The sequence below is a fragment of the Salvelinus sp. IW2-2015 genome, linkage group LG31 (assembly GCF_002910315.2).
Source record: "Salvelinus sp. IW2-2015 linkage group LG31, ASM291031v2, whole genome shotgun sequence".
Classification (NCBI taxonomy): domain Eukaryota; kingdom Metazoa; phylum Chordata; class Actinopteri; order Salmoniformes; family Salmonidae; genus Salvelinus; species Salvelinus sp. IW2-2015.
The window spans coordinates 5,091,527-5,212,784 of NC_036870.1; the positions used below are offsets into that span (position 1 = coordinate 5,091,527).

The following is a 121,258-nucleotide window of genomic DNA, read 5'->3' on the forward strand; positions in this document are numbered from 1 at the left end:
CACAAAGAGGGGTTTCTTCCTTTAAAGTCACGAGCTTATGTCACGATTCGTTAGTGGTAGATGTGGCATTCTGTTATTTGTACCACACTATCACAAGGGAGTTAGAAGTATCTATCGTAGTCTAACTGTGGAACAAGTTGACCACTGGTCAACTGGCTAAAAGTGAAGAGGCAGCAGTGACAGAACACACACTAGCTGAAAAAATACAGAATAGGGTAACTATTTGGTCAGAAGTCTTTGTTGTTCATCACCCCAAAGAATCAGACAACAACTACATCTCTCTAATAAATACCCAAAGTAAAGTGTTTACTTTTGTAAACTGTACTACACCACCTTTTTTATACACAAGGGGAGGCCCGGCGACAAGTCAATCACAGTCTGTCAAATGAATGACAAGGTATATAAGAGGAGAAACACACAAATAAATTAGCAGCAGGGGAGGCACAAGATTACATGCAGACTTTATAAGCACATTCGTGATGAAAAACTCTTTGTAAAGCTATGACAGTCGTGATGAAAAACTCTTTGTAAGCTAGTACAGTCGTGATGAAATACTCTTTGTAAGCTAGTACAGTCGTGATGAAAAAACTCTTTGTAAGCTAGTACAGTCGTGATGAAAAAACTCTTTGAGATAGAACACATGGAAATATTCTTATAGTGTAATAACCAACTGGTGATAATTGGCATGTACGCACACTGCTTTTGAATTAAATAGCTCCCTCTTAAGAACAGCCAGCCCAGAAGGTCTCTAGGGAAGTGGTGACACAACATACAAACAAACATTTATATGACAAAAAAATTGTACTAATCTGCCACCAAGGCAACCCCAATCATTTGCCTGGATACCGATCATTTGCCAGGGCAGACCACACAGAAAAAACCTAAAATCTACCGGGACACAAAGAACTCAACAGTAAGAATAGCACGCGCTCCAAAAACTCTGAAAATAAAAACATAATCATAACCCTGGCTCATTACACCATAGCAGTATCAAACATTTTATATTTTAGTAGCCCTTTCCTGCAGTCAAATGACCTCGTGGCCTCATGGGTGGAATGTGATTAATATAATTTCATTAATAAACATTTTTGTAATATTGCAGTCTTTTGTGATGATTATTATCAATTTAATATTGGATGTAAACTCAAAATTGAAAACATTTCAACTTTTTTTAAGCCATAACCATGTGTGTGAGGTGTATACTTTGGATTCAAAGTCATTTGTTTAAGACTACCAAGAAAACACTCTGTGACCCTATTTAGCCCCTATTTGTGATGTGCTGTACATCAAATCAATTGCATGTGCTCGATTGCTCTGAATTTGCTCACAATTGATAATTGATAATATTGGAAGAAAAAGTACAACAAATTAAAGATCTGTGCGGCCCTCTGAATGACTGTCTCAACCCAAAGTGGCCCCCTTACAAAAAAGTGAGTAACACTGCTCTAGCGCCATCATAAAATACCAAATGCCAAAAATACCAAAAGTCATGTGGAGGGCTCATGGGGAATTTATGGGGGAGGAGTTGCCCCTAGTTCAGATAGCTGATAGGCCACTAGTTTTGGGGGTTGAGGGTGTCTGAGAAGCTGAATGGGACACAATAACATCTCCTCTGAGTTATTTGACAGCCAGATGCATTTGTKTTGGGCAACCCTTCTAACCCTCTGTACTAGCTTTACTAGCTTTAGTCTGTATTTTGAGGACATGAATACCTGGTTCACCGGTTCAACTTCAGCTACAGTCTCCACGTTCTTCTAGTTTGTCAGCTAGCTAAGGAGTGGGTCCGCTAACGCCACAATATAGCCAATTTTGACTTTGTGACTGTTTTATCTAGGGAAAAACATACCCATGGGCTGTGGGTTGTGCCAGCAGAGATGGTAGAGAAAGCGAGACAACCCACTCCCATTTCACATTCCCTCACTTTTTCTAATTTGGAGAAGCGGCTTGGAAGATGGTAGTGAGTGTATGAGCTGGGAGACAGGTRTAGCTCATTCATTTGAATGGTATTCACTTTTAACATTGTAATGTGAATCAAGTCTATTTAATAAGGCTGTTTATTTAACCTTTTACTGCAGTGGGCTAAATCAGGGTCACAGAGTGTTTCTTGGTAGTCTTAAACAAATGACTTTGAATCCAAAGTATACACCTCACACACATGGTTATGGGCTTAAAAAAAGTTGAAATGTTTTCAATTTTGAGTTTACATCMCAATATTAAAMTTGATAATATACATCACAAAAGACTGCAATATTACAMAAATGTTTATTAATGAAATTATATTAAATCACATTCCACCCATGAGGCCACGAGGTCATTTGACTGCAGGAAAGGGCTACTAAAATATAAAATGTTTGATACTGCTATGGTGTAAATGAGCCAGGGTTATGATTATGTTTTTATTTTCAGAGTTTTTGGAGCGCGTGCTATTCTTACTGTTGAGTTCRTTTGTGTCCCGGTAGATTTTAGGTTTTTCTGTGTGGTCTGCCCTGGCAAATGATCTGGTATCCAGGCAAATGATTGGGGTTGCCTTGGTGGGCAGATTAGTACAATTTTCTTTGTCATATAAATGTTTGTTTGTATGTTGTGTCACCACTTCCCTAGAGACCTTCTGGGCTGGCTGTTCTTAAGAGGGAGCTATTTAATTCAAAAGCAGTGTGCAAACATGCCAATTATCACCAGTTGTGTTATTACACTACAAGAATATTATACCATGTGTGCTATCTCACAAAGAGTTTTTCATCACGACTGTACTAGCTACAAAGAGTTTTCATCACGATGTAGTAGCTTACAAAGAGTTTTTCATCACGACTGTACTAGCTTACAAAGAGTATTTCATCACGACTGTACTAGCTTACAAAGAGTTTTTCATCACGACTGTACTAGCTTACAAAGAGTTTTTCATCACGACTGTACTAGCTTACAAAGAGTATTTCATCACGACTGTACTAGCTTACAAAGAGTTTTTCCTCACGACTGTACTAGCTTAACAAAGAGTTTTTCATCACGACTTGTACTAGCTTCAAAGAGTATTTCATCACATCTGTGCTTCAAAGTCTGCATGAATCTTGCCCTGCTGCTAATTTATTTGTGTGTTCTCCTTTAATATACTTGTCATTCATTTGACAGACCTGTGATGTGACTCTGTCGCCGAGGACCTCCCCTTGTGTATAAAAAAGGTGGTGTAGTACAGTTTACAAAAAGTAAACACTTTACTTTGGGTATTTATTAGAGAGATGTTGTCTGATTCTTTGGGGTTGATGAACAACAAAGACTTCTGACCAAATAGTTACCCTATTCTGTATTTTTTCAGCTAGTGTACGTTCTGTCACTGCTGCCCTCTTCACTTTTAGCCAGTTGACCAGTGGTTTCATGGTTATTCCCTGCAACAAATAAGAAAATATAGTAAACCGGCGACAAATTATAATACGCCAGTCTGTTCAAGTGAAGACATATTACACTGGAAGAAAACAACAAATAGTGAAATATCTATGGACTGAAGTTTGAAATGTAAATGAGCTATTTTACCTGCAGCATGACAGTGAAGTACACCACTAGGAGGGTGGTGCTGATCATCATATTCTTCTCCTTGTACTTTTTCTCATCCAGCGAGACCACAAGGCCATAGGCTACTGCCCCTCGTAGGCCACCATAGCCCATCACTACCTGATCAATAAACTCCAAGGGAACCAGTCGGAATTGGTTGAGAATCCAGGTGAGAAAAAAGACCCCTGTGATATAAACACAGAGAAAGGCAGTGTGTCTGTTACATGTGCCTTGTAGTCTTCACATTTTGCTGACATAAAAAAGGATACAATTMGATTTTTTCGCTACAGATACAACCTACTTCACATTYTCAAAGTGAAATRAAATTATAGAAAATGTTCCTAATTAAATAAATAAAAAATGTCTTGATGGTGTGTGTCTTCACACCTCAGAGTTATGCCAAGTTTACATGCTATCGGAAACTCCTAGTTCTCAGTGGGAAATGAATGACCATCCAAGTTGGAATTCAAGTGGGAAACTCAGAGAAAATGTTACCCGAGTTGTGATGTTTCTCCACTGACCTTTTACCTTTTCAACCAAAAGATGACAACAAATCCCTTATCAATATGGATAATGTAGCTACTCTGACCATATTGTCAATGTTAAAGAGATTATCTGGTACTTTTGTATATTTTTTTAGCCAGTAATTCTGAAAGTAGTGCATACGAGCAAAAGTTGTCACGTTCTTTCAAAATCGAACCCAGAAGCAGACCAGGACAAGGAGCGTAGGAAGAAGGTGAGTATTTATTTACAAGTGAAAGTGAATGGGTAGATATATCCAGGTGGCGTAGCGGGCAGCGGTGGTGAGTTGATGGGAGTAAATAGGTGAATCCAATGGGGTAGCGGAATCCGACGACGACCAGGCGGGAATGGGGTAAATGATCCGGGTGAGTAACTGAAGACAAAACAAACGGAGGTAAGTTTAAGGCAAGCAATACGTAAAAAACAACAAAACAAATTCTATCCAACTTGAGGCTGATACTATGGCACAACATACTGTTCATGGCTAACGATCCGGCAGGGAATGGATGTCAGGTCCGGGCTTATGAAGAGGAGAGATGATGATCAGGACCAGGTGTGCAGATAGCTGATGGGATACAGGTGCGGGTAATCAGAACTCCCAACTGGCTACATTGCCCGGCAACCAGACAGGGTGCGTTCCAGGACGCCGGAAAAACACTCCAGGACAGAACACAGGCAAAAAACCGACTCAGGAAACGGGATTCGTGACAAAAGTGGTCCCCGGAAATTGTGTACTATGTCACATATGTGTATATGTGACCGACCGCCTTGATTCGGTCAAATGTAGATACATTTGAAATTGTGTTTTTTACATTGGATAAAAGCAGACACACAGAGCTACAAAATGGTATAGCATACACTGCATTTGAGCAACAATGGGAAGTAATTCTGTTTTGAAAGTTGATAAACTTTTAACTTCACTTTTGAGAAAATGGACTTTGAATGTTTTGGTTACCTACTGGAGACCTCTTTGTCTACACCCATTCAGTATCGTTCACACCCTCTTAAGCTTTATCACCACCCATCTCTTTAAGGGTTGATCCGAGTTCTGTCCTAACAACAACAGTCAAGCACTCAAGCTAACTGGCTAACATGACAGAACCGTTCACTGACCATTTTACTCACCCTAGCAGAGCTGGTTAGGCTGTTTTTATGTTATCCAAAGTGTTGATGATTGCAACTGTGCTGCTGGCAACAATTTGCGCTTTTTTGCCAACGTTTACTAACACCGGCCATATTCAACAGGTGTTGAGTGTTCGTAAATTCGTCACTTATTCTGCGCTCTGGCACACTCTGACGAGTGCTCTGAAATCGGAGTAGATAGCTAGAGCGAATTTACCAACTACGCCTATCAACAGTTGTCACAGTGACAATCTATTGAAATGATTACTTGCATAGTGGAGTCTTTTGTTAAGACATAGCTAGCTAGCTAAACAAGGAACCATAATCCCAATTCATGATATTACTACCCTGCATGAATCTGCAACCAGGTTCAATGTTAGCTAGCTAAATTAGGCTATAACTAGCAAAGCAAATGGCTCAGATACGAATAATAAGATCATACACGTAACGTGAGTGAGCCAGTTAGCTAACGTTAGCTAGCTARCTAACACTACACTTTGAAATGAAAACGACTGTCAAAATTAGAAACGTGTAATATGTAGCTAGCTAGACCATCTTATCTTAGCAATGTTAGACAGGATTACCTACACATACTGACCAGCTCATATAGACAGAAGCGTGGTATATGGCAGACCAATCTGAACTCATCTCTCAGCATGTCGAGCCCACTCATTATCTCAGCCAATCATGGCTAGCGGGAAGGTTGCTGTCTTTCTGTAGCTAAACAAACTAGGCTTGTAATTTAACACATTTTATTTGTATTTACAGATGGCATACAAGTTTCTGCTATTAAGGCACATGCAGGTTCACATGTTCCAGAGGGCATTTCTTAAAAATTTTAAATAAACGCTTTTTAATTTAAAAAAACGTTTACGTTCAAATGGGGGCTCTCTTGTGAAGTGGTGACCCGCGATATATGCCTAGTTTCCTGAAACGAGTCAAATATGTGCACCACGTCATTCATTGCTCTTTCTCGCTTTGCTGTGGGGGCCTGATGTGCCTCTTTCTAGCATTCACTCATATGGTGAGGGACTGAATCTCATTGGTTCAACTCAAATTGCTTGGGGCCTGGCCCAYGTGGGCGAAAATGTATGGAAAATGGAGCTGCACAGCTTCCATAAAAACAGTACTTTTCAAACTAGGGATTTCGTGGCTAATTGAGGTTAAACATTAATTCTGCTCATAGATTATGCATATATGAACTACACATTGACACATCCAGCCCAAAGCGCGAGGTTTAAAAAATACCTAGTAGTCGCCAAAGTTCCAGAGCATAAAGCAAGCTAGCTAACTTTATTATGAGCAATGTTAGCGAGCTTATCAAGCTAGCTAAAATATTATTGGTTGAAGAATTGTTCCAACTTCAAAAGCACTTGAACACAATCATGTCRGACTTCCCACTTCCCAGTTTCCCATTTCCCACTTGAAGCAAACATTAAAGCTTGATGGAAGCACCGTTGGAAGCCATTACAACTATGAAGCATTTTTAATACGATTCTTTTAGGGCAACTTTTAGGGAAACATATATTTGTTGTTTTTGTCCAAAATGCTCAAGCTCAGTAAATTAGTTTAAGAATCATTGATGGACAGCAATATTAAAATCTCTGATTTCGAAGCAAATTTAAGTCAGGACTGAGACTAGACCACTCAGGATCACTCAATACCTCTTGGAAACCCATTCTGGTGTGTCTTTGGTATTAAAATGTGTGTAATCATCCAGCAAAAAATAACTACATCCCAGTGTTAAGTTTTCATTAAACTGAGGCTGATTTTCCTCTAACTTTTCACCCAGGCTTTGCTTCTTTCATATTTCTTTAGATCCTAACAAACTCCCCAGTCCCTGCCGGTGACAAGCATACTCATAACATGATGCTGCCACCGCAATAATTGAATTGACAGTGGGTTCTCTTTCAAATTACATTTTGTATTTCACAATGGGATTTCATTCCCGGAATTCCCATAACTTGAAGTAACCAAATCACAAAACATCTTTTGCAAAACAGACCGGAAAAACAGTGAATAGGGTGCGCCCTCATCCTGCCTGAAAAAGCCACTCTCCCGCACACTGACAATTTTAGTTTCTCTTTCTCATTGAAGACAATTCTTGCTCTATTCTACTGTGACTGGTTCTCTGTTTCTCCACTTAAAAGTTCACAGGGCTTATCGCTGCCAAACGTGAAACTTCGGACCCAGTTGTGAGGAAGAGTAGTAACCGTATTACTTGTAGAAATGTACTTTTCTACCTTTGCTAGCTGGCTTCACCACTAGCTATTGGGACTCAGTTAGCCCACACTGCGTTGTTCATGCTAACTTGGCTAGCATGCTGCAAGGCAAGATAMCCAGGTTATTCTACCTGCAACACGGTAGTACTGTGTAAATCTCTTTACCTCGGTCCCCCTCCTGCTAGGTAGCTACATTGCGAGCTAGTGTGACTCGGTTAGCCCAACCTGCAAGTTAAGCTAACTCGGCTAGCTCGCTGCAAGCCAAGCTAACCTTGCAACTCTACCTGCAACATGACAGCATTGGTGATGTAGAAGTCTTCTTTCTGCCTCTGTCAACCTCTGGCTAGCTAGCTAGTGTGACTCAGCTAGCCCACGCTGCAAGGCCCAGGCTAACTCAGCTAGCTAGCTGCAAGGCAAGCGAACCACGCAATTCTACCTGCAACACTGTAGCATTGCTAGCTTTCCCCTCGCCTAGTTTTAACCTGTGTTAAATCACTGGTACTAACTAGACCATCGACCCAGATCTTCAAGTCGTGGGAGTAGGCTAACCTGAAGGCTAATGCTATCCTAGCTCAACCCCTTCAGCTAGCACTGAGCTAGCTACAGTACATCTCCAAGTAGCTGCTAGCTAGCTAACACGTTTCAGCCTCATTGCTATAGCATTCTCGACTGTGCAAATCACTACTAGCCCTCAGCCGCAAAGCTTTTTTCTTCACACTGGCTACCGCTACCCCTACCCAAAACGAGCTTAGCTCAGGACATGAATTACCACGTTATTGTGCTTTCGGTTCTACAATTGCTAGGAAGGATTATCACCTTCTGTGCATCATGTGCTTGGGAGGGAAACATGCCAAGGTGGCACTCAAGGACTGAGTCCTACAAGTGCTGCAAGTCGCTAACTGAGGCAAAACGGGCCTCTTTCTCGGTAGCCTGGTTCGCCTCTGAGCCACTAGCGGGAGCTGTAGCTCTGCCCCCCACAACCAGCTGGGACGAGATCATGGATAGCCTCAATTCCTCCCTCTATCAGTCCGACGATCCCCTCTCGGGGAAGGCAAACTAGGGGAAAATGAGGAAGATGGCGAGATTAACCTCGCCAGTCTCTTTGAGGCTTCACCTGACATGGAGGTCGACCAGGTCCCACCCTCTCAGTCTTTTAGATGGGACAGCCTCGAAGACAGAAGATGCCATTCCTCCACTGGAGTTTGGGTTCTTCGATGTCTGTAGGCGAGCCGCGACCAGATCGAGTGGCCGGATCCCCTGGGGAACAGAAACCGAGAAAGGAATCTGTACGATGGGAGGAGACTTTCCACTAGTGCAGACCCAGTAAAGTAACTGCTACCTGCAGTTGCAGGTTGCCTACGGTAAGCTAAGAGCTTGTGGGATAATCCCCTTACTGAAAAAGTGCTGGCTAAGCGCTTCCGAGCTTAGACATGCACAACATGGAGGAATCCAGGCTCTCTTAAAAGCCGATTGACGCAATGTGACGCAGTTGCTGAGCCTCCGGAGGCCAAATCAAGCTCTGTATGTCGATGCCATGCGCCTCCCAAATTTTCTCACAATACGGAGGGCGCCGTATAGCTCCGCATTGACATGATCGGTTGACGGTAGATGCTGGAGGTACGTCCTGTATAAACACAAACTCACTTCCTTGACAACAAACACGGAGAACTTTGACAAAAGGCTATCAGAGCAAGTTTGCAAATATAGACATCTCCTTGAAAGAGATCAGGGAGGTAATGGGAATGGAAGGGGAATCTTGCCACAAGAAGTGGAGGCAGTCGCAAGCAAGCCCGTAAAGCAAAAATATATATATTTACGGTCGAAGTGGAGATACAGGTGGGAAAACGGTGCTGCCTTTTTATTTCATGCTATCTTGGCTGAACTCCTATGTCAAGCACCGAGAATCCGACTCCAACCGAGAAACCGACTCCAACATCTCAGAAGAGGTATTGTCTTTTTGTTTAGCCAGCTGCTCTAATAGCTGACTGGCTATAGAGATTAGTCCTAAATCACTATGAGTGGTGCACTTTAAGTTGTGCAGACCAAGTGACACTCCACTCTGTGAAGCGCAAGAAGTACGAATGCCCTGATTTCTGCRGAGGACGCATCACCATAAATGCTGTATGGCCACTGCGATTGCCGGAATCTCCATGAATCAGCTTTAAAGTGGCACCATCTCTGGCTAACCACCTCTACCCCTCGCRCCTTATAGGTACCACTACTGACGCCTCACTCCCTGATAAGATGGATCGCTTTACCGCCTCCATTTTCCAGAAACCATACAAAGCCTCAGCCCAGTCTGTCAGAAGAGCTCTCAACGAGACCTTTTATTTGATGGCTTACCTGACTGAACTATTGGAGGAGGTGGGGAGATGGCTGCATTCAGATTCCCTAAACCCAGAGGATTGGGAAGAGATCTGGAATATCACAGACCTCACCCTCCGTGTCTCCCGCACTGCTATCCAAAGCTGTGGTCATACCATGACCTTAGCAGTAGTAGGCGAAAGGGCCCTTTGGTTAAGCCTATTCAGCTTAACAGACAAAGAAAAGGTAGACCTCCTCTTCGAGCCCACTGTCACGACATACGGCAGAAGTGTGAAATGCGTAAACCAGAAGGCGAAGACTTTAACTTCTGCCTGCCCCACAAACCCGGGCCTCATGGCAGCCTGTTGATCAATGCATCTCGTCCCTGCCACCCGGCTGGCCTTAGGGGATCTAGGGCGCAGTCCTTACGCCAGCGGAAGATAATGCGCAAAGCAGACTGCTCCCTGCCCTATCCTCTCTCTTCAGGTTTTAACGTCCCTCCCCACTACACGTTTTGCAACACTGGGGAGGCACGGGGACATTAGGTTATGACTATTCTCTGTGCTGCATCCCACTTCACGTCCTTGCTGACTCGAGAAAAGGAGGAGACACATTTTTCCCCAGAGTGTCTCCCCTCCCTCAGGCTCTCCACCCCAGTGCCTTTTTGGGTTCCCAGCCAGGGGCAGCTGTCATCATGTCTGCCCTCCCTCCGGTCTCTTTGACCTGGTTTARGAAGTCAGACTGCCATTAGCCATCTTCCTGTGAACCCTTTTTCTCCTCTTGCCATAGGGATGTTTTTTTGCCTCTTTTCGCACAGAAACAATCTCAGCCATGCTAATCCAGAACCGCGCCGCCCCGGCTTCACTGCTAGGGGCACCATCTCTCCGTATGTTCTGGCAGAGGAACCTTAAACCCTGACCCCCTCTAATCGGGATTAGGGTTCAAATCAAATCTTATTTGCCACATGCACCAAATACAACAGTTGTAGACGTTACCRCAAAATGCTTACTTACAAGCCCTTTCCCAACAATGCAGAGTTAAAAAGTAAGAACAAAAAAGATTGCTCAATAGAAAAATAGTTACAATAATGAGGCTATACACTGGTACCAAGGCAATGTGCAAGGGTACTAGGTAGTTGAGGTAATATGTGCATGTAGGTAGGGGTAAAAGTTACTAGGCAATCAGGATACATAGTAGCAGCAGCACATGTAAAGAGTGTCAGTGTAGTATGTGTGGTTAGAGTTTGCATAGAACCCGTGCAAGAAAGTCAGTGCAAAAAAACGAAAGAAAGGGGTGGGTCAAAGTAAATAGTCAGGGTAGCCATTTGATGAACTGTTCAGCAGTCTTATGGCTTGGAGGTAGAAGCTGTTGAGTAGCCTTTTAGTCCAAGACTTGGCGCTCCGGTACCGCATGCTTTGTGGTAGCAGAGAGAACAGTCTTTGACTTGGGTGGCAGGAGTTCTTGACAATTTTGAGGGCCTTCCTCTGACCGCCTGGTATAAAGGTCCTGGATGGCAGGGAGCTTGGCCCCAGGGATGTACTAGGACGGACGCACTACCATCTGTAGCGCCATGTGGTCGGATGCCGAGCAGTTGCTATACCAAGACTTCATCGAAGCACTTATTTATGAAGCCGGTGACTGATGTGGTAAACACATCAATGCGCTCGGATGAATCCCGGGAACATATTCCGGTCTGTGCTAGCAAAACAGTCCTGTAGCTTAGCATCCGCTTCATCGGATCACTTCACTATTGAGCACATCACTGGTACTTCCGTATTGAGTTTTTGCTTGTAAGCAAGAATCAGGAGGATAGAGTTATGGTCATGTTTCCCGAATGGAGGGCGAGGGAGAGCTTTGTATGCATCTCTGTATGTGGAGTAAATGTGTTATAGTTTTTTCCCCCTCTRGTTGCACAGGTGACATTAAGAAAACTGAATATCAGTTTTCCTCCATTAAAATCACCGGCCGCTAGGAGCGCCGCCTCTGGATGAGCTTATGGCCCTATACAGTTTGCTTATGGCCCTATACAGCTCATTGAGTGTGGTCTTAGTGCCAGCATCAGTTTGTGTTGTCATGACAGTCCTGTGTGTATCACAATGGGTCAGATCAGCTTGGCAATGGCTGACAATAACCAGACCCTATTCCACCTGTAAAGGGTGGGGTTGACACCTCCACACCCGGTCGTAAATTAAGCAGGAGAAGACTCTCTCTCTACCCTCCAGTATTGGCTAAAGGAATGTCCAATTGTCTCCAGAGACATTTGCCCGCCCAAAAGTCTAATATCCAAAAAGTGGATAATGGAACAATAATTATAACATAAAGAATGTGGGGAAAGGTCAGTGGGGAGATATAGAACACTAATGTCATATTGTTTTTCATTTTGTGATGTCATTAAAAACTGTATGGACGAAAAACTAACTTAGAAAGGAAACCCCCTTTATCTGTCAAGTTTCCATCCAATACGTTGTGCATAGGATATTTAAATTGAAAATAATATTTTTGTTAAGATAGGAATGTAAATTTAGGAGTCATAAGAGAAGTTCTAATCATATCCTTTGCACATTAAGTAGCCACGCCCTGAGTGAGGTCCTTTTTGACCAAAGTGCTTGAAAGGACTGGCTAAGAAGTAACATATCAGACCAGGAAACATGAGGTGTTAGCTACATGTTAGAAATGGTTGAAACTGAACCTCAATATGAGGTGAAGAAATAAACTCACCTTCCTTTAGACCAGAGAGACGAAGAACTGCAGCTCATGTCCATCGTGCTGGCAACACTAGCTGCAGTAACCCATGGGGAGGGGTTCACACACGAACAATCAGAGAGAGAGCATATTATTCTGGCCCTGATGGCACAAAATAATCAAAGGTCCGACTGCACAGAGATGCTTGGGAAAAGGGTCACAACGGAGGACCAGTGTGTGTGTGTGTTTCAGGGGGAGGGAGTGTATCTGATCTCCATCACATATGACTTGACAATGGTCAATCAGATCTCCCCATTTTTGCAAGCCTTCTCAAACAGTTGCAACTGTATATGCATTTGTAAATCAAGTCCTTCGTTGAGTTGGGCTTAGGATGGAACAACTGCCTAGCATCTAACCTTAGGGTTCTTTGTGGGGGAAAGTGTGTGTGTGTGTGTGTGTGTGTGTGTGTGTGTGTGTGTGTGTGTGTGTGTGTGTGTGTGTGTGTGTGTGTGTGTGTGTGTGTGTGTGTGTGTGTGTGTGTGTGCGTGCSTGTGTGGATATATTTCACGCACAATTCCAGTGGGTCAGAAGTTTATATACACTTAAGATGACTGTGCCTTTAAACAGCTTGGAAAATTCCATAAAATTATGTCATGCTTTAGAAGCTTCTGATAGGCTAATTGACATCATGAGTCAATTGGAGGTGTACCTGTGGATATATTTCAAGGCCACCCTTCAAACTCAGTGCATCATTGCTTGACATCATGGGAAAATCTAAAGAAATCAGCAAAAGATTGTGAACCTCCACAAGTCTGGTTCATCCTTGGGAGCAATTTCCAAATGCTTGAAGGTACCACGTTCATCTGTACAAACAATAGTACGCAAGTAAAAACACAATGGGACCACACAGCTGTCATAATGCTCAGGAAGGAGACACATTCTGTCTCCTAGAGATGAACGTACTTTGGTGCGAAAAGTGCTATTGAATCCCAGAACAGCAGCAAAGGACCTTGTGAAGATGCTGGAGGACACAGGTACAAAAGTATCTATATCCACAGTAAAAACGAGTCCTATATCGACATAACCTGAAAGGGCTCTCAGCAAGGAAGAAGCCAATGCTCCAAAACCGCCATAAAAAAGTAAGACTACGGTTGGCAACTGCACATGGGGACAAAGATTGTACTTTTTGGAGAAATGTCCTCTGGTCTGATGAAACACAAATAGAACTGTTTTGCCATAATGACCATCGTTATGTTTGGAGGAAAAAGGGGGAGGCTTGCAAGCCAAAGAACACCATCCCAACCGTGAAGCACGGGGGTGGCAGCATCATGTTGTGGGGGGTGCTTTGCTGCAGGAGGGACTGGTGCACTTCACAAAATAGATGGCATCATGAGGACGGAAAATTAGGTGGATATATTGAAGCAACATCTCAAGACATCAGTCAGGAAGTTAAAGCTTGGTCGCAAATGGGTCTTCCAAATGGACAATGACCCCAAGCATACCTCCAAAGTTGTGGCAAAATGGTTTAAGGACAACAAAGTCAAGGTATTGGAGTGGCCATCACAAAGCCCTGACGTTAATCTTTTAGAAAATTTGTGGGTAGAACTGAAAAGGCGTGTGCGAGCAATGAGGCCTACAAACCTGACTCAGTTACATCAGCTCTGTCAGGAGGAATGGGACAAAATTCACCCAACTTATTGTGGGAAGCTTGTGGAAGGCTACCCGGAACGTTTGACCCAAGTTAAACAATTGAAAGGCAATGTTACCAAATACTTATTGAGTGTATGTAAACTTCTGATCCACTGGGAATGTGATGAAAGAAATAAAAGCTGAAATAAATAATTCTCTCTACAAATATTCTGACATTTCACATTCTTAAAATAGAGTGGTGATCCTAACTGACCTAAGACAGGCAATTTTTACGAGGATTAAATGTCAGGAATTGTGAAAAACTGAGTTTATTAAATGTATTTGGCTAAGGCGCATGTAAACTTCCGACTTCAACTGTACACCATCACAATAAAGCCATTATTTATTTTAGGCAGGACTAAAGTAACATTATGATATGAAGAAAATGTATTTCAGAATAACAGAATGTGAGTTGGCCTACTGTATGTTATCTGGCTATGCACCATGCCATAGGCTGTAGGCTTGGTCATTTAGCAGACAATATATGCTTATAAATTCCATTACATAATGTTATAGTAAGAATAATATAATTGAATTTAGCTGAATAAAATAGAAAGGATATTTCTCCCATTCAAGAGCGAGAGTGCGCACATATGAAGTGGCTACGTTGAGTGTAAAAGTGATAATTTGAAACAAGCTCTATATGCTAGATTTAGAGTTATTTGGCTTTACTTGTGAATGATACAAATCATAGATGCCTTAGAAATCAAAAGATATATTGGCTGCATGATGCGACTATAGGCTATTGATCATTTGAGAAAGTTGCAAAAAAAAGCTTGCGTTCTGTTCCTTCCCTCATTCTGTTCTTTCATCAAGTGATCATATTTTCACCCATCAGACTATTCTCAATTTCATCTTGTCTTAACTAATATGTAAAATTAGTTTAGATTTAGAATGGCCCATTATTAAATGGGCAAGAACAGGGGAAAGACAAAAACAGACGTCATCTGTATGCACTGGAATAGCAAATAGAGGCCACCTTCCCGCCAGTACGTTTTTCATTCATGCCAGGTAGGCTACTCCGGTAATTTCGCTAAGCAACAGGTGATATGCCGCCAAACTCTGTATGCCATGGGCTCACCAACCCTGTTCCTGCAGCTACCCAGTGCTTAATTTGGGAAACCAAGTGAAGGATGTTCGGGAACATCCATAGTAATATGATTTCACAAAAAAAACATATTTAACTGTTGACAGCCCATCTTTCTGCGCGCTGGAAACTCATGGTGGTGAGATATTCGGTAGCTAAAGGCAATGTTTCAGCCTATTAATTATGAGGAGAAAAAAATGCACTATTATTAGTGTACTCAAAATCTAATACAAATTCAATATAATTGTAGGCTAAATTTGTTTCATTTTAGGAAAGACCAATTATTTACCAAAGATATCTTAAATCAGTATTTTGGGGGGTTTTCTGCCATGTGCAATATTCAGTATGCTATGTATTGTTTAACTGCGAAATCATTATTTTAATTCTGGGATTTTTTCAGCTTGGGCTCATATATAGGCCAATGCTTATACTTAATCTCTAATATGCATCTGGTGTTTTGAAATAATCATCACCTTTGAAAGCKCTGTCCATTTTGTTGTGTTAGGCTTTGAAACAACATCCACAATGACCATGTTTTCCCCTTGTTCTCCGCATTTTCGTGGTTTCCAATTGATAGTTACAGTCTTGTCTCATCGCTGCAACTTCCGTACGGACTCGGGAGAGGCGAAGGTCGAGAGCTGTGTGTCCTCCGAAACACAACAACCCAACCAAGCCGCACTGCTTCTTGACACAATGCCCACTTAACCCGGAAGCCAGCAGCACCAATGTGTCGGAGGAAACACCGTACACCTGGCTACTGTGTCAGCGTGCACTGCGCCCGGCCCACCACAGGAGTCGCTAGTGCGCGATGGGAAAAGGAAATCTCTGCCGACCATGCCCTCCCCTAACCCGGACGATGCTGGGCCAATTGTGCGCCGCCCCATTGGTCTCCCGGTCGCGGCCGGCTGTGACAGAACCTGGACTCGAACTCAGAACCTCTAGTGGCACAGCTAGCAACTGCTATGCAGTGCCTTAGACTGTGCCTTCCACTCAGTTTCAACCGGTTGTTGAACTTCTTTCTTCAAATTGATCAATCCCAGTGATGTGAGTTAAGTGTTTCATGTGATTTTCGATTGCATTTGGTTAGGGGGACAATAGAGCCCTGAGTATCAGGCCATTAGCGACCTGATGATCGTTAGCGAGTTGGGTACTACCAACGCATTTCCAGAGTGCATAAGAGGAGATTACTGTGACTCAACGGTCACGTAGAATTTGACTGAGGTCATGACTCATGACTGCCGGTGTGGCGGTAATATGGTCACCGCAACTGCCCTAGCCAGGCACATCGGTTTGTGTGTGTCAAGAACTGCAACGCTGCTGGGTTTTTCATGCTCAACAGTTTCCCGTGTGTATCAAGAATTGTCCACCACCCAAAGGACATCCAGCCAACTCGACACGACTGTGGGAAGCATTGGAGTCAACATGGGCCAGCATCCCTATGGAACGCTTTCGACACCTTGTAGAGTCCGTGCCTCGACGAATTTAAGCTGTTCTGAGGGAAAAGAATCTCCATTGATTCCTCCGCTCACAAAATAATACTAAAGATTATGACCCAAACTCACCTATGAACCTGAACACAAAGATGAAGAGGAGTGTGAGGAAGATAAAGGCTGTGTTCCACACCCATATAGACGGATCTATGGCCGTGATGCCGAGGAAGACGAAGATGATGGTCTCTGAGCCATTTGCGAACACCTTCATTACGTATCGTACCGTGCTGACTGACCTCTCGTCCATATTGGCATTGATATACTTCTGACAGCAGACGCCATAGAACGTACACCTATGGCACAGCAAGAAAAGGGTCATGTCACTTAGAATAGACTAAAACGCAGTAGGTACTGTATATAATGGTATGTAGAGAGCTCTGCCATAGTCGACCAGAGTCAACCTCAAGGCTCATACATGGCTCAAACATACATTCTTAGAAAAAAGGCTTCTTCGGCTGTCTCCAAAGTAGAACCCTTTATGCTTCCACGTAGAATATTTTTGGGTTCTATGTAGAACCTTCTGTGAAAGGTTTCTACCTGGAACCCAAAAAGGGTTATACTATGGGRACAGCTGAAGAACTCTTAGGTTCTAGGTAGTACACACTTAGAAAAAAAGGAGCTATGTAACTGAAATACATATTGTATCTAAAAACCAAGCCAAGTTAAGTGGAAATATCATGTTAGATTTTCAATGGAAACCCCCTTAATGGAAAGGTTGTAAAAGTCCTAATAAATCAACATAACACTCAGAAGGACTTACGAAAGGATAGAAGACAATGAGAGCATCTCGGCTGTGAGGTAACAGAGGTAGCCCAGGACGAAGACGAAGCCTGGCTCGATAATCTGGATGTTCTTGGTGCATCTGGTCAAGATCGAGATCAGCAGAGCAAAGATAACGCCAACCAGGGAGCCTCCGAGCGCCACCACCAAGAACGAGGCTACACAGGGCGGAGGAGGAAGCGAGAGGAGGGTGATGCGAGAGAAAAAGGGGAAACAGGGTGAAAGAAGAGGAAGAAGTGAGACAGAATGACATATGGAGAGGCAAACAGGGAACAAAGATACTTGTTTCATGAATAAATACAAAAAAATAAATGTTCCTGGAGAGCCGCAGGTGCTGCAGGATTTTGTCCCAACTAGGCATCCCTACCTGACCAACTGAGCTAATTGATCAGTTCAGTGACTGCCTAACTTCAACAAACCTGGTCTTTCAGGTCGGTTAAATCAAAAACAGCTCTCCAGGACCAGGGCTGCCTACCCTTGGGTTAGATAGATTACATACTCGATTACTTGTTGCATTATCCTAGCAGTTTGCTTCAAGTTGGCACAAGAAGCTGTCGCTGTTGACTACGTGACAGGGCTCTATTTGTTGGCCTGAAAATCAAACACTGCGTCCCAAATGGCACCCTATTCCCCACATAGGGCTCTCGTAAAGAGTACTGCACAATGGGCCATGGTCAAAAGAAGTGAACTACAAAAGGAATAGGGTGCCATTTGGGACGTTACCAAGGTGTGACGCTCTTACGTACTTATGCCTTTGATGATCTCTACAGCGTCGATTTTTGCCCCTCCAAGCGACACAAATGCATTAAACACATTGAACAGCACCTGARGGAACATGGGAATAAAGATGACCGGTCTGTGGTGGGGAGGTTAAGCAACCAAATCCATTGAACATTACGTTATTTAATGTTACAATTCATTTAATAAATTGTGTAGTGTAATCCATTAGATTACAGCTGTATTATTGGTCTATTTGTATGTGATTGATGTTGTTATGTCGACCTACAGACAGACAGCATTCCCAGAAGTAAATCATGTGACTGACTGGTGCACTTCAGTAAAGGTGCCGTGTCTTGTGTATAGCTTTTGCACTTCATTTGTCAGGTTTAGGTTTCCCCTGATGAATAGCACTACATTTGGAACTCATCATAATTCTTATTTAACACATTACAAAAAGTGATGTAAATGTTTTTGCCAAAAAAACTGGAGTGTAAACATTAAGCCTGTGTCCCAAATGGCACCCCTATTCCATGTGAAAGGCATTATCAGACTTACCCTAYGCACGTGCGTAACAGGATTTGCGTGTGTGGCTTTAATCTCAAATTTAAATCTCAGAAAATACACCCACTGGGTGGCCTACCAATTTGATCAGTGAGTATTTAAAGCAATCCCTTTAAATACGGAATGTGATCTGAACAACATTAGAATTTAGCCTATGGAGAAGGCGTTCAGAATGGAGATCAATGAAAGATAGCCATCAAAACATGTTTATCTTTAGTTTCAGAATCCATGCATAGATTTAAAAGCAGTGATATGTAACTGTATGCTGAGGGAAGTTTTCATGAACCCCGCACATGGAAAAATCTGGTTTTCCACAACAACAAAAAAAGTAAAATGTTAATATAGAAAATTGCCATATTCAGGTCTTCAACCCATGGTAATGTTGGAAAATTAGCATATAATTATAATAGGGAGAATAGTGTACAATAGTATACCCTGGCCTATTGGTTGCCCTGACCATGGATCTGTGTGAATGTTGAATCAACATTGTTTCAATATAAATTTGTCACATGTATTGTGACGTGGAATCTACGTGTAAAACACATGGATTTGCAAAAAGTCAACCAGTACTTTTTCATCATTCAACATAGACAAACAGATCTTTGATGTTATATCCGCTATCAGAAAAAATACGCTGGGCAGAACCTCCTACTGGAAAGTTGATCTACAGCTATCCCTATGGTCTACCACCCAGGGTTTTAACCTAGCCCTGCTCTGCCCTGCTTAGCTTTGACATTTGTCACTGACTACTACCAATGTGCTATTGTGAGAATGATTGAGAGATCTCCACTAAATAGATTCACTGTTGCTATCAAAGTCATTCGAAAGGGTTGGTTTAACAGAGCAAATAATAATAATAATAAATGTAACTTTAATAGCGCTTTTCATAAAAAAGCGCAAAATATCAGAAACTGGCAACCAGGTGAAATATAAAAGCTGGTACTGTGTCCAGATGCATAAACAAAAACATTAGCCAGCTAGCTAGCCAAGCCAAAAAGGGTTGACCTGTCAGTCAATCTGCAATATACAGTATATGCAATAAAAACTCATCAAAATTGTAAATGTTGGTTCCAAAAACAATGGATAAAAACATTAGGAAAATAACTAAATATGTACACATTTACAAGAGCTCTGTCTCGGCTGCTACCAAAGCAGCATGGCAACTCCTTCAAATGAAATGTATCCATACTTTATACACTGAGTGTACAAAACATTAGAAACACCAGTTCTTTCCATGACATAGACTGACCAGGTGAAAGATATGATCCCATATTGATGTCACCTGTTACATTCACTTCAATCAGTGTAGATGAAGGGGAGGAGACAGGTTAAAGAAGGATGTTTAAGCCTTGAGACATGGATTGTGTATGTGTGCCATTCAGAGGGTGAATGGATAAGACACCATATTTCAGTGCCTTTGAACAGGGCATGGTAGTACACGCTTAGAAAAGGTAGGACATAGAACCCTTATGGGTTCCATCTGGAACCAATAGGGTTATACCTGGAACCAAAAAATGGTTCCCCCTCCTATGGGGACAGCCAAATAACCCTTTTAGGTTCTAAATAGCACCTTTTATTCTAAGAGTGTAGGTGCCAGGCACACCGGTTTGAGTGTGTCAAGAACTGCAATGCTGCTGGGTTTTTCACGCTCAACCGTTTCTGTGTATCAAGAATGGTCCACCACCCAAAGGGAACRCTTTTGACACCTTGTAGAATTGATGATAAAAAGATTGTGGGGGCTGTTTTGTTAGACTTCAATGYGGCTTTTGACATGATGGATCATAGTCTGCTGCTGTGGAAATCCTTTCCCTCTCTCCCTCTCCCTCTGCCTCCCTCACCTTGGCAGCATTTAATGGGATCCATAATAAATACAAATTATATTTCAACCCACGATAAATAAAGACATTTAAAAAAAGACAATACATACAGGCCTAGGCTTTCATAGCGTTTGTTGTAGTTCAAGTTTAATCTCAGGTTAATCATGTAATATGTCTCCGTCCTCAATAAAAATATCTAAGTTAAAGAATAGGACTAACTTAATTTAAAGTTTGATTTCTTTTAGTGCAATTCTTTAACTTCAATTTTTGGTTGAGATGGAGACATGAATCCTACATATCATTTATTAATTTGTACGACAAACTGGATTATTTAATTGTTTTTGATTATCAACGCAACCAAATATCAACATTTGAAGAGATGCTTAATCCTATTCTTTAACTTTTGTTTTTGGTTTAGTTGGAGACGTAATCTGACATATTATTTGTTAACTGCGACAACTTAGGCTATTTACTGCATTGCAAAAGTGAAATTGAATTTTGTTTGTTGTCAACACAACCAAACACCAACATTTGAAGAGAATGCATCTTCTGTGCCACTGACTTAGCCTGCTTTAATTCCATTTTTTCTACAAATGACTAATTGATTGTTGGATTCAATCTTCATCTCAAATATCCAAGCATTAGAGACAGTCTCTTAGATTTAGTACTTGTTTGCATTGTCACAAACACATTCAATATTACTTTTGTAATACAGTAAATAGGGTAAAGTTAAGGCAAATAATGTAACAGCATTTATTCAACCTTAAAGTGGTTAACATCCATGGCCACATTGAGGTTACTGTAACTAAATGTCCTCGTGTTATCATAGAACGATTCGTGTTCAAGATAGCATGAAAAGGTTGCAGGTCTGTATTGATCTTCACATGCTATAATAATCTGAGCAAAATCTCGAACAGCATTGATGACTTGCACTATGTACTTTTAATGTGCACTGCATTCGGAAAGCACTCAGACCCCTTGACTTTTCCACATTTTGTTAGGTTTACAGACTTATTTTAAAGGAATTTAATATAAATATAAATCTCAATCTACACACAATACCCTCATAGTGACAAAGCAAAAACAGGTTTATATAGACAGGTGTGTGCCTTTCCAAATCATGTCCAATCAATTTAATGACCACAGGTGGACTCCAAGTTGTAGAAACATCTCAAGGATGATCAAGGAAACAGGATGCACCTGAGCTCAATTTCGAGTCTCATAGTAAAGGGTCTGAATACTTATGTAAATATGATATAATTTTTAAAATTTGTAATATATTTGCAAACATTTCTAAAAACCTGTTTTCGCTTTGTCATTATGGGTATTGTGTGTAGATTGCTGAGGATTTGTATTTTTTATTTAATCCATTTTAGACTAAGGCTCGTAACGTAACAAAATGTGGAAAAAGTCAAGGGGTCTGAAACTTTCGGAATGCACTGATCTCAACTGCAATCCAGAGTCATTTGATTGTTTCTAGATGAAGCACATTGAAAACACATTATGCTGTGTATAAATAAAACTATTCAGACATTGTATTCCCATTTGAAAGGCACAGTGATGAACATTTAGATGATACCTTAAACCAAATAACGGACAGTTTTTCCTATTGGAAATTAAGTTGTACACATTAGGAATTCAACAAACTTATTTTGGAGTTTGGGTGAATAAAGGTTTAAAGTCTCGTTGATGAACGTCTCAACCAAATGTCCACCTTGAAATGAAGTGATGTTCCCAGTGGGGTTGCGCGGCCGGTATTGCGCCATGCCTCAGGTTTCAAACTGTTACGGCTTGGTCTGCGCTCCATAATGATTTAATTAGCCTACATGTCATTGTTTCCCCCATTGAAATATGATGAACTACTACTAGTGATCTTGGCAACAACAACACGGATGTTGCGTTTACAGATTTAGCAAATGGAATGAAAGGAATGACACAAACTGGCAGGCTACCGAACTGAAGGGAACCGGATTCAAAGTAGTGCACTGTATACGATAGGAACAGGGAATATTCAAATAGTATTTTGAGAAAGTCCAATTCACACAAATTCCTAGACGGCAAAGTACGGCTGGGATATTGTCATTATCAGCGTAGTAACAACACCCCCAACTTTTCATTTTGCCATTGGGGTGGAAGGAAAATGTGTATGTTTTAAAAGCAAATTCCTTTCAATTCTATACATTTTTCCATGGGGTGGAGAGACATATTTCAGTTTTGTGCGAGCTAATCTGTCCCTGGCAGATTCGTACCCATTTTGGCCGATGTCCTTATGTGTGTTCATGTGATATCTGAGTGACTCAAACATTACAACAAAACCAATGGGGTGAAAAACGTTAGCTAACATGGGCTAGTTGATCAACTGTCATCAATAGCTCTTTAAGGTCAGCAATGACTGACATAAGAGTAAAACTGTTGAAGCACTGCCAAATTACTAAATTGCAGCTTGTGTATTCTACTATTACACTTTTCAAGAAGAGTAAGTTGAAAGCCCTACTGAGTTCCCCCCMAAAAWWWAAAAAATAAAATGTAGGCTTCATTCCGTATTGACACAGTTCTTGGTCAGCATGGCTGACATAGKGAAAAGGGTACAATTTGTGACGCAGCCTAATAAGGATAAATGCGGATGAAGATAGTGAGACYGACCACTGTGACGCCGTCGTTGAGAAGGGACTCCCCAAACACCAGGATGTACAGGACCTCGTTGACATGGACCTCCTCAAACACGGCAATCACAGCCACGGGGTCCACAGCAGCAATYAGACTCCCAAACAACAGCAACTGCAGAAGGCCAATGTCAATACCACCTACAGAGGCCCAGGGTAAAAGGTGTTATGATCTCAGACCTTTCATCTACCTTACACATTAACTCTGATTGAGGACCTCAGAAATGCCCATTTCAATCATCGGAAAACTATAGAAGAACCCATATTTTATGTTGATCTGCTCTACGGCCCCCCTGGTCAAAAGTAGTGCACTATAATAGGAATTTGGGACACACATTGGCTGCCTTACCAATGGCCCCGCCCAACCAGCACCCCCAAAGGGCGAGTCCCAAAGTGGCAGCGTTCCAGCAGGTGCCAATAACTGCGTAAACCAGGATGGAGCCCAAGTTGCTGAAAAACAGCTTGTTGGGCATTGAGTAGCCCGAGTCCAGGACGATCTGAGGCAGCAGGTAGTAGAAGAAGATGAAGGGCTGCAGCCTGAAGGTCTGCACCTTGTCTGCCCYRTAGATGATGCCGCCCAGGACCCAACCGATGCAAATGAGGAGGCCGCTCTCCGGGATYACACTGGTCAGGCTGGGGTTCAGCTGGAACACTGTTGGTGAAGAGAGAGCGAGACAAGGACAAAAGAGACAAATTCAGAGATACGTAGAGTGAATGAAAGATAMAGAGGGTCAGAAAGTTGAATGATAACAGGGACAAAGCACTTTCAGACTCATATGTGCACTACTTAACCATCTTAAGATGTCTGTGTTCCGTCTTACCTATGTTACTCTGTCTATCCATTGATCATTTATACTCTGTGTGTTTCTCTTATAATTAAACTAKATTTGTAAGGTTGTGCGTGCATGCTATGTTTAGTCATCCACTGTAGGCAATCTACTTGTGTGCTATAACTGCTGGTACATTGGTTATTGCATGGAAAAAGCTATTGTTACGGTGTTACCCACTGTTTAGACAAATATGGTGATGCATTTGCTCTGGATAGTAAGTGACTTTGAAAATCGGCAAAAGAAAACAARGGAAATATATTAGCTAYAAAACAACGCRGSATGTCAGAAGGCTCCGYAACATCAGGTRGAGAACGGTCTGGAATTGACCAATGGGAACACTTAATGGCATAGACAACACCGTTCAATCRAGAGCGTCTAACCTATAGCAGAGCGCWTTGGAYACACCCACTCCTTTCGAGACAWCCACTACTCTGAGACCAGTCCAGGACRCAGCTACTTATACTTGTTGACAACACTGACGAGGGCTATAGTTGCCAGACAGTAGTAGAATTATGTTGAGCCTATTTATGGCCCAAATGCGATACAAAACACAGCTTTCATTCTCACTGGATGATATTGCCTGCTCCCTTCGATCTGTCTGATGTTTACAATTGACCTCAAATCCTATTATTCCCCTCTTTGTCCTGTACTCTTACATCTTTCCTCCCATGAACATTGAATTGAATTATGAAAGTTAACTTTCTCGTTTGAAATGAGACCCAAAGTATACATCAAATAAGAATTTGTTTTTAACTGACTTGCCTAGATAAATAAAAAATAAAATATATTTTTTTAATTTTTAATTTTTTTAAAATTTAAAAAATACATGAAAGGTCAGAATCTAAGAACAAAWTCTTGATTATGTTTTATGATCATGAAAGAGTAATCTTTGAGTTCAGGCCACAGAGAAAGTCATTGCAACTGTCATAGCCTTATCTGTCTGCCAGCATCATTGTGAATACTACCAACTCTGCGATATATTCACTGACATAGTTTGTGTCTGTAACATTACTTTMAACTGCGGCAGAAGTGGACCCTGGATTTAGTCTGAGTAGTATTGTTTCCTCTTTTTAAGCTTTTATTTGATCACAACTGCTCTGCCCAAAAGTTCAGAACACTCAATTCAAACAATTTATCAATCATCATTGTCTAACAGTGAATCTGCAGCTGTGTCATCTGATCCTCAAGACCCCTAAAGCTGACCGCACCCCCCTGTATACATACCTATTTTGAATACCCCAGCCACCAGTATTCGTAAGACAATGAGGTMGGGGGCTTCCACATGGTACCACATAAAAGTCACAATTTGTATCCCTGACAGGCTGGACCCATGGTCCATTCCAGCCTGGCGGTGGTTCGATCCCACCACCCCTGACTCTGGATGCGACCCATGGGGTGCTCCCACCTCCATACCCTCAACCACCAGGCCCATGGTCCAAGTCAGCAATGCTGCCCCCAGCAGCAAGTTCTGCTTGGCATTTCACTAAATAAATAATGCAGCAAAAAATCTCTACTGTACTCAAATCAAGGGCAGAGACTCTCTTCTCTGGGTTTCTCAGTCTCTACTGTACTCAATCAAGGCAGAGACTCTCTCTCTGTGTTTCTCAGTCTCTACTGTACTCAATCAAGGGCAGAGACTCTCTCTCTCTGTGTTTCTCAGTCTCTACTTACTCAATCAAGGGAGAGACTCTCCTCTGTGTTTCTCAGTCTCTACTGTACTCAATCAAGGGCAGAGACTCTCTCTCTCTGTGTTTCTCAGTCTCACTGTACTCAATCAAGGCAGAGACTCTCTCTCTTGTGTTTCTCAGTCTCTATGTACTCAATCAAGGGCAGAGACTCTCTCTTCTGTGTTTCTCATCTCTACTGTACTCAATCAAGGGAAGACTCTCTCTCTCTGTGTTTCTCAGTCTCTACGTACTCAATCAAGGGAAGAGACTCTCTCTCTGTGTTTCTCAGTCTCTACTGTACTCAATCAAGGGCAGAGACTCTCTCTCTGTGTTTCTCAGTCTCTACTGTACTCAATCAAGGGCAGAGACTCTCTCTGTGTTTCTCAGTCTCACTGTACTCAATCAAGGGCAGAGACTCTCTCCTCTGTGTTTCTCAGTCTCACTGTACTCAATCAAGGGCAGAGACTCTCTCTGTGTTCTCAGTCTCTACTGTACTCAATCAAGGGCAGAGACTCTCTCTGTGTTTCTCAGTCTCTACTGTACTCAATCAAGGGCAGAGATCTCTCTGTGTTTCTCAGTCTCTACTGTACTCAATCAAGGGCAGAGACTCTCTCTGTGTTTCTCAGTCTCTACTGTACTCAATCAAGGCAGAGACTCTCTCTGTGTTTCTCAATCTCTACTGTACTCAATCAAGGGCAGAGACTCTCTCTGTGTTTCTCAGTCTCCACCGTACTCAATCAAGGGCAGAGATGACTATGCCACTCTCAAGGAGGAAACTTCATACTAATCTGTGCTTTCAAACCAGATGAAAAGTTTTTACATTTGGTGTGTAATTTCAGTTCATTGTTTGCCTGGCCTCAGAGAGGTGTTTCATGCCCACATTCTCACGCAGGTGTGTGTACATGGGACAAGAAATCTGTGGATACGTATTTGTATGTTAACGTAATTGATATAGCGCACAACAGAACAGTGTCAAGTAGGATACAATGGCATGTATTTATTCTGGTGAACTCCATAGTGACGATGTTGTTTGGGTCAGGAGCTTGGTCCGGAGGCATCATGACATATTACTTAGGATATGTGTTTTATTTCCTTAAAAYGACACTGTCACTGGATATGTACTGTACTCAATCAGCATAATAAATAATACTCCTTACACAGGTGATCCGACTGAAACTTTATTTGTTTTAACTTGGAACTGTTTGTTATCATAGCTTGTAATATATGTATAAGTGAATAAGTCCTAAGTCAGTACGAAGTATGTGTCAGTATATGTGTACATATAGTGACTTGTTCAGCAGTCAACGTAACACAGTGCTCACATAAGCCTTTTTGGACTTAGTAAGGCCTCACAGCTGGAAGTGTTTTGAAGCTGAAGCCATTAACTTGAGGATGCATTTGCATAGCAGTAATCTAATTTGCACACATTATAAATAAGTCAAATGTTATTTTAACATACATTAGAGGCGGGTTTATTATTATCTACTTGATTTACAGCCAAATGTTTAACTCCGTGGCTAAATAGGGKGGAAAAATATGGCATGCATCCATTCACATTATTAGCAATATAAATGAACTAATGTCCCAATGTATCATTTTAACCAGCGCACAGCCTGCTGTTTAGCTTTTAAAATGTTAAACATGTTCCTCCAAGCRTGTAAAAATATGCCATTTTTAACACCTGATTAGAAAGGTTCAGTCTTGGAAAGATGGAAAGGTTAAACAAATGGCATTATTGGGCCTGAAGTTGTAGACACAGTACATATTCTTGTGAAATACAAAATTGTATCTTTGCAGTGTATATTTGGGGCGGCAGGTAGCCTAGTGGTTAGAGCGTTGGACTAGTAACCGGAAGGTTGCAAGATCAAATCCCCGAGCTGACAAGGTAAAAAATATGTTGTTCTGCCCCTGAAAATAAGAATTTGTTCTTAACTGACTTGCCCAGTTAAATAAAGGTAAAATAATGTTTAACTTTTTATTTTATTTTTATTTTACATTTGCCAAGTTCATAACAGTTGCAATTGAGTCACACAGAAGGTGTTCTTTTAACCCTTCTGCTTTCTGCTACTAATGACCTAAAGGCAAACTACAGGTTGCTGAAGGCGACCTACAGCAACCTCAGAATACTCATGTGCTTTGTAATGTTCTTTACATTTTCATCATTGTGCAAAATGACGTTATGCCTGCAATGAAATGCTTCTATAGCACATTTCCATAAGTAAACACATATGTTTTGATGTTCTACCCATGGGAAAACCCTCTTTCTAAGGTCTCTTTACAGATTACTAATCAGGACTGCCAACCTTCCAGTTTGGACTGGAGTTACCAGAAATGGGCTTTTACCTCCTGTCAAATAGTGAAGCCAGCCTAGGAGATTTTTGTGATGATTGAATTCGATGAATACAAGAAATCAGTCCATTACAAGTTGTCAACCCTAGGTTATGTCACGTCCTGATCTGTTTCACCTGCCATTGTGCTTGTCTCCACCCCCCTCCAGGTGTTGCCCATCTTCCCCATTATCCCCTGTGTACTTATACCTGTGTTTTTTCCTGTGGTCCCGTGTGGCTCAGTTGGTAGAGCATGGCGCTTGCAACGCCAGGGTTGTGGGTTCATTCCCCACGGGGGGACCAGGATGAATATGTATGAACTTTCCAATTTGTAAGTCGCTCTGGATAAGAGCGTCTGCTAAATGACTTAAATGTAAATGTTTTCTGTTTGTCTATTGCCAGTTTGTCAAGCTTACCAGTGTTCGTCCTGTCTTTTCCCAGCCTCTCTTTATCTCGTCCTCCTGGTTTTTGACCCTTGCTTGTCCTGACCGTGCACCTGACCACTCTGCCCGTCCCTGAGCCTGCCTGCCGCCCTGTACCTTTGCTCCTACTCTGGATTGTGAACCCCTGCCTGCATTGACCTGTTGTTTGCCAGCCCCTGTGGTTACAATAAACATTGTTACTTCACACAGACTGCACTTGGGTCTTACCTTGATTCCTTATAGGTTAGGCTAATCAGCCATTCCTCTTCTATCCATTCCTACCAAAACTAGGCCAATAGGCTGGGAATTAATTTCAGAAGCCCTGTTTATACCTGCCACTAGCATGCGTCCTTCGTCCTGATCTTGACCTAATCTTATCTGTTTACACATAAGATCTGATCACAATGTGTCTTTTAATCGTATACACCAATCCTGTCTAGAAATGTAGGCACAATCAGAATGTGGACAAGATCAAGACAAAGGTTGCACATTAGAACCAGGTATAAACGTGGCTATAGCCTGGTTCTGTTTTGATTAGACTGGTGACAGAGGATGAGGACACAATACAGTCAACAATTTATTAGTTGATCATGTTCTTGCATGTAGATCTTAAGGGAAGGGATCACTACTACCTCACTCTCCAACCAAGGWGCATGAATTGTAAAGAGGAGATTCAGCATCTGTTGCATGGCAATGAAAGTAARTGAAATATTTATTGTTAAAGGTAAAATCATGTTTTTTTACTCACTTCCATTGTCCTCATAGAGTTGCTGAATCTCCTCTCTACTTGATGTGGATGTTCACAGGAGGTATGGTGAAGTACGCAACAGGTTCAAAAGTTCTACAGCCCAAACAGGTCATTTTACAGTGCATATTTTACACTGATTGGAGAGAAGGTATGACTCCATCCTGGCCCCCTGTACTAAGGACTCATTAACAGACAACCCATTATTCATGTAGACAAATGAAATGGAAAGGGACCTGACACAACCCATCCAGGGGTCTATCCGAGACTTTTACATGATCGCGGTTYGATAAGCACTCCTCAGAGTCACCAGTGTAAATGCTCTGGTTACRTTTTGAGGGGCTGCGTCACAGACGTCAGCGTAGGGTCATTTGAAGGGAATAATGACCAGCTACATTTCTGTTGATCTGCAAGCAGAGCCATACCTAAATAKATATGGAAGTCTATATCTGCCAGCAACACATCAAGGCTGTACACTTCCACCATCATACGCGTGGAAAACACACTCCCACATGTGTATGTACCTATACACAGAGTGTAACCAACGTCACATCTCAAGTGTGCCTGTTGTGTACACTCACAACGCTAATGACCAACGCGTCAACACAACTGTGAATACCTCCATTACCTTTAACCGTTCACCTTCAAAAGCTGAAACTCCATAACTCACATCTGTACTGACATACACATCAGCACAAATTACATTATCACTTGCCAGACTCTACCAAAGTTTTCCTCAGCTTTCCAGTCGGAACACAAATAAATCCTGTACAATTTTACACCAACACACAGTTAATTGGCTGTGTCATGACAGTGTAAAGTCAGCGGTCGTGAACTGACATCAGCTTGGTTTATAACATCTGTTAAAACTCTGAGAGTGAATAGGGGACGCGATCTATGGTACGATGAAGTGCTGTGAAGATAAGTAGCCTGGGGAAGGGGATGTACATGTATGGTACTCACCGAGTTTGCAGAGCCAGCTGACCAGGATCCAGAGTGCTACCAGGTACGGGAATTGAATTTCTTGCCAGTTCCAGGTGACGATGGGCAGGGTGGTGAGAAGGTTCGTTGTTCCATTTTCTGTGCCCTTGTAAGTCCTGTGCTCTGTGCCCATCTGAAGGTCATCATTACCTGCCTGAGATGCCAGGCTGGGCCTACTGATGGCAAGCAGCACAATCACCAGGAAGAACGTGGAGTGCCATAGAGCTGGCATCTTGGAGCTGGATTCTTTTCAAATCTTTTGCTCTTTGATCGATCTTGGTGTCTGTCTCTCATTCCCTCCCTCTCTATCCTCTCTCACCGTCTCTGGATTTTCAGTGCTGGCCCTAAGTATGTTTGCTCCTCTCTGTCCTCACTCAGGCTAGAGGGCACCTTTTCACTACAGGTGAAAGCTCCTCCCACTCTTTAGCCRGACCAGCTAGTTGGGCCACTTCTTCAATGGCAGGGATGGAAGTTTTGCCTCACCTTGCCACCCTCTTGGTAATCACTGGTTCAGGACACCAGAGGCTTTTCTAAAGTCGACCACCCTTGCCAGCAGGCACGCCAGCTAAGCTAGTTAGACAAGCTAGCTACTCTAACTTGATTGATAGCCTGAAATGGCTTCTTGGTAACTAGTTATGAGGTTGGGAAGCTATCTGGGCTAGCTAAAGCCAACTTCATAAAATTGCTAGTTGGCTAGAAGGTCTTAGAGATTCAACAAAAATCTGAGGGGGCCCAATATTTATTTTGGGGTTGGCACAGGGACATGTGGCTCCTCAGATTTTTGTTTCTCTAACACTTCTTGCCACCTAGCAATTTTATGAAGTTGGCTTTAGCTAGCCCAGGTAAGTTTCCAATCTCCCAGCCTCATAACTAGCTACCAAGAAGCCATTTCAGGCTATCAATCAAGTTAGAGTAGTTAAGTAGCTTGTCTAACTATCTTAGCCAGGCATGCCTGMTGGCAAGGTTGGTAGACTTTAKAAAAGCAAGCAATTACTAAATAAAACTCACATTCCTTCAAATCTTTTTCCCAGATAAATGTAGTATCTTTATAAAAAAGCAATCAGGAGGATACAGACAGCTCAAGAGGTATGCTTATATGTGTAGAAAAATAAACATGATTTTACATAGAATAAGGCATAATGATTATGGCTCTCAATTGCAGGTGTTTGAAAAATTCTCCAACTTACGCATTGGGGGACCTAGCCCCCCTCAGGACCCCCGCCCCCCAGCCATCCTCGCGTACTTTCCAGGGTGCATGACACCCCTGCAGGAAGGACACTTACAGCTCTGGCATAGTTTTTCAAAAGTTAATGACAGAATTCTACGGAAGCTTGTTCCCATCACCCAAAACAAATCTGACTACGAGTTATGAGATAGTAAGTCATGAGATATTTTTWTWTTTTTWTTTATTTAACCTTTATTTAACCAGGAAGGGCTCATTGAGATTTAAAATCTCTTTTTCAAGAGCGTCCTGGCCAAGATAGGCAGCACCAAGTCATTACAAAAAATTACAGACAGACAACATGAAAAACTACAAGTAATCTAGTAAAAACCATTGAGTTCACAAGAGTATAACAATATCAAAAACAGCAAATAAAAACATTGACAGGTCAGGGAATCAGCCTCAAAATCCTTCATCAGTGATTTAAAAACACCAATCGGGACAAGTTCTTCCAGTTTAAAATTATTTTTGAAGGTGTTCCAAGACGATGGCGCAGAGTACATAAAAGACCTTTTACCAAATTCAGTTCGGACATTTGGAACAGTTAGCAGGATAAAGTCCAGCGAACGAAGAGAGTACCCACCACATTTCTGAACAATAAAAATGCCCAAATAAAAAGGTAAAACCCAAAATGGCTTTGTAAATAAAAGTATACCAGTGACTGAGCCTACGAGTGACTAGAGAAGGCCAGCCAACCCTGGTATACAAAGTGCAGTGGTGCGTAAGGGTTTTGCAGTTTAAATAAATCTCAAAGTGCCATGGTAAAGAGTGTCAATTGATCTCAAACACTGAGCGGAAGCATTCATATATAAAATATCCCCATAGTCTAGTAAAGGCATAAATGTAGCTGATACTAGCCTCCTTCTGGCTTCAAAAGAAAACAGGCCTTATTCCTAAAATAAAATCCCAATTTCAGCTTCAATTTTTTTGTAAGTTGTTGAATATGCAATTTAAAAGAGAGGCCGTCATCAATTAGAATTCCAAGTATTTTATATGAGGTTACAACCTCAATCTCCTTGCCCTGACAAGTAGTAATAGGTGAAAGGTTCAGAGGTCTATTTCTTGCATTAGAAAACACCATTAGTTTAGTTTTGTCAGTATTGAGGATAAGCTTCAATTGACACAAGGTATGTTGAACAGTATAAAAAGCAGTTTGCAAGTTCTGGAAAGCTTTTGTAAGAGATGAGGCACAACAATAAATAACAGTACATCCGCATAAAAATGAAGTTGTGCATTTTGGACATTTTTGTCTAAATCATTTATATAAATAGTGAATAAAAGAGGACCAAGTACAGAGCCTTGGGGCACACCATTCAGGACAGACAATTTAACAGACATAAGCCCATCAAATTGAGTGCACTGAGTTCTATCAGACAGATAGTTAGCAAACCATGCAACTGCATGCCCGAAAGACCTACACTCAACAATCTCTGCCTTAGTATAGCATGATCAACTGTATCAAAAGCCTTAGAGAGATCAATAAAAAGTGAGACACAGTGCTGTTTTTTGTCAAGGGCTTCAGTGATATCATTTAAAACCTTCATGGCTGCTGTAATTGTGCTATGCTTTTTCCTGAAGCCCGATTGGTACACTGATAAAATAGAGTTAGTAAATAAAAAACTCTTTTAGCTGTTCACTTACAAGGGTTTCAAGTATTTTCACCAGGGGTGACAGCTTTGAGATTGGCCTATAATTATTTAAAAGAGTTGGATCTCCCCCCTTTAAAAGTGGTAGGACAAATGCTGATTTCCAGAATCTTTGGAATTTCATTACATTCCAGGGTTAGATTGAACAGATATGCAAGTGTTCAGCTATGAAATCAGCTGCCAGATTTAAAAAGCAGGGATCCAAAAGATCAGGACCTGCAGGCTTTCTTTGATCTAAGGATTTCAGGGCTTTATGTACCACCGCACTGAGAATGGCAGAAAGCTAAAAGTTTGACCAGCTCTCACTGGTTCATCCACACAGGTTGACAGAGACAGAGGACACTGGTTCATCCACACAGGGTTGGACAGAGACAGAGGACACTGGTTCATCCACACAGGGTTGTACTGAGACAGAGGACACTGTTCATCCACCAGGTTGTACAGAGACAAGGACACTGGTTCATCCACACAGGGTTGTACAGAGACAGAGGACACTGGTTCATCCACACAGGGTTTACTGAGACAGAGGACACTGGTTCATCCACACAGGGTTGTACAGAGACAGAGGACACTGGTTCATCCACACAGGTTGTACAGAGACAGAGGACACTGAATCAAAACAGCCTACCAGATGATACAAAGTGCTCATTGAAACAATTCAGCATTTCAGTTGTCATATATAGCAACAGAGTCCTTCAAAACACATGACGGTAATCATTAACATTACTGTTACCAGACATAGACTTAATAGCCTTCCAAAACTTTCTAGGGTCATCAGGTTATCAGTGGTAACAGACATAAAATATTCAGACTTGGCCTTCCTGAGAAGAAAAGAACACTTGTTTCTTAACTGCCTAAAAATAAGCCAATCAGCATCAGAACAAGATTTCCTTGCTTTAGCCCAGGCTAGATTACGTTCGTGAATAATACAAGACAGCTCAGAAGAAAACCATGGATTACCCGCCCTTTAACCCTGAACCTGCCGAAAGGTGCGATTGTTTACTATTTGGAAAAAACATCATGAAGAATATCCAGGCAGTTTCCACATCAGGATAAGCTCAATCTTGCTCCAGTCAAAATAAAACAAATCATGAAAGAAAGCCTGCTCATTAAAACACTTCAAATTTCTTTTACGAATAAAACGTGGATTTGCTTTGGAACCTTAGTATTCTAACAGCAACAACAGCACAATGGTCACTTAAATCATTACAAAAAACACCAACCGCAGAATATTTATGTGGAACATTTGTCAATATCAAATCAATCAGGGTAGAATTATCTGGCATTTAAGATTTGGGCGAGTGGGTGAATTAATCAACTGGGTAAGATTCTAGAATTACAAAACATTTTTAAATCATCCGACACCGGCTTTAACCAACACCAGTTGAGATCACCAATCAAGATCATTTCACTTAAATAAGTTTAGACATAAGGTGCACCAAAGAAGAAAATGCATCACCGAGAGCAGAGGGGGGTCTATAACAGCCAATCACAGTTATAGAGAGACCCTTTGAAACCTCAATATTCAAAGCAAAGAATTCCAACTGTTTACAAATAGTTTCAGACTTTGCCACACTTACATGGAATTTAGATTTTACATATATAGCCACACCCCCACCTTTCTTAACCCGATCAGTGCGATAAACATTGTGTACCACTTATACAAATATCCTTATCAAAAATAGACTTGCTGAGCCAGGTTTCAGAAAACACAATTACATCAGCATCAGTTGATTTAGCCCAAACCTAACCCATCAATTTTTGACAACAGGCTGCGTACATTTAGATGAAAAATACCAAAACCAGATCTTGATTTAAAATCAGAGGGGGTTGGAGACATGCATATCAGGGCCAGGGTTAGGTTGCACGTTACCTGATATCAACAAAAGAAGAATAACTAGCACCTCTGTTTAATAACCTTGCACGGCTTCTCTTTTTTAAGAGACATACTGCAAGCGAATTCTACAAGTGAGTTTCCAGACAATACAAAACAGTCATTTAAAACCATTAGACTTTGGTAGTGACACAAATTCGTACTGTTCACGTCATGCCACAAATGCATCGGCACTTGGACGAGTGGACCGAGTGAAAAAGAGCGAGTTCCTGCAGACAAAATGTCTAATGGACGGGAGAGCACATAGTCAGATGTACTCACCCAGCGACAATGTTCGTTTTCTCCAGAGTTCAGTAAAGTCAGTGCACAAAGCAATACCACGTAAATTGTCATTTTCTCTGACAAAAAAATAAGAGGCCAACGAAGGTAAGTGGAGAGAGGACAGCGTGTATGTGAGACAATGTGAGTGTTTGCGCGTGTAGGTAGATTGGTGTTGAGGGGGATAGAGAGAACGGGTTGAGCTGCCACTGACAGCCAGGCGAAGAGCAAAAAGGAGCAGCTTGGACAAGACACTCCGCGGACGAAGGAGGAACTCAGGGCAGCCAGATTAGTTACTTTGGTAAACTTCAAATAATGAAGTGCCAGTTGAGGAGGACCCGTGATCTTTACACCAGCAAAAATAAAATAGTTTGCACTACACAACAACGAAGTTACGCAACCATAAATAAATAGATTATTAAGTAGTGTAATTGACCTGACTAGATCATAAATGAACATTGTCCAGACAGAGGCTTGAGTGTTGCGAATGACGGTTATTAAACCAACTTTAACACAGGCTACTGTTTGGGCCGTAGCACACGCCAATAGATGACAGATAACCCACAAGCCAATCGTGACCTCTCTGTGAAGCCCAGACGTAAGAGAGAGAGAACAAAGGCTGAACCTGTCTTAACTTCCAAGCTCCACCCCCCTGCCCAACCCCCTCCACGCCACTTCCGCCAACCACCAGGATGCCCGGCATCAGAACATTCCAGGCATTCACGTGATTCGCAGATAGCAGGTTGATTGACATGTCGGACCCCGCGAACACCGGGTACTGGTCAGTACAACACAACCACCTCCTAGCCTAACACATAACACACAGCTGTCTGTCGGGTCGCTACACAGCCCCCCACCACAAAGTCCCTCGTCCCCGAGGGAACAAACAAAGTCTCTGAAGCGACCCGGAGGTCTCCTTTGCCTGCTGGCCGTGATGGTCGCAGAGTGCCCCTCTGGGAACCAGGGATGAAGGCAGGGATATGGGGACAAGAAGCGGGAACGGTAATACAGTCCGTGGCTCTGGGAAACACGCTGACACAGGGGGAGACAGGGGAGTGGGCTGTCTGAGCCTTGTCTGCGGCACCTGAGGGTGGGTGCCTGGAGATGTGCATTGCCAGAGAGGGAATTGTGGGGGTTCCTGGGGTTTGGGGAGAAGAGGCCCTCTGTATGGGCTAACCTGTCCCGGTGCAGTGCCACCTTTCTCCCCCTGGAGGAAGCTGCACCCGGTACACAACCTCCCCTACCCTCTCCAGGACACTGCAGGGTCCCACCCAGTGACTGTCCAACTTGGGCATCTGCCTTTTTTCCTTAGGGGTGTAGACCCAGACCAGCTCCCAGCCACAAAGTGCCTTCCCCGGTGTGCACGTCATAGTTCCTTTTCTGCCTCACACCTGCATTCACCAGCTGCTCTCTGGCGAAGGGTGGGCTGTCTCCAGGCGGTCCTGGAGTCTCCGGGCATACTCCGGCCCCGGAGGAACATGAGGGCTATCCAGGGGCCGACCAAACGCCATCTCCGCAGGGTGCGGATCTCTCTCCCCAGCATGAGGAGGGCAGGCGTGCAGGAGGTGAGTCTTGGACACGGAGCGGATGCCATGAGGACCATAGGCAGGTGCTTGTCCCAGTCACGCTGGTGTTTGAAGAGACAGTGGCCAGCTGCTGTCCAAGCGTTTTGTTGAACGCTCCACAAGGCCATCACTTTGAGGATGGAGAGGAGTAGTGCGGGTCTTGTGCATACCCAGCCTCTCACACATGGTGGCGAACACACGGGACTCAAAGTTTCTGCCTTGGTCGCTGTGGATGGACTCTGCAGCTCCAAACCTGCGAACATCCCCGCTGTTCAGGGCGTCGACGATGTCTCTGCTCCTGGTCAGGCAGAGCATAGCCTCGGGCCATTTTGTGAAATAGTCCATGGCCGTGAGCACCCAGCGGTTTCCACTGTCTGGGTGGGGAACGGCCCAACTACATCCACTCCCAACCCTCTCCATGGGAGCCCCCACTGGGAACTGTTGGAGCTGAGCATGAGAGCGGCCTGGGGGCCCTTTCTCGCTGTGCAGTTGTCACAGCGGCGACAAAAGTCCTCCACATCCCTCTTGTGCTGCCCCAGAGAAGCCCTGACGGAGACGCGCAGTGTTTTTGTGACCCCAAAGTGTCCAGTCCCCACCCCCCATGAGTACTCTGGAGCACAGCCTCCCGCAATGCTTTTGGGACCACCACCTGCCACCTCTCCTCTCCGTAGCTGACTCCTTCCATGCCCGCTGTAGCACGCCATCAGCCAGCCGCAGTCTCTCAAACTTCGACCACAACCCTTTGGTCGCGGAGTGAGAGCGCTTTCACCTCTTCCCATGTGGCCTCACCTGCGCCTCTACCCACTGTAGCACTGCTGTAGGTCTGTGTCCCGTCCCTGCTGCTGCCGCCATTCAGCCACGTCGACAGTCTGCAGCTCACAGCAGACAGGCCCGCTCGCCCGACACACTGTGGCACAGACACCCTCCTCTGCCCGCAGCTCTCTCTCCCGTCCTCTCTCCGTTCACAGTGGCGGCAGCCGTCTGCAGTACAGGCCGACGGACATGGCGTCGGCGTTGGAGTGGCGTGCCCCTGCCCTGTGCACCACCGTGAAGTCATACGGCTGAAGCTCCTCCAACCAGCGTGCCACCTGCCCCTCTGGCTCTCTGAAAGACATGAGCCACTGGAGAGCAGAGTGTCAGTCCTTACAGTAAAAGGCAGACCACCCAGGTAGTACTTGGAGTGTTTGACGGAAGCCACAACAGCCAAAAGCCCCGCCCGGTGACACCAGTAGCGGCGCTCAGTTTGTCAAATGTTTTGCTGAAGTACGCCACCACTCTCTCCCCCTCTGGCCCCACCTGGGCCAGCACCCCACCCATGCCCACATTGCTCGCGGCTGTGTCCAGGATAAAGGGCAAGGTGAGGTCAGGGGGGGCGAGCACGGGGCCTCGATCAGTGCACGTTGAGGGTGTTGAACGCCTCCTCACACTCCACTGTCCAAGTGAAAGCCTTGTCCTTCGCAGCAGGCGGTTCAGTGGAGCAGCAACGCTGAAGAAGCCCCGTACAAACCCCTGTAGTACGAGGCCAGGCCCAGGAAGCTCTTCAGCTGACGCTGGTCGGTGGGGGTGGGCCAGTCTTGACAGCCCCTACCTTGTCCTCCATGGTGCTGATCCCCTCCTTCCCCACTCGTGTGCCCAAGAAGACACCTCTCTCCTCATGAAGTGGACATTCTCGCGGTGAGCTTCAGACCTGCGGCAGCCACCCTCTCCAGCACACGCCGTAGCGCCCCCAGGGCTGACTGGAAGGAGCTGCCATGGGCCAGGATGTCATCGAGGTATACCAGACACTGCTGTCGGGGATGCCATCCAGCACCCTGTCCATCAAACGCTCAAAAGTAGCTGGAGCGTTGCACAGGCCAAAGCACAGGACCTTGAACTGCCAGTGTCCTCTGTTAGTGGAGAACGCAGTTTTGGCTCTGGCCTCTGGGAAGGGGCACCTGCCAGAGCCACTGCGGAGGTCTAGTGAGGAGAACCAGGAGACCCCCTAACCAGTCCAGCGACTCATCGATACGTGGTATGGGTATGAGTCCTTCCTGTTACCTCATTCAGCCGCCTGTAGTCCGCACAGAACCTCAGCTTGCCCCCTTCTCGAACCATGACGACTGGCGCCGCCCAGGGCTGTCTGAGGGCTCAATGAAGTCTGCCCGCTGCATCCCAACACAGCCTTGTCTGCCGCCTCCTGGCGTGCCAGCGGATACGGCGGGACGCATCTTGATGGGTCGAGCATCACTGTGTCGATCTCATGCTGCACCAGATGAGTCTGACCCACCTCTTCCTCACTCAACGCAAAGCTGTCTCTAATCAAAACAGTAACTGCGCACAAACCTCCTGCGCTCGCGGGTCAAGACCAACACAGTTCCTCCCCCATATCTCCCTCACTGCAGACAGTGCCTCTCCTCTCCCATCTGGTAGCTGGGCGGGGGTGGCGCCCGGGCTCACAGAGGCGTGTCATGGAGGTAGCTGGGGGAATGTAACACACCGCCGTAGGTGACAGGGACTGGGGAAAAGTCCACACACAGCTGTGGGAGGGGGCGCAGCCATGAGTCTCTGCTGCTTTAACTGTTGGAGTAAAGGGGTGTGGGTGAGTGAATGTGACATTAGGGGGGCCATGGTGACTTCCGTCCCTCCCTGGAAGCTCAGTGTGCCCCTATTTAGGCTTAACTGCAGCCTGTGCTCCTAAGAAAGTCAACCCCAGGATACAAGGGTCCTGCACAGCCGCCACCCACACAGGATGACGCACAGTCCTGCCCCCTACTGTCAGAGTCATTATTCCCTTCCCTTTCATGGTGCCAGCTCACCTGTGACTGTGCGAGGCTGCACAGTTGTAGGCTCACACTGAGTCCAACCTGGCACAATATCTGGCCTCACCAGGGTTACTGTGACCCAGGTGTCCACCAGGGCGGAGCAGGGCACCCCCTCCACAGTGACAGGGACATGACAAAAGTCCCCAACACAGGTCCGGCCCACCACAACAACAGGCTCCATCCGCTTGCCCTCGTCTGCTTCTGGGGGAAGTGGAGCCTTGCTTCCCCGTCTGTGCCGGTGGCTCCTCCTGAAGATGATGGTGGTTGGGATAGAAAGCCAGGGGTCCGCACTACCCGGTCTATGCGGACCCCGAGCCGTTTCCCTGAGCTCTGGGGGACATGGGCAATCTCGGCGCAGATGGCCTGGCTGGCCACAACCCCAGCAGACCCTGGACCAGGGCGTGTGTTTCGTGCCGCCTGTAGCGACACAGCACGAATGAGTTTTGTCATTTCGGCCACCCAAGCAGGCTTTTCCGGCTCCGGGCTGCTCTGCCCCCCAGCTCGCACAGAGGGTGTGTCTCCCTGCACCCCCACCAAAGCCCCAGCTGAAGCCCCAGCCCACACCAGCTCCCTCTCCAAAGCCATCTCCAAGGCTGTCTGCAATGACTCAGGATGAGCCAGCTGGGTCTGTATGCGCAAGCTCCGTAGGAGAGAGCGCCTGTATGAACTGGTCCCGTGCTAGCTCGCTCTGCACGGAGGGGGGCATGTGAGCATATGCCCGCCGAGAGAGGCTCTCAATGTCATTAGCTAGCACCCGTAGAGGCTCTCCAGGCTGCCTGCGTCTATTACTCAGTTCGGAGCGCAGTAGCCCGGCTGTTACACACTGTCCATAGCGCCTCCTCAGTGCTCCCACTAAAGCACCATAATCATGCCTGTCCTCGCGGGCTAATCAATATCAAAACAGGCCAGAGCTTCATCCGTGAGGCATAAAGCCAACTGCAGTGCCCTTCTTCATCCGACCACCCCTAATGAGCTAACAGTTCAAACTGAGCATGAAAAGCTTCCCAATCCGCCTTACCGGAATACTTCGGGGTCTTAACAGATACGGACGCAGCCGGGAACTGGGCGCCGCCATGTTTGTTTACATCCTGAGCCCCAGATTCCTCGTCACGCCGCGTCGACGTCACCACTTCGTCCGCCCACCAGAATCCGCGCGAAATACAGGCGACGAAGCACTCATGCTCGCTTCAGCTGCCATCGCTCTACGTCCTCCCTCAAGCGGCCTCTGCGCTCCGACCGCCCTGCGATCTCCTCAGACAGAACCCCCGACGTCCATTCACACGCACCTCCTTGGCCATAATCGTCCCCTACCTCCACCTTCACTTTCGGATTCCCTCGAAGCATTTTCAATCCCCGTTCTCACCTACGGTAGCTAGCCACACAAGTCAGCTAGCTAGCTGCTAACTTGTATCAACGTTTTTACTTCTGACACCAATGTAATGACCTGACTAGATCATAAATGAACAATTGTCCAGACAGAGGCTTGAGTTGCGAATGACGGTTTATTAAACCAACTTTACACAGGCTACTGTTTGGGCCGTAGCACACGCCAAATAGATGACAGATAACCCACAAGCCAATCGTGACCTTCTCTTGTGAAGCCCAGACGTAAGAGAGGAGAGAAAAAGGCTGAACCTGGTTTAACTTCCAATGCTCCACCCCCCTGCCCAACCCCCTCCACGCCACTCCGCCAACCACCAGGATGCCCGGCATCAGAACATTCCAGGCATTCACGTGATTGGCAGATAGCAGGTTGATTGACATGTCGGACCCCGCGAACACCGGGTACTGGTCAGTACAACACAACCACCTCCTAGCCTAACACATAACACACAGCTGGCTGTGCGGGTCGCTACAGTAGTTAAAATGTACTAGTCACAAACAAACGACTTGACATGCTGCCATCTTGGATCCAAATGGCACGATTGCCTATACTAGACACTCCCGATCTCATATGCAAGTAATGAGATATGGACGTCATAATTATAAGATAGTAAGCCATTATTATGAGATCCGTTTAGGTGATCAGTATCACATGAATCCAATGTGCACCTTGCATCAGGCCATCCTCTACTTTCAAGGATAAMCTTCTGTATATTCTATTGTCAATCACACGGTGTGTGTGAGAGAGCGAGAGAGAGTTTGTGGTGATATCGTTCCATATTAATGGATTGGAGAGTTGTTGATGTGAGCTTGTGGCTGTCTGATGTATTCATTAATTCAATTCAATCCACGAAAGGGGAAATATGGGATTGGTACATCAATTTTTGGAGTTTTAAATTATAAATACAGTTGAACATCTTAAGTTTACATACACTTAGGTTGGAGTCATTAAATCTCGTTTTTCAACCACTCCACAAAATTCTTGTCAACAAACTATAATTTTGGCAAGTCCAGTTAGGACATCTACTTTGTGCATGACACAAGGAATTTTTCCAACAATTCTTTACAGACAGATTATTTCACTTATAATTCACTGTATCACAATTCTAGTGGGTCAGAAGTTTACATACACTAAGTTGACTGTACCTATAAACAGCTTGGGAAATTCCAGAAAAAAATGTCATGGCTTTAGAAGCTTCTGATAGGCTAATTGACATAATTTGAGTCAACTGGAGGTGTACCTGTGGATGTATTTCAAGGCCTACCTTCAAACTCAGTGCATCTTTGCTTGACATCATAGGAAAATCAAAAGAAATYAGCCAAGACCTCAGAAAAAAAATTGTAGACCTACAAAAGTCTGGTTCATCCTTGGGAGCAATTTCCAAATGCCTGAAGGTACCACGTTCATCTGTACAAACAAAAGTACGCAAGTATTAACACCGTGGGACCACGCAGCCATCACACCRCTCAGGAAGGAGACGCGTTCTGTCTCCTAGAGATGAACGTACTTTGGTGCGAAAAGTGCAAATCAATCCTAGAACAGCAGCAAAGGACCTTGTGAAGATGCTGGAGGAAACGGGTGCAAAAGTATCTATATCCACAGTAAAACGAGTCCTATATCGACATAAACTGAAAGACCGCTCAGCAAAGAAGAAGCCACTGCTCCAAAACCGCCATAAAAAAGCCAGACTACGGTTTGCAACTGCACACGGGGACAAAGATCCTACTTTTTGGAGAAATATCTTCTGGTCTGATGAAACAAAAATAGAAATGTTTGGTCATAATGACCATCGTTATGTTTGGAGGAAAAAGGGGGAGGCTTGCAAGCTGAAGAACACCATCTCAACCATGAAGCACGGTGGTGGCAGCATCATGTTGTGGGGGTGCTTTTCTGCAGGAAGGACTGGTGCACTTCACAAAATAGATGGCATCATGAGGAAAGAAAATGATGTGGATATATTGAAGCAACATCTCAAGACATCAGTCAGGAAGTTAAAGCTTGGTCGCAAATGGGTCTTCCAAATGGACAATGACCCCAAGCATACCTCCAAAGTTGTGGCAACATGGCTTTAGGACAACAAAGTCAAGGTATTGGAGTGGCCATCACAAAGCCCTGACCTCAATCGTACAGAAAATTTGCGGGCAGAACTGAAAAGCGTGTGCGAGCAAGGAGACCTACAAACCTGACTCAGTTACACCAGCTCTGTCAGTAGGAATGGGCCGAAAATTCACCCAACTTATTGTGGGAAGCTTGGGGAAGGCTACCCAAAATGTTTGACCCAAGTTAAACAATTTAAAGGCAATGCTACCAAATACTAATTCAGTATATGTAAACTTCTGACCCACTGGGAATGTGATGAAAGAAATAAAAGTTGAAATAAATAATTCTCTCTACTACTATTCTGGCATTTCACATTCTTAAAATAAAGTGGAGATCCTAACTGACCCAGGACAGGAAATTTTTAGTAGGATTAAATGTCAGGAATTGTGAAGAACTGAGTTGAAATGTATTTGGCTAAGGTGTATGTAAACTTCCGACTTCAACTGTATATAGCCATTGATTCTTGAAGAATGTTAGTAGAAATGTCTCATGAGCAATGGTCTTACCCCGTCAGATACCGCCAAAAAGCTTGTTTTCCTCAACTGTTTGTAAACAATGTAATTGTAAACCAACACTGTATACTGTAGCTTTAAAACATAGTTAAAACTATCATTCTGATCTCATGGATGGCCAGTCCTTGCATCCATATGTGAGAGTCCTTGCGCCTATGTGTATTTGAGAGTGGTTATATTTCTCTTGCCCTATTCCTCAGCTCTACCAAATAAGGTGGTGGGGAGTACGCTTTAATATTGTTAGGGGGAGGGGGTTCGACACAGTTATATGGAAATGTTTTAAGAAGGTCATACCAAGGATCATTTAGCCATTTGATTTTGAATTCTAAGACCCCATTGAAGAATAAACAAATACACAGTACCAGTCTGGACACACCTACTCATTCCAGGGTTTTTCCTTTATTTTGACTCTTTTCTACATTGTAGAATAATAGTGAAGATATCAAAACTATGAACAAATCAAAATATATTTGAGATTCTTCAAATAACCACTCTTTGCCTTGATGACAACTTTCCACACACTTGGCATTCTCTCAACCAGCTTCATTAGGTTGTCACCTGGAATGCATTTCAATTAACAGGTGTACCTTGTTAAAAGAGACAATTGCTTTCCTTCTTAACGCGTTTGAGCCAATCAGTTGTGACAAGGTACGGTTGGTATACAGAAGATAGCCCTATTTGGTAATAGACCAAGTCCATATTATGGCAAGAACAGCTCAAATAAGCAAAGAGAAACAAACAACAGTCCATCATTACTTTATGAAGGTCAGTCAATATCAATATGGAACATTTCAAGAAATTCAATTGCAGTCGCAAAAACCATCAAGCACTATGATGAAACTGGCTCTCATGAAGACTGCCACAGGAAAGGAAGACCCAGAGTTACCTCTGCTGCAGAGAATAAATTATTTAGCGTTACCAGCCTCAGAAACTGCATCCCAAATAAATGCTTCACAGAGTTCAAGTAACAGACACATCTCAACGTCAACTGTTCAGAAGAGACTGCGTGACTCAGGCCTCATGGTCGAATTGCTGCAAAGAAACCACTACTAAAGGACACCAATAAGAAGAGACTTGCGTTGGCCAAGAAACACGAGCAATAGACATTATTTGAGATTTTTGGTTCCAACCGCTGTGTCTTCAACTCTATCTCGCCACTGAGTCTAACAATTCACTACCATATCATATTATATGGCCGGTCTCTCTTTTCCATAACCATGTAAAATGATCCTGCTATCGTTACTAGACCAATGTCCAACAACATATTTAATAGCTGTTTCGCCTTAGATTGTTCCTGCTACCCCTCTAAATGTCAAAAAAAAATCTGTCGCAAATGTAATCAATTTCTCAGCGTAAGCAATCAGGGATATTTGATCCCAGGCATTGATTAAAAAGTTGTTTGAGACGTGGTCTCCTACGTCTCCCTTAACATACGTACTGTAGTGGACTTCCATCAGTCCTGGAAGAAAGAATACAACTCAAGACACATCAGATAATACAGTGTTCCATTAAGTTGAAACGACACCGTATAAAACAAACAATAAACAAACCAGCAACCCYTTTCCGGTAATCTAATAATTTCAACCTGTTGCATTAATTTAGTAAAAACATAACATTTTGTTTAACAAACCTAGAACCTTCAAAAAGTTGCTGTTGTCTCATCAGCATAATAGTCAAAACTAACTGCAATCCACTTTAATGACCGGACACTGTTCCACGTCATGGAAACAGATTATAATGTTAGAATACATTAACTTCCTGCTCCAATTCACTGGTGTTACCTAAACTATAAAACAAATCAGTAATCAGAAATGATCAAAGAACGTTTCCGATTCAACTATTCAGACCTCTACTGCAAATGTCCCACTGCGTCCCTACAGCCCGATATAGCCCAACGAGCATGACTCGCTTTCACCAGCGGACTAAAACATGGCATTAGTAGTCTATCCAAAAACCACCAATAACCATTTAGGCCACAAAAACGTATTACCTCGAAATCGCATCGCTATTTACGTTGAATGAATTAGCCTTCCAAATTGAACTAGGTACACTGTTTAAACGTTCAGTTTAACATCTTAAAACAAACACTGGCGGCAGTATCTGTCTAGGCAAAACATATCAATAATTGAATTACATTCAGAAACCCAGATTTTAGTTGATACCATAGACCCAATGCTATTGAAATGACAAAGAAATCCCGCAAATAACCCATTTACAATGGTCTGTAGTCGTAACATCATGCACATAATAATGACACAATTCCAACAAAATAACTTTACAGGTCCAAGCGTTTCTTCGCAGAGATTGTCACATGCACAAAAGGAAAAGATTAGCAGCCAATGAGTAAATCGACATTCATTGTTTATGAAACAGATCTTACGCCTTTTAATAAAAGCGGATTATGTTTTCTCATGCAACATATTTCAATTACTTTACTACATCACATTAACTCCGCAATGATAAGTAGTTTGATGGAGACCCTAATTTGGCATTGCACAACGTTACATATTACGTAGAGATTCCACCTTAATTTGCTCTAATTTGATGGAGAAGGATGTATTCAATAAATATAGCTGCATGGGGTGAACAGACGTCCCAGTATTCCGGGAACAGTCCCCGTTTTTGGTTGCATGTACCCGGCTGGAGCTGTCCCCRGAAATGTCCCCGTTATTAACTGTGCATTAAAAGAAGACTGCAAAGTGAAATAATATTTTAAGAAAGACCGTCTCAATCGCGTTGTGCTTGTTTTGTCCAGCCGAGGGGGCTGCTCACTATATCAGCTTCATTCACTCTTCATCTTCTACTAACTACTTGCTAGCGCTAGTTTTAGAGAAAACTGCTGTGGAAAACTCGGCCAGAAACTAGCAAGTGTCAAGTGAATCCACAACATCGCCACAAACGTCTTTTTAAGCCAGGTAAGTTACAATCGTTTGAGATACTAGTAAATTACGTTATAATGTCACCATTTATTATATAGATAGATGATCTGCTTTGTAAGGTTTTACATAGGTTACGCTAGATAACATTAGTTATGTCGACTAAGTTATCTAGCTAGGTTAGCTAGCTACTGTCATGGTAACTACAGTCGTGGCCAAAAGTTTTGAGAATGACACAAATATTAATTTCCACAAAGTTTGCTGCTTCAGTGTCTTTAGATATTTTTGGGATACTGAAGTATAATTACAAGCATTTCATAAGTGTCAAAGGTTTTTATTGACAATTACATGAAGTTGATGCAAAGAGTCAATATTTGCAGTGTTGACCCGTCTTTTTCAAGGCCTCTGCAATGCGCCCGGCATGCTGTCAATTAACTTCTGGGCCACATTCTGACTGATGGCAGCCTATTCTTGCATAATCAATGCTTGGAATTTGTGGGTTTTTGTTTGTCCACCCGCCTCTTGAGGATTGACCACAAGTTCTCAATGTGATTAAGGTCTGGAGAGTTTCCTGGCCATGGACCCAAAATATCGATGTTATGTTCCGCGAGCCACTTAGTTATCACTTTTGCCTTATGGAAGGGTGCTCCATCATGCTGGAAAAGGCACTGTTTGTCACCAAACTGTTCCTGGATGGTTGGGAGAAGTTGCTCTCGGAGGATGTGTTGGTACCATTCTTTATTCATGGCTGTGTTCTTAGGCAAAATTGTGAGTGAGCCTACTCCCTTGGCTGAGAAGCAACCCCACACATGAATGGTCTCAGGATGCTTTACTGTTGGCATGACAGAGGACTGATGGTAGCGCTCACCTTGTCTTCTCCGGACAAGAATTTTTCCTGATGCCCCACACGATCGCAAAGGGAATTCATCAGAGAAAATGACTTTACCCCCGTCCTCAGCAGTCCAATCCTGGTACTTTTTGCAGAATATCAGTCTGTCCCTGATGTTTTTCCTGGTGAGAAGTGTCTTCTTTGCTGCCCTTCTTGACACCAGGCCATCCTCCAAAAGTCTTTGCCTCACTGTGTGTGCAGATGCACTCACACCTGCCTGCTACCATTCCTGAGCAAGCTCTGTACTGGTGGTGTCCCGCAGCTGAATCAACTTTAGGAGAYGGTCCTGGCACTTGCTGGACTTTCTTGGGTGCCCTGAAGCCTTCTTCACAACAATTGAACCACTCTCCTTGAAGTTCTTGATGATCCGATAAATGGTTGATTTAGGTGCACTCTTACTGGCAGCAATATCCTTGCCTGTGAAGCCCTTTTTGTGCAAAGCAATGATGACGGCACATGTTTCCTTGCAGGTAACCATGATTGACAGAGGAAGAAAAATTATTCCAAGAACCACCCTCCTTTTGAAGCTTCCAGTCTGTTATTCGAACTCAATCAGCATGACAGAGTGATCTCCAGCCTTGTCCTCGTCAACACTCACACCTGTGTTAACGAGAGAATCACTGACATGATGTCAGCTGGTCCTTTTGTGGCTGGGCTGAAATGCAGTGGAAATGTTTTGGGGGGATTCAGTTCATTTGCATGGCAAAGAGGGACTTTGCAATTAATTGCAATTGATCTGATCACTTCATAACATTCTGGAGTATATGCAAATTGCCATCATACAAACTGAGGCAGCAGACTTTGTGAAAACTAATATTTGTGTCATTCTCAAAACTTTTGGCCACGACTGTAGGTTAAAAAACGTTCACATGTAAACATGCAGTGGACGGGCTGTTTTGAAAATATGATTATATTAAATGAATGCACAATTAATTATGAGAATATTTATTTGTAGATTTGTAGATTTTAGTGGTTTGGCATTATAATAAGCAGTGTCCAAATATATTTTGAAATTTCATGGATATCATTAGCATAATGTTTTCTTTTAGAGAGTGGAGAGGAAGGAGAGGAGGAAGACTGGATAGGACGAACAATTATTCCAAACAATGTTTTTGAGATAAAATACAAAAATGAGGCAAGCAATGGGAATCTGTTAACCAAAGTATTTTATCTAATAGTGTACTATTTATTATTAAAGATTGGAGAAGAAGGAGAAGGAAAAATTAAGGGAGTGAAGCGAGGATAGTGTGGAAGAGTGAGGTGGAAAGGTAAAGAGAAGGAAAGGAAGAAAGAGCAGGAAGACGAGTGAAGAAAAGAGGAGGAGAAAGATTGGAGGAGAAGAAAAAGTTAAGAGAGTAAGAAAAGTGACACAAGGAGAGTGAAGAAGAGCAGACAGAAACGGAAATGCCATTTTAATGACAACATGATGAGAGAATTTCCACGCTCAGGTCAAGATGATAGAATGGTTAACCGCACCCTTTGCAATTCCTCTTTTTAAAATGGCAGCGGGGGAAGAACGGCAGTAGTAGAACATCAACAGACGAAAAAGCATAAAGCCTCTCTGATTGCCCGTGTTGGTATGCCCTCTCTCACCACATTCTTCAAGAAGGTAGAGCCTTCCCAAGAAGATTATGATTTAGCTGTGCAGGAGGGTGTCTTTGCATAGCACAATATGTGACACAATCATAGTTACAGATCTATGGACTGCACAGCACAACTGACACGGAAGCTTTGTGAGCCAAAGTTTACATGTGCTAGGACAAAATGTGAAGCCATAGTGAGTAACGTGTTAGAACCATGGGCAACTACTTTGGTAACACAGGACCTAGACCAGGTTGAATTTGTGTCCCTGTCCATTAATGCATCAAATCACAGACTATTAAAGCCGCTGCCAATAGTAGTCAGATATTGTAAGATATATGATGGCAGCACGTCTGTGGAAACAAAACTGCTTGATTTTGTTGAATTGAAAGGAGAAACGGCAGAGGAAATTGCAGCTGAGGTCCTGGTGGTCATCCAAAAATGTAACCTGGAAAACAAAGTCGTGGCATTCTCTGCCGACAACAAATACCAACTTTGGAAGACTGATAGGCTGGGGAGGGTCAATATCCATACCAAAGTTAAAAATGCTCTGCAGCGGGAGGTGATTGGCTTAGGTTGTCCTGCCCACATCATTCATAACACGGACAGAACAGCTTTTGGTTATGATTCCCCTTGATGTTGAGTATCTGCTCACAAARACATTTGGATATTTTCACCGTCAGAGTAGAAAGACTGAAGAGCTTTTGAAAGTTTGTTGGCCAGGAGTACAATAACATTTTAGGACACAGCAATGTTTGCTGGCTGTCCAGCGAAATGTATGTGCCATTGAAATCCTTTTTTCTTTCTAAAGACAAATGCCCTGTTGTCCTGCATTTGTGATGTTTATGGGACATATTGGAGTGCCAACAACAGAAGCTCGTCAAAGGTAAGGCATGAATTATATTTTATATCTGCGTTTTGTGTCGCGCCTGCAGGGTTGAAATATGCTTATCTCTCTTTGTTTACAATGGTGCTAACTCAGATAATAGCATCGTTTGCTTTCGCCGAAACGCCTATTTGAATTCTGACATGTTGGCTGGATTCACAACCAGTGTAGCTTTAATTTGGTATCTTTCATGTGTGATTTAATGAAAGTTAGATTTTTATAGTAATTTTTATAGTAATTAATTTGAATTTGGCGCTCTGCATTTTCTCTGGCTTTTTGTCAAGTGAGACAGTAGCGTCCCGCCTAAACTCAGATTTTTGGATATAAATATGAACTTTACCGAACAAAACATACATGTATTGTGTAACATGAAGTCCTATGAGTGTCATCTGATGAAGATCATCAAAGGTTAGTGATTCATTTTATCTCTATTTCTGCTTTTTGTTACTCCTCTCTTTGGCTGGAAAAATGGCTGTGTTTTTCTGTGGCTATGTACTGACCTAACATAATCCTTTGGTGTGCTTTCGCCGTAAATCCTTTTTGAAATCAGACATGTTGGCTTTAATTTGATGTCTTTCATGTGTGATTTCATGAAAGTTTGATTTTTATAGTAATATATTTGAATTTGGCGCTCTGCATTTTTACTGGCTTTTGGCCAAGTGGGACGTTAGCATCCCACATATCCCAGAGAAGTTAAGAATCTATGGGATCGGTGTCCCTATACCGGAACGGTTGTTGCTAACGTGTGTAATGTGACTAGGATGGTGTTGTAAGTAACAGCAAACTTTCCAGGACATAGTGTCACACGACTTCCGCCGAAGTTAGTCTCTCTCCTTGTTCGGGCGGCAGTCGACGTCACCGTTTTTCTAGCCGACACCGATCCACTTTTCATTTTCCATTTGTTTTGTCTTCATTGTACACACCTGGTTTCCATTCCCATAATTAATCGTGCCTTATTTAACCCTCTGTTTCCCCCCATGGTTTTGTGCGTGTTTATTCATTGTAARTTGGTCTCATTTGTGAGCTTGAGTATTTTCCTTCTTGGAATATTTGTTGTTATGAATAAAGTTACGTTTATTACTCATCTCTGTGTCCTGCGCCTGACTCCGYCTTACCTGCTACAGCTAGACGCCTTACACATAGACATGTCTTATATGGGCAGAACGCTTACATTCTTGTTAATCTAACTGCACTGTCCAATTTACAGTAGCTATTACAGTGAACAAGTACCATGCTATTGTTTGAGGAGAGTGCACAACAACAAAACTTTTATCACAGCAACTGGTTTGATACATTCACCTCTGAAGTTAAATAATGTACTTACATTCAGTAATCTTGCTCTGATTTGCCATCCTGAGGGTYCAAGTAGATAMAATTAGAATATAGTTTTGTTTGATAAAATCCATTTTTATATTCAAATGTAGAAACATGACATACCTATGACATGCCTGCTGCACCACCAATCCACAGCTGCACAGACACAGAACATAGTTGGCACAAGCCAAGAACACTTGTGAGTCTATCAATATCCATAAAAAATGCACTTGAAARGTATTCAACCTATGTAACAGTAAATCCTTGTTAATTAGGGTGTGAAGCCAGGTCCGGTTGATGGGATAGAGTTCCGTAAACCTGATGAAATAAGGTAAGTTGGAGGTTCCTAGAATGGAAACCTTTTAGAAAAAAAATTATTGTGATTTTTTTGTATCCAGATGATAAGCCTAAACATTGACATATTTACGATGTAATGATGAACATTTGGGACAAAAAAWATATATAATAATCTATAAATCTGTACATTTTAATCCATTTTATTTGAACTTTCGGGCTTGTGCAGTTTCTGGAAGTTACATGAGTCTTTGTCATAGTAATCTCTCCAACCTGACGTTAAGGTTTTAAAATGTTTTGCAGAAGTTCTCTCTACAAAGCACTCAACAGATACATGCCTGACATGGACCTTCTCCGCGTCTCAGAAACGTACGCCAACTTTACTCCACTTACTGCCCCTCTTGTGACAACACTGGAAATGTCAGCTGACGTGCCCCTGGTTGAGTCTGCCTTTGGGCCAGTGCAAGCTGGCAGTGGGCTGTCCTATCAGCTTCGACAGCCAAAGACCCGTGAAATAGCTGATGCCCCTTCTCCACCAATACTTCCATTAGATGGCTACAGGGTACAGGTTTCAGTCTTCCCAGTGTGCTTACRWCCATTACCCATCCTGAGCAGTTCCACGTCAAGGCATTAGAGAGAACCTATGAGATGTCACACAAAGTCCAGGTTGCTACAAGGGAGCAGAGCAGCAGCCCGGAATGGCATCAGCTCAGGAAAATGAGAATAACATCCTCTCGTTTCCGAGAGGTTTGCCATGTCCGGGGAGAGACCTCAGCTGATCACCTAGCTGAGCGGATGTTCAAGGGATCTGGTATGCAGACCATGGAGATGAAGAGGGGGCCATGGAGCCAGTGGCTGTACAGGGACCTGGTATACAGACCATGGAGATGAAGAGGGGGCTAGCCATGGAGCCACTTGCTGTACAGAAGTACTGCACACTGAAGAATGTTAACTTCTTTCCGTGTGGCTTCGTAGTGCACCCAGATGCTCCGTGGTTAGGATCCTCTCCAGACGGCATCATATTTGATCCCAGTGTGAGACCACACTTTGGACTCTTAGAGGTCAAGTGCCCAAATGTACCAAGTTATGTTGACTGCTCTTACCTGAAGATACAGAATGGAGAGCTGAAGTTGAAGAGATCTCATGCTTACTACAGGCAGGTGGAAGGTCAAATCCTTCTCACAGGTTGTAGCTGGTGTGACTTTGTCATCTGTGCACAGGAAGACATCCTAGTTGAAAGGATATATAAAGTTCTACAGGTTTCAAAAACTATACGAGAGAAGGTTGACCACATTTATTTTTACCAATACTTTCAGAAGTGTCTATCTCACACCTGAATGGATCCCCTGCATGCGCGCCAAGTTTAGTGGTATCATGAAAAATAAGTATTGATGTTCTTGTGAAGAAAACTACAGTAGAATAGATTTGTTTAAAAAAATGTATTTCAGCAAATGTTCAACAGTTCAGTTAATCAATTACACATCTCTAACACTGGATTCAATCTTACATTCTGGCTATTCTGTGTTTACTTGATTTCTTTCCCCCACCCCTGTTTTTTAATTGCCTAATTAAAGCTAATACAAGCTCCACACAAACTGATATTCACTACAACACAAATGATTGATATATGTCGTAGATAAACAAATTATTATTTTGCTGCTAGCAAATAAACACATGTACATTTACACTGGCTTGGCCCATGCTCTGACCAAAGGTCCGTTTTGATAGTTGAYCAACAGGCACGCCACTGCAAATAATTGGTTGATGCTGCCTGAGATGGTCAGGGGGATGACTGCGTCAAACAGCTTGTGTTCCTTTACTCTGCGGATCATTGTTTCAACATTCACTCTCAGCCTGGCAATGGATTCGGTCTCCCTAACCTCATGCGCTGGAATTTGTGTGCGTCTTGACAGAAAGGCTGGCCAGTAGACCTTGCACGGAACAGTGTCATCTACGAGAAAGCCCTTATCCACCATAATGGCCATGTCAGGGGTGAGTAAGGAAATAATTCCAGACTGCTTGAAGATCTCCTTGTCACTCACAGATCCAGCATACAACGATGACRCAACAGTGACAGCTCCATGTGKTGACATTCCCAACATGCCCTTAAAGGTACAGTGTGTCTTGTAGGAAGAAAACACCTCACTCTGCAGTAGTTGTGAAGATGGTGTCTGGCAGCGGAGTTCAGTGCAGTCGATCACTACCTAGGGGTCTGGATAGTCCTTGAACTCAGGTGGCAGGTGGGCTTTGATGGTTTCCTTCGGGATCCATATGCGTGCTGTTCCAAGCAGACAGTAGAGGAGGTTGGCCCAAGAGATGATAATCCGTCTCACTGTCAATTGGTGGATGCTGAACCGATGGGCCAAATCCTTCTGCTTCAGACCCAACGACAGATGAGTCATAAACAAGAAGAACTCGTCGATTGATGGCAGTGTCTGAACATAAAGAAAACCATTTTAGTACAATATATTGTCCTTATATCCGGTCCATAACACAACAAGTAAATAATGTTTAACAATTACAGTAAGATCAAATAATATTCTCTATTAAGTACTGTATTTAATGAAGTTGTTCCTTGCTGGTTTTCTTCGAGTAACACTTGTTTCAGATAGATTGGTGCTTGTGACTCTTATTAACTTGGTATCTGTTGCCTGCTCAATCAAGTGCCAGAAGGCCATCAGGTGGGTGTAGCTTGAAAATCTAAAGACGGACCCAGAGTATTTTAATACCAAAAAACCTCATTACTATTATTGCCCATCTTCTCTAAGCATCAAGTTGCACTAGATATAACCTAGCTGCTATTGTAGCCTATGTTTTTCTTGTTACTGCAATTCGCAGCAGCTATCATCACAGCAGTGAAATTGTTTAAAATGTTCCGTTATTTAACCAGGTAAGTGGACTAAGAACCAAATCTTATTTGCAGCAACGACCTGGGAGCATTTTTGGGTGTTAACTGAAAACTAATGTAAATACATTATACATTCAATGTGCCTACTTATGCTAAGGTATGCTAGCCTAGTTTTAAATAACAATGAACATGTTCTTAAAGGTAAGATGGGCTTTGGGATAATAATAATTGAAAGTAAATAATTATAAACAATAGTAATGCTGGATACGTATATCCTCGTCAGAACCAGCAAATCGCTGTAGACCAAAGTGGTGTTGGGCGAACAGTTTCTCCAGCTTGGCTCGAAGCTCATCAATTTCTCTTACGTGCTCATGGTTTGCCATTAGGGCCATGTCCAGGGCTGCAGCTTCAGGGACTGCACAGTAAGCATGTGTCTGGACCGGATCAGAGACGGCACAGTCAATAGACAAGCGCACCTTGTTCTTCATCCTCCTCAGTCGGGGCAGGAGGTTTCAGTCTTCTTTCTCAAACACCAGGTCTCTTTTTAATGTGCCTGTTCCACGTGAAGACTGTAGGAACAACACCTCTTTTTAGGTATTGTCGCCCCCCCCAATTTTTCCCTCAACAAAAAGTTACTCTAGATGAAATGTGTACTACACACCTTTGTGTGTTTGGTGACAGTAAAGTTGTCACGACGTACTGCCACCAACCACATTTTTCTGAGCTCTACATTGACCGGGAAACTATGGAAGCTCACAATACCATTCCATTTTGAAGAAACTGAACACAGAGGCACTGAACAATGTTCATTAGCACCTCCTTTGCGGGGCTGTAATTTAAACGTAGTCATTGCGAACAATTTCAGTCAGAAATGCATCGGCGACAGTTAGCTAGCTAGTAAGTAAAATAGAATGTGGTAGGCGGTATAATGCATAGAGCCTATATGGAGCATCCTGTTGGGCTGTATCATCACCTGGTACGTCAACTGCACCGCCCGCAACCACAGGGCTCTCCAGAGGGTGGTGCGGTCTGCCCAACACATCACCGGGGGCAAACTACTACTCTAGGACACCTACAGCACCCGATGTCACAGGAAGGCCAAAAAGATCATCAAGAACAACAACCACCCGAGCCACTTCCTGTTCACCAGAAGGCGAGGTCAGTACAGGTGCATCAAAGCTGGGACTGAGAGACTGAAAAACAGCTTCTATCTCAAGGCCATCAGACTGTCCGGGGGTTTCTTCGGATGGGGCCACAGTGTCTCCTGACCGCTCCTGTCTCAGCCTCCAGTATTTATGCTGCAGTAGTTTATGTGTCGGGGGGCTAGGGTCAGTTGGTTACCTGGAGTACTTCTCCTGTCTTATCCAGTGTCCTGTGTGAATTTAAGTATGCTCTCTCTAATTCTCTCGTTCTCTCTTTCTCTCTGAGAACCTGAGCCCTAGGACCATACGTCAGGACTACCGGGCATTGATGACACCTTGCTGTCCCCAGTCCGCCTGGCCTTGCTGCTATTCCAGTTTCAACTGTTCTGCCTGCGGTTACGGAACCCCTACCTGTCCCAGACCTGCTGTTTTCAACTCTTAATGATCGGCTATGAAAAGCCAACTGAGATTTATTCCTGATTATTATTGACCATGCTTGTCATTTATGAACATTTTGAAAATCTTGGCTCTCTCAATTTTCTCCTTCTCTCTTTCTTTCTCTCGGAGGACCTGGGCCCTAGGACCATGCGTCGGGACTGCCGGCCGTGGTGACTCCTTGCTGTCCCCAGTCCGCCTGGCCTTGCTGCTATTCCAGTTTCAGCTGTTCTGCCTGCGGTTATGGAACCGCCACCTGTCCCAGACCTGTTGTTTTTCAACTCTTGATGATCGGCTATGAAAAGCCAACTGAAAATTATTCTGATTATTATTTGACCATGCTTGTCACTTATGAACATTTTTGAACATCTTGGTATAGTTCTGTTATATTCTCCACCCGGCCACAGCCAGAAGAGGACTGGCCACCCCTCATAGCCTGGTTCCTCTCTAGGTTTCTTCCTAGGTTTTGGCCTTTCTAGGGAGTTTTTTCCTAGCCCCGTGTTCTACACCTGCATTACTAGCTGTTTGGGGTTTTAGGCTGGGTGTCTGTACAGCACTTCGAGATATTAGCTGATGTACGAAGGGCTATATAAAATAAAATTGATTGATTGAAAATTGATTGTTAAATAGCCATCACAAGCACATTAGAGGCTGCCGCCTATATACATAGACTTGAAATCACTGGCCACTTTAATCTTTAATAATGGAACACCGGTCACTTTAATAATGTTTACATATTTTGCATTACTCATCTCATATGTATATACTCTATTCTATTCTACTGTATCTTAGTCTATGCCGACATTGCTCGTCCATATATTTATATATTCGTAATTCCATTATTTTACTTAGATTTGTGTGTATTGTTTGTATTGTTGTGACATTGTTAGATATTATTTGTTAGATTTTACTGCACTGTTGGAGCTAGAAATACAAGCATTTCGCTACACCCGCAATAACATCTGCTAAACACGTATGTGAGCAATACGATTTGATTTGATTTGGAGAGTTTCTCCCATTCTTCTCTGCAGATCCTCTCAAGCTCTATTAGGGTTGGATGGGGAGTGTTGCTGCACAGCTATTTTCAGGTCTCTCCAGAGATGTTCAATCGGGTTCAAGTGTCAAGCTTGTGGGTGTCAAGCTTATGGACATGTGGCAGCAGTGTGTAGCAGGGAGGTTCCTAGGTATGAGATGTGTGCAGAAGGGCATGAGACAAAGGAATGTGTAGCATTGGGGAAAGTAGTGGTACGTGTTAATTGTAGGGGTACCCATGGGGCTGGGGATCAGAAATGTCCGGTGAGAGAGAGGCAGGTTGAGGTTTCCAGGGTTAGAGTAGTGCAGAAGTTGTCATATGCTGAGGCAGTGAAGAAAGTAGAGGAAGATGGGTCAAGGGGGAGGGATCCTGAGAGGAGTGGTGTGAGGAGTAGATCTGTACCAGTACAGAGGGATAGGCCAACAAGTGATATGTGTTTCAGTAAGATTGGATTTTTGGCATTTATAGCAATGGTTATCAACTGTATCAATCAATCAATCGAATGTATTTATAAAGCCCTTTTTACATCAGTCGATGTCACAAAGTGCTGTACAGAAACCCAGCCTAAAACCCCAAACAGCAAGCAATGCAGATGTAGAAGCACGGTGAGCTGTGCTGCAGGGATGGAACGTAAGTCGTAGAAAATTGAGGTTGTGGTGGCAGCTGCAGAGAATTATTTGGGTGTGCGAGACTTGACATCAGAAGAGTTACAGGGTGTGTTAAGTGTGATGTCCCATCCTTTCAGGTTATTGGCCGGAGGTAGGACTAAATAGATTTAAATAGTGGAGTAGGGTGGTGTTATTTTTATATATTTTTTTATTTTATTTAATGTTTTTTTTTTGTGAGTGTAGTGTTAGATGGTAGGGTATTTGTTTATTTATTTATTTATTTTTCAAGCAAAGTACAAGGGAGTTGTACTCCAGTCTAGTAGGTGGCGGTAACGCAACATATTGGATGCCAACTGCCGTTAAACCTCATAGAAGAAGAACAACAACAACATCAACAACAACAACAGGGTTAGAGAGCCCTGGGATAGAGTAATGTCTTAAGTAGGAGATCGGAAATCGTGGCGAGTAGTGCGGACAAAAATGAGAAAAAAGTTGGGGAAGCAACAGCTGTGTTGGAATGCTAACAAGATGGGTGTCAGATCTGATGACAAGGAGTGGGAGGATGAGGGTCAAGGACCGGAATGAATGTAGAAGCAATGTAAAGGTTAAGTGCTGTAATTGGTGGTGTTAGGGATTTATTTGGTTTAGAATTTTATTTTCATGGTAGTACATAGTTGGGCAGATCATGATTGATCGACATTCCAGCACAGTAGGTGGCGGCATGCACTTTAAACGTTTGTTTGTGGACCGCCATGATATTATAGAAGAAGAAGGCGATGATGATGATGAAGAAGAGGAGACCATGTTGAATTAGCGTTTTATTTGGAGTGAATTTAATCTAACAGTAACATAAGTAATTGATCTGCCGCAAACATTTATGATATATAACATCAAAGTGAGAGAAAGGTGAGTGCTACGTGGTGTTATATTAAATTTGCATTATACAGATTTGATAAAGTCGACGTTAGCTTGTCAGCTAGATAATTTAGCCAGCCAGCTAACATTCAGACATGGAAAACGACAGCCCAATGCACAAGCCATCCAAGTTAACTAATCTGACTAGTTAGTTTATAATAACCCCTTTCATCAGTGATGTAACGATACCTAGATAGTTTACTAAATTAGTATTTAAATTATTCAGATAGCTAGCTAACGTAACTTACATGTTTATGTCAAAGCTATAAGTGGCTAACGTCATTAGATAGCTAGTAATATAAGTTAACTGGCTAACTAAATATCTTCCTCTCAAGTTGGCTAGATGAATGGCCTTTTGTAGCATAAAATCGCTATTAGTTAGGTTTGAATCACTTTTTGCAGTTGGCATAATTGAGGTAAGTTGGCTAACAACTGACTGGTAATATTAGCTGGCTTTTTACCTTTATTTGGCCGATAAGGACACCCCTGTTGTTTGTTAATGTTAGTTAGCTAGCTAAAGACAGTGGCGTGTTTGTTGTCCATACATTTGCAATTAACTTTCATTTAAGTTCAGATGCTTCTAGCTAACGTTAGCTAATTTCCTCAAAGTAACTTCAAACTTCGCACGTGATTACGGCTATAAAGTAGCTATGAGTCCCACATTGTTGACGACATAGCCTAACGTTACTCTCCTATTGTCTGGTCTCATACTGCTTGTAGTGTAGGCAACTCATCTGTGCTCATGCAATACACGAATTGGTTGGAATACACTACAGACTGATCCACCAAGCCAACACTAGAAAAGCTATTTTACCTTGTGCGCCTGCCTGCCAAATGCATTTTTGACATGACGTAGTTGGGGATTTGAATAGAACATTTGGGCATCTATTCTACATTGTATTATGTGTTTTTAAAGCAAGTCTAGGGCTTATATAGTATTCACTCTGACTTTACTTCTAAAATCAAGTTCTCCTTCTTCCTGTCAGGTGGCACTGGTTTGAGTTGCTGCATACGAAATGAGCTGAATACACCCCCACTCACACACACAGCTGCACACTTTGACAGAAGAGCTGAGAGAGGGAGGAGACTTACCTGGAGCAGAGGGGACAGACCGAAAGGAGCCCAAGGGGAACTTAAAGCTGAGTTGCTTTTGGACTACAGTTACCCTTGTTTGATTTTCAACATCAGGAAAGTACTTTAACACGTGGATGGACATATACAGAAAGAGTGGCAAACAAATGTTGAACAATAAGGACCATATTATTTTGATGAAATATTTGTACAAAGGACATCGATGTTGAGCAATTCAAATGGACTTGACGGGAAACAAGGAAATAAAAATATGTAAATGTAACGTTTGAACAAAGATTATATTACAGATGCTATTCCCCCGCTTCAAATTGTCTTAGCAGTTCTATTGCAGGAATTAAACTCYGTGTTCACATGTGTTCTATATTGTGTGCAGGTGCAGTATATTTATGCATTTGAATGCATATATCTCTTCATTTGGGAGAGCTCTTGTATAAATACTATTTTTTTTCATACGGCAGTAAACTCTGTTGAAGGGGACCGAACTGCACGTACATGTATATGTAAAAACTATAAATAGACTTCTGTTGTAAAAGCTTTGGACAAAAAAACAAGATAATATTTGTTAATGCTTTATTAGACTCATCTACTTTTGAAGAGGCTTTTTTAAGGGGGCAAAAAAAAACAGGGGTAGAAAATATTCATATTTTGAGAAAAAAACAGGAAAGCGGAAATGGCAGCTGCCAGAACAGAGAACCTTGGTCCTGTCGTCATGGGACTGAACAAGCAGAACGGGCAGCTTAGGGGGCCGCCTAAACCGGCTTCTCCCCAATCAGGACCCCTCGTCCTGGGCTCTCTGTCAGACGAGGCCACAGGTGCATCCCAGAAAGCGGGTGCTGCCCAGGAGGGAACTGGGATTAGGTACACATTTCTCTCATACCCCTGTTTCACCCAGTGACTGAAAAAATTGTGTTCTGCTCATATAGTTTATTATACCTTCATACCAGGTTTTAGAAGTGATGACCCAGTAGGTTTTGTTTTAGAAAACAGTAGTGCAGGTGTTCTTTTAATTGCCCTCTTCTGCTCTGTCAGGTTTGGAGATGACTGGAAAAAGAGACTACAGCTCCCTCCCAAAGACACCAGGGTCAGAACCTCTGTAAGTYATGGTAMAATGCAGCATGCTTTTTCACTAGCTCATGGATTTTCCCGGTGTCATTTTAATCAAGTCTGTTACTTCTGTTGTCTAACCTTTTTTTTTGACGTGTCCCAGGATGTAACGTCCACGAAGGGAAATGAGTTTGAGGACTACTGTCTGAAACGGGAGCTCCTGATGGGCATCTTTGAGATGGGCTGGGAGAAGCCCTCCCCTATCCAGGTACGACACTCACTGGGAGAGTCTCTGCCCAAGGATCACCTGTTGAAACTGGGCGATTCCCTTGCTGTAAATCGGCTCCTGATTCTGATACCTATAACCTATAAAGATGCTCCAGAACTTTTGTATAATTTCAGTCAGTAGTTTTGAAAGTGGTGCTCGAAGCCAAAACGGGCCCCCGTTTTTTTGTTTTTGTGTACTATGTCATCTAATTGTGTAGTACGTCATCCATTTCATGTGATATGTCACCTCCCACAAAAAATGTGTACAATATGTTGCAAATTTGTTGCGCTTAAGATCCCGTACTGCGTCTGAGTTATAAAGTCTTTGGACTTAGCTTTTGTAGTTTGTTATAGTTAGATATTTTTTGATAAAATTCCATTAAACTAGAGTTTGTCACTTTCAGGAGGAGAGCATTCCCATAGCCCTGTCAGGACGAGACATCCTGGCCCGAGCCAAGAATGGAACAGGGAAGAGTGGGGCCTACCTCATCCCCATGCTGGAGAGAATAGACCTGAAGAAGGACTATATACAGGGTGAGTCAAGGCTCTTCACGTTCCGCTTTCCCTTCTGTTATACTCGACTTGTCTCTACTACAACAGTCTTATGTCATTCACAGTGCTTTATTAAAAAGTGTTATAGACTACTGAAAAGGTATTCAAGTTATGTTTCATCTAATATGTTTAAGCAGGAATGCGTGATTCAAGATATTTTGATGTAGAACCTAATCCAGTTATTGTTGACAATTAGGCTATTGTTACATTTTACTGTTCAAATATAGATGAATTTGTGTGCACTAATTATAGGCATGTTTTATTTGGGTTCAATTCACCACATGAGCAAGTGGAAACTCAAAACACATTAGCTAGATAGCTAAGTTAAATATAATACCCACTGGTAGTAGCCATATTAAGCTTAACAGTACATTTGAATGTCCTAAAAATAACTTTGCAGTCGTAGCCTTCTACCCAATCAGGCCCATGCGCTCGTAATGGCCACTGGGCATTTCGCACACTCCATATCCCAAAGCTATATCAAATATCTTGGTTGTAAAATAGTTGAGAAATAAAAAAWATATACCTACGGAAATCGGAGAACCTCCTCTCTTCAACTGTGACAAGTATATTTTCCTGCAATTGTAGTTTTAAATGTTATACAATCAAAATGTATTTTTTTCCCCCTAGAGCAAAGTGGGAGAGGTAGGGAGAGTGGGTTGATCATCACAGCAGCAGGCCCCAGGGAAACAGGCAGAGCGTCAGGGGAGACACTTTCGTTACAGGAATCATGAGCATAATGCACTTACAGCTTGGCCAAATCATGTTTGAGTGAGGTGACCATGTAGAATGGGCTGCTCTTACTGACAAAATAAAACATTTTTAAAGTAACTGTTCAGTGAAAATCTAACTTTTTAAAAGTTCGTATTCTGTTACCCAGATAATGTCGTTGACTCATCCTATACTCATATTTGTGGCCAAAGCATACATTGGAGAGAAAAAAATACTTATACAAGTTTGAGGAGTTAATAAAAAATAAATAAAAAAATCTAACAGACTGTTTCAAAAATGCTTGCTATTTCTTCATGGAGTATGATGGCTCAGCGGTCTCAGCGGTCTAAGGCACTGCATCTCAGTGCAGACCCTGGTTCGATTCCAGGCTGTGTCACAACTGGCCATGATTGGRAGTACCATAGGGTGGCGCACAATTGGCCCAGCGTCGTCCGGGGTAGGCCGTCATTGTAAATAAGAATTTGTTCTTCACTGACCTGCCTAATTAAATAAATAAATGTCATACTCCTGAGGAGGATGAGTTGGCCAATCAGCGGGATACTTGTATTAATAGTTTATGACTGGTATATGCCCGCACCATTCTGTTGGGGTATGCCCAAACTATTACAACACAGAAAAGATCCTGTTTAACATGCCTATCTACCATTGTAAGTCATTCTAGGTCATATTTCAATGAAAAATGGGAGCACTGGACACAATGTTCCCTCAAGAGAATTTCAGCACTGAGCAAATTTCAGGTCTGCTGAGCGCAAACTTTAACATTGCATAAATTCTKTTCAACTTCAGCACATGTTTACTGTGAACATTGAGGCTGTACCCGCTTTAAGTTAGTTTTCACTGTGGCCAAGTAGGCTACTTTGTGTTTTTGATCATAATCTAGGCCTACCAGAGTGGCCTACCATCAAAAACAATGGAGAAAATGCATCCCATAACATTTTAACATGGAAATAGCTGTTCTATCATTCAGCCTACATTAGCAGCAAATGTGTGGTGTTCAATGTTGGCCTACATTCCATGAGACTATTGAAAAAAACATGCAGGGCTTGACATTAACCTGTTTATCCACTTGTCCTTCAGACAAGGAGGTGACTCAAAATGTTTGATGCAGGAGACCACTTTACAAAATAAAATGCATTATTATTCCCATACCATTATTACAGAGAATCAGACAAATTATGCTACCCTCTGCCTATTGGCTACTTAGCTTATTCAAGCCTGTCTGAAAATACAGCACTGCCACTTTAAGACAAAAAAAGCTCTTTACCTGACTTGCTTTTCAAGTCAGGTGGCCACATCTTAAAACCAAGCGCATCTATTCACGACTGCTCATGCTGTAAACAGTTCAAGGTAAATGGCTGAGATCCATATATGGCAATGGTCTATTTGCATATAGGCCTAGTGCAGCTCTGATGGTTATACCGCACTGGTCTGTGTAGAGTACGGGCTGAGTCTGTCAATGCAATAAAATCATACTCCGACGCGTTCTGCCYACATTTAAAATGTCTTGCCTAGTTAGTTTTGCATGTTTGGTATTGCACAGTTCATTTTGTTTCGGTATGTTGATAGTGTTAATGGGGAGAACTCTAGAAAGTTGAGTGAAGTTCAGTCTGGTGCTTAGAGGGAACCTTGACTGGACAGTTTAACTCACACAGTCAAGTCAAACAAAGGGTTGCAAAATGCGACTAAATGGTCGCTGTCTGGAGCCATACTTCTACTACTCTGTCACACCACATTGTCTTACACTTGCCCTATCTATCCCCCTCTCCCAAGCCATTGTGATGGTGCCCACTCGTGAGCTGGCCCTGCAGGTGAGCCAGATCAGTATCCAGATCAGTAAGCACCTGGGCGGCGTTAAGGTCATGGCCACCACGGGCGGCACCAACCTGCGAGATGACATCATGCGCCTGGACGAGACTGGTAATTACCCAACAGCAGCATCACATTCGGTTACTAAATACCAACGATGGAACCTTGCGATAAATGCAGTGCATTTGGAAAGTATTCAGACCCCTTGACATTTTCCACGTTTTGTTACGTTACAGCGTTAATCTACACACAGTACTCCACAATGACAAAGCCAAAATAGGTTTTTAGACATTTTTACGTGTGTGTGTATATATACTACCTTTCAAAAGTTTGAGGTCACTTAGAAATGTCCTTGTTTTTGAAAGATAAGCAAAAAAAATTTGTCCATTTAAAATAACATCAAATTGATCAGAAGTGCAATGTAGACACTGTTAATGTTGTAAATGACTAATGTAAATGGAAACGGCTGATTTTTAATGGAATATCTAAACTCAGCAAAAAAAGAAAAGTCCTCACTGTCAACTGTGTTTTTTTTCAGTAAACTTAACATGTGTAAATATGTAAAGATTCAACAACTGAGACATAAACTGAACAAGTTCCACAGACATGTGACTAACAAATTGAATAATGTGTCCCTGAATAAAGGGGGGGTCAAAATCAAAAGTAACAGCCAGTATCTGGTGTGGCCACCAGCTGCATTAAGTACTGCAGTGCATCTCCTCATGGACTGCACCAGATTTGCCAGGTCTTGCTGTGAGATGTTACCCCACTCTTCCACSAAGGCACCTGCAAGTTCCCGTACATTTCTGCAGGGAATGGCCCTAGCCCTCACCCTCCGATGATGCAATGACAACAAGCTCAGTCCGATGATGCTGTGACACACCGCCCCAGACCATGACGGAACCTCCACCTCCAAATCGATCCTGTTCCAGAGTACAGGCCTCGGTGTAACGCTCATTCCTTCGACGATAAATGCGAATCCGACCATCAGCCCTGGTGAGACATAACCGCGACACGTCAGTGAAGAGCACTTTTTTGCCAGTCCTGTCTTGTCCGGCGATGGTGGGTTTGTGCCAATAGGCGGCGTTGTTGCCGGTGATGTCTGGTGAGGACCTGCCTTACAACAGACCTACAAGCCCTCAGTCAGCCTCTCTCAGCCTATTGTGGACAGTCTGAGCACAGATGTGCGTTCCTGGTGTAACTCGGGCAGTTGTTGTTGCCATCCTGTACCTGTCCCGCAGATGTGATGTTTGGATGTACTGATCGTGTGCAGGTGTTGTTACACATGGTCTGCCACTGCGAGGATGATCAGCTGTCCATACTATCTTCTTGTAGAGCTGTCTTAGGTGCCTCACAGTACGGACATTGCAATTTATTGCCCTGGTCACATCTGCAGTCCTCATGCCTCCTTGCAGCATGCCTAAGGCACGTTCACACAGATGAGCAGGGACCCTGGGCAGGCATCTTTCTTTTGGTGTTTTTCAGAGTCAGTAGAAAGGCCTCTTTAGTGTCCTAAGTTTTCACAACTGTGACCTTAATTGCCTACCGTCTGTAAGCTGTGCTTGTCTTAACGACCGTTCCACAGGTGCATGTTCATGAATTGTTTATGGTTCATTGAACAAGCATGGGAAACAGTGTTTAAATCCTTTGCAATGAAGATCTGTGAAGTTATTTGGATCTTCACAAATTCTTTGAAAGACAGGGTCCTGTTAAAGGGACGTTTATTCTTTTGCTGAGTTTACGTAGGCATACAGAGGCCCATTATCAGCAACATCACTCCTCTGTTCCAATGGCACGTTGTTAGCTAATCCAGGTTTATCATTTTAAAGGGCTAATTGATCATTAGAAAACCCTTTTTCAATTATGTTCACACAGCTGAAAACTGTTGTTCTGATTTTAAATAAGTAATTAAACCGGCCTTCTTTAGGCTAGTTGAGTATCTGGAGCATAAGCATTTGTGGGTTCGATTACAGGCTCAAAATGGCCTAGAAGGCCAGCATACCGGAGTCGCTTATTCACTTTTGACGTTAAGACTGGTGTTTTGCGGGTACTATTTTTTGAAGCTGCCAGTTGAAGACTTGTGAGGCGTATGTTTCTCAAACTAGACACTAATGTACTTGTCATCTTGCTCAGTTGTGCATCAGGGCCTCCCACTCCTCTTTCTATTCTGGTTAGAGCCAGTTTGCGCTGTTCTGTGAAGGGAGTAGTACGCAGAGTTGTATGAGATCTTCGGTTTCTTGGCAATTTCTCGCATGGAATAGCCTTCATTTCTCAGAACAAGAATACACTGACGTGTTTCAGAAGAAAGTTACTTGTTTCTGGCCATTTTGAGCCTGTGCTCAGACTTTTTTCTTTGATATTGTGTGGAGGTTGATTGGGGGTGGGACAATTTGATAATTTTTWGAATAAGGCTGTAACGTTACAAAATTTCGGAAAAGGGTCTGAATACTTAAGAATGCGCTGTTTGTGTACAGTTGAAATCGGGAGTTTACATACACTTAGGTTGGAGTCATTAAATCTCGTTTTTTAGCCACTCCACAATCTTCTTGTTAACCTCTCTTGGGCACGTGAGACGGTAGCGTCCCACCTCTTCAACAGGCAGTGAAACTGCTGGGCGCCAAATTCAAATACAGAAATACTCATTATAAAAACTCTGAAAACAAAACATATTTTACATAGGTTTAAAGATTAACTTCTTGTGAATCCAACCACGGTGTCAGATAAAATAAAAAAAAAGGCTTTACGGTGAAAGCATACCATACAATTATTTGAGACCATAGCCCACTAGACAAATCATTACAAACAGTAGCCAGTCAAGTAGAACAGTTACACATGTCAGAAATAGAGATAAAATTAATCCCTTACCTTTGATGATCTTCATATGGTTGCACTCAGGAGACATTCATTTACTCAATAAATGTTCCTTTTGTTCGATAAAGTCTCTTTATATCCAAAAACCTCCGTTTTGTTCGCRTTTTCTTCAGTAATCCACGGGCTCAAACGCAGTCAAAACAGGAAGACATCGCGCACCAGCGACTCCTGTGGCGGGCCGGGCGCAGTGCGCGCTAACCAAGGGAGCCAGGTGCACGGTGTTTCCTCCGACACATTGGTGCGGCTGGCTTCCAGGTTGGAGGCGCGCTGTCTTAAGAAGCATTGGTTGGGTTGTGTTTCGGAGGACCCATGGCTTTCGACCTTCGTCTCTCCTGAGCCCGTACGGGAGTTGTAGCGATGAGACAAGATAGTAATTACTAGCAATTGCATACCACGAAAAAATTTGTATTATTTTTTTTTTTAATGATAATGTAAAAGGTAAACAAGAAAGGCACTCTCTCAGTCTCGCGCATGAAAAAGCTCTGTGACATTTTAGGGTGCTCTTACTTCTTCATTTTTCAGAATACAAGCCTGAAAAAAATTCTAAAGACTGTTGACATCTAGTGGAAGGCATAGAAACTGCAATTTGAGTCCTAAGTCAATGGATACTGTAATGGCATTGAATAGAAAACTACAAAACCAAAAACAACTACTTCCTGAATGGATTTTTCTCAGGTTTTCGCCTGCCAAATCAGTTCTGTTATACTCAGACACTATTTTAACAGTTTTAGAAACTTTAGAGTGTTTTCTCTCCAGATCTACCAGTTATATGCATGTCATATCTTCTGGGCCCGAGAAGCAGGCAGTTTAATTTGGGCATGCATTTCATCCAAAATTCCGAATGCTGCCCCCTACCCTAGTGAAGTTAACAAACTATAGTTTTGGCAAGTCGGTTAGGACATCTACTTTGTGCATGACACAAGGAATTTTTCCAACAATTGTTTACAGACAGATTATTTCACTTAAAATTCACTATCACAATTCTAGTGGGTCAGAAGTTTACATACACTAAGTTGACTGTGCCTTTAAACMGCTTGGGAAATTCCAGAAAATTATGTCATGGCTTTAGAAGCTTGTGATAGGCTAATTGACATCATTTGAGTCAATTGGAGGTGTACCTGTGGATGTATTTCGAGGCCTACCTTCAAACTCAGTGCCTCTTTGCTTGACATCCTGGGAAAAGCAAAAGATATCAGCCAAGACCTCAGAAAGATAATTGTAGACCTCCACAAGTCTGGTTCATCCTTGGGAGCAATTTCCAAATGCCTAAAGTTACCACGTTCATCTGTACAAACAATAGTGCGCAAGTATGAACACCATGGGACCATGCAGCCGTCATACCGCTCAGGAAGGAGATGCGTTCTGTCTCCTAGAGATGAACGTACTTTGGTGCGAAAAGTGCAAATCAACCCCAGAACAACAGCGAAGGACCTTGTGAAGATGCTGGAGGAAACGGGTACAAAAGTATCTATATCCACAGTAAAACAAGTCCTATATTGACATAACCTGAAAGGCCGCTCAGCAAGGAAGACACCACTGCTCCAAAACCTCCATAAAAAGCCAGACTACGGTTTGCAACTGCACATGGGGACAAAGATCGTACTTTTTGGAGAAATGTCCTCTGGTTTGATGAAACAAAAATAGAACTGTTTGGCCATAATGACCATCATTATGTTTGGAGGAAAAAGGGGGAGGCTTGCAAGCTGAAGAACAACATCCAAACCGTTAAGCACAGGGGTGGCAGCATCATGTTGTGGGAGTGCTTTGTTGCAGGAGGGACTGGTGTACTTCACAAAATAGATGGCATCATGAGGAGGACAATTATGTGGATATATTGAAGTAACGTCTCAAGACATCAGTCAGGAAGTCAAAGCTTGGTCGCAAATGGGTCTTCCAAAGTTGTGGCTTAAGGACAACAAAGTCAAGGTATTGGAGTGGCCATCACAAAGCCCTGACATCAATCCTATAGATAATTTGTGGGCAGAACTGAAACKGCGTGTGTGAGCAAGGAGGCCTATAAACCTGACTCAGTTACACTAGCTCTGTCAGGAGGAATGGGCCAAAATTCACCCAACTTATTGTGGGAAGCTTGTGGAAGGCTACCCAAAACGTTTGACCCAAGTTAAACAATTKAAAGGCAATGCTCCAAAATACTAATTGAGTGTATATAAACTTCTGACTCACTGGGAATGTGATGAAAGAAATAAAAGCTTAAATTAATCATTCGCTCTACTATTATTCTGACATTTCACATTCTTAAAATAAAGTGCTGATCCTAACTGACCTAAGACAGGGAATTTTTACTGGGATTAAGTGTCAGGAATAGTGAAAAACCTGAGTTTAAATGTATTTAAACTTCCGACTTCAACTGTATATAGCGTAGCTCCATATTTGAATAATTTATTTGATAGTCATTTTTGCTCATCTTCATCAAGGGTGTCAATCATTTCAGACCACACTGTACAATACGAACAAGTCACAAAAGCTCAAAGCTGTACACAATGCCATATCTGTAACGGTGGTGTTTCTGATTCTTTCTCAGTGCATGTGGTCATAGCCACACCCGGCAGGATCCTAGACTTGATAAAGAAGGGCGTGGCCAAAGTGGATAGAGTCCAAATGATGGTGATGGATGAGGTTAGTGTGTAAATACATGTGGTACCTGAGTCCATCAGCCACTGACTGTAATCAACTACTGTAGATGACTACAGAGAATCAGTCCTCTTGATCTATTTTGTTACGAGCCACTCACTATTCTTCATCAGGGCCTTCAAATCTCGTCTGGTTCATCAACCTACCAAAGAGGTTAAAGGAGCTACATGTAACATTTCCCCGGCAACCAGTGCCAAATGTAAATTACATACCAGTAGTAGCAAATTTAATAGAAATACACGATTAAAACATACTTTTTTTTTTTAGAATACTGTGTGACTCTGCTAATGATCCATTTGAATGTTTTCTCTTCTCAGGCGGACAAGCTGCTGTCTCAGGACTTTGTAGTGCTCATCGAGGATATCATCAGCTTCCTGGCCAAGGGCCGTCAGATCCTACTCTACTCTGCCACCTTCCCCATCAGCGTGCAGAAGTTCATGGTGAGTAGTGCCACATGTTGGCAGCCATGTGGTATCACCAACAGGCCATTCTGTTCTGCTATTCCGTAACGATACAATATACTTTATTGTCCATTTACATGGAAATGTTGCTATTCTTGCTGAACAGTGTTACCCTTGATCTCCTTCCGGAGAGCAGCAGCTCAAACATTGGGCAAGATTGTGTGTGGGGTCATCTGATGCGCTTGGCCTTCTCCCTTGCCCGTTTATCAGAGGCCCTGAAGCTCCCTGCACTGCAGCCCACAGAGCTTCGACCCCAGGTTCACAGTCTGCTTGAGGTTACCCTTATTAGCCGCTGACAGCCCACCGTACCAGGCCAGGAAACAAAGTCGGCACACTCTCTAAATGGCAGGTGTAGTACATTGAACACAAATTTAAATGCGAAATGCGTTAGTAGTATAAAACATTTTTTTTTGTCCTTCAGCCGCTCTAAAATTACACCAACAAAACATAAAAAAAGGATGGTTCTTTGTAAAGTTCCTAAAACAATAAATGTATTACTAGTAAGAAGTAATGTAGTATATTGKTTAATTTCATGTATTGTTACCTGAATCTTTAAACCAAAATAGAACAGATGAGACAAATGTTGACCTGCCCCTTTAAATGTGGGAGGTTTGCACGACTCAAGTCATGTCTGTGAGATTGATCCTGACAAGTAGAAGCGTTGTCATCTCTTTCCCAGCAGTTGAAACTCGAGCATAGAAAAACAACCTCGCTTGTGAACAAAATAGTTCTTTGACTTTGTGTGATTTAATTTACCAGCTATGAAACAAAATGGTTGAAATACTTTAGACCGCTACTGTAGCATATACAGTACCAGTCAAAAGTTTGGACACCTGCTCATTCCAGGGTTTTTCTTTATTTCTACTATATTCTACATTGTGAATAATAGTTAAGACATAACTATGAAATAACACACGTGGAATCATGTAGTAACCAAAAAAGTGTTAAACAAATCAAAATATATTTTATATTTGAGATTCTTCAAAGTAGCCACCCTTTGCCTTCATTACAGCTTTGCACACTTTTGGCGTTCTCTCAACCAGCTTCATGAGGTAGTCACCTGGAATTAGAGGTCGACCAATTATGATTTTTCAACGCCGATACTGATTATTGGAGGACCAAAAAAAGCAGATACTGATATATTTTTTAAATTATTATTATTATTTTTTTAATAAAAATAATATTTTTTAAATATTCTTTTGTATATATTTGTAATAACGACTTAACTTAATTAAATACATAAATAAAATCAATTTAGTCTCAATTAAATAATGAAACATGTTCAATTTGGTTTAAATAACGCAGGAACAGTGTTGGAGAAGAAAGTAAAAGTGCAATATGTGCCATCCTTGCTCAGAACATGAACATATGAAAGCTGCTGGTTCCTTTTAACATTAGTCTTCAATATTCCCAGTTAATAAGCTTTAGGTTGTAGTTATTATAGGACTATTTCTCTCTACCATTTGTATTTCATATACCTTTGACTATTGGATGTTCTTATTGGCACTATAGTATTCCCAGCCTAATCTTGGGAGTTGATAGGCTTGAAGTCATGAACAGCGCTGTGCTTCAAGCATTGCGAGGAGCTGCTGGCAAGCACAGGAAAGTGCTGTTTGAATGAATGGTTACGAGCCTACTGCTGCCTACCACCGCTCAGTCAGACTGCTCTATCAAATATCAAATCATAGACTTAATTATAATATAATAAACACACAGAAATATGAGCCTTAGGTCATTAATATGGTCAAATCCGGAAACTATAATTTCGAAAACAAAACGTTTATTCTTTCGGTGAAATACGGAACCGTTCCATATTTTATCGAACGGGTGGCAACCCTAAGTCTAAATATTGCTGTTTACATTGCACAACCTTCAATGTTATGTCATAATTATGTAAAATTCTGTGGGTGGCCCTCTTGAACCATGTGGGGACTACAGACTGGGATAGGGATTGGTTGAATATGTCCGTAAACACACCAGCCAGCTGGTCTGCGCATGCTCTGAGGACGCAGCTAGGGATGCCGTCTGGGCCGGCAGCCTTGCGAGGGTTAACACGTTTAAATGTTTTACTCACGTTGGCTGCGGTGAATGAGGGCCATCAGGTTTTGGTAGTGGGCCGTGGCACTGTATTGTCCTCAAAGTGAGCAAATAAGTTGTTTAATTTGTCTGGGAGCAAGACGTCGGTGTCCCCGACGGGCCTGGTTTTCTTTTTGTAGTCCGTGATTGACTGTAGACCCTGCCACATACATCTCGTGTCTGAGCCGTTGAATTGAGACTCTACTTTGTCTCTATACTGACGCTTAGCTTGTTTGATTGCCTTGCAGAGGGAATAGCTACACTGTTTGTGTTCGGTCATGTTTCCGGTCGCCTTGCCTTGATTAAAAGCAGTGGTTCTCGCTTTGTTTTGCGCAAATGCTGCCATCAATCCACGGTTTCTGGTTGGGGAAGGTTTTAATAGTCACCGTGGGTACAACATCAACGATGCACTTGCTAATAAACTCGCTCACCAAATCAACGTATACATCAATGTTGTTGTCTGAGGCTATCCGGAACATATCCCAGTCCACGTGATCGAAGCAATCTTGAAGCGTGGAATCAGATTGGTCGGACCAGCTTTGAACAGACCTGAGCACGGGCGTTTCCTGTTTTAGTTTCTGTCTATAGGCTGGGAGCAACAAAATGGAGTCGTGGTCAGATTTGCAGAAGGGAGGGCGAGGGATGGCTTTGTATGCATCGCGGAAGTTAGAGTAGCAATGTCCTAGAATTTTGCCAGCCCAGGTCGCGCATTCGATATGCTGAGAAAATTTAGGGAGCCTTGTTTTCAGTTTAGCCTTGTTAAAATCCCCAGCTACAATAAATGCAGCCTCAGGATATGTGGTTTCCAGTTTACATAGAGTCCAATTAAGTTTTTTCAGGGCCGTTGAGGTGTCTGCTTGGGGGGGATGTACACGACTGTGATTATAATCAAAGAGAATTCTCTTGGTAGATAATGCGGTCAGCATTTGATTGTAAGGAATTATAGGTCAGGTGAACAAAAGGACTTAAGTTCCTGTATGTTGTTATGATCACACCACAACTCGTTAATTATAAGGCATACACGGTTACCCCAGGAAATCTTAAGTCCTTCTTCTTACCAGAGAGATGTTTGTTTCTGTCAGCGCGATGTGTGAAGAAACCGGGTGGCTGTACTGAATCTGATAACGTATCCCGAGTGAGCCATGTTTCCGTGAAACAGAGAATGTTACATTCTCTGATGTCTCTCTGGAAGGCAACCCTTGCTCGAACTTCATCTACCTTGTTGTCAAAAGACTGGACACTGGCGAGTAGTATACTCGGGAGCGATGTGCCCGTCTACAGAGTCTGACCAGAAGACCGCTCCGTCTGCCCTTTCTGCGGCGCTGTTGTTTTGGGTCGCCTACTGGGATCCGATCCATTGTCCTGGGTGGTGGTCTAAACAGAGGATTCACTTCGGGAAAGTTGTATTCCTGGTCGTAATGTTGGTAAGTTGACGTTGCTCTTATATCCAGTAGTTTGTCCCGGCTGTATGTAATAAGACTTAAGATTTCCTGGGGTAACAGTGTAAGAAATAATACATTCAAAAAATCAAATACTGCATAGTTTACTAAGAACGCGAAGCGTTGACTCTGTTTGCACTGAACGCAAGCGAAGCGGCACAATTCACCTTGTTAATATTGCCCGCTAACATTAAAATAAATTAATTACATTTGCAGGTTTACAAAAATATACTTGTGTATTGATTTTAATGAAGTTATTGATGTTAATAGTTAGGTTCATTGGTGCAATGATTTTGCATTTTTTTCACGAATGCGCTTTTGTTAAATCATCACCCGTTTGGCGAAGTAGGTTGTGATTCGTTGATAAATGAACAGGCACCGCATTGATTATATGCAATGCAGGACAAGCTAGTTAAACTATTAATATCATCAACCATGTGTAGTTAACTAGTGATTTATGTTAAGTTTTTTTTTTAAATAAAATAAGTGTAATGCTAGCTAGCAACTTACCTTGGCTCCTTGCTGCACTCGCGTAACAGGTGGTCAGCCTGCCACGCAGTCTCCTCGTGGATTGCAATGTAATCGGCCATAATCTGCGTCCAAAAATGCAGATTACCGACTGTTAAGAAAACTTGAAATCGTCCCTAATTAATGCCGATTTAATCGGTCGACCTCTACCTGGAATGCATTTCAATTAACAGGTGTGTCTTGTTAAAAGTACATTTGTGGAACTTCTTTCCATCTTAATGCGTTTTGAGCCAATCAGTTGTGTTGTGACAAGGTAGGGGGTATACAGAAGATAGCCCTATTTGGAAAAATACCAAGTCCCATATTATGGCAAGAACAGCTCAAATAACCAAAGAGATACAACAGTCAATCATTACTTTAAGACATGAAGGTCAGTCAATCAGGAAAACTGCAGTCGCAAAAACCATCAAGCACTATGATGAAACTGGCTCTCATGAGGACCGCCACAGGGAAGGAAGACCCAGAGTTACCTCTGCTGCAGAGGATACGTTTGTTAGAGTTAACTGCACCTCAGATTGCAGCCCAAATAAATGCTTGACGCTCAAGTAACAAGACACATCTCAACATAAACTGTTCAGAGGAGACTGCGTGAATCGCTCCTTCATGGTCGAATTGCTGCAAATTAAACCACCACTAAAGGACGCCAATAAGAAGAGACTTGCTTGGGCCAGGAAACACGAGCAATGGACATTAGACCGGTGGAACTCTGTCCTTTTGGTCTAATGATTCAAACGCAGAGTAGTTGAACGGATGATATCTGCATGTGTTGTTCCCACCAGAAAGCATGGAGGGGGAGGTGTGGGGGTGCTTTGCTGGTGACATTGATTTGTTGTTGAATTCAAGGCACGCTTATCCAGCATGGCTAACAGCACTCTGCAGCGATACGCCATGCCGTYTTGTTTGTGCTTAGTGGGACTATCATTTGTTTTTCAACAGGACAATGACCCAACACACCTCCAGGCTGTGTAAGGGCTATTTGACCAAGAAGGAGAGTAATGGAGTGCTGCAACAGATGTCCTGGCCTCCGGTCAACCAATCTCAACGCGGTTTGGGATGAGTTGGACTGCAGAGAGAAGGAAAAGCAGTCAACAGGTGCTCATCATATGTGGGAACTCCTTCAAGACTGTTGGAAAAGCATTCTATGTGAAGCTGGTTGAGAGAATGCCAAGTGTGCAATGCTGTCATCAAGGAAAAAGGTGGCTACTTTGAAGAACCTCAAATATTTATTTTGATTTAACACTTTTTTTTGGTTACTACGTGATTCCATGTGTTCTTTCATAGTTTTGTCGTCACTATTATTCTACAATGTAGAAAATAGTAAAAATAAAGAGACCCTTGAATGAGTAGGTGTGTCCAAACTTTGGACTGGTACGGTTTGTTTCTGTAAATTTGATCGTACGTGACCATTTTTATTCACAAATGCTGGTGACATGCTTGCACTTTGGAACCCTGAACACCCGCCAATGTGGCTAGTGAAATAGACACAGTTGAAGTCGGAAGTTTACATACACTTAGGTTGGAGTCATTAAAACTCGTTTTTCAACCACTCCACAAATTTCTTGTTAACAAACTATATTTTTGGCATGTCGGTTAGGACATCTTCTTTGTGCATGACACAAAGTCATTTTCCATTTTCAATTGTTTGCAGACAGATTATTTCACTGGGTCAGAATTGCACATACACTAAGTTGACTGTGCCTTTTTAAATAGCTTGGGAAATTCCCAAAAATGATTTCATGGCTTTAGAAGCTTCTGATAGGCTAATTGACATAATTTGAGTCAATTGGAGGTGGACCTGTGGATGTATTTCAAGGCCTACCTTCAAACTCAGTGCCTCTTTGCTTGACATCATGGGAAAATCAAAAGAAATCAGCCAAGACCTCACGAAAAAAAATTGTAGACCTCCACAAGTCTGGTTCATCCTTGGGAGCAATTTCCAAGCGCCTGAAGGTACCACGTTCATCTGTACAAACAATAGTACGCAAGTATAAACACCATGGGACCAAGCAGCCGTCATACCGCTCAGGAAGGACACGCGTTCTGTCTCCAAGAGATGAACGTACTTTGGTGCGAAAAGTGCAAATCAAGATGCTGGAGGAAAACGGGTACAAAAGTATCTATATCCACAGTAAAAACGAGTCCTATATCGACATAACCTGAAAGGCCGCTCAGCAAGGAAGAAGCTGCTGCTCCAAAACCGCCGTAAAATGCCAGACTACAGTTTTGCAACTGCACATGGGGACAAAGATTGTACTTTTGGAGAAATGTCCTCTGGTCTGATGAAACAAAAATAGAACTGTTTGTCCGTAATGACCGTTGTTATGTTTGGAGGAATAGAGGGGAGGCTTGCAAGCCGAAGACACCATCCCAACTGTGAAGCACGGAGGTGGCAGCATCATGTTGTGGGGGTGCTTTGCTGCAGGAGGGACTGGTGACTTCACAAAATAGATGGCATTGTGAGGAAAGAAAATTGTGGATATATTGAAGCAACATCTCAAGACATCAGTCGGAAGTTAAAGCTTTGTCGCAAATGGGTCTTCCAAATGGACAATGACCCCATACTTCCAAAGTTGTGGCAAAATGGCTTAAGGACAACAAAGTCAAGGTATTGGGTGGCATCACAAAGCCCTGACCTCAATCCTATAGAAGTTTGTGGGCAGACTGAAAAGCATGTGCAAGCCAGGAGGCCTACAAACCTGACTCCGTTACACCAGCTCTGTCAGGAGGTATGGGCCAAAATTCCCCCAACTTATTGTGGGAAGCTTGTGGAAGGCTACCCAAAACGCTTGACCCAAGTTAAACAATTTGAAGGCAATGCTACCAAATACTAATTGAGTGTATGTAAACTTCTGACCCACTGGGAATGTGATGAAAGAAATAAAAGCTGAAATAAATAATTCTCTCCACTATTATTCTGACATGTCACATTCTTAAACTAAAGTGGTGATCCTAACTGACCTAAGACAGGGAATTTTTACTGGGATTAAATGTCAGGAATTGTTTAAATGTATTTGGCTAAGGTATATGTGATGTTCTGACTTCAACTGTATCTCCCGCCAATACCACAATCTACCCGCAAGTGTTAATGTCAGACCCTGGTTTCAGTTCATATAAGGAAATCAGTCATTTTTTAAAGTTTTTTTTTTTTTTGTAAGTAGGGGCATGGATCAGAAAACCAGTCGGTATCTAGTGTGACCACCACTCTATGCATCTCCTTTGCATAGAGTTGATCAGGCTGTTGATTGTGGAATGTTGTCCCACTCTTCATTGGCTATGCAAAATTGCAGGACATTGGCGTGAACTGGAACACTCTGTCGTACACGTCGATCCAGAGGATCCCAAACATGTTCAATGGGTGACATGTCTGGTGAGTATGCAGGCCATGGAAGAACTGGGCCTTTTTCAGCTTCCAGGGATTGTGTACAGATCCTTGTGACATGGGGTTGTGTATTATCATGCTGAAACATGAGGTGATGGCGGTGGATGAATGGTACGTCAATGGGACTCAGGATCCCGTCACGGTATCTCTGTATTAAAATGGCCATCTATAAAATGCAATTGTGTTTGTTGTCCGTAGCTTATGCCTGCCCATACCATAGCCCCACGCCACCACGGGGCACTCTGTTCACAACGTTGACACCAGCAAACTGCTCGCCCACACAATGCCATACACGCTATCTGACAACTGCAAATTGATACTGGGATTTATCTGTGAAGAGCACACTACTCCAGCTGCCAGTGGTCATCGAGGGTGGGGGAGCATTTGCCCTCTGAAGTTGGTTAAGATGCCGATCTGCAGTCGGGTCAAGACCCTGGTGAGGACAACGAGCACGCAGATGAGCTTCCCTTATTTGTTTCTGACAGTTTGTCCTGAAATTCTTTGGTTGTGCAAACCCACAGTTTCATCAGCTGAGATCAGCCACCCACACAGACTACCTTGCAAGTAAAGAAGCCAGATGTGGAGGTCCTGGGCTGGTGTGGTTGCACATGGTCAGCGGTTGTGAGGCCGGTTGGACATACTGCGAAATTCTCTAAAATGACGTTTGAGTCGCTTATGGTAGAGAAATTAACATTGAATTCTCTGGCAACGGCTTTTTTGGACTTTCTTGCGGTCAGCCTGCCAATTGCACGCTCCCTCAACTTGAGACATCTGTGGCATTGTGTTGTGTGACAACTGTACATTGTAGAGTGGCCTTTTATTGTACCCAGCACAAGGTGCACCTGTGGAATGCTCATGCTGTTTAATCAGCTTCTTGATATGCCACACCTGTCAGGTGGGTTGATTTATCTTGACAAAGGAGAAATGCTCACTWACAGGATTGAGAACAAATGTGTGAACAAAATGTGAATTAAATAAGTTGTTGGTGCGTATGGAACATTTCTGGTATCTTTTATTTCAGCTCATGAAATATATATWTTTTTTACCTTTTATTTACCTAGGCAAGTCATTTAAGAACAAATTCTTATTTACAATGACTGATTACACTGGCCAAACCCGGATGACGCTGGGCCAATTGTGCGCTGCCCTATGGGACTCCCAATCACGGCCGGTTGTGATACAGCCTGGAATCGAACCAGGGTGTGTAGTGACTCCTCTAGCACTGAGATGCAGTGCCTTAGACCGCTGCGCCACTCGAGAGCCCAAAACATGGGACCAACACTTTACATGTTGCGTTTGTTATATTTTTGTTCAGTGTAGTTGGAGACTATTGTGGTGTTGACATTCAGTTATTGCCATTTTGTTTATTGATGTTCTGAGTGTTTGCATTAAGAGTGTGTTGTCCATGATGGTTCACAGGTACTTCACTCCCTGCTCTACCGCTTCACCTCCCAGGACTAGGCGGCTCATTTGATCTGCCTTCCTCCGGAAATGTTTGTGTACTTGTTTTGTTGATGTTTAGTGTAACATAGTAGTTGTTGCACCAATCATGAACCCTGTTTACCTCTATTTGGAAATGCATTGAGTCATCTGAGGTCGACAAGTGCTGTGTCATCTGTATATTTCACTGCCAAGCAGTCCCTGTCGGAGCCTCTCAGGTCATTGGTGTATATGGCAAATGACACTTGAGAGATGCCAGTTCCTTGAGGGGCAACGGGTAGATGTACACAGAGGGATGTTGTTGAACTTGACATACAGCCCCCAGTCCAGCACACACAAGGTAATGCTGGGTTCCATCTGTAGGTGGTGGAGTTTGTAGCATAGGCGAGGCTACATGCCGAGGAGAAGCCCAGGAAAAGGATGCACACGTTGGCGAGTCCTCCAGGTATTTCATGGTGCTGCGCAACAACGCCAGGACTGCATCCTCCACTGTTCTTCCTGATATGCAAACCGCATTGGTCCAAGATCTCCATCCACATGAGACCTGGAACTTGAATATCAAGCGATCAAGGCACTTCACAACGACTGACTTTGGCACCACAGGATGATAGTCATTCAGCTCTCCTGGATCTGGTCGGATCTCAGGTCTTCCAGAGTGAAGGAACCATGTGTTCTGAGAAGGCGCTGTTAACACTAGAACTATTTTACCTGCATATGACTCTGAAGTGATACTCCTTTCCCTGCATCTGTAAATTACAAGTTGCGCCCATCTCTTCAAGTACAATTTGACAACTGATAGGCCTAATATTGTCACTTGTCAGATTGACTATTTAATCTTGTCTAACTCGTGTGTGTGAAATGAGTTTAGGTGTAGTTTCGATGGGCCAGCTTTGCATGCTGAATGGCATCATTTGTTTCCCACGCAAAAAATTGTATAGTCAAGGATATGTTTTGCATTATTCTAAAAGCCTACTGCAACATATAACATGTTTTTGTTTACAGTAAATAAAACAGTCCTGTAATAGCTTATTTTTACAAAGTAAAAYGTAAATGAGAATGGCATCAACCTGCATGGTAAAATTATTAACAATTTAAGTTCAATTGTGAAGTAAGGTACACAATTGTTATCCATTTGCAATTCATTCAGTGAGGAGAGAGACGTATTAGCGCCTGGTTGGGTACCAACATCCTACAGCACATTGTCTTGGGGGGTTAAGTCGGGAATATTTTWTTTTTTTTTGTTATTAAAAAAGGATAAATAGGCTCTAAACACTTCTGTTTGTGATTTTAAGATTCTGACCAACGAGTAGTGTAAAATAAATGAACTTTTCCAAAGTTGCCAACGGATAAATAAAGTTGATCAAAAGGATTGGGCTAATGTTTTCATTGCGAGGGAAATGAAAAATCGGCTATAGGCCTATGTTTTGTCAAGGATATGTTTTATATAATTATACAATCTAAACAAATACATAACATGTTTTTTGTTGATATTTATTCATGCAATTTATCCTTGACAATAGTTTATGYGCCATTTATCAAGCGTTGGTGTTCATGTTTGCGTACCTTGCGAGTTGATTAAGCGTCTGATGCATATGCTGAAGGGGGACGCATGGCAATGTTCTCTAGCAGGTACTTAAAGGCTGAAAGGCCACGTTGTTGTAGTGCTAAAGAGTGCAGAAGATGTCTGCCAGCTCGTCTACGCATTCCTTCAGTAGCCGTCCCTTGATTTTGTCTGCTCCGGGTCGCTTTATTGGATATAACTCGTCTCACCACCACCTCGGCAGGTTTGCTCCATCCAATGCCTGGTTGTTCCCTCAGGCTTTCTGTTACAGTGGAGAAGTCCTGATTATCAAAACGACAGTAAAACGTGTTGAGTTCATTGACAAACTATTCCTCGTCCTTTTGTTTTTCTCATGGGTTTTCTTCTTGACTTGCCCGATAAGGTTTGCCAGGCCTGCCTGAGGTTCCCTGTGTGGAGCATTTTTTCCCACTCTCTTTTTGTAGTTGTCCTTAACTTGGGCTATGTGTTGTTTTACTGTCCTCTGCAGGGTTTTACCTTCCTCTTGGTTGCATGCAAGAAAGGCTGTATGCGCCCATGCACACGTGTAGTTATCCTAGCATTGATTTACTCCGGCACTTCAATAACCCTCTCTTCTCCTTTTTTCTCTTTTCTTGTCCCCCTTTCTGTCATCACTCTCTCCTCCCTCTCCACCAGGCCAAGCACCTGCAGAAGCCCTATGAGATCAACCTGATGGAGGAGCTGACTCTGAAGGGCATCACCCAGTACTACGCCTACGTCACTGAAGAGCAAACAGTCACTGTCTCAACACGCTCTTCTCGCGGGTAAGCCTTGAAAACATTGAACATGTAGTCTGGTATGTGGGCCAGGTTAGTGTACCACAAAGCCTTTACAGGCAACCTTTATTACCATCGGTAGTAATGAGTTCGACAATCTTTTAAGGCCGTGGCTGCAGATCCGACATTTCCTAGACCTTTTTTTTTCCCCCGGGACTAAAGGTCCCGACGCTTCTGCGCGTGTTCGGATCACGTTGTGCGCTGCATTTTCTTTACCTCTCCTTTACCCACCCATTACCCACCCACCACACACATCTTTACTGAATCACACATCTACTGAAGTCACACATCTACTGAATCACACATCTACTGAACTGCCCGCCGCGCGCGCAGGTGCTGGCCCGCCCGCCCGCGCGCGGCCGCAGTGCGGCGCGCAGTGCTGGCCCGCGCGCAGGTGCTGGCCCGCGCGCAGGTGCTGGCCCGCCCGCGCGAGGTGCTGGCCCCAGCAAGGTGCTGGCCCGCGCGCAGGTGGCTGGCCCGCCGCGCGCAGGTGCTGGCCGGCCCGCCCATTACCCACCCTTTACCCACCCACCACCACACATCTACTGAACCACACATCTACTGAATTACACATCTACTGAGCACAACCACACTCCTACTGCTGGCCCGCGCGCGCAATTGCTGGCCCCCCCACACATGCGCACACACACACAATTGCGTGTTATCGGGTCAGGCGTGGTCCAAGCGCGCGCACACAGCTGCTGGCCCACACGCATAATGCAATAATCTGAGACGGCACTCAGAAATACACAACATTTCTCCACCATGTTGGAGTCAACAGAAATATGAAATTACATCATAAATATTCCCTTACCTTTGATGATCTTTCATCAGAATGCAGTGCCAGGAATCCTAGTTCCACAATAAATCGTTGTTTTGTTCGATAATGTCCATTACTAGTGTCCAATTAGCTACTTTTGCTAGCTCTTTTAGTTCACATGTCCAAACGCTGGCGCCGGTCCAGGCGAACTCGGACGAAAACTTCAAAAAGTTATATTCCAGGTCGAATAAACTGGTCAAATTAAGTAGAGAATCAATCTTCAGGATGTTATCATATATATCCAATAACGTTCCAACCGGAGCATTTCTTCATGTCTGTATAAGTAATGGAACACATGGCCATTTCATGACTAGCGTGCGTGACCAGGAACTAGCATTCTGCCAGACCACTGACTCAAATAGCTGCCATCCGGCCCCACATCACACTAGAGGCTTCATTCCACGTTCTACAGACTGTTGACATCTAGTGGAAGGCGTAGGAAGTGTAAACAGATCCATATATTACAGGGAATTGAATAGGCGATGACTTTAACATCGACCCTTCTCAGAATTCTCACTTCCTGTTTGGAAGTTTGCCTGTCTGTTATACTCAGACATAATTCAAACAGTTTTAGAAACTTCAGAGTGTTTTCTATCCAATAGTAATAATAATATGCATATATTAGCATCTGGGACAGAGTAGAAGGCAGTTCACTATGGGCACGCGATTCATCCAAAGGTAAAATGCTGCCCCCTATATCATGTTATCCCTTTGGACCAGATGCAAAAGCGATTTGGAGTTGTTGAACGGGAGAGACAAAATGCACTACAATTTAATTTGAATTAACTGAATGATGAGGATGAAGAAGAGAGTGATTGAATAGATTAGGGTTATTTTAGATGATGACACCTAGCTATATTATGCCTAATCCTTATTGTGGCTCGCTTCACAACACAACCTGGTCCGGTCGAGACTCACTAGCCAGATGAAGCTAGCTGGCCGCTTATTGTGTTAGCTTTGGGCAACAGGGTTAAGTACCTGGCTAGCTATTTATTTTCATGAACTGGCGAACAACAAGTGGCAACCTAGCTAATACGTACAAGGATTCCTAAATCATTGCTAAGAATAATGAAAATGACTGCAGTTTCTACTGGTCATTGTTTTCAGGCTGGTTGTATTGGTGCTAGCTAGGTACCAAGCTAAAGCTAGCTAGCTACCCCAGAAGTTGCGGTCAAACAAATTATGCCTTATTACCAACACAGTATTGTAAACACATCGTTCGTGGCCGGCGTTTACTTGTTTGCAGACTTTTTTGTACAGCTTTGACAGTGCTACTATATATTTTTTGACACGCAGACCCAAACGGCGTTCCATAGTATGTATGTCGTGAAGCTAATAGCAGTGACTCTATTACTGTTTAACTCCGGTAGGGCAACATCTAAAAAATAGCGCACTTAGTAGTGTGTACTGGATTTCGACCAGTCGGCGAAAGCCAACATCACCCACGACAGAGATGGCTGATTCAAGGGCAATGAATTCCATTATCTTGGCTTTAATGGATTTTGGCTTTCATTTGTCTCTCTGAAATGTTCTTATTCCACCAAATGACTGCTCGACTTGTTGACTGCCCAATCCAGACAGCAGACATTGTGGGCTAAGTTAGGAATACTGTGTTGCGTAGAATTTTACGTGGCGTCATTATATCATGTGCTTACGTTCTATAGGTGTGAACTTCAGCTTTGACATCGGTTTTGCAGATCGGCATCAAACTAGACATCGGGCCAATAACGATGTTGGCATTTTTAGCTAATATTGTCTGATTCCGATATGTTCACCGATATTGTGCATCCCTTCTAATTAGGCTATATAATTTTGGCGATTTTAATTCAGTTTACATTAGGTAAAGCTTAGCTTCCCCTAGCCTTATGGACATGCTGCAAGTGCTTGCATATTAAAAACGTAACTGCACGTAAACTGCATTAGCTCTTCGAGTGTAAGCTAAGGATGGTTTTTGTAACTTTTTCAAATCATCATTAGTTGTTGCATCATGCATCCTTAGAATGTGTTAAAAATCAAAACATATAGCATAACGTTTGTATCACAACTAAAGTTGCATAAATAACTCTAAATGAAGCATATAGGCGGATATGTTTCTTTGTTAAATGCTCAATACAGAATAGCCGCATGTATGAGGTCCCTCGCAAATCATTTGGGGAAAATATCCTTTCTATTTATTCAACTATGTTCAATTGTAGGCCTATTCTTCATACTATAAAAGAATGCCACGTAATTCTAACCTGTCTGCTAAATGAACTAGTGTAGCCCACAGCCATATTGCACAGGTGGTCAGGTCCTAACGTAAGGACAACTCAGAATATGCTGTTCTATTCTTCTGAAATGGGATACATTTTCTTCAGATCATGTTTCTTTAATAATGGATTTATTGTGTTGGTTTAGGCTATTTTAAATGTATTTTTTAGACTTGTGACAAGTGGAATGTTAGCTAAAGTGACTGGTAGTCAGACTAGTAGAGCAGAGACTGCGTGGAGAATAAACACGTGTAGAACGTGTTCCGCACATGCGCATAAGCTTCTTTAGTCCGGGAGGGGGGGGATTCGGATCCGCAGTCACTCTGATCTTTCAAACCCACTTCAGAAATGTTTACATTCATGTTAAACCATCGCCTAAGACCTGCCAGAACTCTATATTGTTGTTTTTAAAGCATTTACAGCTTTGAGATTCTCATGAAAAGCGTTATATGAAGTGTTTTGTTATTGTTTGTTAGTTTTAACATTTCCTTTCTCTTGTGGTTTGTTTTTCACAGCTGCAGATCAATCAGTCCATTATCTTCTGTAACTCCACCCAGAGAGTTGAGCTGCTGGCCAAGAAGATCACCCAGCTGGGCTACTCCTGCTTCTACATCCACGCCAAGATGATGCAGGTGAGCCATTTAGATTCACGCTTATTGTCCTACAAGAAAAAAATCTGCATCCTCCTGAAAAGAGGTTAAACATTATTATTGGGTTGGAACCAAAATTATTTTCTAATCGTTTTCGTTCTGAACAGAATTTTMTTTTTGTTCCGTTCCACTGTTCCGACCAGAAAAATAAAGTTCTGAACAGGTTCGTACAAAAAAAAAAAAACGGTTTACATCGTTCCTTTATGTTCCTTTTTTATACCTCTGAAATATTATTATTAWTATTTTTTTTTACATTTACTGTGCCTTCAGAAAGTATTCACGCACCCACCCACACACACATATTTATTCTCACTGTTAGCAGTTGATGTTATTCTTCAATATCACAGGGGGAGGAAAATAGGTTTATTCAAAGAGGATTTATCATGCTTGGAAGTAGATGGTAGATGGTCATTTCTTGCATGTCCTCAGAGATTCTCTCCACAGAACAAACCGACAGGGTGTAATTTATAACCCCCAGCCCTAGCCTGTGATTGACCAATTATAATTTTTTGCAGTAAAATATGGCCAATGGCCAAATAACAAGTATCCTGCTCCAGTACAGCCGTCCTTTGCATTGTGTATTTATCTTCAAGATATTCTTACACCACCCACACACACACACACGTGTTTCACCTAACCTCATGACCTAAAACACACATTGCTCTAAATGTCATAACCCTCTGAAGTCTTCAGTGGTGTTATGTGGACTGTGTCAATGTGCATTCTGTAGGAAGTGCATCCCTATTGATAAAAACAATCACAAATGTGTGGTTATGTTGGACATGTGAAGCATGCACTTCTATATTTCCGTTCCACTCATTGGATGATTCCGACTGTGTATCTCCCTTAATTGGGCAGGATATCAACCCTGATAACATGGTCTTTTAACCCATTAGATATTAATGAAGCCAACGATATCAACCCTGATAACATGGTCTTTAACCACTTAGATATTAATGAAGCCAACGATATCAACCCTGATAACATGGTCTTTAACCCGTTAGATATTAATGAAGCCAACGATATCAACCCTGATAACATGCTCTTTAACCMRTTAGATATTAATGAAGCCAACRATATCAAMCCTGATRACATGSTCTTTAACCCRTTAGATATTAATGAAGCCAACAATATCAAACCTGATKACATGGTCTTTAACCCGTTAGATATTAATGAAGCCAACAATATCAACCCTGATAACATGGTCTTTAACCCATTAGATATTAATGAAGCCAACGATATCAACCCTGATTACATGCTCTTTAACCCATTAGATATTAATGACGCCAACGATAAATACAATGAAGGTGTTGATCCCGATTCAAATTTCCTGAATTTTACCGGAGATGACGATCACTTGTGATTTCTATAATATTAAAAGATGTAACTGTCACGCCCTGACCGTAGAGATATTCTCTATGTTTGGTTGGTCAGGGTGTGACTCGGGTGGGAAACTCTATGTTCTTTATTTCTATGTTTTAGCCGGGTGTGGTTCTCAATCAGGGACAGCTGTCTATCGTTGTCTCTGATTGGGAATCATACTTAGGCAGTCTGTTTTGCCACATTAGTTTTGTGGGATGTTGTTTTTTGTTAGCTCTGTGAAGCCTACAGAACGTGACGTTCGTTATTATTTTGTTGTTTTGTTTGGTGTTCTGAGAAAATAAAGAATCATGAACACGTACCACGCTGCACCTTGGTCCACTTCTGCCGACGGGCGTTACAGTAACAACCTGTATAACAGTCGATCTATTTCCAAGACAAGCTTATTTTCGACCTTTGATTTGAACGTTCGCGGTCTTCCTAAAAATCACGACCACTTTGTTCCTTATCTGTCTTCTCTCTATCATTAATAATTGCATTGTTGCCCTTTCAGAAGCATGTTGACTGAAGAGACTTATGGCATGTCTCCTAATGCTGTTCACCACTGTACAACATAAAGTGGGAGGAGGAGTGTCCATTTCTGTTCATAAAGTATCTTGCACTTACATCTGATTACATTGATGTTGAATCTCTTTTCCTACAAATTCTCTCCTGTTCATTTTTGAGTGCTAAAGTGGTATTGCAACCATCTACCCGATTCCAATATTGGGAGTTTCATTTGTCCTTGCATCGACCTTGGATTTGATTAATAATGAAGATACAATTTGTTTTCTATTGGATGATTACAACATAAACTTATTGAAGAGAACCACTCAATGACATCTGACTTGTTGAATATTTTATACTCCATCTATCTGTGTCCCCTCATCTATAAGACCACAGAGTGAATACTTTATACTCCATCTATCTGTATTCCCTCATCTATAAGACCACAGACTGACCAGTTCATCTGACTTGTTGAATACTTTATACTCCATTTATCTGTATCCCCTCATCTATAAGACCACAGAGTGAATACTTTATACTCCATCTATCTGTATTCCCTCATCTATAAGACCACAGAGTGAATACTTTATACTCCATCTATCTGTATTCCTTCATCTATAAGACCACAGAGTGACCAGTTCGTCTGCCACCCATATTTTTACAAATAATACGGGTATACTTTATACTGACATTTCTGACCACTTTCTAATTTTCCACTTCTCTTTGGCCGCTGGAAATAAACAGATGGTATTGATTAGTAGCAGTAGATGTAGAATATTTAACTAAATTAATTGTGAGCGCTATAAGATCAGCAGCAGGTCATGATGAGATAGGGGCCTTTTTTTGGTGAAATCAGTGTCTTCCTCGATTCCTGAGCTTCGCAAAGTCGTATTGTTCCTAAATATTTGATATTTTACAAATTATCGCCCAATATGTACTACCATGTGCTTTACAGAATCCTTGAAAAATGTGTCTATCAGAATATTGAAATATTTAAATCAACACTGTATTCTATATGAGCTACAATATGGTTTTCGTAAAAACTACTCCAAAGATTTGGCTCTTTTGCAACGTGTGGATTAAATTTTTACAGCCCTAAACAACAATGAGTACTCTCTTGGCTTCTTTATAGATGTATCCAAAGCGTTTGACACGGTTGATCATGAAATATTACTTTCTAGATTGCAATACTATTGTTTTCATGATTATACATATAATTGGTTATATAATTATGTTTATGATAGAGAACAATTTGTTTATTCAAACGGCTGTGCATCTACCAGAGCCAAGATATTCTGTGACATGCCACAGCGTTCGATAGTTGGACCTTTGTTGTACCCAATCTACTGTGTATCCAGGAAGTATTCAGACCCATTGACTTTTTCCACATTTTGTTACGTTACGGCCTTATTCTAAAATGGATTCAATATTTTTTCCCCGTCATAAATCTACACACAATCCCCCATAATGACAAAGCAAAAACATTTTTTTTTAAATGTTTGCAAAAAATAAATAAAAATGAAATATAGCATTTACATACTGTAAGTATTCATACCGTTTACTCAGTACTTTGTTGTAGCACCTTGCAGCGATTACAGCCTCGAGTCTTCTTGGGTATGACGCTACAAGTTTGGCACACCTGCATTTGGGGAGTTCCTCCCATTCTTCTCGGCAGATCCTCTAAAGCTCTGTCAGGTTGGATGGGGACCGTCGCTGCACAGCTATTTTCAGGTTTCTCCACAGATGTCAGATCGGGTTCAAGTCTGGGCTTTGGCTGGGCCACTCAAGGACATTGAGACTTGTCCCGAAGCCACTGCTGCGTTGACTTGGCTGTGTGCTTAGGGTCATTATTCTGTTGGAAGGTGAACCTTCACCCTAGTCTGAAGTCCTGAGCGCTCTGGAGCAGGTTTTCATCACGGATCTCTCTGTACTTTGCTCCGTTCATCTTTCCCTCAAACCTTACTAGTCTACCAGTCCCTGCCGCTGAGAAACATCCCCACAGCACGATGCTGCCACCACCATGTATTCACCGTAAGGATGGTGCCAGGTTTCTTCCAGACGTGATGCTTCTGTCGGCCTGATTGGTGGAGTGCTGCAAAGATGGTTGTCCTTCTGGAAGGTTCCCATCTCCACAGAGGTACTCTGTAGCGCTGTCAGAGTGGCCATGGGGTTCTTGGTCACCTCACTGATTGCTCAGTTTGGCCGGGTAGCCAGTTCTAGGAAGGGTATTAGTGGTTCCAAACTTCTTCCATTTAAGGATGATGGAGGTCACTGTGTTCTTGGGGACCTTCAATGCCGAATAAATATTTTGGTATCCTTCCCAAGATCTGTGCCTCGACACAGTCCTGTCTCGGAACTCTACGGACAGACTGGGGGTCAGCCTGATGAAATGAACTGCTCATTAATATCCTCCGTATAGCCTATCTCTCACACACACATGCACACACACATTTAAACAAAACAAATTTTTTCTCGTGATTACTGATCAATTAATTTATGAATAGTAGGTTTTATCTTCTTTTTTTTGTACTTAATTACCTCCTACGTTGAATTATTACTTGATTAAATTAATCATGCAACTAATTCATTAGTAATTTGGGGCATCATGGGAAAAGTTTATTTAATGAGTTACAGTTTCCCGAATTAACTCAAGAACATATCGATATACCAGTTATCAATCAATAATTTCCTCATATCAGTCTCATTCTGAACTTCGCAAATATCTTAATCTACAAGAACCTTAGCCGAAGTGATGAATCAGTGATACACAAATTGACTTAAATATTTATTTAATGGAAGCTTTTCTCATGTCAAACATGTAACGTGTGGTGTACCGCAGGGCAGCTCTCTAGGCCCTCTACTCGTTTCTATTTTTATCAATGACCTGCCACTGGCATTATGCAAAGCATGTGTGTCCGTGTATTCTGATGATTAAACTATATACACATCAGCAACCACAGCTAATGAAGTCACTGAAACCCTTTAACAAAGATTCGCAGTCTGTTTTGGAATGGGTGGCCAGTAATAAACTGGTCCTGAACATCTTTAGAACTAAGAGCATTTTATTTGGTACAAATCATTCCTTAAGTGCTTGACCTCAGCTTTATCTGGTAATGAATGGTGTGGCTGTTGAACATGTTAAGGAGACTAAATTACTTGGCGTTACCTTAGATTGTAAACTGTTATGGTCAAAACATATAGATTCAATGGTTGCATTAACGGGGAGAGGTTTAGCCGTAATAAAAATATTCTCCGCTTTTTTGACACCACACTCCAAAAAGTTCCGCAGGCTTTAGTTTTGTCTCATCTTGATTATTGTCCAGTCGTGTGGTCCAGTGCGACAAGGAAAGACCTATTCTAGGAAGGGTATTAGCTGGCCCAGAACAGGGCGGCACGTTTTGCTCTTAATTGTAATCAGAGGGCTGATATACAGTTGAAGTCGGAAGTTTACATACACTTAGGTTGGAGTCATTAAAACTTGTTTTTCAACCACTCCACAAATTTCTTGTTAACAAACTATAGTTTTTTTTAACCCCTTTTTTCTCCCCAATTTCGTGGTATCCAATTGTTAGTAGTTACTGTCTTGTCTCATCGCTACAACTCCTGTACGGGCTCGGGAGAGACGAAGGTCGAGAGCCATGCGTCCTCCGAAACATTAATTAACATTAATTACTTAAAAATCATACAATGTGATTTTCTGGATTTTTGTTTTAGATTCCGTCTCTCACAGTTGAAGTGTACCTATGATAAAAATTACAGACCTCTACATGCTTTGTAAGTAGGAAAACCTGCAAAATTGGCAGTGTATCAAATACTTGTTCTCCCCACTGTATATAGCTGCAGGCTGTGAATGTGTAGTCTAGTCTTCAGAGGGTCTTACCATTTTCTGGTCTTGTAGTTTTAAACCGTGTAGCCACCTTTCCACGCTGTCTGGTCTACGTGCCGTCCTTGGCCAGCTCTCCCGCTATCTCTCTCAGAATGACCTTCTTGATCCAAATCAGTCAGGTTTCAAGACTAGTCATTCAACTGAGACTGCTCTTCTCTGTRTCACGGAGGCGCTCCGCACTGCTAAAGCTAACTCTCTCTCCTCTGCTCTCATCCTTCTAGACCTATCGGCTGCCTTCTACTGTGAACCATCAGATCTCCTCTCACCCTCTCCGAGTTGGGCATCTCCGGCGCGGCCACGCTTGATTGCGTCCTACCTGACAGGTTCGCTCCTACCAGGTGGCGTGGCGAGAATCTGTCTCTCACCCGTGCTCTCACACTGGTGTCCCCAGGGCTCTGTTTCTAGGCCCTCTCCTATTCTCGCTATAGCACCAAGTCACTTGGCTCTGTCATAACTCACATGGTCTCTCCTATCATTGCTATGCAGACGACACACAACTAATCTTCTCCTTTCCCCCTTCTGATGACCAGGTGGCGAATCGCATCTCTGCATGACTGGCAGACATATCAGTGTGGATGACGGATCACCACCTCAAGCTGAACTCGGCAAGACGGAGCTGCTCTTCCTCCGGGGAAGGACGCCCGTTCCATGATCTCGCATCACGGTTGACAACTCCATTGTGTCCTCCAGAGCGCTAAGAACCTTGGCGTGATCCTGGCAACACCTGTCGTTCTCAACTAACATCAAGGCGGTGGCCCGTTCCTGTTGGTTCATGCTCTACAACATCCGCAGAGTACGACCCTGCCTCACACAGGAAGCGGCGCAGGTCCTAATCCAGGCACTTGTCATCTCCCGTCTGGATTACTGCACTCGCTGTTGGCTGGGCTCCCTGCCTGTGCCATTAAACCCCTACAACTCATCCAGAACGCCGCAGCCCGTCTGGTGTTCAACCTTCCAAGTTCTCTCACGTACCCCCGTCTCCGCTCTCTCCACTGGCTTCCAGTTGAAGCTCGCATCCGCTACAAGACCATGGTGCTTGCCTACGGAGCTGTGAGGGAACGGCACCTCAGTACCTCCAGGCTCTGATCAGGCCCTAAACCCAACAAGGGCACTGCGTTCATTCCACCTCTGGCCTGCTCGCCTCCCTACCACTGAGGAAGTACAGTTCCGCGTCAGCCCAGTCAAAACTGTTCGCTGCTCTGGCCCCCAATGGTGGAACAACTCCCTCACGACGCCAGGACAGCGGAGTCAATCACCACCTTCGGAGACACCTGAAACCCACCTCTTTAAGGAATACCTAGGATAGGATAAAGTAATCCTTCTCACTCCCCTTCGAAGATTTTAGATGCACTATTGTAAAGTGGCTGTTCCACTGGATGTCATAAGGTGAATGCACCAATTTGTAAGTCGCTCTGGATAAGAGCGTCTGCTAAATGACTTAAATGTAAAATGTAAATGTCTAATATGTTAATTTTTCAGCGAGTCCTTTTAAGCACTCTGGTCGGAAAGCCGGTTCCGTCATGTTGAAACAATGTCTGTGCTCACATGGGCATGGTTACCGACTTGGTCCAGATTTATATGAAAAGCCATTATCTCATTTAGAAGGGTAAAATGACATTTCTTATCTTTTCCCATAAGAAAAAACCTGACCAGAGAGGAGACTATATGAGTTTGTGCTAGTCAATGTATGGGAGCCATGAGAAGAGATGCTTTTCTGAGGTTGTGTGTTCAGTGCTCTCATGCAGTTTTCTTTTAATCCTCACAGGAGTACAGAAACCGTGTGTTCCACGACTTCAGAAATGGACTCTGCAGAAATCTTGTCTGCACCGGTATGTGTCCACAGGGCTCTAAAGTGCAACCATTTTGAATGTGCTTCTAAATATGTAGCTGTGAGACCTGGAATATAAATTTGGGAGCACCAGTGCGCCTAGAAAGAAAAACCAGATCATTTTTGTAAAGATTAGGCTTCGCTCTGCCATTGCTTTTTCTCTAGGGCACGCAGAAACAATCACATATTAATTCGTTTCATGGTCGTACCCAGGCACATAACTTGCGGGTTATGTGCCCCCTCAATAATATACCGTGATGAGTTTGATTGATTGGAAATTATTTGTAAACGTAAAGCGTAGGCAGCTACTGGCTTTCTATGGCTTTAGGCCTACACCACACAGTGATACCTTATTTTATAATTGAACCCCCCTCAACTCCAATTATACTTTTGGTTTGGTCCGGTCCTCAGATGCCGTGGTTTGTGAAGAAGAAAAAAGTTGCGTAAGACTTGGAATGTGCATTATCTCCTCTTTCGCTCTCGCTCCTCTTTTCTTAGCCCACATATTTGCGGGTTTGTTAACTCGGAACACATAAAATTGTGCAGTCAAATTTAACATGGCAAATTCATTCAAGCACAAATAACAATTATATTGAAAAGGATTATTTTTCAAATGGAGAAAGTTTCGATTGCGAAGCGACAAGACGTGCATCTCGCGTGTGAGCGCTACTTCTCAAAACGAGGGATAATTGGTAACAGTCATATTCGGCTCAATTTTGAGTATTATAAACATTAAAAATCTGGTTTCTAGTCGGCTACAGATTTAGACATGGCTGTTTCTCTGAACCTCGGGCAGTAGGCTCAAGCGACCCGGTTTCTCTCCCCAGTCAGAGGCAGCCTGCCTCCCAGACTCTGACCAGTAGCAGCAACCTATTCTCGTTATTTAGTTTACAAAACAAATTTGAAGGGCAAAATTGTGAGGGGAATATGCACTAATCATGTTTATGCAACCTGATAATCATCCTTAGAATACCTCCAGAACCAGCTTCAATTTTAGAAATTCTGCTATAAAATTTGGCCAAACCTAGTCTTCATTGATAGGGATGCATGTGACATTGCACAGCGTTAAACATGTTTATTTCTCCTTGTTTTTCTTTTTGATTTCAATATGAACAACGTACTGGTGTTTTATAAACTCTTTCTTGAGTAAAATGCTAAAATGAGTTAAAGTCTACATTTAAATATATACCATATTTTTGGGTAACAAGTCAAATCAAATTTTATTGGTCACATACGCATATTTAGCAGATGTTATTGCGGGTGTAGCAAAATGCTTGTGTTCCTAGCTCCAACAGTGCAGTAGTATCTAACTAAATGCTTGTGTTCCTAGCTCCAACAGTGCAGTAGTATCTAACTAAATGCTTGTGTTCCTAGCTCCAACAGTGCAGTAGTATCTAACAATTCACAACAATACACACAAATCTAAAAGTAAAAGAATGGAATGAAGAAATTTATAAATATTAGAACGACCAATGTCTGAGTGGCATTGACGAAAATAGAATACAGTATATACATATGAAATGAATAAAGCAGGATGTAAACATTATTAAAGTCACTAGTGTTACATTATTAAATAGCAGCAGTTCATTCAATGGGGGGGGGGTCAATGGATGCTCTGGTGCTCCTAAATGTTATGTTGTGCTCTTAAACTTTTATAAGTTGGGAGCACCAGTGCTACCAATGACATTTCTTTATGTAAAGCACTGCGTGTCCATATGAATTATTTCTGTATATTTTGTTTGGTAATGTCAGATTTTACTTGGGTATGTAGTACAGTTGATTTTACTGTGCTCTGGTTTACTGTTTGAAACAGATCTGTTCACCAGAGGTATTGACATCCAAGCCGTCAATGTCGTCATCAACTTCGACTTCCCCAAGAACGCCGAGACATACCTGCATCGCATTGGAAGATCAGGTATGGAAACTTTCTTGTGTTGTTTATGTGCTTCTTGTTGTATTATGTCAATGCTTTTTATCAACTTTTAATATCTGAATGCTCTGTTTTGCATCCTGGCAACATGTACATTCCATCCCTCTGTGGTATTGTCTCTCTCAGGGAGGTTTGGTCACCTGGGCCTGGCCATCAACCTGATCACCTCTGAGGACCGCTTCAACCTGAAGTCCATCGAGGACCAGCTGGTCACCGACATCAAGCCCATCCCTGGCAGCATCGACAAGAACCTGTACGTGGCCGAGTTCCACACCGCCAACCTGGACTGCGAGGTGGAGGAGGAGCTGAAGGAGACAGGCTGCCAACAGGAGGAGCCCTAAGAACCCCTCGACTGGTGAGTCATTCACTCTGACATGCTACTGAGCCGGTMTAGCAATATGTAAAATTCCTCAGAAGACAAGATGGACCCAGTACTTTATTGCTTATATGGGCATATTATACCAATCAGTCGGACATGCCAGTGAGAATGTCTAATATTTTAGGTCGACCCTAACTTAGATCTGAAAGGGTCGTAAGCAATTTGGTAAATTCCTTAGAAGGCAATATGGCTCATAACCATATTTCTTACGTCTATCAAATAATTGTGGATCTACACAAGGAGATAAGGGATATTTCAAATTGGGAACCCATCTTGTGATGTGCATGAAGTGTGAGACCCATCTTTTTAATCCTTGCCACCTTATCTTCCATCCAGGACAATAGGACATACCCGGCTTTTGCACAACATTCAGCTCTTGCACACAGGCTTCAGGCACCTCTTCAACTTCTCTTTTCTCAACCTTCAAAACCTGGCACATGGATGTTAAGGTCAAGTTTACTTTTTGCTGATTTGTATGTTCTGTTCTTATTCCCCCCCTTGTTATTTCATTAAGAGCTGCCTGCATTTTTTGATTTGAATTGGTTTAACCATGTTGTTTTGCACCAAAGGTAGCTTGCCCCAATGCACACTGAATGAGATCAATCAGTCCTTTTTTTGGCTTAAGACATGTAGGCTAATGTTTTCTGGATTGTGTCCTGGTATTGCGAGGTAACATATCAGCTGAAAAACTTCAGAGATAGGTGAGGAACATTGTCTTAAAAAAAAAGGAAGAACCATGCAAAATATTGATCAAGTTGTACTGTTTCCAGCTGAATATGTCGTCCACTTTTATGGCCAGCTTTGGAGGAGGACAGGTTTGTGTCATCAATGACATGAGGCCTTAGCAACGACCACTAAGGGTAAAGAAAGCTTCAGAATGTTGGAAAGCTCATTCACTTACATGCATTTTTGATTGGAATTAAGATACTATATTTGTAGGTTTTAAACTTATTAGTAAATTCACAAATGGTTGGATAATAAATCCTTTGCTACAGCACTACTAATATCCAACTTCGACTTGAATAATTTATCTTCTGTACTACATACACTGAGCGTACAAAACATTAGGAACACCTTCCTAATATTGCGTTGCACCCCATTTTGCCCTCAGAACAGCCTCAATTCGTCGGGTTTCGAAAGCGTTCCACAGGTATTCTGGCCCATGTTGACTCCAATGCTTCCCACAGTTGTGTCAAGTTGGCTGGTAGGTCCTTTGCATGCTGGACCATCCTTGATACACACAGGAAACTGTTGAGTGAGACAAACCCAGCAGCGTTGCAGTTCTTCACACACTCAAACCGGTGCACCTGGCACCTACTACCATAACCCGTTCAAAGGCACGTAAATCCTTTGTCTTGCCCATTCGCCCTCTGAATGGCACACATACACAATTCATGTATCAATTGTCTCAAGGCTTAAAAATCCTCCTTTAACCCGTCTCCTCCCCTTCATCTACACTGATTGAAGGTGACATCCAATAAGGGATCATACAGTAGCTCTCACCTGGATTTACCTGGTCAGTCTGTCATGGAAAGAGCAGGTGTTCCTAATGTTTTGTACACTCAGTGTATATAGTTAGCTGGGTTATCAAAATAATGCCTGTATTGGAAAATAGCTACATAGATTGATGGCTTTAGTTTGCTTGAAAGTGGTCATGTTCAAAATGAGCAGCTTGAGTCATGTACACTTTCAGAGGTGCAGTCGGTCCCGACCATAAAATAAATGTTTACGGTAGGTTATTCAAACCGGATTTGTTATCCATGACAACTAGCTGGCTCAGGTCTTTGAATTGCACACAAAGTAATGTTATTTTTYCCCCACAATATTTCTGCTGATTAAAAGTAACACTGCTTGTGCCTTGCCTCAGGCTACTGTAGCTAGAGTTACCTAGGTATACATGACATGCATGTCACTAGACAAAATACATTTTTTGTTTATCTCAAATTACGGAGATGCAAACGCCTGTGGTAGTGTTCCCACTCACACTAGATAGAAAGCCACCAAACGTATGTTTTTACAGTGGTACATGACACCTTCATTCATGCAGTTGTATTGAATTACTAGTATTTCACTGCCTTTGATACGTAGCTTGAAATTAGTGGTCAAAGTTTTTATTTTATTTTTTTATTCAACATAGAGGCTCACACATCAGACATCAACTCAGTTATAGATATAATAATTAATTCTATGAAAATAAAACACTTTTAGCCATTTAACACAAACTAATGCATTTCAACAAGAGATTCCTTCTTCTTTACCCTTTGTGGGCGGGACCAAAGCGGTTGCCAGGGACGCAAGGCCCAAACGCATTCACACATTTAAACCGGTCTTCCTCCATCGTAGAGACAAAATGAACTCTTTTATATTGGCTCATTCACACTAGCCATCTTGCCCCGCTTACATTCACATGCCTTTTGTCACTCAAGTGCCTTAATTCCTCTCCCACGTGCACTCTTATCAGTTCATCCATCTGTCTTTCTCTCCACACAACAGACAGAATACAGACACAATTAAGCTGAATTGTAACATCGGTTGATTCAGATATATGCAAGTAGAACGTTCGTTGTGCACACTCTCCTAGGGAATCTTGTTCGTGTTCTAGATGCTCAATAACCAAGGCTCAAACTCTGTGACTGACATCATCTAGAATGCCAAAGTACTTTTAATGTAAACTTTGCAATAAAAAATGGCAGCTTTTACTTAGACGCAACGTGACTGTTTTCCTGTCACTATGAATAATCAATCATGTGAATAAGATATAAATATGATATAAGACTACTGAAAGAAGATAAGACTGGGCCCATTGTAAAAACTGTGGATGGTAGCCTACAATCAAGCTAATATAGCACCGGACAAAAATTCCCTGATATATATAAACGATCTCAGACCAGCACAGGAGCAGTTCATGAAAACACAAGTCACAGTAGCATCCAATTACTGAGCTTGTGCCGCATTTTACTAGTAAAACTATTTTCTGAGCTTTCATACTTATGTTGCGGTGGTGATGTGATCCAATTTGTAAGTCGCTCTGGATAAGAGCGTCTGCTAAATGACTTAAATGTAAATGTAAATTATGGGTCAAAATATCACCCTATTCCCTGCAAAGTGCACTACTTTTGACCAGGACCCATGAAGTAGTGCACTACTTTTGACCAGGACCCATAAAGTAGTGCACTATATAGGAAATAGGCCCATATGTCTGCAGCTATGGAAAGAACAGGTAGAATTTACAATCTATTCAGTCATATGCATCCAATTTCTGAAAGACGCACAAGGTATTGTTGGAGATTATGATCAGCACGGGATCTTTTTTTTTAACCACTGTCTCTTTCACATATGAGCCCCTGTATGGACACCTCAATAAACAACAATTACACTCTAAATATCTACATACACATCTATTACACAATACATGAAAAGCAGACACAAAATATGAAAAGCAAAAAACGAGGAAACAAACACATTATTCAGTCAAAAGGCCCTCTAAACATGGGCCTGAATTGCCCTAGAGGCAATCTTGAGGTTTTCTTTGTACAAAACAACATGGTTCAACATATTTTTAAGACCTGCTTTTTCTTCCTCAATTGTGAGGGTCCCTCAAAGTAATATAATATGTTTTTTTAGAGTTAGACGTTTCATGTTGGTACAGTTTTGTGGGTATGTCCTTCGGTTTAGGGTCTAATTTGAATCAATCTAATTGACTCAAATGTAAAAATGTAATCTCCAAAGTGTTGTGAATGTATTAATTGCCAATATGTACTGTGCAGCCCAATGGTACACGCAGCCCATTGGCACAAAATATAGTATATTTAGACTAAAAACTAGGTAACAAGAAACCGAGCTTTTATTTTAAAAACCTCAGAGCTCTTGGGTGATGTTCCTCAGCCTGGCTCCAAGGGAGAAGGGAGGGTATTTTGATATGATACATACAGAGCTGAGAACTTGGCAGAACTCTCATTTGTTATCTCTGCTATTCATTAGGTTGGGAAAACCCTTCGTTTTTTGGGGGGGGGGGGGGTTCGTACAGCTTTGTTATGATTGTGAAAAGCTGAGGGACTATTCTTGTGTGTGGGGTGGGTTGGCTCACATCAGAATTATATTTGAAAGCGAATTGTAGCATCTTCAAACTGGCAGCTGTGATCTTTTTTTTAGTCCTGCTACAAATGTTTAGCTGATGATGAAAGCAGAGAAAAATATGTGATATTTTGTTTTGCTTCTCTTTGAAATGATTTTTGACAATGCTTGCTAAGCAGGGAGGGGGGCAGAGCTGGGTTTGTGTGGGTTTGCGAGTCATCTTGAATCTTTTCTTCTCTCTGGTACTTAAGAACTCCAGCACAACAGTGGACCAACCAATATGGTTTGCAACAGATCTGAAACTCAACACATTTGTAATTTTACTCCCAAAGTACAAAAAAAGTATTATATTTTGACCATTAGTTTGCTTATTTTAAGTACTGGAGAGAATGCTATCCGAGCACATTCATACTGGTTATCTAGGTCAATCTTTTTACGAGGTGGTTGGTATCATTTTGAGGAAATTGGTTTGTAAATGATTCGTTGTTTACACAATTCGTTTACAATAACAAAAGAAAATATGAATTTGCTTCATGGTGGAGGTAGTTTTGAATATTAGATTTTTTTTATTTTGTTTGATTTTAAATACTGACTTTCAGGATTTATATTGAACCGAAACCAAAAAAGTGTAATGTCACGCCATGGCATTTTGAGTGCTTTGCGTGAGTGACTGTCAGTAAGTGTGTGTGTGTGTGTGTGTGTGTGTGTGTCATAGAGAGAAACTTGGTGTGTGAGAAACAAGGTTGGTTGGTGTGTTTTAAGAGTAAGTTAGTGTCCCGTCTCATTTGTTAGTTGGTATGAATGTGATTGCCTGTGTGTCTGTATATGAATGGCTGTTCTGTAGGATTGTTTGGGTGGGTGTTCAATTGGCTGAAATGTGGATTTCTGTACGCAATTGTGAATGTTTCTGTGTGCTTGTTTGTATGTGAGTGACATACAATGTCTTAATACCCGTATGGCTGTTGTCCCTAGCCTGTTTTCTGGTCTACTTTGTGACCCATACTGTGCAAAGACAGAATAGGTCAACACTAGCCATATAGTGTAAACCCCAAACTAGCTCAAGGCAGAGTTTTTCAAATTCCTTTCACATACTGTTCTTTCCGATCAGTGGTCACAAAGGGGACTAGAAAACAGGCACTGTTAAGAGTGTAGAGATGGAATATTCAGTCTATGTCAGTGGGTAAATGTCTGTATACTCAGTTTATTAGGTACACCCATCTAGTACCTGGTCAGATCCCCCCTTTGCCTCCAGAACATCCTGAATTATCTGGGGCATGGAAACATTGCTCAATTCCTATCAAGGGACCTAATGTGTGCCAGGACAACATTCCCCAAACCATTACACCACCACCATCAGCCTGTGCCGTTGACACCAGGCAGGATGTGGCCATGGACTTTCTTACGCCAAATCCTGACTCTGCCATCAGCATGACGCAACAGGAACCGGGATTCGTCGGACCAGGCGGTTTTTTCCACTCCTCAATTGTCCGGTGTTGGTGATCGCATGCTCAATGGAGCCGCTTCTTGTTTTTAGCTGATAGGGGTGGAACCTGGTGTGGTCGTCTGCTGCAATAGCCCATCCGTGACAAGAATCGACAAGTTGTGCTTTCAGAGATGCCATTCTGCACACCACTGTTGTACTGCGCCGTTATTTTTCTGTTTGTGGCCTGCCTGTTAGCTTGCATGATTCTGCCTGTTAGCTTGCCATTCACCATCGACCTCTCATCAACGAGCTGTTTTCGCCAACAGGACTGTCCCTGGCTGGGTGTGTTTTATTTGTCACACCATTCTTGGTAAACTGATGCAAGACACTGTCTTGCATGAAAAGGAAGCCGGACATTTTTGAAATACTGGAACTGGCGCGCTTGGCACTGACGATCATAACACGCTCAGATGCTTAGGTCACTCATTTTGCCCATTCTAACGTTCAGTTGACCAGTAACTGAATGCGTCGATGCCTGTATATGCTATATTGCCTATATATAGCAAGCCACGGCCACGTGACTCGTTGTCTGTAGGAGCTAACCATTTTCGTGAGCGGTGTAGTGTACCTAATAAACTGGCCACTGAGTGTATGTCACTGTCTAATCCTGTGTGGATCTGTGTGTGCGTGCTCTTGGCCATTGAGTCAAGTTGTGACTGTGTGAATGAATGAGTACAAATGGGGGAGGGAAGGTTCACTTGTCGTTAACTCCAAGATGTTTGGAAAAGGTAATCATGTTGATACCCTTAAGAACACGAGTATGAGCTAGCCTATATGGTCTATGGTGGGGAAAGGTAAAAGGGGTTTGGGGTATAATACAATTAAGCAAACAAGAATTATGGTATTGCAGCATGGGGTTTGGAGAAAATAAACTGGTACAGATCATTTTGAAACCAGAATACCCCTGATTCCCAAATTGCGAGCGAGCTAATACAGCGAAGCCTCAAATGTATCTCCAGTTGCACAAATTCTGAATTGCATGCATGACTGTGTTGTGCTTCTCTAATGCAGACTCCTCTTACATGCAGAGACTCTACATTCAATAAACTGAGAGACTGAATTCTGCAAGAGCTGGGAAGAAAATAGTGTATTCTGTTCCTGGAAACTGGATGAATGACTGGTACTAAAATTCTAATTTGCTAAATTACTTGTTTGGAATTTTTAAACATAGCCACGGTTAAATTTGTCACATACGTGAGTAAAACATTTTCTGTGGTCATTAAGGGGGAGAAGCCATTTCAGAATTCAGTTGCCCTGTGTTTTCTGTTATTGTATAGTGCATTCAGAAAGTATTCCTACCCCTTGACTTATTCCACATTTTGTTGTTACAGCCTGAATTCAAAATTCATTAAATACATTTCTTTCTCACCCATCTACACACAATACCCCATAATGACAAAGTGAAAACATGTTTTTTTAGAAATGTTTTCAAATTGATTGAAAATGAAAGCATAAATATCTCATTTACATAAGTATTCACACCCCTGAATCAATACTTTGTAGAAGCACCTGTGTTTTGAAATTGACAGCTTGACTGAGGGATAAATATACGTGTGAGGTACAGAGATGAGGTAGTCACTAAAAAAAATCCTGTTAAACACTATTGCACACAGTGTGTCCATGAAACTGAAGCACATTTTTACTCCCAAACTTATTTTGGCTTGTCACGACAACTTATTGACTCAAGACAATTCAGCTTTTCATCAAATGTGGGAAAAGTCAAGGGGTTGTGAACACTTTCTGAAGGCACTGTATGTGGGAATGTACACACCTTGGTGGCTATTCCTTTTACTTTCTCATTTGTTATTTTCAAAACTGTTCAGCCCCATGCAGAGTGAGAATTACAAACGGAGGCCTTAACACTGAAACTTTGACGAGGTCGTTTGTCTTACAAATCAGACAGCCGGAGTCAGCCACTGTATTGGAGCATACATGTATGCTTGATCTGATTATAGAGAAAGTCGATGGGTAAAGTTGCCAAATTATTTGTCTTACAATATTACAATTTAAAATGCAACTATGTCAATTTGGCTTATTACACCTCCCCCCTCGGTAACCCTAGAAACAACCAATACAAGAAGCGTACTTCAATTATCTACTTCTATCAGAGTCTTAAATTGTACTTTAATGACATTGGAATTAATACAGGGGGTTATAAAATGTAATAAAAATGAACTCAATTGAAAGTGTGGTGTTTTTTCATTGTTCCTGTCTTTGAAGGCTTGTGTACATGCCAGGTTGTGTGCTTTTGTGATGCTTTTACACATAGTTGTCTGCACTCAGGTGTTTAGGCCTACATTCTTACATTCAAATGAAGCAGATTCTCTTCATCCAGAGCGATGTAAAGTTAGTGACTGCTCAGGTCATTATTCTAACTGAAAGGTAAAGCTTCCATAGATATTGACGGACGTGTGTCAGCACAAAGCACACATCCACAACATTGCTGCGTTTGTTAGTGGTTGAGAATTGTTGCAAGTTAAGTCCACTCATTTCGTAAATGTTTTTTTATCTTTTTTTTTTTTTTTTTTTTTTAACCGTTATTTTACCAGGTAAGTTGACTGAGAACACGTTCTCATTTGCAGCAACGACCTGGGGAATAGTTACAGGGGAGAGGAGGGGGATGAATGAGCCAATTATAAACTGGGGATTATTAGGTGACCAAGATGGTTTGAGGGCCAGATTGGGAATTTAGCCCAATCGTGCAGAGAGTAAAATGTGCAGTTTTATAATGCTATTCTACACATTTTGTCATGTTTTAAAGCTAATTGTCTGCAATTCTACACTTTTTTTTTTATATAGCACATCTTATTATTTTGTTATCAATTTGCCATTAGGTTGAGAGAGAATTTTGCAGTTTTAAAGCAAATTTTCTGCAATTCTATACATTTTGCTATCATATGCTGTCTGACCCCCCCACCCCCACCAGAAGGGCCCCAACCTCTGGAGGTCGGGGGATCCCAGAGCATGTGGTAACCCGGCCCCGTGGGAAAAGTGGTGTAGGAGCTATTCCATTCGTTTTGATGAATTTGTCCCCAGACCCTCATGTTGTCACTGACCTTCACAGGCAGCACTTTTTTATTTTACGTCCCTGAACTGAAACCAACCTCAATGACTCCACCAATCAGAAGCCTCCAAACAGTGATGACCCCACCTTCAGCCCTTGAGAACCTTGCTGTCTTTTCCAAATCAGAAAAAGAGTCAATTTTGCAATCTATCAGCAAGCATGGTTGGGTAAGGCAGATATTGCATTTGTCCAATCTTATTGCAGTTCTCTTGTGACTGAAACGTCTAATAACCAGTTGGCTACAAGTGGAGGTGTGGTCGAAATAACAAAACCATGCCTTCGAATTATCAAGCTTGAGTTTTCTTATACCTCAGTGGTGGCATGCTGGTTGGTTACGCTGTGATTGACATGTATTTCTGCCACACGTTGTTCAGAGGTGGGCTCATTTGCCCAATCCAAGTGCTACCTCAAGTAAGTAGGCGGGTCTTAGCTATGACGCATGGTAGTTTGAGGTCTTACGTTACTGCCGGGTGTTGCATCGTCCTCTGGAAATCGCAACGTGAGTATCAATTTTAGCGAGGTTTCATTGAAAATAGACAGTAAAGATTGTACTTTTTGCGTTGCTGAGGATCTTGTGAATTAGGCTTTTAATTATTTCCCGAGTAGGTGTTTCATCCGTGTTTTCTATAAGAACATCAGGATATAGTAGCTGTGGAGAGCCTATGCAGCTAGCTAGCTAACGTTTCATTGCCGTCGTTTTACGACATACCTCCTACACGATTCGTTAGCTAACTACTAGTTACAGCAGGCCAGCTAACGGGTTGGCCATCTAGATACATGTTAGCCGATTTAATTATTTAACTTGCTAGCTGTCACTAATAGCCAGAAATAAGCACAATTAATTCAGCACCATAGCACTGGGTGAGATGGTAACTACTACAAGAAACCTTTCATTGCTGGCATGGTTTTTGAGCTACCCATTCAATGATGACCATCACGTAAATGCCAACTGTGCCAACTAGCTATGTAGCTAATTAACATGCTTTGTGTGTAAACCTCTAATGATCCAACTCAACCTTTGGGGATATGTTATAAAACTAATGAGCAGCATTCATGGCTAGGMCACAATTGTAATTTATTGGCGTTCCCTCTGTAAATTGAACACTACAATGTAATCTATGCTGACATGTAAATTGGTGCGCTTTTGTTGTCTTTGCTGTTCTTTTGACAAACAGCCCCATCTCTTCCTGTACCAGTTTTCTATCGCCCCTACTGCTCAACTGCCCAGAGATAGCTAACCGTCTCCGAATACACCCAGCATCTTCCAACAAACCATCACATATATCCTCCCCCTTTTCTACCTCCACCCCTGTCTCATCCTATCATCTCCTCTCACAGAATGGGCAGTGTTTTGGCAGCCAGCTCCCCCAACCCGCCAATGGCTCCTGCTGGTGGTAGTCCTGGCAGCCCAGGGATGACGGTACCCCCAGGCTTCTCAATGCCCCCAGTATCACCTGTACTGCCTTCAGGCAATGCGGCACCCGGTCAGCAGGTGGAGGCAGAAGGCTCTCTGCCCAACCCTGGCACGTTTGAAGAGTGCCAYCGCAAGTGCAAAGGTAAATAGATTAGTCCATGAAATATCTAGAGAAAGTCCTCCGCCATGTAGATGAGATCTGTGAATTGAATAGTGCAAATATAGGCCAACGGTCACTGACGTTTATTTTATAAATAAATACAAATGTCCTGTTCCCTGACTTTTCCTAAATGTTTGTATTTGACACTGCTCATTTGTCAGTATTTTGAAATCACAAACAGAAGTATTTAGGGCCTTTTTTACCAGTTTTTTTTTCTTTCTCACCTATTCCCAGTTTAACCTGCCAAAACAATGTGCTGTAGGATGTTGGTACCCAGCCAGTACCCAGCCAGGCACTAATCTGATGTCTCTCTTTGCTCACTGAATGAATGATGAATGGGCGATAATTGTGCACCTTCACAATTGAATTTAAATTAGGCCTAACTGAATGATAAGGAGGTTGATTTAATTTAGAAAGACAATAGTGTAATGTTTTGTTTTTTATGCGCATTTATCAGCAGCAAATAATTTCACAGCGCACCTTGGGGGTTGATACTATTCTCTTACGTTTTACTTTGTAAAAATAAGCTGTCATTGGACTTTTATTTACTATAACTCCTTTAATTACATTTATTGTAAGGGAAATGAAAACATGCTACATGTTGCATTATTCTGAAGGCCTACTGCAAAACATATCCRTGACTCTATCCAGCAAAGCAAATGATACCAGCCCACTGAATTAATGACAAATGTARGGAATGGGCGATAATTGTGCAAGTTACTTCACAATCAAATTTCAATGAGGCCTAACTGAATGATAAGGAAGGTGAAGAGGTTGAATTAATTTAGAACAACAATAGCGTAATGGGTTTGTGTTAAGCCTATTTATCAGCGTTGGCGTTCATGTTATTYATTTGACAGCGTGCCTTGCGGGTTGATGCTATGCTCTTTTACGTTTTACTTTGTAAAAATAAGCTGTTACAGGACTGTTTGTTACAATAAATGYGATTAGTAATAGAGTTACAGTAAGAGAAACAAACCTATGCCGTGTGTTGCAGTAGGCCTTTAGAATAATGCAAAACATATCCTTAACTCTATCCAATTTTTATGAGTGGGAAACAAACCATGCCAGTGAGCCTGCACAGCTGGCCCATCGAAACCTAACCAAACTAGTTTACCAGTCTACCAAAACTAGTTTACCAGTCTACCAAAACTAGTTTACCAGTCTACCAAAACTAGTTTACCAGTCTACCAAAACTAGTTTACCAGTCTACCAAAACTAGTTTACCAGTCTACCAAAACTAGTTTACCAGTCTAGCAAAACTAGTTTACCAGTCTACCAAAACTAGTTACCAGTCTACCAAAACTAGTTTACCAGTCTACCAAAACTAGTTTACCAGTCTACCAAAACTAGTTTACCAGTCTACCAAAAACTAGTTTACCAGTCTACCAAAACTAGTTTACCAGTCTAGCAAAAACTAGTTTCAAACATATTAGGGGTAGCCTATCAGACAAGATTCAATTCACAATAACCTGATGGGTGACAATATTAGGCCTATCGGTTGTCAAATTGTACATGAGGAGATGGGTGCATCTTGTAATTTRCAGATGCAGTGAAAGGAGTATCACTTTATCAAATCCTCCTTCAGAGTCACGTGCAGATAAAACATTTTCATGACTATATTGTATCGGAGAGCATATTCTGCCGTTTCAGATAACTCCTAATTCAAGAGGCGCAGCTGTATTTCCAAATGTGACTTTTTCTAGGAATATCAGCGCTGTCCATGCATTCAGCACATGATCACTCGCGCTACAGCATTGCTCTGGCTGCGAAGCAAAAACGAGTAACGTAATAAACGTAACATTTTAAATATGCTATTCTGTCGTCAATGGATGAATGGGCGATTGGAAGCTGATAATAGTGCATGTGACTTAAAGTAACTGAATGATGAGGATGACTGAATTTAGAACAATAGTGTAATTTTGATGAAAAGTTCTAGGTGTTGTTGGGTGTCTAATTGTTTTATAATGAAAGGCTGGAAATTGTATATAATTTCCCCTCAGACAGTCAAATCAGACACCGAGTACAACATATAATGTGTGCTGTGTACCGCTGCACCACTCGGGAGCAATATTCATTTGTAAGGGCACCGTACAGTGTATGATACGATCAACAAATTAGTTTTTATATCTTGGCATTAATATATTTCCACATATTTATTTATACAATTCATCCATTACAATTATTCATGCACTGGTGCTTTTGTTTAGGAATACAGCAAATCATTTCACCTGGCTGGTTATGATATTATCTTTTTTGTTTCTACTTTGTCAAAAGAAGCTTTACCTGGATGTTATTAATTACTATGACCCTATTACTAATCRAATCTACAAATAAAGTTGGTCAAATGGATTACAMTGTTTTTATTATAAGGGAAATGAAAATAGGCTATAGGTCTGTTTTTCCAGGACTTTGTAGAATTATACAAAACATCCTTAACTATATAAACTTTTTTTTGTTTGTTTAATGTATGTATGTGTATTTCTATATGCAATGAATCCTTTATCAAGTGTTGGCGCATATGTTTGCTGCACCTTGCCGGTTGATATGCATCTGAKGCATATGCTAAAGGTGATGCCTGGCAACATTCTCTAGCAGGTACTTCTAGGCTGAAAGGCCAGGCAGTTCTAGTGTTAAAGGATTGGTTCACTATTTTAGAACCATATCTATATTGTTGACATAAATGGCATGTGATAGAAGGGTCCAGGTACTTTTTTATTATATTTTTTGTAGCTTTTTCACTTGGTTTTGAGAAACTTAACGCACCCACAATAGACTTGCTCGTTCTGCAGTAAGTGGGCTCTGGAAAAACACGAATGAAGGCTACAAAAAAACGGCAAAGCTGTCAGTATAGTGCTGCAGGTCTTTAGATGTTGTACGCATGAAATTGTGTAATTCCGAACTTTATCTGCAACATTATTAAATATTTGTGACGGTTCCCCGTCCCTCTCCGTGTAGCCCTCGCAGCACAGCTGGTAGGGGAAACCGCTCAAGTCACACAATATGGAATATAACGTTGCGGGTGAAGTTTGGAATTGCACAGTCTCATGTGTACAATCCTAAAGATCTGCGTCACTATTGGGTGTTTTTGTTTTTCCAGAGCCCCCGTAATGCAGAATGAGTAAGTGGGGTTAGTTTCTCAACCAAGTGAAATCGCAAAAACAGGAGTCTGGACCCTTCTATAACACACAATATACATAAATACCAAAATAGTGATCCACTCCTTTTTAATGATGCTGTGTCTTCATGTCATATGCCTACACGTAATCTCAATCAATTCCCATTTCTATCTGTCTTTCCAGAGGTGTTCCCCATGCAGATGGAGGGTGTAAGACTAATTGTTAACAAGGGCCTGAGTAATCACTTCCAGGTCAGTAAAGGTCACTACATCTCTATTTTCTACTGGTAAAATGATGTTGTGAATGGCCTTTGATGATCCTGAGCCTCATTTCATCATTCCATCTAGAGATGGATCTCCCCTGGCAAATAATTTCATTAAGTTTACGGACTTCGAGTGTAAAACCAAAGATGGTTTAGTTTGAAGATGTGTAGAAACTGCTTCTCCAATAGAAATCACGCTTCTTGAGAATGTCATGGCGACGTTGGCTAGCTAAGTTCATGCTCAGAAACACACGCAGTCGGGTCTAACGGTTGTCTCGCGCCGAACTGCGCATGTGTAGGCAGTCAAATCAAAGGCACTCCTTCGACATAAAGTTGTTTTTGGCAAATAAATGTCGGTTTGTCACTTTCATGAGGTTGGAGTAAGAACATGTTCAGCTACTTAAAAGACATTGGTTCGAATTTAGGTTTTGCATTTAGTTTGAGAAAATGAACTAAGGAAGAATTTCTCTTCTCTCATTGACTTCTCAAACCCCGGTCTGCCGAGTCTGCTTCGGAAGCGTTTCCTGAAGTCCTGCGATGTTGAGCATCTGGGTTTAGAAGCTTTGATAATACTGTGTTAAGATTAGTTCTGGTCTTGCACTCGTAACCAAACAAGGGAACAACCCAAACTCTTGGGAAGCTTTTTGTCTTATTATTTTACACGACACACAGATGTTTGCTTGAGGAGCATTGCTGACAGAAACCTGAAATGTTGTCCTCCTTCTGATCGACCCCACCAGGTGAATCACACGGTAATGCTCAGCACTCTAGGCGATTCCAGTTACAGGTTCGGTGCCACCTATGTGGGAACTAAGCAGATGGGTCCAGCAGAGGTGAGTCCGAGCGAATTGGCTAATACCACAACCCGAAGTATTGTTTGTGATACGTTAGCCCTGTACACACTACAGCTATATAAAGTTGTCACCCTTCATTTGAGTGCTTAAAGGGGTATCCTCCAGTTCTCACTCTGGAGAAGTAGATAAAAGGCCTCATTGCCAAAATCCCAAAGTTATATTCACACACACTACCAGTCATGAATGAGAATGACAACTATATTACAGTTATTGTTGCTGGTATTTGTGAAATTAGCTTATTCTGGAAAAGTTTTTATTTGTACTTTGTAACTATTGTTTACTGTCTGCAGTCCTTCCCAGTCATGGTGGGAGACATGGACAACAGCGGCAGCCTCAATGCCCAGGTCATTCACCAGATCTCCAACAGAGTCCGGTCCAAACTAGCCTTCCAGGTACAGATATTTGGTTTTCTATGGTAGTTTTTGTTCAGTCTGCCATTAACCTTGGCAGTTGAAATTAGGTGATAGTAAACAATACTTTGAAGTAGAGCTTCAACGCCTGGACCTTACACTGTCACCAAGCCTCCCAAATGTATAGCCCATTTGAGTTACTACATCAGACGGATTGATGACATGTTTATCAATGTGTTTCCTGCCATCAGACGCAGCAGCAAAAGTTTGTGAACTGGCAAGGAGATTGTGAGGTCCGAGGAGAGGACTTTACTGCTGCTGTTACCCTGGGCAACCCAGATGTCCTTGTAGGCTCCGGTAAGCTTTGTGAATGGAGGTATTTTGTAATACTGAAATGTACCACCAACTGTAACTATCTGGAGCTCCTCATTTTCTCTTACTACTTCATCTTTCAGGTATTATTGTAGCACACTACATCCAGTCCATAACCCCATCCCTGGCTTTGGGAGGGGAGCTGGTTTACCATCGCAGGCCAGGAGAGGAAGGCACAGTCATGTCTCTAGCGGGCAGATACACAGGTGAGGCATTGGCCACAGTCACACTGAAGTATGGGAACGACCCAGTCTCTGCGCCACCCTTAGATTTCAGGAGTTAAAGGTGTATTCTAAACCATGTAAGGGAGTGTGTACACATATTACTATAAATCAGCAAGAAACTATAAAATAGTTAACTTGTACTTCTGAAGGCAATGAAGTTAAAATGACAAGGCAATGTATGCTTGGAGACAGTAGATATCTTTACAAAACAAAGGGCTTATTTAGAAATAGCYAGGATAAAACAATAAATGTACAGGATGAATGGATAGAGGAGATGGCAACATTTTATAGACGAATGAGAAAAGTATACGGGAGTTTGTCTAACCTATTTATAGCATTGTCCAATGGCGAAGTTCCTTTTGGTTCAAACCCGCCGCTCTTGTTGCTGATAGAAGCTTTGAGGTAGACTAGAGGGGGGCCACTCACAGCAAGCACCGAGCACGTGTTGTCCTTCTCCTCTTTTGCTCATCTTCCTTTGTTCTTTGGCCACTGACTGGGTCCTTGTGTGTTCTTATTGTAGTTGACATCTGGCAGGGATGTGTTAATTTGACACTCTACAAACATGTCTTTTTTTAAATATAATGCAGCAGTAGTCCACTAACTTTTTCCATAGTGGATAGCATATATGTGTGTGTTACACTGACATTTTAAGACCTGTCTTTCTTGCTCTTTCAGGCAGTAACTTCATTGCCACATTGACACTAGGGGGAGCAGGGGCACATGCCTCCTACTACCACAAAGCCAACGACACGGTATTGCTCAATTCCATTGGTTTCCTTCTGTGTCTGTTACTTTTTTACCAAAGTGTTGGTTAGTGTCTTCAGCTCTATCACTGTTATTTTTATCCCACAGTTGCAGTTGGGTGTTGAGTTTGAGGCTAGCACCCGTATGCAGGAGACCAGTGTATCATTTGGCTACCAGCTAGATGTGCCTAAAGCCAATTTGCTCTTCAAAGGTATGGCTTCTGCTTGTATGGACACTGATTTTAAAGTATATGTATATTCCTGCATATTAGCCTTTTTGTTACATTGTTTGCTGTTTTTCTGTATTTTCATATGCAGTTCCATCAAAGTATTCATACCCCTTTACTTATTCGACATTTTGTCGTTACAGCCTGAATTCAGAATGGATTAAATGTCTTCTTTCTCACCCATCTACACACTACCCCATAATGACAAAGTGAAAACAGGTTTTTAGAAATTGACACATTTCTTGAAAATTAAATATCTGATTTACATAAATATTCAGACCCCCGAGTTGACTTTGTAAGAAGAACCATTGGCTGTGATTACAGCTTTTGAGTTGTCTTGTGCAAAGCTGATACAGACATACCCATCTGGATTTGGTGATTCTTCTCCCATTTCTTCCTGGCAGATTTTCTAGAGCTCTGTTTAGTTAGATGCGGATCGGCAGTGAACAGCAATCTTCAAGTCTTCCCACGGATTTTCAATAGGATTAATTTCTGGACTTTGGCTGGGCCATTCAAGGACTTTCACATTTTTGTTCTGAAGCCATTCCAGCATTGCTTTGGCTGTATGTTTGGGGTCGTTGTCCTGTTGTAATGTAAATCTTCGCCCCCAGTCGAAGGTTGTTTGAACTCTGAAGCAGGTTCTCATCAAGGATCTGCCTATATTTGGCTCTGTTCATTGTTCCCGCTATCCTTACAAGTCTCCCTGCCCCTGAAAAGCATCCCCATAACCTGATAATACTGCTACCACCATGGTGTTAGACGGGTGATGAGCTGTGCCTGGGTTTCTCCAGACATAGCGCTTTGTTTTCAGGCCAAATAGTTAAATGTTTGTCTCATCAGACCACAGAATATTGTGCCTTTATCTTCCGTTTTTCATGTGCCTTTTCACAAACTCCAGTTGTGCTGTAATGTGCCTTTTTCTCAGGAGTGGCTTCCGTCTGGCCACTCTCCGATAAAGCCCAGATTGATGAAGTGCTTTAGAGACTGTTGTCCTTCTGGCAGGTTCTCCCATCTCAGCCAAGGAACTCTAGTTCTGTCAGAGTGGTCATTGGGTTCTTGGTCACCTCCCTGACCAAGCTCCTTTTTGCCCAGTTGTTCAGTTTGGTCGGATGGCCTGCTCTAGACAGAGTCTGGATAGTTCCGTATTTTTTCCATTTCCCAATGATGGAGACCACTGCTCTTGAAAACTTTCAACACTCCAGATATCTTCCTCATCATAATTCTATCTTGGAGATCTAGGGACAGTTCTTTGGATTTCATGGTATAGTTTCTGTTCTGACATGCACTGTCAACTGTGGGACCTTTTATATAGACCGGTGTGGTCCTTCTAAATCATGTCCAAACAATTGAATTGGCCAYAGGTGGACTCCAATCAAGTTGTAGTGACATCTCAAGGATGATCAAAGGAAATTGAATGCACCGGAGCTCAATTTGGAGCGTCATAGCAAAGGGGTKTTAATACTTATGTCAATTTTATTTCTGTATTTAATTTTCAATAAATGTGCACAATTATATATTTCATCCATTTTTAAATGTGGGCTTTAACAGAACAAAATGTGGAATAAGTTGACGGTTATGAATATTTTATGAAAGCACTGTTATCCAACTTTCTGTTTTTCTCCCCAATACTCCAGGCTCCATAGATAGTAATTGGGTGGTGGGGGCCACACTAGAGAAGAAGCTGCTTCCTCTGCCTCTATCTTTGGTCCTGGGGTCCTTCCTCAACCACAAGAAGAACAAGTTCCAATGTGGTTTTGGCATCACCATCGGTTAGACTTAACCGGAGTGGGGGAAAGCCTATAGGCAATCTTCACAGAAAGGACAGACAAAGCCTGGACTCACCACTGAGTCTCACATCAATATAATTTGTCCCCATCTGACTACTAAGAAGTTCATTGTTGTTGGTTCCAAAGGTTAATTTTTCCTAAATAATGTGTTAAAATATACACTATATATACAGAAGTATGTGGACACCCCTTGAAATTAGTGGATTCGGTTATTTCAGTCATACCCGTTGCTGACAGGTGTATAAAATCGAGCACACCGCCATGCAATCTCCATAGACAAACATTGGCAGTAGAATGGCCTTACTGRAGAGCCCAGTGACTTTTTCAACGTGGCACTGTCATAGGATACTACATTTACAACAAGTCAATTTGTCACCTTTCTGTCCTGCTAGAGCTGTTATTGTGAAGTGGAAACGTCTAGGAGCAACAATGGCTCAGCCATGAAGTGKTAGACCACACAAGCTCACAGAACAGAACCGCCGAGTGCTGAAGCTCGTAAAAATCGTCTGTCCTCGATTGCAACACTCTGGAAGCAAAGTCAGCACAATAACTGTTTGTCGGGAGCTTCAAGAACACCTTTGGGATGAATTGGAACGCCGACTGCGAGCCAGGCCTAATCTCCTAACATCAGTGCCCAACCTCACCTAATGATGTTGTGGCTGAATGCTGTGGGGACTTACATTTACATTACATTTAAGTCATTTAGCAGACGCTCTTATCCAGAGCGACTTACAAATTGGTGCATTCACCTTCCGATGTTCCAACATCTAGTGGAAAGCCTTCCCAGAACAGTGGAGGCTGTTATAGCGCCAAGGGGGGGACCAACTTCATATTAATGCCCATGATTTTGGAATGAGATGTTCAACGAGCAGGTGTCCACATACTTTTGACTATGTAGTATATAATCATTGAAAGGTTAAACAAAGATATGTAAATAAGGTGCATCTTTAGGACTAAAATAATCAATCGAATGATCAAAATTGGGGTAAAAATGCATGGGCCAGAGATTGAGGACAATGTGGTGATGAGATTGGACAATGGCCATATACTTCAGAGACGAACGTACTGAGACYAACATAGCAGACAGCAGTAAAAGAGGACTCAGTTTCCTAACAGCAAGTGTTTTACTATCAAATTACAGTACTTTTGTTTTTAGGGCAGTGCCTGTCCAGTTTTGTTTTGGTCGGTTTGTTTTTATTTATTTTGTGCTGTATGGTCTATCTGCTTCTTTTCCCTTTTTTTGTTTGTTTTTTAGGTTGGGGAGGCAGAGGGCAGGAAAATCTTTTTCATAATCGTATATATTACCTGTATATATCTATTGGGAAAAGGATAAATGCCATTTCTTACAAAATATGGAGCGAATTGGTTTTGTTTCTTATTGCTTCAAATTCTCTGCTCATAGTTGACAGGGCCCGAATTGTTTCAGTTGATGAGAATAAGCTGAATGCTGTTCATGAGTTTAATTTATTTAAATCACCCATGATGATAATACTGACAAATATGCCGATATGTAAGAAAGTTTGCTTGAAGAAAGTGAGACCCTKTTCAAGAGGGCAACAGTAGATGTGATTATTCTATTGATGATAGAATCCTGCACAGCTTCTGTAATATAGTCCTGAGTCASATGTAGATATTGGTCAGGAGATGGAGAGTCCGATAACTGATCATGTATGTACCAACAATAGTGGTACATACATTTACACTGAACAAAAATATAGGCGCAACATGGAAAGTGTTGGTCCCATATTTCATGAGCTGAAATAAGATCCCAGAAATGTTCCATACGCACAWAAAGTGTATTTCTCTCAATTTGTGCACAAATTTGTTTACATCCCTGTTAGTGAGCATTTCTTCTTTACCAAAATAATCGATCCACCTGACAGTTGTGGCATATCAAGAAGCTGATTAAAYATGATCATTACACAGGCACACCTTGTGCTGGGGACACTAAAAGGCCACTCTAAAATGTGCAGTTTTGTCACAACACAATGCCACAGATRTCTCATCTGAGTAGGCCTGCAATTGGCATGCTGCCGGCAGGAATGTCCACTAGAGCATTTCCTGTTAATATCTCTACCATAAGCYGCCTCCAATGTCGTTTTAGAGAATTTTGCTGTACGKCCAACCGCCTTCACAACTGCAGACCACATGTATGTGGTTGAGTGGTTTGCTGATGTCAATATTGTGAAYAGAGTGCCCTGGGATGGCGGTGGGGMAGGCATAAGCTACGRACAACGAACACAATTGCWTTTTATCGCTGATCATGAGGCCCATTGTCGGGCCATTCATCTGCCGCCAACACCATGTTTCAGCGTGATAATGCATGGCCCCATGTCTCAAGGATCTGTACACATTTCCTGGAAGCTGAARATGTCCCAGTTCTTCCATGGCCTGCATACTCACCAGACATGTTTGGGATGCTCTGGATCGACGTGTACCAGTTACCGCCAATATCCAGCAACTTCGCAAAGCGATTGAAAAGAAGTGGGACATCATTCCACAGGCAAATGGTCACACCAGATACTGACTGGATTTCTGACCCACGCCCCAATTTTTTTATTTAAGGTAKCTGTGACTAACAGATTCATATCTGTATTCCCAGTCATGTGAAATCTATAGATTACAGCCTAATGAATTTATTTCAATTGACTGATTTCCTTATATGAACTGTAACTCAATAAAATCGTAGAAATTGTTGTGTTCATTTTTTTTGTTCAGTGTTATAAATTTGATATAACAGATATGATGATACTATTTTTAAGTTGATATTGCATTAGGCTTAGTATTTAACTGTTGAAACAGGGATCTGTGTGTTTGTTTTATGTATGCATGTATGAGACAAACAATACTCGGTCAGTATACTRTATATATTGCCCCTTTTGGACTTWKATGGAAAATTATTAATCAGTACGCAGTTCTAGTAGAACAAGTAAAATCAGTCTGATTACTGGCTCTTGGTGACAGTTGGGTCTTCGGGTCCTCTCCATATGGGGCCAGATTCTGCTGGAGCTCCTGCGTTCTCTGAGTCAGCTCAGTCTTAGAGCTCTGGGTCAGGGAAATCATGGTATTCTGGAACTCCTCCAGGTTCTGGTCACTTCTGCTTCAGCTAGGGGCCCAGCTCGGCCTGCAGCTGCTACATACTCTTCTCCAGGCTTCCCTTCAGCTCCTCACTCTTCAGGAGAAGAGTGACCTTCAGTCAGTGCTCAGTTCCTTCTCCAGGCTTCCCTTCAGCTCCTCACTCTTCAGGAGAAGAGTGACCTTCAGCCAGTGCTCAGTTCCTTTTCCAGACGAGCCTTCAGTTGTTTGGCCTCCTGGGAAAGCTTTGCCAGCAGGTCCTGAGTCAGAGGAGTCACCTGGCCACAGTGTACTGGTTCACAGCAGTTCACTGCACCCGAGAGAAGGGTCAGTATAGAGGCCAAGTCACAAGGTTAACAAACAGATTGTTACTCAACAGTTATCAAACTCCATTATATTGTGTTATTTTCTACATATTGAGACTAACTTGACTGTGTGGCACCACTGTCTGATCCACTTAGACTGGTCCTGCCACAGAACATAGGAGAGACCGAAGATTATAAAATGTTCAGTCTAGACTTGAGGGTGTTTGAGATTATACATTTACTCCTTTCATTGATGTTAAGTTACTGTTACATTTTAGTATTATCAATTTGCGTCTTTTTAAAAATACAAACACTAGTCACATGTTGAAGAATGAAAACGTATTTTTCACTCACCAGTGAGCACAGCAAGCGCAAGCAGCACTAAGACCTTCATGACTGGCTGTTAATGGAGAAAAAGACAGTTGGTGAATAAAACATTCAACCCTGGCTACAATATCTGGGATGAGAAACTGTGATTAAAAAAAGTTACCTGGAAGCAGCCAGTGTCTTCCCAGCTAACAGTTCGATGGAGAGAGAATGTTTTTGTAATGCTACCCCTAATGTATTGAGTGTCCAGTTTTCCGTTAATTAGGGGAACATTCTATCTATGTAACAAAAACCTTATGAGAACCTTTTTGGTGTTAAAGTTAGGAGAACATTCCCTTAATGTCAAGCAGAACATACAATATTCTCAGAATATACAACAATGTTCTAGACACTTTTCATGGGACGTTCAAAGAACATTCATGCGTCCAGTTTTCGGAGAGTTAGGAGAATATTCCATCAACAATCCACCAAAACATACACAGAACATGATTGTTATGTTCTCAGAATATAAGATTAATGTTCTAGACACGTTTCATGAGAACTTTGCAAGAACATTTCTGTGGGTTAGGATAATATTCCACCAAACATACACCGAACATGATTATGTTCTCAGAACATAAGATATTAATGTTCTAGACGCGTTGGGAACGTTGCAAGAACATTTCTGTGTCCAAAGAAAAATGTATTACACATCACTTCTCGTTACTGTTGCCTAGCCAATCAAGGCCCTGATTGGTGAACCGCTGACCCATTCATAGCTCTTTGTCTTTTGGCAAGGTTAGGGATACTCACACACACAGTGCTTTTACCTTACATATTTGACATACATGATAACATTGTTCAAGGTCATTTATACAGTAATTGTTATTCAACATGTCCTCACAACCTCTTGGTTCACAGTACTCTGGTATTCCTGCTAAGCCACCATGTCAGTGTCTGGTATCTATTAATCGTACTATTCTCATCATTGATTTTATTTACAAATTTTCTATAGTCTAGGCCTACTATATTTATTTCTCTACTTTTCTAATATGAAGCACATTGCTCATACAGTTGAAGTCAGAAGTTTACATACACCTCAGCAAAATACATTTAAACTCAGTTTTTCACAATTACTGACATTTAATCCAAGTAAAAATTCCCTGTCTTAGGTCAGTTAGCTTAACCACTTTATTTTAAGAATGTGAAATAATAGTGGAATAATAGTAGAGAGAATTATTTATTTCAGCTTTTATTTCTTCATCACATTCCCAGTGGGTCAGAAGTTTACATACACTCAATTAGTATTTGGTAGCGTTGCCTTTAAATTGTTTAACTTGGGTCAAATGTTTTGGGTAGCCTTCTACGAGCTTCCTACAATAAGTTGGGTGAATTTTGGCCCATTTCTCCTGACAGAGCTGACGAAACTGAGTCAGGATTATAGGCCTCCTTAATCACACACGCTTTTTCAGTTCTGCCACAAATGTTCTATAGGATTGAGGTCAGGGCTTTGTGATGGCCACTCCAATACCTTGACTTTGTTGTCCTTAAGCCATTTTGCCACAGCTCATGAGGTGTGATACAAACCTTATTAAAACATATAGGCCTATGGGCTAGGCTACATGAGGTGTGATACAAACCTTATTAAAACATATAGGCCTATGGGCTAGGCTACATGAGGTGTGTAACAAACCTTATTAAAACATATAGGCCTATGGGCTAGGCTACATGAGGTGTGCGACTATCATTCGAAAGTTGCAACAACAAAAAAGTCATTGTTTCTTGTGGGCATCATCAAAATTGATAGGCTAATATTGTCACCCTTCAGACTATTCTTGATTTAATCTGGTCTTTCATATACTAAATAATATGTGTGAAATTTGTTTTGATTTAGAATGGACCCTTATTATGCACCCGTATCAGAACAGGGGCAGCGGGAAAAATACATGTCATCTATGCACTCTTCTCCTGAAGAGTGAGGAGCTGAAGGGAAGCCTGGAGAAGGAACTGGCTGAAGGCCACTTCTCCTGAAGAGTGAGGAGCTGAAGGGAAGCCTGGAGAAGGAACTGAGCACTGGCTGAAGGTCACTCTTCTCCTGAAGAGTGAGGAGCTGAAGGGAAGCCTGGAGAAGGAACTGGCTGAAGGCCACTCTTCTCCTGAAGAGTGGGGAGCTGAAGGGAAGCCTGGAGAAGGAACTGAGCACTGACTGAAGGTCACTCTTCTCCTGAAGAGTGAGGAGCTGAAGGGAAGCCTGGAGAAGGAACTGAGCACTGATGAAGGTCCTTTCTCCCGAAGAGTGAGGAGCTGAAGGGAAGCCTGGAGAAGGAACTGGCACTGGCTGAAGGTCACTCTTCTCCTGAAGAGTGAGGAGCTGAAGGGAAGCCTGGAGAAGGAACTGGCTGAAGGCCACTCTTCTCCTGAAGAGTGGGGAGCTGAAGGGAAGCCTGGAGAAGGAACTGAGCACTGACTGAAGGTCACTCTTCTCCTGAAGAGTGAGGAGCTGAAGGGAAGCCTGGAGAAGGAACTGAGCACTGACTGAAGGTCACTCTTCTCCCGAAGAGTGAGGAGCTGAAGGGAAGCCTGGAGAAGGAATGGCTGAAGGCACTCTTCTCTCTGAAGAGTGGAAGAGCTGAAGGGAACCTGGAGAAGGAACTTAGCACTGGCTGGTCACTCTTCTCCTGAAGAGTGGGGAGCTGAAGGGAAGCTGGAGAAGGAACTGAGCACTGGCTGAAGGTCACTCTTCTCCTGAAGAGTGGGGTGAAGGGAAGCCTGGAGAAGGAACTGAGCACTGGCTGAAGGTCACTCTTCTCCTGAAGAGTGAGGAGCTGAAGGGAAGCCTGGAGAAGAGTATGTAGCAGCTGCAGGCTGAGCTGGGCCCTAGCTGAAGCAGAAGTGACCAGAAACCTGGAGGAGTTCCAAATACCATGATTTCCCTGACCCAGAGCTCAAGACTGAGCTGACTCAGAGAACGCAGGAGCTCCAGCAGAATCTGTCCCATATGGAGAGGACCCGAAGACCCAACTGTCACCAAAAGCCAGTAATCAGACTGATTTTACTGTTCTACTAGACCTGCGTACTGATTAATAATTTCCATATAAGTCCAAAAGGGCAATATATATAGTATACTGACCGAGTATTGTTTGTCTCATACATGCATACATAAACAAACACACAGATCCTGTTTCAACAGTTAAATACTAAGCCTAAATGCAATATCAACTTAAAAATAGTATCATCATATCTGTTATATCAAATTTAATAAACTGAACAAAAAAATGAACACAACAATTTCTACGATTTTTTGATTACAGTTCATATAAGGAAATCAGTCAATTGAAATAATTCATTAGGCTGTATCTATAGATTTCACATGACTGGGAATACAGATATGAATCTGTTGTCACAGCTACCTTAAATAAAAAAATTGGGCGTGGTCAGAAATCCAGTCAGTATCTTGGTGTGACCATTTGCCTGTGGAATGATGTCCCACTTCTTTTCAATCGCTTTGCGAAGTTGCTGGATATTGGCGGTAACTGGTACACGTCGAATCCAGAGCATCCCAAACATGTCTGGTGAGTATGCAGGCCATGGAAAGAACTGGGACTCTTCAGCTTCAGGAAATGTGTACAGATCCTTGAGACATGGGGCCATGCATTATCACGCTGAAACATGGTGTTTGGCGGCAGATGAATGGCCCGACAATGGGCCTCATGATCAGCGATAAAATGCAATTGTGTTCGTTGTTCGTAGCTTATGCCTGCCCACCGCCATCCCAGGCACTCTTGTTCACAATATTGACATCAGCAAACACACTCAACCACATACATGTGGTCTGCAGTTGTGAAGGCGTTGGACGTACAGCAAAATTCTCTAAAACGACATTGGAGGCGGCTTAAGGTAGAGATATTAACAGGAAATGCTCTAGTGGACATTCCTGCCGGCAGCATGCCAATTGCAGGCCTACTCAGATGAGATATCTGTGGCATTGTGTTGTGACAAACCGCACATTTTAGAGTGGCCTTTTAGTGTCCCCAGCACAAGGTGTGCCTGTGTAATGATCATAATTTATCAGCTTCTGATATGCCAACACTGTCAGGTGGATCGATTATTTGGTAAAGAAGAAATGCTCACTAACAGGGATGTAAACAAATTTGTGCACAAATTGAGAGAAATACACTTTATGTGCGTATGGAACATTTCTGGGATCTTATTTCAGCTCATGAAAATATGGGACAACACTTTCCATGTTGCGCCTATATTTTTGTTCAGTGTAAATGTATGTACCACTATTGTTGGTACATACATGATCAGTTATCGGACTCTCCATCTCCTGACCAATATCTACATGTGACTCAGGACTATATTACAGAAGCTGTGCAGGATTTATCATCAATAGAATAATCACATCTACTGTTGCCCTTGAAAAGGGTCTCACTTTCTTCAAGCAAACTTCTTACATATCGCATTTTGTCAGTATTATCATCATGGGTGATTTAAATAAATTAAACTCATGAACAGCATTCAGCTTATTCTCTCAACTGAAACAATTCGGGCCTGTCAACTATGAGCAGAGAATTTGAAGCAATAAGAAACAAAACCAATTCGCTCCATATTTTGTAAGAAATGGCATTTATCCTTTTCCCAATAGATATATACAGGTAAATATACGATTATGAAAAAGATTTTCCTGCCCTCTGCCTCCCCAACCTAAAAAACAAACAAAAAAAGGGAAAAGAAGCGATAGACCATACAGCACAAAA

General features: G+C 42.3%; 2 protein-coding genes and 1 pseudogene across 2 annotated transcripts in view; 2 read left to right on the forward strand and 1 right to left on the reverse strand.

Annotated features, from left to right (window-relative positions):
* Window positions 1-30,406, reverse strand: part of LOC111955465 (sodium/hydrogen exchanger 3-like) — a 63,195-nt gene extending 32,789 nt beyond the window's left edge. Inside the window, 9 exon segments of the mRNA XM_070436249.1 lie at window positions 3,291-3,380; window positions 3,526-3,728; window positions 16,734-16,954; window positions 17,422-17,599; window positions 18,188-18,266; window positions 23,183-23,343; window positions 23,552-23,854; window positions 30,157-30,280; window positions 30,329-30,406. Coding sequence (XP_070292350.1) covers window positions 3,291-3,380; window positions 3,526-3,728; window positions 16,734-16,954; window positions 17,422-17,599; window positions 18,188-18,266; window positions 23,183-23,343; window positions 23,552-23,854; window positions 30,157-30,280; window positions 30,329-30,406 — 1,437 coding nt within the window.
* A 27,441-nt stretch (window positions 30,407-57,847) lies between these two features.
* On the forward strand, window positions 57,848-102,422 carry LOC111956090 (probable ATP-dependent RNA helicase ddx6; annotated as a pseudogene).
* Window positions 102,423-103,715: 1,293 nt separating this feature from the next.
* Window positions 103,716-115,507, forward strand: tomm40l (translocase of outer mitochondrial membrane 40 homolog, like). Its single transcript, XM_023976567.3, has 10 exons — window positions 103,716-103,799; window positions 104,639-104,856; window positions 108,177-108,244; window positions 108,996-109,088; window positions 109,400-109,501; window positions 109,711-109,816; window positions 109,915-110,037; window positions 110,731-110,807; window positions 110,908-111,010; window positions 112,660-115,507. Exons 2-10 carry the CDS (start codon window positions 104,640-104,642, stop codon window positions 112,797-112,799), a joined length of 1,029 nt encoding a protein of 342 aa, XP_023832335.1. The 5' UTR covers window positions 103,716-103,799; window position 104,639; the 3' UTR covers window positions 112,800-115,507.
* The last annotated feature ends 5,751 nt before the right edge of the window (window positions 115,508-121,258 follow it).